The following is a 144,179-nucleotide window of genomic DNA, read 5'->3' as shown; positions in this document are numbered from 1 at the left end:
CTGATTGACGCATAGAGACACCTCCATGCGGACGGCCGCGAGGGTACTCACTTCACGGCGCAGGCGCGCTCCTGGGCCAGGCTCGATTACGTCCTCCTGACCCCACAATTTCATGCGGCGCTGGTTGGAGCGCGACACCTTCCGCGTACATTCTCGGACCATGCGCCGGTGCGAGTCACACTGAGGGCGGCGGAGCTAGGCCCCCCTCTGGCAGCCTGGCGTCTGCAGCCCATGATGCTTCTTGATACCCTTTTTCAAGAGGAGCTGCGAGAGGAATGCTTGGCTTTCTTTGAGCGCAACAAGGACTCTGTGCAGGACGTTGAGACTATCTGGGATGCTTTCAAAGTGACCCTGCGGGGTATTTGCATTGCCAAGGGGTCCGGTGTCCTGAAGAGCATTAGGGCGCGCCTGCGCACCTTGGAGGATGACCTTCGGGCACTGGAGACGTCGCTTGCGGCCAGCCCTGATGATGCCAAACTGGCGGACATTCGGGACAAAATTTCTGAGTACACTGCGGAGGCCACCCGGGAGGCAAACATTTGAGGCAAATACTGGGTTGCCCGGAGTTACGGTGAGGGTGAGAGGCCGGGGAAAGCCCTGGCTGCAACGATGAGGCTAGCACGACCGCCTAATACGATCATGGAGATTGTAGGGGAGGATGGCACACGGTACAGTGAGACCGCACATATCCTCAACGCATTTGTAGCCCACTATAGTGTGCTCTATGCGTCCACTAGGGTTGGAGAGCTCCAATTGCATGAGTACCTTGACAATGTGTCCCTGGGGTGGCTTAGCGATGCGCAACGAGAGTTTCTGAGCTCCCCTTTTGAGCTAGACGAGGTGAGAGAGGCCATTATGCAGATGAGATCGGGTAAAACCGCCGGACTCGACGGGATACCCATTGAATTTTACAAAACATATATTGACTTTATGGCCCCAGTGTTGAGAGAAGTCTACGAGGATGCATTGGAGGTGGGTCATCTCCCCCCATCGATGCGCATGGCCCTCATCACATCGCTCCTTAAACCGGGGAAGGAGGCCAGTGACTGCGACTCCTACAGGCCTCTCTCCCTCCTCAATTGTGATGTGAAAATTTTAGCCAAGCTCATCGCTAATCGCATCAATTTATTACTCCCCAACCTGATACTGCCCGACCAGGCCGGTTTTGTGCCAGGTAGGGCCACGACGCATAACCTGCGCACTTTCTTCACGATCCTTAATTCTGTGCATGAAGATCTGCCCATGGCCGCCGTGTTCCTGGATGCCACGAAAGCCTTCGACTCCCTTGAATGGGACTACCTGTTCCAAGTTTTGGGGCGCATGGGTTTCCCGGCCGTATTCATCTTGTGGATTAAGTTATTGTATACTGCCCCTGTGGCCAAAGTATTAGTGAATGGGAGGTTGTCCTCTGACTTCCCCATTACCAGGGACACCAGGCAGGGCTGCCCCCATTCGCCTCTATTATTTGCTCTGGCCATGGAACCTCTGGCGGCCAAACTGAGGCAACACCATCGTGACAAAGCATTGCGGTGCTTCCAGAGGCAGATACTCATATCCATGTATGCCGATGATATCACCCTCTATGTACGGGAGCCGAAGGAAAATCTTAATCCGATCCTCCGCGAATTCATTCGGTTTGGCATGCTTTCAGGTATCCAGATCAACTGGAGCAAGTCTTGTTTGTTTCCCCTGACAGCCTCCACTGGCAGATTTGTGCCTGACTTCCCCCTTGCCTGGTGTGACGGGGACTTTAAATACCTGGGCATCCGCATTGAAAAAAACAGTGATGAACTCATGAGGGCTAACTATGGGACGGCTCTGTCCCGCATTACAGATTCCATCACTCGGTGGATCAGCTTACCCCTATCAATGGCTGGCAGGTCCTCGCTGATTAAGATGGTGATCTTGCCGCAGCTGCTGTACCTTTTTTTGAATATTCCCTTTTATCCTGGTGCTTTTTTCTTTCGACAACTCCGCTCGGAACTTATTAGACTAGTCTGGGGCGGTAAGTCACCCCGGCTCCAGTGGGAAATCCTGATCAGGCCCTTTGAGCAGGGTGGTTTTGGCATTCCCAACTTTGAGCTCTACTATCAAGCAGCCCAGGCGCACTATGCTTACTATTGGATGCGGCAGCCCCGATATATGCCCCAACTAGCAGCTGAACATTGGTTGGCCCATCCCGTTCCCATAGAAGGCGCGCTGTACATGCCGGTGACAGGCAGAGATAAGACGCCCACGACACTGATCAGTACGGTGACTGCGTGGACCAAGCTGGCTGCCACTCTAGAGCTGGACATGGTGTACTTGCCACTCCTGCCTCTTGTTTACCATCCAAACATGCCCCTGCTGCAGGAGGCGGGTTTCCGAAAATTGCTTCAAGCTATTCACATGAAGACGTGGGGCCACCTGTACCACAACGGCACGTTCCGGTCCATGGAGCACATGTATGCCACCATCCAACCTACTCCCCTCGATGTTTTCTTATACCTACGCCTCCGGCAGGGGCTGAGAGCCCTCATGCCCTGCTTCCCCCAGGAGCCCCCGTATTTGGCTCCGCTGCATCGTATACTGAGCGATGACACTCCAGCTAAGCTTGTCTCCAAAATATACTGATCGGTCCACTCCTCCACGCAGGTGCCACAGTTGGCAGCCAGGGAGAAGTGGGACCGAGAGTTAAATGTCCCGTTGACGGATAAACAGTGGCAATTCTGCCTGATGCAGACGGACCGCGTCTCCTCCAGTAGCCGCCTTAGGATTATCCATTATAAATACCTTCATAGGCTCTACTTCACGCCCGCCAGACTTCACAGATATCGGCTTCGCGACGATGATAATGGCGACAGATGCCGGGCTCCAGGTGTGGACTTCCTTCACCTGGCGTGGGCGTGTGATGCTGTTCACCGCTATTGGTGCCAGGTGTTTGAGGCGCTCTCAAAGATGATCGATACAATATTGCTGCCCTCCCCTCTACTGGCCCTGTTGGGTTATGTAGAGCCTATACAGGCGGCGCACCGTAAATTCATCGCGCTGGCCTTTCTACTTGCGAAAAGGAGAGTGGCGTGTCGCTGGGGCAGAGGCAGGGCCCCCAAATTCAAGGACTGGATGAGAGATCTTGTCTACTGTCAAGATCAGATCCGAACGTACTCTGAGCTCATGCCGCCCACGTCGCGGCCCCCTGATATATGGGCCCCATTACAATGTTATCTCCTTGCTGGGACGACAGCCCCGGATGGCAGTCAGGATGCTGAATGAGCTCGTACTGTGAGGTGCAACGACTGAGGGTATTTGCCCGAGAATGTTTCTGAGATTTGCGGGTACTGTTTGCGCTTAAGGAGTGGGTCTCCTCTCTGGTTTGCGGGAGGGTGTGTTGATGTGAGAATTGTGGTGTGGGTGTTCCCCCCCCCAAAGGGTCCATACCCCTTGTAGTGATCTCTGGGATTCCGTACTTTAGATAATGTTGCACAATGGGTTTGTATTGCTGTCCACGTCACCCCTGCAAAGAATATGTTTTCGTTACATCTTTCCGGCCTTCTATGTATCGCCCACATTGAAAGGTGTGCGCACTAGCGCTCCTTGTAACACAGCTGTATGTTTATTTTGTCTTAAAATCTCAAAATAAAATATTTAAAAAAAAAAAAAAATGTTTGTTTTCTAACCTGCTCCTAAGCTTGCCTGTCACCAACTTCCACAATTAAAAGGCCCAAATTAGCCTCATGTTTTAATATTTGTAAACTTTAGGAAGGAGCAACTTTTATGTTGATGTGTTTTCTGTGCCTCACTCATTCATCCTCCATTGGACCTGATCACAAGAGGGGCACAAGTTTGTTATCAAATGCTACCTGTTTAAAGCCACATAATGTGAACCTAAATATATTTGACAAGCAAATATGCAATGGTTTGTTAAAAGTTGTTCTCTTGACTCTCATTGATTTCCATTGACCTTTCAAGGGATTTGAGCAAACAACCAATGCTGTGTGAAAAGAAAACTGATTGAAAGTCTTCATTGTTTTCCATTATCTTTCTGATCTGCCTCCAGGTCTGCGGAGCTGCTTCGCCTGCCGCACTCCTCACTCCAGCGTCCCCGGCTGGGTATTTGGTGGGAGGCTTCCTTAAACAAAATTGAATGATTTTCACCAGGAAGGCTGATTTCTTCAGACAGATGAAAACCATTCTAGGTTAAAAACCCATCATAAAATGATCTATAAAAAAGATTGATTAAGACCTGTTTCTTCAGGTTGTTTTTATTACAGAATCACATAGAACTGCTGCAGGCAGCACATGGAAGTCAAACAGAAAACACAACAGAATCCACAAAAGTAAGATGGGACCTACACAGTACAATACAACTGGCAGCTGATTACAGTTGTAGTGCACTGTTTCCCACACCTCCTCCAGCACGCTGTTAGGTGCTGCCTCCATCCCCAGAGAAGATAGGAGCACCTCTCTGGTCACTCACCCATGACACCAACACTCTTCACACCTAGCATCACAACATATATAAATCTCTGCCCCCACCCCGTGATGTAGCGTCCAAGCCGAATGATAATGCAGTTCCGCGCCCCACAACTGGGTCAGAAGTGCTGAACAAATGTTAGTATACATTTCAGAGCACCACCTCTCAAATATACCATTGTCACGGGTTAGTGGGTGAATAGGAACAGATCTAGAGGACTAAAGCACCATGCGCCTACGTAGGATACAGGGTCAGCCCGGTCAAAAAGTGTGAGTGAAGAACCACACGCTGTGCAAAAACTTCACAATAATCCCAGGCTTCCATCCGGGGATGAGCGGGGTCGCAATGAGCGTGGCACTCAATTAGCTATCATATTAATGCTTGTAAAACAGATTGTATCCTTACAAAATCTGCACATAGAGTGTTCTTGTAAACCCTGGGGGAATCGCGTGAGATAAGCAAATGGAACTTTTTAGAAATGTTACACAGGGGTCTCTCAGGGAGCACGTGTGAGCTGATTCGGTTAAACCTTCTTCTAGTGACAACACAGCTGTCTGGGAATTTGGGCTCGGATAAGTGACTTAGCACTTTTTCTACTGTAAATGGCCTTCCAGTACAATGCATACAATTGGAGCTGATGGCTGGTGAGCCCTCTCTTTGAAGCAGAAATTATTAAGCTCTCAGCTGCAACTAAGAAGCAGAAAACGGCGCCATCTACTCTGTATGATATGTTGGCCCATTCAACCTCGTATTACAGCCACTTAAAGGGTGCCCGAACACACGAGGCCTTCTAGTTACACATGATGTGGTGAATGTGGTGCAAGATGCGAGTCAAACAAGCATTTGCAATGCGATAGGACTCGCATTTACACAAGATCTATTGCATTGCAAACGACAAGGCATGAACGGGCGGGGGGTGACAAGACATGAACAGGCGGGGGGAGCATTCGAGAAGGCAGCGGTCCCACGGAAAGAAAGTAATCTGTGCAGTAAAGGGGACAGTAGCCATGGAAGGACATAAATGACGACATGGTCATCATAAGGAGGGACTAACAAGCTTCCAACCAATCGGAAAGCAGCATTTAAGACACAAGCCAATAAAAAAGATGGGCGGAGAGTGCACAGAGCTTCAATGAAGCTGCCACGCTATACTGAATACTGCATGCCTCACAAAGCGAGCACCGCATGCACTGCAACGCTAGGCTCGAACTAAAAAATGTGCTCTGCAGATGATCCAGAGGCATGAAGAGGTTTTTTATCCAGTTAGAGAAACCAGCTGGTTTGGGCTGTCCACCACTTCCCTGGATTTCAAAAACCCAGTCCACAGAGGTGCGGCTACCCATCTTCACCTTCAGCTTTCAGAGCCTAGACTTCAACATTTACAGAGTTGGAAGCACTGCGGGCACATTATCACCTGTCTGCATGAGTGCAGCAGGTTTTGAAGTTCATTGTGGTGATGATACTGGCATGTAAAGTGGTTCTCCATCAGGTATAAACACAGCCAGTGCTGGACATGCCTGGCCACGTTTCATGATTATTCCTATTGCAGCACATTGTTTACTGATGGTGCAAATCGGTAAAAGGAGGCTCAAACACGTGGAACACTGGTGCAAAGCCCATTCTACAACTTATGTCTCAATTTTACTTACAGTAGTGAACTATTTCTCAATGAAAATACAAACCCCAAGTACAATTGCTATGTCTGCAAATGTTGTACTAATAATACTGACAGTGAAAATGAGCAATATTTTCAGGAAAAAACTAAAATGTCAATTGAAAGCAAGCATATGAAAAATGCATTTTTAAATGGGCATATTAAGAGACTGATTACAATTTGCTCTTTATAATTTGGAAATCGTGCTTCTGGTGCCAACAAAATGACAAGGTCCATGGATTTATTGCAGACTTTCTTGTTTCTTCTGGACATTTCATGTGCTCCAAGCGGGCAAGGTCTTGAGTGGGAAAAACAAGTGGATCTTAGGAATCACTGGCTCTCATAAATCCTGTTTTCTAAAAGGTCCCTGAGAGTCCCCATCATATTCAGCTTATAACTCTGTGGCAGACAGAGTTGCCAGATGATTTCACGGGGCAAAGACAATGGGCCACTAAAGTCAAGCACAAATGCAACAATGTATAAGTAAAGAGAGAAAGTAATAAAAATATGTTCTTACCAGAGTGTCACAACTTAAACAGAAGAAAGTGATGTATAGGATTAGTTAATAACACTTAATTATACATTGTCACCGTATAATCCCACCACACAAAACAAACATTTTGCATAATGTAATTCCATACATATGAGCAACCAATGTGATTCAGTAGCCAAAAAACAGAAATGCAACTTGTATGAAGCAAGTAGAGATACACAGGTAAACAAAATCCACTTTATAGTCCATTAGAGAGACAGCATTTAAAATACGTGTATAATGTGTGGTTGTGTCAACAAATAATCAAATGAAGCTGAAAAAGTACACGGAAATAAGACATACATTTATGACAGGGGTGGTAGTTTTAAAATTTGACCAAATGTCATAGAAATGCACCTTATATTTAGCCTTCACCATACAAGAATAATGGGAAAAGGCTGTGTGCATTAATTGTCGCTGAAATCTGTTGATGCTGCTGTTTTCTCAGCAAGAAACTACTCTACATATGCCTTGATTCAAAAACACTTTGCTTTGACTTCACTTCTCTTTCAGCACCACCACCGCACACAAGCCGGCCCCGCAGCCGCCACAAAGGAATTGGAGCAAGGTTACAGGGGACCTCTGCCATGACCGACACCAACTCTGCAGCCACGGAAGTACAAAACTGGATCACCAGCTGCACTGACAAGCTCACTCCCCTCCGCCACCCCAACAGACAATGCCCCCTGAAGGCTGCCTGGTTCACCACCGACCTCCAAGAAGCCAGATGCTCCTGCATATGTCTCGAGAAACAGTGGAGAAACAGCAAAACCACCGTGGATCAGGCCACCTACAGCACGCCACAACAGAATACCACCATCTCATAAGTATCCTCACCAAAGCCAGCAACTCAAAGGAACTCTTCAACATCATTCAGTAGTTTACTAAACCCCCCAGAAAATTCACAGACGTCACACCATCCCAGGACCTCTGCAAAATGCTTGCCTCATACTTTCACCTGAAAATTAAGACCCTCTAAGACAACTTCAGTGAACAAACTGCAGAAACCACCCCCCTCCAGCAATGACAGCCAGCCGGCCATCAACACCTGGACTCTGATCACCACTGAAGACACCATCACAACCATGAAAAACACCCACTTAGGAACCCTCATGGACCTGTACCCCCCACATCTTCCACAGAGTTGCCAATGCCATCGCACCTGAACTATGCTGCACCATCAATGCCACCTTCTAATCTGGCATCTTCCATGACGATTGGAAGTGGACAGAGGTCAAGCCCCTCCTCAAGGAACCCACGGCTGACCTGACGGACCTGAAAAGCTACTGGCCTATCTCTCTCCTTTCCTTCACAGCCAAAGTTAACGAGAAATTGATCAATGCCCAGCTGACCACCTTCATTGAAGAGAATGCCATTTTAAACCCCTCCCATTCAGGATTCGGCAGCAACCACAGCACCAAGACCGCCCTCCTTGATGCCACCCAAGACATCCGCATGCTACTCGACCAGGGCCACACGGTGGCCCTCATTCTGCTAGACCTCTTTGCAACCTTTGACACATCTCCCACCACACTCTCACAGCCAGACTCCATGACACCGGCATACGGGGAACCGCCCTCAACTTAATACGCTCCTTCCTCGCTGGCAGAACCCGAAGGATCAGACTACAACCATTTCTCTCCGAACCCACAGAGATCAACTGCTCAGTACCCCAAGGATCGTCAATGATCCCCACCCTCTTCAACATCTGTGTAGCCCCCCTCGCCGCCATCGTCAGACAGCACGGGCTCAGCACAGTATCCTATGCCAATGACACCCAGCTCATCCTCTCGAAGACGAAGAACCCCGAAGTCACCAAACTAAACTTCCAGGAGGGAATGAAAGACGTAGCAGCCTTGATGAGCAAAAGCTGAATAAAGCTCAACTCGGAGGAAACAGAGGTCCTTGTCATGGGACCATTACCTACAGTTTGGGACAACTCCTGGTGGCCCTCTGCCATCGGAACCCTTCCCACCCTGACAGAATATGCCCTGAACCTCAGCATCATCCTAGACTCCTCCCTCACCGTGATGTGGCAGATCAACGCCGTCGCCTCCACCTGCTTCAACTTCCTCCTCATCCTCTGCAGGGCTTTCAAGTGGATCACCCCCGATGCCAGAAATGCAGTCACCCACACACTCATAACTAGCAGACTGGAGTACAGAAATGCCCTCTAAGTGGGAATCTACAAATCCCTGCAACACAAACTCCAGACCATCCAGAACACCACAGCCAGACTTGTCATTGGTACTCCATGACACGAGCACACAATCCAACACCTTGGAGACCTCCACTGGCTACCCGTCGAGAAGAGTATAACTTTCAAGCTACTTACCCACACCTACAAATCCCTACACAACATCGGACCCAAATACCTAAAAAAACAATCTCTTACACGCACCCAAAAAAACTTCCGCTCTGCTGACCTCTCCCTAGCAGTGACCCCGCTCATCCAAGGAGCCAGAGCAAGCAGAAGAGCCTTCTCCTACGTCAGAGCCATAACCTGGAACAAGCTTCCAGTCAACATCAGACGCTCCCCTACCCTGCATACCATCAGGATGAACCTGAAGCCCTGGCTTTTTGGCTGACCCGGAGCTGCCCCCCCAGCACCTTGAGACACTCTCAGGTGAGTAGTGTGCTTTAAATTCCCCTGATTGATTGATTGATTGATTAATTGCTTGATTGATTGATAGATTAACTTATGCTTATAGTACTTCTGAATTTCAGTATATCATGTGCAAGCCAGGAGCACTATATGAGGAATTTACACCTGCTCATACACCTATCTTTACGACTCAGCCCTATGGTTCCTGCTGATTCTTCAGTGGCAGGGAAGTCTGTCTGGCCCTAAGAAAGTACAACAGGTCAGGAACAGAATTTGAATCATGGTTATCTCCCAGAACTATGCTGGTCTCTGTAAATGTCAAGTAAGCTAATGTGTGGAAACATATATTAATTGAATGATATTTAAATGAATGTGCAGCAGGGTCATTACCTCTGACATGTACTGTGTTTAACACATCATGCCACACATTTTCCACTGGATATGTATCCTCAGACAAAAACGAGTCAGAGAGAGCATTAGTGTTAGCTTGGGCACATGTTTCTTGAAAAACAGACCCACAGGAGATTACCTAGAAAACAAGCATTTGGAATTCAATAGGTCTCACATTCATGCAAGTTTAAGCTATTGGCATTGTAAATGACAATGTGTTTATTTATGTTTTAAAAACCAAAACATAAATAAAAAGGAATTGTCATTTACAAGACCAATTGCTCTAACTCACATAAATGCGAGACCTATTGCATTGCAAATGCAAGGCATCACAGACAACGGGGGTGGACGGGTGGGAGAAGAAACGGACAGCAGGCGGGCGGGTGAGTGGGGAGTGAGAAAGCAGGGACAACAGGGGTAAACAAGGCACAACAATGGGAGGGAGGGCGAGGGGTAAACAAAGCCGACAATGGGGAAGGGCGGGGGTAAACAAGGCACGACAACGGGAGGGAGCTAGGGGGGTAAAGAAGGCACTGAAGCACATAATGCCTGCAGTAAAAGAAACTGAATAAAGACAAGTCTAAATACCACATACTGTGTAACAACTGAAGTAAAGGGACCAGCCGCCATGGAAGGTGACAAGTGAAGAGGAGGTGGTACTAAAGAGGGGCTAACAAGCCTATTTTAGAATCAAAAGCCAGCATTTAGGACAGACACAAGCAAATGGCAAATATGGGCAGAGAGTGGGCGGGTCTTCTATTCGCCACTCCACCACAGAGCAGTGCATGCATGCTGGTTGTTGGCTCGACCCAAAAATCTTTCTCAAGACTGTATACCTAGCTGTAAGAACAATTCGCATCGAATGATTGATAAAAAGCTCCCTTGTTTTACCTTTACTTCATGTGTTTTTCAGAGGCTTTTCAAACTAAAGACCTACGGTAGCCTTCATGGCGTTTTTAAGCAGCAAGAGTTTGCCCTCGACAGATAAAACTTTCTTAAGCACTGAGAGATGAGCAAACATGGTGTTAGTAGCTGGTGCGAGTTCTTTCTTACATTGCTTGGCTAGTATTGTGAGGTTTGCTTTTCCAGATTGCACGGCTTCGTCAGGCATTGGAAAGTTCCTCCTCGCCAGAATGCATGAATTATTTAGGCCTTGAGAGTTTGGGCTCTATGACTTGGCAACAGATATTTCATGAAGTTCTTAGCTCTCTCTGCATCTTTGGGCTCTACAGATAACTGCTTTTATTTGAGGTATGGACAGTGGCGGCTCCTCCGCTAAGGCGAAGGAGCGATGCCCCACTGCTTTTTAGTAGTGAAATAAAGGGGGAAAAAATGATAACTCATGTTATTATCATTTTATTTTCTATTACATCCGCAGCTTTGCATGAGGGGTAGGGGCAAAGGAGAAGTGATAGTCCTAACTGTGCAATAACTGCTTAGCCGTCAATCTCGGGTCACCCAAAATAGTCTTGCGCATTTCGCATGTTCCCCATGCAGGCTGCATTACAGTCTGCATAGAGAACTTGCCCAGGCTCTCAGTCAGCGTCTGAGCGCTGAAACACAGCACTCAGACCAATCACAAGGCTGCTAAGGAAATGTTGTGATTGGCTGACATGGAGCCTGGGTGTGCTTCCTGATCACGCCAATGAGGGAGGACTACAGAGAAGAGACGCATCGAAGAAGCGCAAGAAGATACTTTTTTAATTTTTTATTCCCGCTTCCCATATGCCACCCCTCCCGCCCCTGTCCCTGCCCCTGTACCTCCAATCCGTGCTGGCTGCTGCCGGGTATGGAGCGGGTAGATGTATTGATTGAGGCAGAACAGCAAGGAACTCTTATCTCCAGCTCTCCAGAGGGAATTTTAAGACACCCCCTGCACAGCTACCAGGAATTAACTTTCCTCCACCCCAAGACAGAAGCAGTAACCCAAATGTTCACTTGCCACTGACAGCAGATCTGCCCCTTTCTCATCTGACTCGTTATTTGTTTCAGTGCAGACAGCAGAGCTACCTCTCAACTGTCACAAACAGCGAACTACCATTCATTTGCCACAATTAACACACCTGTCCCTCACTTGCGCAAGACAGCTGAGCTACCTTCACCCTTTGCAGGGCAATCCCTTACTTAGATGACTGACCACTTGCTCAATACAGATAGAAGGGCTATCCCTTGCTTGTCACAGACTGCACAGCTGCCCCTCACCTTTTTCAGACAGCTGAGCTACCCCTCTCTGGTTGCATATAGCAGAACTATGCTGCCCCCTGATGACCTATACATAGAAAGGTGCACACCTCTGTATGATTGTTGGCACATCAGCCTGCCTGTCTCTTCATCTACTTAATTGTCGGGCTATCTAGCTCCTGCTGGTCAGCCTCTGTACAGCTATATTGTTAGATCTGGCACTGGTACGTGGGAGGATGTAAAACCCACCCCCTCCCACCCCCATTAGGAATAACTGTTACCCATGACATAAGTCTGACTCTCTTGTGTCAGTTAGTAGCAGTACTTAATTTGTAAAAACAAAATAAGTGCCAGAACTCTTGTCAGGGGTCCACCACAGCTTGCCCCTGCCAGCGGTGTCAATGACAATGCCAACACAGCTACCATCAAACTCCAACAAATACAACAATTCCGACTATTCTAATTCCCCAAAGCTACAAGAATGGCTTGGGCGTCTGGTATTTGCCATTTTTAATGAATATTGAATTAATAAACAACTGTTGTGCTGCTGATCTCTAAATTAGACAGACAGCGCCATCATGTGGCAGACTGTTATAAGTGCCGGTGTCGGGCACGGAAAGTACCGGCTCAAATTAAGTGCTGGTTTGCCCCGCTATAAGAAACACCAGAGTAGAAAAGCATTCATCTTACAGGGAAACCAACCACACTTGGCCAGAGGACTATAGAAATTGAACCACTTCAGCCCCCCACCAGATGTGGCAGAAAAACACAACCACTGTCATTTGGCTGCCCACAAGAATATAAAGTGCTAAAAGGCACACTATACAAATATTCCAAACATGTTAGTAAACCCACATACTCTTCAGAAGGGTGACCTGGAATACCCCAATAGAAATATGTACAAGGAGACCAATAAACTAGTAAAAGGTAGCGAGGTAGATTACCAGAACAGTGGGGACTTGAGCAGATTACAAGTACTGAGCTGCTTACACACTGTCCAACCTACACAACAATTTAAAACTCTTCCTTTAGGATAACACAGATCATTCCAGCAACCTGACAACAAATATAATATCAGGTTTAATATATATTGGGTATAGTCTGCCCACATACAGCCCCAAAGACAACCCTCCATGGTCAATCCAATAACTGCAGAAGCATATTTCTGTAAGTAAAAGCACTAAAGAGCCTTGTAAATGCCATATGGACCCTACATAAGCCAGGCAAACATAACATAACACTGGGCCTTTAGCCACAATAGTAATGGCTTTATTGCAAAGTTGAAGTGTTGCCATGTAAGACAGCATGACAGGCTAGCATTTGGCATTTTATCTGATCAGATAGATCAGAACGCATGCCTTTGATACTCCACGGAAAAGGCTTACTTGGCAGCCTCATGGTTTGGTAGCTAATACAGAGATTGGAGTCAATACTGTGAAACTGTCAGTATTAGCAGAGTAGCTTCTGGAAGAGGATGTGCCCTTATGGCCAGAGCTGCCGACTTTGGAGCTGTGGAACCAGGTTCGATCCTCTGCATCGACAAAGCTTCTTGTGATTCTGCGCACATCGCTTAATCTCCCCGTGTCTCCAAGAACAAATGATTGTTTTCTTGTGTAACGTAACTGGTGCTCGTGTAAAGCACTCCCATACCTTTGTGTCGAGTTTGTGCTATATAAATCTGCAAAATAACAGGCACTTCTTTGTTTGCTAGGCATTGACAGTTTAACCCTGCTATACTGTATGATTTCCCAGGTTAGGGTTGCTTTTTGTGTTTTTTCAAGGGAAGGTGCCTCAAATGCAAAGCAATCCCATTGTACTGACAGCCACTGTAGAAAAGTTTGCGCAGCAATCTCCAGTTTTGTCTCAGCCTTTCATCTATCTGAGATCACTAACATAAGTACCAGTACTACTGAATTGGGTGATTTTATAGCACATGGAAGGGTAAGATCGGAAGAAAACACTATTATTTTAGTGAGCATATTCTCTCAGCAGTTCTAGGGATCTGGAAACCTCCAGTATCCTGCTACCCGAAAAAAGCCAACCGCAGTAGGAAAATGAGCAGAAAACCTAGCTCAGATCACCCAGAAACAAGCCATGAAGAAAAGTGAAGCATCTGTCCCAAATAAAGGCTGTCGGGAAGGGCACATATCCTGTCGGGGCAGCAGATGCAGCCACCAAGACTGCTCCCAGCAACATGTGCTAATAATGAACCAGCTGGTGGTGTGGTCAGTTTTAAGTAACATGTGGCAAGCACTGTGTGCGAGCTTCTAATGCAGATGTATCATTTAATTAATAAATTATCTGTGTTTGTGTAACGTCATGACACCTATCAGTGACTTCAAGGGATTAGGGACCAGAGCAAACAAGCGGTTAAGATTGTCCCGGCAGCATTGAAAGTGAAAGCACGATGTCCTGCCCGAAGTAGAACAATCTCAATAAAGAAAATAGTACTCAAAACTCTAAAAAATAAAATGCTCCGTGTAAGAACCAAAGAAAAGGGGCCAGTAGCCATGGGACGTTAGAAATGACGACACAGAGGTACTAATGAGGGACTAACAAGCCTCTTTACCAATCAGAAGCCAGCATTTAGGAAGGACAATCACACAAGCCATTGGAAAATAAGGGTAGGGGAGTGGGCGGGGCTTCTGTCCCGTACTGAACTACCACAGATCTTCGCCAGAGCAGCGCTTGCGCGCTGACTCTAGGCTCGACCTAAAAATGCGAGAAGAAAGGGTGCTTGTGAGGTAAATGGGCAGAGGTACTTTTGGAAACCAATGCATCAGCTTTCAAAAGTTGAGAATTCAGAAACATTCTAGGTGGTCTTCCCGAAAACTTTTTGCCTGCTTTGCCTCATATTTTGCTCATTTGTTTTGATGGCCTTAGAACTCAGGGTACTTTACTATTGCGAACAACTGCTAAAGTGTATGTGATCACACCCGTAAAACAAGTTAACATAAAAGTATCCACAATTGGCATCATTCTTTTACTTATAAGTCCCTAGTATAGTGCACTGAGTGCACAGGACCTGTAAATTAAATGCTACTTGTTGGCATGCAGCACTGACTGCACCACACCCTTAAGTAGCCCTTCAAACGGATCACTGACAAAATATCGAACGTCAACAAATCGACCTACAAATATATCGTAGCAAAAATATCGATGTCAAGAATATCGACATCCTATCTACAACATGGTAAGTACAAAAATATCGAAAATAAAATATAGATGTCAAAAATATCGTTATTAAAAATATAGGTTTTTTTTTAGTAAAAAATAAATATGTACAATAATCCAAATAATACTTATAAATGAAATAAACAATTAATAATTAATATATATAATTTAATAAAACATTAATTACACATATACATATAATATGTATACTTACTTAATAATCAGTTTTAATAATTATTTTAATAACTTATAAACTATTAAAAATTATTATACATTACAAATACATCATACACATAAAACAATAACATGAATAAAAATTAAATAATTATATATAACACATTAAAAAAATTACAATGAATATTGTTAAAATTAATTATATATTACATTAGCTAAAATAATACAAAAAATATTAAATAGCACAGACAATAAAACTACTACTCCAGCTCCAAAAAAAACAACAGTAAGGAAAATGTTGGATAGTGTAGGGCTAAAAATTACTATTTCCACTCCAGGGAGTGTAACAATAGAGAAAGTGTTGGATAATTTAGAGGTATAAATTACTAATCCAACTCCAAAGAGTGCAACAGTAGGGAAAGTGTTGGATAGCATAGGCGTAAAAATTACTATTCCCACTCCAGAGAGTGCAACAGTAGGGAATGTGTTGGATAGCGTAGGGGTAAAAATTAGTATTCCAACTCCAGAGAGTGCAACAGTAGGGAAAGTGTTGGATAGCATAGTGGTAAAAATTACTATTCCAACTCCAGAGAGTGCAACAGTAGGGAAAGTGTTGGATAGCAAGGGGTAAAAATTACTATTCCCACTCCAGAGAGTGCAACAGTAGGGAAAGTGTTGGATAGCGTACGGGAAAAATTACTATTCCAACTCCAGAGAGTGCAACAGTAGGGAAAGTGTTGGATAGCGTAGGGGTAAAAATTACTATTCCAACTCCAGAGAGTGCAACAGTAGGGAAAATGTTGGATAGCGAAGGGGTAAAAATTACTATTCCCACTCCAGAGAGTGCAACAGTAGGGAAAGTGTTGGATAGCCTAGGGGTAAAAATTACTATTCCAACTCCAGAGACTGCAACAGTAGGGAAAGTGTTGGATAGCTTAGGGAAAAAATACCATTCCCACTCCAGAGAGTGCAACAGTACGGAAAGTGTTGGATAGCGTAGGGATAAAAATTACTATTCCCACTCCAGAGAGTGCAACAGTAGGGAAAGTGTTGGATAGCATAGGGGTAAAGATTACTATTCCTACTCCAGAGAGTGCAACAGTACGGAAAGTGTTGGATAGCGTATGGATAAAAATTACTATTCCAACTCCAGAGAGTGCAACAGTAGGGAAAGTGTTGGATAGCGTAGAAGTTAAAAATAGCATACTTATAAATAAAATATTTATTTAAAATTATTAGTGATTTAACTATTAAATAACTCAAAATTATTTACAAATACCAATAAATAATTATTACAAACATAACTACCAATGAATAATTAATTAACAATACATTAATAATAAATACCAATAAATAATAATTGATTAATATTAATTACCAAATAATACATATTAAACAATAAAATATTTTTCCTAACAAAAAAATATGAATTATTAAAAAGTAATTACCAATTATAAAATACTGAACAATTAGAAACAATTTATACCATAAAATGATAATTACGAAACATTAATTACCAATTACAAAATATTGAACTATTCAATATTTTTTAAACCCCAAAATAATAATTATTAAACATTAATTACAAATTAAGAATTACTTATTAATATATTAATTAGAAATATCAATACATAGGGGCTTATTCCGATCCTGTATTTTTTTCCCCCGTACTAATCGTATCTGTAAATTTTTCCATACGAATAGCACGAGTCCCGTCTGACCCATGAAGTACGATTTGTATATGAAAAATACATACGGATCTGCCCTATCCATACAAATCAGATAGGGAAAAGTTGTATGAGATGGACCCAGACACTTCTCCATACAAATTGTAAAAATGAAGTCAGACTGTACTAGTATGATCCGGACTGGCTTTCCGATTTACGATTTGTACGGAAAACGTCCCGTACACGGGGAATGCCATTACCTACTACGAAGCGAACTTTGTACGACTCGTATCCCAGGAAAAGTTATTCCCGAGGTGCGAGTCGTACAGGGGTACGAGTCGTACAGGCATACACCCCCGTGTGTTGTGTATGTACGGTGCGCACCCCCAGTGCACATGTACTGTGCATACCCCCAACATCGCATATGTACGGTGCGTACCCCCAACATCGCGTATGTACGGTGCGTACCCCCAACATCGCGTATGTACGGTGGATGTTGCAGGTACATACGCAATGTTGCGGGTACGCACCGTACATACGCGATGTTGGGGGTACGCACCGTACATATGCAATGTTGCGGGTATGCACCGTACATACACGATGTTGGGGGTATGCACCGTACATAAGCAATGGCGGTGTATGCACCCGTACCGTACTTAAGCAATGGGGTGTACGCACCGTACATAGCAATGTCCGTGTACGCACCGTAAATCCATAATGCATGGGGGTGTGTGGCTGTACGACTCGTACCCCTGTACTGTACTGAACCACGGACACTGTAAAACAGCACAAGGAGGGCCTATGCGACTCGCACAACACCACAAAACACGTCTACACTGCACAAAAAATGGAAAGGACTGACCTGGACACATCCAAACAGGCAAACAGAGGGGCAAACTCAAACCCCCCCCCCATTTAACACACCCACCAAAAATTCAAACTGAGCCCCACCCACAAATGGACCAATAAAAAGGGCCCACACACACAAACCATGAGCCTTTGCAACAGACTCACTGCAGCTAGAGAGCACACACAAACAACTGCACCCATCCACCTTAACATATACACCTTCACACAACCTCCTTCACACATACCCCCTCTCCACATTCAGACCCACTCCGTCACATTCAGACCCACACACCCACAACCATCCACAACCTCACCCCACACCATGCCCACAGACAAGAATCCAAAGTTCACAAGGGAGGAGCTGGAGATCCTTGTCAATGAAGTCATCAGAGTCGAGCCACAGCTGTTTGGAACATTGGTCAGACAGACCTGCATAGCGGAAAAATCACGCCTGTGGCAGAGGCTTGTCGATAGGGTGAATGCTGTTGCACCCATCAGAAGGACCAGGACCGAATGCCAAGCCAGGTGGTATGATCTGCGGAGGGTGGTCAAGAGAAAAATGAATGAAGAACAAGCCCAGAGCAACATCACTGGAGGTGGTGCGCCCCGCAGACCAGTACATAACCATCCCTGGGAGGAGAAGGTGATGGCCATGCTTCTGCCGGGGGGAGTACATGGACTTCAAGGAGTTCCAGAGCCTGGTGAGTACACAAACAACTTACGTAACATGGGGGTAATGGTATCCACACCCCAACTACACCAAATGCATGCAACTACCCCCAAGCCATCACCGACCAGAACCACAGTAAAAAACTATGCTAATGCCAATAACATGTGTCTGCCCCATTGAGAAAGCAAGGCCATGCTATGTCACATGCTACACGAAGCACCAACCCAAGAATGGATGTCCGGTATGCTGGGAGGGTGGGTGGCACAAAATGCATGTGTGAATTCTGAATCAGACACAATTGACCTCATCCCATATGGCCCAGCTACATACCCTTGCACCATGTGCAATGCACAGGGATTGGGAAAGTACTGACAAGATAGCTCACACTCGTCCCTGGTGTAGGCAGTACAAGGCCCTCCTGTGACCAATGCAAACACCAAGACAACAAGGTCAGATAGCTAGGACAGGAACTCACACTCACTGTCATGGCAGCATGCTCCATGGGGGACAGCTACATCACCTGGGAGCCCCAGTGCAAAATCACACTACACCCTTCAGCAGTCCCTGTCTCACACACACCCCTTACACAAGCAGACACCACCAGGACCGGCAATGGATTTACCCACTGTCACAATGGACATGCAACACAACAAGACCAATACATAGCCGAAGAAGCACCCAAGCCACAAATCACCATGTCAAAGACTCAGGAGAACATATCAATCTGTCCCCACAACATACCCATACACAAGTGAACATTGAGGAGAATGCTAGGCACATACAACTACCTGGAGGAACAGTGTCAGCTTGAATGTGTTTGAAACATGCATGTTACATGAAACAGCATTAACATTGTCTGTCTCTCACACACAGGGCAACTTGATGAATATCCCCCCAACAATGGGGGTGAAGAATCACAGTCACAGGCTCGGGAGAAACCTGATCCCACCGGCAGCGACGCCTCTCAACACTCTGCAGATGACCCCAACCGACTTGGACCCTCTGGTGTCCAAGCCCCTGCAGAACCTGGTTCAGGAACATCTGTGCCAAACACCACCCCCACTCCTGCCACATCCCAGGAGACACCGAGGAGCCCTGCTCGCAGTGAACAACTGAGCCAGTCTGACCAGGAGGGACAAGGTGTGGCGGGCACCCAGGAGGAGGCAGACATCACCGCCACTGCCATCCCTCAGGGGTCCCGTAGACCTGATGTGCCCACAACGGCAGGCCAGGCTTATGTGGGCAGGGGTGGTGGGAGTGGAGGCAGGCGGAGGCGAGAACCTGACCAGCCAGCTGAAGGGACCAGTGTGTCACACATACACAACATCATGGATACATACCGGCGTGACACCAGGAAGATCAGCCAGGTAGTGGTGACCCTCACAGAGATCAAGAACCACTAGGCTGAGCAACACGCCAGTCAACAAGAACACCAAGGACGGATGGAGGCAAGACTGGTTGAGCTCCTGGCAGTGCAAAGGGACATAAGCCATTCACTCCGTCGGATCGCCGACAACATGGGCAACCCTCCCTGTGCCACCAGGCGCAGACCAGCACCAGCCACAGGGAGGGAGGAGGAGGAGGATTCATACGACGGAGCGTCCCAAGCATCATCAAGGCCCGCGAGGAAGGTCTGGCACCTGGCCTTCATGTGCGACAGCATCACCTCATTGACTGACATCATCTGCCACATGGACCTGCTGGTCACAGTCTGACCAATGATGCCAAACACTGTGGTCTGGACTCTGATGACTTCAAATGCCAAGGATCCCATCTCCCCCTGTGAACTTTGGATTCTATGGTCCCTGCATTGCCCCTTTTTTCTGTGCACAAATCACGCCCCAGAGCTAGAAATAAAAAATTAATACATGAAATTTTATGTTGCAGTCATTTAGCATGAGTCCACAACATATGTGTGGGGATATGTCGAAGTATGACTGAGTGTGGAACTAACTCCAGCCATCCATACACTTGGATCTGAGTCCGGTCGAGGACACACATGGGTCACAATGTATCACAAAATACAGACATGGAGCCCAATACTCACCCGTGATGGCCTCAAGCTGCTGAGGGGGGCTTGCAATCCTGCTCAGACAGACCAATTTGGAAGAGTTACATGAAGGTGTAGAGGTCATGGGTCATGTTGATGTGCCCGGGGAGGGAGTCCCAGGTCGGTTTGACAAGGTGGGAGAACTATCTCCTGCATGCAGTTTTTATGTGGATGTGATGAATGGTGTCCAGGGCAAGGTGGGCTGCATGGAATTGGGCCAACAGGGTGTTGGATGACACATGTCCAAGGTCGGTTTTGGGTCTGGGGTTGTGGACTGCCTCCTGAGTGTGGTTGAGGAGTCTGAAGGTGATCCTGCAGCACACAGTGAGCCATTGTACATATCTCAGGTGGACGGTGATGTGGCTGGTTCAGGGGATGTTGCAGATGAGGTGTGCAGATGCACCCTGGATGTGGAAAAGTTCTCCTGCAGTTTTGCTGTTGTTCTCCGTAGAGGCCGGTGCTGAAGTTGAGCCGTCTGGTGTCGTGGACCAGGGGGACAGCCTGTCTTGCCTTGGAGTGGACCTATCTGTGGGACATTTGCAGCATGTGGAGGGTGTTGCAGCATGAGGTACAGATGGTGGTGAGTTGCATGGTAAGTGTGAGCGATGGGTCCATAATGAACACCAGCTTGCGTGCGTGGCCACTGGGTGCTGGTGCGGTTCACAGACCAGTGGAACACAAGGAGTTGACCCAGCTGTTAGGGGACAATCCTCAGATGATGACCTCTGTCCTGTCCAAGTCCAGCCTCAGGTGGCTGATGTACAGCCATTCCTCAACGGATCTCATGCCTTCTTGAAGTCTGGATCTGGCAATGGCTGGGTCTTTAGTGAGTTTGAGGAGCAGCTGGGTGTCAATGGCATACGAGATGATGATGAGGTTGTGTGCGGATGTGATGGTGGAGTCGGGGGTCATGGAGACATTGAAGATTGTCACGCTGAGAGAAGAGCCCTGTGGCATGGGCCAGATGACCCCAGTGTACTAAATGTTGCAGGGTGGAGGCAGACTCCCTGGGCCTTGCTTGTGAGCTACTTTCTGATTTAATCCTGGGCCCTCCTCTGGATACCAGTGTTGGAGATGTGTGAACTGATAGTGTGGTAGCACATGGTCTAGAATGCCGTTGAGAGGTCAAGGGTGGTGGCCTCACCATTGGTGAGCAGGTCAAAGTTGACGTTGGTGGTGGCAATGATGACAGTTGCAGTGGTGTGATTACTGTGGAAGATGGTCAGGTGCCGGTTGCCTTGAGCTGGTTGCATGGAGGAAATTTGTCAGTTGCTTGTTGAGTGTCTTCCTGATGACATTTGCTGGGTAGGGAAGCAGGGTGATGTACCAGGAGATCCTGCGGTACTGCCGTCCGTTGTTTAAGAAGGTCCTGGGGCTCTGCATGCCTCCTGCACCCATGGAATGTGGCAAACTCAAAGGAGACATTCATGATGCGCTGGACGTGTGCGTCAAGGATGTGGAATGATGTGGTTTATATGTTGTGTGGGAAGGGGCCTGATGGAGAGCCAGAGTGTATGTTGCATATGAGCCAGGTTGTGTACTTGCTGCTGATGGGAGTCCAGAACCTGAGGGGGGTTTGTCCTGAGGATAATAGTGCTGTCTGCCTCTGGGTGCCAAGGCTGTCGTGTATGGCCATGAGCTTGCAGTGGTACAAAGTTGCAAGGGATGTGATCTGCCTTGCAAGGGTGGGGTGTCTTGGATGGAGATCTGCTGTCAGTTCACTCACAATGCTGATGAGCTCCTTGATGTCGTGTGTTTGGGTGTCTCTGCACTATCTGAAGGATCTACACTTGTCCTTGCTGATGATATGGTGATGACTGTGTGTGGTGTTTTCCAGGGCTGTAAGGCAAATGATGGCTCTTTGTGTTGCAAGGTTTGCACAAGAGTCCGGCTAGGTCTGTAGGAGTCCAGTAGGTCTGCCTTGTCCCAGGTTCCTTAATTGTTGTTGTGCTTCACAGGAAAGTCTGTCAATGTGGCAAGATAGTTGGATCAGTTGCTGATCCAGTGTGTGAGGTTGCATGTTGTGGCGGTGGTGTTGTCTTGAGTGTCCCACACAGCTTGTCTGTGGTGACTTACATCCAGCATCTTTGGGGGATCGGTAGCAGGGTGTGGGGCACTGTGTTGCTTGTCGGAGACGTGGATTCAAATGTTGAAGGACCAATGATGGATGGTGGTGTGGTTCCCCTCCAGTAAGAAGTTACTGGCCTCCAGCCACATGTAGCCCGTGGAGGTGAGGGCGTGCATGCAGATGTACGTGTTGAAGGCTTAGCGGAATTGTGTATGTAGGCCTGCAGATCTGTAGATGAGTGTTACTCTGAAGGTTGCCAGGGAGTTGCAGCAAACCCGGATTTGTGACTCTGAGGGTGTACTTGTGAATACATAGCAATTCAGCCCCTGGGATTGGTGTTGCCGTCCCTGCGGGTGATCTTCTATCCGTCTGAGATGGCAATGAAGATGTCATGTGCTGAGGATGCTTTTGTCCAGGTTACTGTCATGAAGGTGATGTGTGGGGCTGTTGTGTTGAGGAGGTAAGAGAGTCCAATGGCATGCTGGTGAACGAAGCGGGTGGGGAGTAGGAGGCACATTACCTGGTTGTTCTGATAGGGTCTGGTAGGCTGAGCAGCGCTGTGTAGGCAGTTGGAGAAGCACACTCAGCATGCGAAGGTGTCATGTGTGTGCTTAGGGGTTGCCTGATAGCAGGCAGATGATTGTCACAAGGACATTGCTTGGAGAGTGGCTGCAGCATGAGCCTGTTGTGTGACGTTGGTCATGCAAAGACTAGAGGGTCGTGCACTGTGCATGTTGCAGGCGCAGACGGTCCTGCCTTTGGCACGGCGCTGGGGCTACATTGGCACAGAAAAGCTGCTGGCTGCATTTAGAATGGGTGGAGGGGGAAGGGCTGAGCATTTTTGAGGCGTGGGGGTTGCAGAATCAGGGCACTCGGTGTGGCGGTGCCGCAGGTGAGGCAGCAGCAGGCCAAAGGGGTTAGAAATTAGCCAAAAGTTAGCACACAAAGACAAGGAAGTCTGAAAGGCACAGTTCAACAGGGTATGTAAAGGAAGGAGTGTCAGGTTACTCATGGGTCACTCGGAGTAAATGTATGAACAATCACCATAAATTAAAGCCACTGTATCAGGCAACAAAATGCAGAGATGCGCAAAGGAGATACACCATCAGCAGGCGTTCACGTCCCGTTGTGGGGAGCAACCTGCACAAATACATACACAACCAGGTACTTCATGCACAATAGAGATCATTAGCCATAAAGCACTGCATGCATGTTGCCAAAGTACACATACACACAGATGCTCATTCTTTGACAATTATGCCATAGATGACACATGCAAACTGGCAAGAGAGCTGCAGTGACAGAGATGAGGCACTTTGGATTGTGCTGAACACCTTTATTCCACATACACACACAAAGGGATATGCATTCATATTAACAGACTCACAGGTCAGTTGACAGAACATGAGGGACATACGCTGGACACCCCCTTCACAACACGGATTATGTAAATCCCAATGAACTGGCACACAAGTTAAGGGGATTAGCCAAACACATCCTGCTGAATACACCAGCCACCTCGCGTGCCCCCCCTTTACAGAACAAGATTTATTTCTCTGCCGAGCCCAGGCACGATTGTCGTATTGGTGGAAGATGATATACCAGAAAAAAAAAAAGGACAAGCTCTCACTCCATCAAGGTATGTTACTACCTGTAGGACCTGACTAGTGGAAAAGCCGGAGATCAATGACCCGAGATCCTTGGAGTCGTTTAGGCATAATCATAGGACCCGGAGGAAAAAAAAAACCCCGGAACCCTATCTCCAATAAGTCAAAAAGTCCCAAAAGGCTCGATTACGCTTATTACCAAATCTGGCTAAATCGATCTTTGATGTCTCAATTAAGGACGACAACCAGCCAGAATGCTGAGGCGCAGATGCTTCCACCCAGACTTTACAAATTTGTATTCTGGCCAGAAGAATTGCATAGAATAAGAATGACCTGGCCTGGCCCGTAACATTGGGGTCTCAGCCAAGAACAATCAATGGCAGAGTTATAGACAATGTAGTCTTTAGAATGGAATTCAGTGATATTATTACTTCTTCCCAAAACCGGCCAATGGAGGGGCAGTCTTTAAACATATGAACATCTGAGGCTTTGGGGAGATTGCATTTATACCATTTTTTATTTTGCTGTTACTTCGAGAGTCTTAACGGGGAGAGGTAGGCCCAGTGTATCGCGAATAAGTGGTTCCGTCTCAACCATGCTGGTTTCACACTTTTGTAGGGAAGGGAAAAGGATTTTATCCAATCATCCTCACAATGGGGACCCAACTCATCTCCCCACAGATCACCGGGAAGGGTAAACTCCCCATCAATCTCTTCCAGCAAACTCCAGTACCACAGAGTAACCTCTTTACCCCCCCTTTGCCGTTCTACCAACTGTTGTTCCAGATTGCTAGTAACCCCCAAAAACACTCCCTTTTTACCTAGATCCCTGGCCCAGCTAACAAGCTGTATATACTTAAATCTGGACACTCCAGGTCCTACCTTATCCTGCAAATCTTCCCATGACATTATAGTTGCTCCAATCAAAAGATCCCCCCACCTTTTAATTCCTGCGTCCCTCAAAGGTGTAGCCAGACTATCTTTTAAACAGGCCAGTAGGCCTGGGGATTCCCAAATCGGTGCATAGTTGGAAAAATAAGAGAGCCCCAGGTTCTTTCTGATCAATGCCCCAGCTTTAGCCAAAGATTGAAGAGTTTTTAATTTGACCTTTTAAAAAAAAAATTTGATCTTCGTATTTGAACATAAATCCATCTAGTGGTAGGTCCGCCCCATTAGCATGGCTTTAAGCATTGTCCCCGTTAGTACACAGCATGGAGACTTCAATAGCATCCTTGAATGGGACAGCTGAAAAGCCCATGCATAGTATACCAAGTCAGGCAGTGCCAACCCCCCCTTCTCTCTCCTCCTCCTCAACTTTTTCCATGCTAGCCTAGTGGCTCTGTTATTCCAGATAAAGGAGTTGATCTCTCTCTGGCATCTGTCCAATATTTTGGGATAAAAAACCAAAGGGATAGTATTAAATAGGAATGTGAATTTGGGCAGGATAAACATCTTAATTAGGCTGGCCCTCCCCAAGATGGTAAGTTGGAGGTAGGCCCATGATTTTAAAAGCCTCCGACATTCCTTGTAGACCCGGTCTAAATTATATTGTACAATTTTGCCAACATCTTGGGTTACCCGGATTCCAAGATATCTTATGGAGGAGGTTGTCTTCAGATGTTTACTGACTACATTCCATATCATAATTTCTGTTTTACCGGGATTAATTTCATACCCAGAAATGCGGCCAAATTCCTCCGCCCTTTTAATGACAGTAGCAAATGATAAATCGGGGTCAGATGTTAAAATAAGGATGTCGTCTGCATAAAGTGCTACCCTCCTCTCCCACTCCTCGAATTTGAAAGAGGGAATATTAGCGTCTGTGCTCAGAACCTGCGCAAAGGGTTCAATATAAAGATCAAAGAGGAAGGGAGAAAGAGGGCAGCTCTGCCTAGTGCCTCTAATTATTGTAAAGGGTTCTGTCAACTCCCCATTAATTAATAAACCTGGCCGATGGTGCTCCATACAGCAAGGAGATGGTACGACAAAAATATTGACCAAAATTAAATTTCCTCAGGACCGCAGCCAAATAACTCCATTTAACCGTGTCGAAGGCTTTAGTTGCATCCAACGTAAGGGTTGCCAAAGGAAGGGAGAAAGCAGTAGCGATGTCAATAGCCCCCACCAACTCCCGTGTTAAATCAGCCAATTGTCGCCCCTTAATAAAACCTTTCTGGTCGTGATGTATGATTGAGCCGATTACGCTCCCCAATCTTGCTGACAGAATAGTTGCGAAGATTTTATAGTCGCTGTTAAGGAGCGAAATTGGCCAATAGGAACCACGTTCAGATGGATTTTTCCCTGGCTTAAGAATCAATACAATAGTTGCTTCATTCCAGGACTTAGGAGGAACCATTCCCTTGATAAAAATCTCATTGAAAAGGGCCGTCAGTGTTGAGACCAAAGTTGGTGTCAGCACCCGAAAGATCTCGCCGGGTAAGCCGTCAGGACCGGCTGCCTTCCCTTTTTTAATTTGACCAATGGCTTTGCTAACTTCTTCCTCCGAGATTTCCATCTCTAAGTATTTACATTGAATCTCGGTGAGAGTTGGCAGCAGTATTTTATCCAACCAAAGATCTCTTATGGCTTGGTCCTCTGTGGTATCCTCATTGTATATGTCCCTAAAGAATTCTAGGAAGGCATTACCGATATCCAAGTTAGATAATCTAGGGACGGTATCTGCTTCCACTTTTATCTCTCTAATATAGTTTTTAGCCTGGTCAGCCTTAACTCTCCAGGCCAACAACTTTCCTGCGGCTTCCCCGAATTCGAAATAAGAGATCTTACTTGCCTCCCAACTCCTAGTAACCCTCTCTTGTAGGATAATTTCCAGCTGACTTTTTAAGTCCATGAGCTTCTTTTGCTTATCGACTGAGCCCATAGAAATACCGAGATTTTGTTCCATTAATTTCATCTCTAATTCTAAAGCTGTTATCTTCTCCCTATATATCTTCCGCCTATAGGAGGCTCTGTTGGTAATGATACCTCTAAGAGAGGCTTTCATTGTCTCCCACACCGTTGTTATGCCAGCAGAATCTAGATTGATCTCTAAAAAGGTCTTACTTTCTGCTACCAGGAAGCTAATTTCGTCGTCTTCTAATAATATAGTGCGATCAAAAGACCACGAAGTATGTCTAGGCTGCTGGTCACCTCTTAAAGAAAAAGAGATGGCCGAGTGGTCAGACAGGTGAAGTGGGAGGTAATCTATTGATATCAGCGACTTTTTTAGGCAGTAGCTGAATAGCGTATAGTCGATCCTGGATTTATGCTTATACTTGGAGTTCTGAAAAGAGAACCCCAATTTATTTCCCGATCTCTCTCTCCATAGGTCTGCTAAGCCCAACTGCGTCATAATTACCGCCAAGGTTTGCCTAGATTTAGATAGTACATGGCTCTACAGCTCGTTGATTTATCCAATTTACTATTAATAACTATATTAAAGTCCCCCATCCATATTACGGGATCTACGAATGTGACCAGATGATTTCTTATACAATCCAGATAATAAGGATCATCTTGGTTAGGTCCATAATAACCCACTAGTGTGTACGTTTGGCCATCTACCAGAATTCTTGTTAAAAGCCACCTACCACTCTGATCTTCTTTATAGTCCAATATTTGAACCTTCACCGATTTCTTAAAAATAATAAGGATCCCTCTTATATTGGCATTGTGGTCCGTAGATAAAAATTTGTTGATCCATCTCTGCTTCCCTAAAATTTCGGAGGCTTCAGTCTTAAGGAGATGTGATTCCTGTATGACAATGATCTGCGTGGGAGAGTCTCTCAAATATTGAAAAATACGATCTCTTCTGCACCTCACGCGCAAACCATTGACATTCCAGGATAGATATTGTATAACAGTCATGATCCCTCCTCTCTGTCCCCTCCCCGATCCCCTGCCCTTCTGCTGTCCGCCGTCCCTTTCCACCAGCTCAACTTACCCGCTTGAAATTGACTTTGACTAAGTACCGCACTTGGGGATTTCCTAATCTTAAAAGGAGCTAACAAATGAGGATTTTTAAACATTTTCCACCCTCCACCCGAGACTTCCCCCCCTGGAAAACCCTCCCATACTTCATCTGACCTGTTGGACTGTCAGATTTGCATCCTTGAAGAACAACGCCTTCCTCCACACTGCTTACGCAGTTTGACCTTCTGATCCAAAAAAAAAAAGTCGCAAAAAGAGGGGAAAAAGAAAATTCCAAAAAAGAAGAATATTTATATTTCCTCTTTTTTTTTTCTATCCCTTTTCTTCCTTTTGCTCTCTTTTTTCCTTTCTTTTGTAATTTTTTTCTTTTTCCCTTTCCCCTCTTATTATAAAAATTCTTCTTTTATTATTTTTTTCTTTTCTCTTTTTTTTCTCTTTTCCTTTTTCCCTTTCCTTTCTCTTTATAAGATTTTTTTTTTCAATTTGTCATATGCCCATAATTACAGTATTACACTATGGCTTTATTTCTATACTCTTCCCTAATATACCCCTCCCTATTATCCCTCCTTCTCCTTTTCCTCTTTTTTTCTCTTTTCTTTTAATTTTTCCTACCTCTTATAGAGAAGACACACGTACTCAAACCCCAGAGACGAATGCTTAACTCCCCCCCTGTGATTGCCCTGCAATATCTTTCAACAATTCATCCGCCTCCCAGGGGGATCTAATATTGAGCATTTTATTATTATGCATCACCCTCAGGAATGCAGGAAACCTCATCTGTACCGTTGCACCCAATGATCTGAACTTTTCCATTCTTTGGCCGAGCTCCTACTGTCGATCCAGTGTGGTTTTTGACAGATCTGACCGTACCTCGAAGGAAAACTCAGGCCCCTTGACCGATTTTTCTTTTAACGCCAAATTTAAGATCTTCTCCTTTAATGCGTATGTATGGAAGTTAATCAGGATTTTTCTCGGTTTTGCTCTGCCGGGTTTTAAACGAAAAGGATCCCGATGAATCCGCTGTATGTCCATCTCTAAAACCTCGACATCCTACTCAAAGAACAAAGAGCCTTTAAGCAAATTGACCACATAGGCCTTAATATCCCCTCCTTCTTTACCTTCTGGGATCTTAAGGAGCCGGAGGTTATTTCGTCGTGAAAATTTTTCCAGGGACTCAACTTTTTCTTTCATAACGTCCCCCTCTCTCTGTAGGGACTGGATTTTGTTCTCGGCATTCTCTAAATCTGTTTTCAAGGCTCCGACCGAGGTCTCAAGAATCTCTATCCTTTCCCCAAGACCATCAACTTTTTTCTCAAGAATCTCACATACGGCCCTTATCTCAGACTGATTAATCTTAGAGACTGAAAAGTCAGATCTAATCTCCTCCCTAATTTCTGTTATTGTTGCTATGAGGGCTTCCAGCGTGTTTCCTCCCTCTAACCTTGCCACATTTCCAGTACTGGCACCAGTCTCCGTAGCTTCCAATAGGGTTTTCTCACCCTTTCCTCCTCCTCTGTGGCCCTGTCTTCTTGGACACTGAGGGTTTGTGCTTCTCTTTCTAAGGGCCGCATATCAGTCGCAGGGGCAAGAGAGAGATCAGCCATGTCTTACCCAGGGGCTTTGGTAGCTCGAATCTCTAGTACTTGAGGCAAGACCTTAAAGAATGAGAACAAGGAGGGAGTAATCCGTACTGCACTGCACTGTTTATTTTTTACCCCCTTCTGAGAGCTTGTTTTCCTTCTAGTACGTTTATTTACTTCTTTAATTCCGACCTCCTGACTCACCCCTGCACTTCTGATACTTAGGTCCACTTTGCCAACTAACTCAACCCTCCTGTCTTCGCCCGCATTGAGCTCTTCGCTGACCCTCTCCACCACCCTCGTGGACTTTGCCACTTTCTTGCCCAAGACCTGTTTGTTGAATACACTTTTATCGCCTTTGCCCGTTTTCTTCCCTCTACCGATGCCCTTTCTTTTGTCAAGTTCGCTGCTGTTGCTCCTGTAAGCCTCCTCCTTTCTCCCCCGCAGCTCCGCCTTACCTTCTGGCTCCCTGGCCGAGCCTCGGCGTTCTTCCGTACAGGCTGAGTCAGAATCAGATGCCTCTAGACCTGTATCCCGATTTCCGGCCCCTGAAACTCCCCCTCAGGAATCCGCGAGCCGCCACAGCGCGGCCGCGCCTGAGCTCCACGGCTGCACGGCTCCACCGCGATAGGGAAGCGGGAGGAGACAGCTTTGTCCCAGGGAAGCACATCCACGGGGTCTTGACCCGCCCGAGAAAAATTGCAAAAAAAAAAACCAGAGGGGAAAAAAACACCTCTCAAGCCATAGTTTTCACGGGCTTCTCAAATTAGAAAGACATTGATCTCGGGGATTAATGCAGTGGAGGTTTTCTCAGAGGTGCTGCTCAGGATGCGCGGACCGCACTAGCCTGCGGCCGCCATGTTTTCCCAACCGACCCCCATGGAGCCTGTTTTTGTGATGTGCCCCACTATGTCCACCCGTAGCATCTGCAATGTTTCAGAGGCCACGTTTACACACATTGATGCCTTCATCAGATGCCACACTCCACTACAGATGACTGTCAAGAAGGGTGACTATCATGTCATGGAGTGATGCTACATGTTATATGCTCCATGGTGAGAAGACATGTATGCATGGTACCACAACATGCACGGAAGCACCCAATGATCTGTGTACGTATGTGTACTACCTTAGTACACGTACGTGTACGCACTAGTAGTACCTTAGTACACGTACGAGTACACACTAGTAGTACACGTATGTGCATGCACTAGTAGTACATGTATGTGTACTACTAGTGCATACACGTATGTGTACTACTAGTGCATACACGTACATGTACTAAGGTAGTACACGTACGTGTACTACCTTGGTACACGTACGAGTACACACTAGTAGTACACTTATGGGTACGCACTAGTAGTACACGTATGGGTACAGTACATGTACGTGTACTACTAGTGCGATCCCCTTACGTGTACGCACTAATAGTACACATACGTGTACTACTAGTGCGATCCCCTTAGGTGTACGCACTAGTAGTACACGTACCCGTACGTGTACTACTAGTGCGTACACGTACGTGTACTAAGGTAGTACACGTACGTGTACTACTAGTGCGTACATGTACGTGTACTACTAGTCTGTACACGTACGTGTACTACCTTAGTACACGTACGTGTATGCACTAGTCGTACACGTACGGGTATCCACTGTACTACTAGTGCATGCACAATACGTGTACTACTAGTGCGATCCCCTTACGGGTACGCACTTGTAGTACACATATGTGTACGCACTAGTAGTACACGTACGTGTACTACTAGTGCGTTCCCGTAAGGGGTTCATACTAGTAGTACACGTACTGTGCATGCACTAGTAGTACAGTGCGTACCCGTACATGTACTACCTTAGTACACAAACGTGTACGCACTTGTACCACACGTACGTGTCAAACGCACTGTACAACTGGTGCCGTAGGGGTACGTGTGAAACGCACCGTACCTGTGTGTGGATTTCTAAATTATATAGTGGACACATAAAGGACAAGTATTAGGCCATAAATGCAGGCTGGTTGTCATGGATACAGAGTTTTCTGTTCAAATTTGTCCATCAGGTGTCCTGGAAAAGTCAGTTGGCCAAAAAATACAATGTTGCAAAGTGGTTGTTGACTTGACATGATGCTCAAAATTTGAACGATGCAAATACTGTCACTGGTGTATGTTTAAATGGATTGGAGTAAACGTACGATGAAAATGATTCAGACCAATCACTATGTGCTCCTCAAAATGAATGCCCCTCAGCAAGACAGATATAAGGCAGCCAGAACCCATGAGAGGGCACTTGCCTGCGCAACTTTCCAGTCGAAAACATTGCTGCTGTCTCTGCTTCCTCTGGACCATGTCACGTACTGTGGAGAGGGCCCAGCCATTCACCCAGGAGGAGAATGAGGCCTTGCTGGACGCCCTCCTCCCACAGTACACCAGCCTGTATCGGAGACCAGGGGAGCAGGTGAGTGCTGAGTCCACTACCTTTGCCTATGCACCTGTTGTGTGACTGGCAATATTGTGTCCAGGTGGGACAGACATGCAATATTGTTTAGAGTGGGTACCAGGGGGGCATGCTGATGTCTCTCATGCAGACCATGATGTAGTTCCTGTGTGCACTCCTCACTTGCATTGTGCTTACTGTGACTTTCACTGCATAGTGCATGACACATTCAGCCTGAAAAATCCTTGCTGGCTTTTTTTCCTATTGTCCTGAGGTGATTCAGTGGTCCCCCCGGTGTGACAGGTGACTGTACCCACAGATGTGTATGAGTTGAGTGGACCTGTGGTGAGAGTGTCCAAATGATGTGTACGACCTCATGGACATTGATGTGTGTGAATGTTCCTTTACATGTGGGTGGGTGTCTATGTGAAGTGTTGCACCACAGCTGCATGGAGGAGGCAACAGATCAACCCATCTGATGTGAAAAGTAAGCCGTGCTGTCTGTCTGACTTGCAGAGCTAGCATGACACCTGTGACACCCCACTGGCAAGTGGCACATGTGCAGAGTGAGGGTTGTATCCGCTGTTGTCAATGACAGGCAAATGATCTGTGCTTGGGTGTGTCTGTCTAGTATGCTGAGGGTGCGTCAGTGGAGTGGGACATGTGACTGCTTGGCATGTGCTGGCCATCAGCCTGCTGTTGCATGTGCTGCACAGTGTGTGGCATGATCAGTGAGTGTGTTGCACCCCTCATGCCAACCTGTTGACTCTCAATGCCATGTAGTGCATTGGGGCTTGCACACAGGCCAATTTCTTATTGTGTATGATGTAATTCTTGTCTGCATCCTATGCCCTGTTCACCACTTCAAAGATGTTGTAATGTGTGTCTCTGGGACATGGAGCAGGTGTATTGATGTTGTGTCACTTTGTCATCCTGACAGGTAACTGCCTACGAGAAGGGGGTGATCTGGCACAACATCGTCAGGGCCGTGAGATCTGCGGGGGAGCGTAGTCGGCAGCTGCCACAGGTCCGCAAGAGGTGGCAGGATATCTGGTGCTGGACACAGCGGATCGCCCGGGTCCAGCTGGCGCTCGACAGTCCTCGCCCCCACGGCGGACGCTGATGGCTGACCCCCCAAATGAGACGTGTCCTGGCGGTGGTGTTCCCTGACCTCGATAGGCAGTTACAGGAGAGACTGCAGCAAGGAGAGGGTAGGTACATGGCTGTTTGTCGTGTTATGTGTCGCAAGCTTTTGGAAGTGCTCTGTAGCCTGGATACACTCCCAGAGTAGATATGTGCAGTGCATTTTCTGTTCCCCAATGTCACCTGTTGCTCTTTTTCATCCCTTCCCCTCCTTGACATGTGTCCCCTGGTCTGTGTGTAATCACATTTGCACATGGTCATCTAGGGTGCCAGTAAATCTAAGTGCACATTGCTTTGTGCATCATGTGGGAGGGTATTCTGTGACTTGTGTTGGTACCTTACCTGTGCCATGACCTGTTCAATATGTTGGGGGTCCATATTTGTTGTCACTGATGATGATTCTCAACATAGGAGTGTGAACTTTCAACTGAACACCCTTGCAGCATGCATGACCAATGTTATGGCCTCAAACATGATGTGCAAGTATGTGAGATATAAATAGTGCCATGACGGTTGTACATGGTTCAGTCAGCTCATTCCAGGACCATGGAGCAGTGTGCCCACTACAGTCCCCTGAGACACCCTGGCCTCATAATCATGTGTGTCATCCAACACTGTGCACATTCTCTGTGTGTTCTGCATAGGTCTGCCTCTGTGGCATTGTTCCCTGGCCTAGTTTGTATTTTGCTAATGTGTTCTACATGTGTCCACTGGACAGGGATACACCATTTTGCTTGTGCATACTCACACTGAGCAGTGCCTGTGTGGCTATTCACAACAATCTGTTGATGGTTGTTTGTCACAAATATGTGTTGCCAGCCCCACGAGGTGATGTTGTGTAAATGAAGCAATTTTTCCTGCACAGTTATTGTAACCCTGAATAAGAGGTGTCACTTCTTGATCTGTATCAGTCACATTGACTCAGGTATTGGGCGGGGGGTGCGGGAGAGGCATACATGTGCAACCCTGGTTTTTCATTGCCAGGTCTGACTTGTGTGTGAGAGTTGCCTGTACAAAAATACACCATGCAGTGCCCCTGTGATGCTGCCCAGTGTTTAATGTTCGTGCTTTGCAGCCTGTGTCAGCTTGTTTACAAACATGAATCCTGCTCATACAGTTTTTGCACCTGTGTGTGGTTCAGATGCAACGCAGTTTGGACTTTGTGTGCTGACATCTGTGTGTACATTCTGGCTTGCCATGAGGGTGACCCCACAGTACAGCTAGGCTTTTTTACAACCCAATTGCAGGCCCATTAGCTTATGCATTGTCCTGGGTGTGGACATGTGTGCCACTCCAGATGACAGGCAGCAGGTCATAAGTGAAGCCAACTGTGTAATCAGGTGATGGATGGCCATGTGACAACAGACATAATTCAAGTTGTTACTCTTAAAAATTTGTACCTTGGCACTCACAGCACTTGTCAACAGTGCTTCATGTTTTCAATGTGGAAATTTGATGATTTGTGTTAAGTACACTGATGTGCCTGCATGACAAAAAGTCTAACAAGGAAGTGCACACCAAACGACATTTCCACTTTCATGGAACACGCTGGCACCTTTTCAAAGAAGCCACTGTGAGAATTAAATGGTGTGGCAGATACTCCATATACAAGTTCCCACAGTGGTCTTGATTTTGTGAGACTCCTTTGTTGTTGGTGATACAAACTAACAAGTGTCAAGACATCAAGACCTCCGTGGGCCCATGTATATGTACTTTATGCACCACCATTTATTTCTAACTGTGCCTTCTTAGAAAAGGTGCCAGCTTATTCAATGACAGTGTAAATGTACTTTTGTGTGCACTGCCTTGTGCGACATAGTTCATGCAGGCACATCAGTGTTCTCTTCACCAGATGGTGAATTGCCACATTCAAAACATGTCGATTATGTAAAGTTTTGTGAGTCCCAAGGTAACAACATTTTTAAGTTTGGTGTTACAAAGTACTTACAGGTCTCTGTGTGTGGTGACACCTTGAGTATTGAGGTGTGTTAGTTTACCTTGGGTGCACCACTACTGTTTATTTCAGGGTAAACAAGAGGTGGCATGACTTCATTGTATTGGTGTGCTCACCGGTTCACAGACACCTGCTTCTCAGTGTATTTCTCATTCAAGTTGTGGCGTGGTGTGTTCTTTTTTTCATGGTATCCAAGTGGCATAGTGGGTCTAACAACTGGGCAGTACAGGGCTTACATATGTGCGGAGTAATCTAGCTGTTACTCATGATGCATTGCCGGATATGCACTGTGACGAATTGTTTTGTGCTCATGTGTCAGATGTATACAGGTGACTGATGCATTTCGGTTTCTTCTCCTTGCCCACAGCATCATCAACCAAAACCGAGGGAGACAACAGCATGGACCTGGAGGAGGGACAGTGCTGTGGAGTCAGCAGGAGCCAGTGGCACAGAGGACCTGTCTGGAGGTGAGAGCATCTACGACGCTGATGGGTCCGAAGCTGACATCCCTTAGGAGGCGGAGGCTGCAACACCAACTGGAAGCCCACATCTGTCACCGCCTCCTCCATTCCCATCTCCGCCCTCCCAGTTGCTCCTGTCCCTCCTGTCCGTGCTGAGACCCACCATGTCTCCTTCGGGCCAGGCACCGCACCCCCTGCCCCTATCACCCCTGCTGCCCTCTGTGAAGAGTCTGTGGACATACTGCGGCAGTTGCAGGTTGGGCAGGCATCGGTGCTGAATGTCCTCCATGACCACACTAGACTGCTCACTCAGGTGGTGTCGTTCATGGAGGGCATGTCAGCAACGATATCTGACCAATGCAGGTTTCTGCGGTCCATGGACTCTTCACTGATGGCAGCAGTTCCTGTCCTGCAGCACTCTGTCCCTCCCCTACCCCGGACCCATCCACTCTGCCCTCTCCCATGCCTGCCCAACGCACACCCAGACAGTCACGGGCACGCACCCCACAAGACGCATCCAGCACACCCCCAAGTAAGGCACAGTGCACACCTCCTGGCACGCACACTCAGGGGGATGTAGGCATACCCACAGGGTCTGGGGGCAGACGACAGACACGCAGCCACAGTCGGAGTCTGCAGCCCTCACAACCCGCTTCCTCCAAAACCACTCCCCTTAGCTCCCCTGCCAAAGCCTTACCAAAGGAGACCTACATGGGTGAGGTGGACCTCGCCCACACTGAGCCACCACCACACAAGCAGGCGAGGAAGTCCCTGGGCAGGGGAGTTGAGTCCCCCTCCGCCAAGAGCGCTGTACCACATCCCTTGGCCACCACACCCTCCATTGGCCCTGGGGTATCTTCAGGTGCAGGGGATCCTCTGGACGTCCTAGCAGCAGTGTGCAGTGCCGAGCTCACCTCCAACTTTGGCGCTGCCCCACCCCCTGTGGTGAAGACGTCCAGCCCTGCACCCGCCACACCTACCCATCCCTCTCCTGTCCCTGCGGTGCCTGGAACTGCCACTGATGATGCCCCCCCGGTCGACAAACCTTGAGGTTACTTTGTGCAGGCAAGGTAGGGGTGGACGCAGTCCCCTACGTCCACCCTTGGACTAGTGAAATAAACTGGCCATTGGCCTTTGTACATAGTTTCTTTTAAATTAATTTTTTTGTATGGTGCTGAATAAAGCCTTTTCTTTTACTTTCAACACTATTGCATTTCAGGTACTTGATGTTGGTGATGAGGCTCCTGGAGTTGTTGTTCTGGTAATGTGTTAGGGTTCTGAGAAATGTTTTTGTATGATGGTCATGAGGTGGACCATGGTATCTGTGTGCCATCACAATGTGTATGCAAATAATCATTGGTAGTGTGTGTTCATTTTCTTTGGAGACATTGTACCAAGGAGTGTTCCTTCCTCTGCGGCACCTGACATGTTCCCTGCAAACAGTTGCCCAATTTTTGTGCTGACCTGTGTCAACATTTCCTTTGTTGGTGACGGATCCCTTCAACAATGGCCATGCATGCTCACCGATGTCTCCTGCTGAATCGTCTGTGCCATCCTTGCTAGTCACTGTACTTGTGTTTTGGGTATGTAGGAATGCCTTCAGGGACAAATTGTCCCATTTCAGCACTATGCATGTGTGTAATCACAGCCTACCAAAGAAATGGTACTTTTTATGCAGGGTACTTTGGCACCTGGCTCATAATTGTGGGCATTGTATCTAGTGGAATTGAACCCTATTCCTTCCATGAGAGACAACATCTTGGTGGCTGAACCAGCACCTGCACATTCCTATCACTCCTGGGATGTGCGTGACAGTGTGTGTTCCCTTTGGCTATCTTCGTTTTGTATGCAGTTACATGACTATACAGTCTGTTGGCATGAAATCAGGGTGTGTATTGTGCTGCATCCAGCATGGGTAGGTATGCATGTGTTATATGTCCTCACACCCACATGTGGTGTGTCATGAAGTGTGTGTAATACATCCATCCTCCTGGGAGTGGTACACTGCTGGGAGTCCTCTGCACCCACCCCTCATATGTCTGGACACTGCTGGGAGTACTCTGCACCCACCCCTCATATGTCTGGACACTGCTGGTAGTGATATGCACTCACCCCTCATATGTCTGGACACTGCTGGGAGTCCTCTGCACTCACCCCTCATATGTCTGTCCACTGCTGGGAGTCCTCTGCACCCACCCCTCATATGTCTGTCCACTGCTGGGAGTCCTCTGCACCCACCCCTCATAAGTCTGGACACTGCTGGTAGTCCTCTGCACCCACCCCTCATATGTCTGGACACTGCTGGTAGTGATATGCACCCACCCCTCATATGTCTGTCCACTGCTGGGAGTCCTCTGCACCCAACCCTCATATGTCTGGACACTGCTGGTAGTGATATGCACCCACCCCTCATATGAATGGACACTGCTGGGAGTCCTCTGCACCCACCCGTCATATGTCTGGACACTGCTGGGAGTCCTCTGCACCCACCCCTCATATGACTGGACACTGCTGGGAGTCATATGCACCCACCCACGCACCTCCTTGGGGCCGTACCCACGCATTCATGCGTGGGTACGGTCCGTACCTGAGTTGGCATGGTGCCGTAGGGGTACGTGTGGTACGCACTGTACCCATGCATTCATGCATGGGTACAGTCCGTACCTGAGTTGGCATGGTGCCGTAGGGGTACGTGTGGTACGGACCGTACACGTCCACTTCCGTTGTTGTGGTACGCAGGGGTTGCTGGACAAGCCCCCCCAAGTGACCAGACCCTGGTGGTAATGTATGGCCTACATATTATAAGTTTTGTTTGTGTATGGGGTATGTTTCCTGCCCCTCACCCCCATCCTGGCCCCTGGGTGTTGTTCTCACCTTCTGCGGCGTGTGCGTCGGGTGCGGTGCACCAGGTTGTAGGCCAAGGGTACCGGGATGACAAATACGATGGGGTTCATGGCTGTACGTTGCATACCGGGGCTCCGTTGCATAGGATTCAGCTTTCCCGGCTGTTTTTCACTCCCGTAATCAAAGAGACGTACGAAGTGACGCAGAGACGAATCATACTTGCTGGGCTGGAAAACGCTGCTTATATACGCGCAGACGTCGCGTACAAGCAGTTCCGTCTTTTGTACGATTCGTACAGAAAAAACCTTTCTGTACGAATCATACTTCCTAGGTTGTAAGATGAGTTTACCTGGTACAAGTCGTACGGAGAAAACGCTCCGTACGACTATTCGTACTGCCTTTTTACAGGATCGGAGTCGCCCCTTAATATTTAATCATATTTAATTCACAATTAATGATTAATCAACAATAAATTATTTTACATAACAAACATATTATAATTTAAAATATTTACCAATTATTAATTAATGTCCAATTAATTAATTATCAATACCCAACAACAAATTTAATAATTACTTAATTCGATTTCAATTTCTTCCAACAGTATTCCCCTATAAACACACGACACACTCCAATAATAAAATAATACACTCAACATAATTATCAATTAATCAATTAATAAAAACGAATTACCAATTAATACAAATGAATTACCAATTATTACTTAATTAACAATAACATAATTATCAATACCAATAAATAAAAATAAATTATTACTTAATTACAATTAAATTACTTCCCACCCTATTCCCCTATAAACCCACGACCCACTACAGAACTTAAACGCAAAAAAGAATTAAAATTAATTTATAATTCCTAAAAATGTATAATTAATTTCATATAATTAAATTACGTCCCACCCTATTCACCTATAAACCCACAACCTGCTACGGTACTAAAACACAAAATTGACTTAAAAAACCATTATTAACATATAAAAATTGTATACATATATTTTAAAACCAGTAGAACACTTAACAAAAAACATATAACACATGCATATTAAATACATAATAAAACACATAACAATAATATAAATATCAATATTAGTAACATCAATATTAGTAACATCGATATATTTAATATCGATATTACTAACATCGATATTACTAACATCGATATAAAAATACTTACCTTAGGGTCGATATTCTGTCCATAGATTATATTGACATCGATATTCTGTCCCTTTGATATTGTTAACTCGATATTAGTGTAGGTAGATATTTTATTTGCGATATTTTGACTGCTCACCCCTTCAAACATGTATCAGGCCTGCCACTGCAAAGCCTACATGTTCAGGGCCTTTTAGCTTTTGCACCACGACATATGGGTCAGGATCAAAATCAGGGACGGATCACGCCTGTCACTGCCTATAACTACCATTCAATGCTTCAAGCAGGACAGCGTTCTTGCATCTATGCTTTTTAATCTATTTTTGTCCAACTTGACTCCAGCCTGCAACTGAGTTGATTTGCATCTACCCAAATTGGGCGGCCTCTGCCTCTCTAACTTACTCTATGCAGACGATCTGGTTCTTCTCAGCCACACAAACTTCTGCTTACAGTCCCTTCTGGACGTGACCGCCACATATACCGAAAGGAACGGTCTACAGATAAACAAAAAGAAAACCAAAATCCTTGCAGTTCAAACAACTGGGACCAAAAAGTTAACATGGTCTCTACACCAGGAAAGAATAAAAGCCACTAACTGCCACAAGATCTAGGTGTCCTCTTTAACAAAAACGGCAGGTATGGAAGACACTTGTCGGAACTAAAAAAGAAAGGTACCGCTGTGTCGTTTGCTCTTAGATCTGTTTACAAAAAAATATAATGGGCCCTCCTTTGCTCCAATTCTTCAGGTGGCTCAAATGAAAGGTATCCTAACCCTAACATACGGGTGTGAGGCGCTGAAATGGTGGGATAGCAGATCATTGGACACAATAGTCAGGAAAATCTGCAGAACAGTCTTCCAGCTCCCATCTCACACATCTCCAGCACAATTCAGACTGGAATTCGGCACTGGCCCGTATGGTGGCCTTCACAATAAGCTGCCATAATTTCAGGGCCTCCAAAGAAGGCACTCTGGCCCACAACGTATAGATCAATTTGAACAAAAATTACAGGTCGGTGGGACATCACTATCTGACCTGAGCCCTCAGTACACTTGACTTGACTCCCTCCTGGGACCTATATGTCAGCCAGCAGGATTTAAGAAGTTAGCAAAAATTAGCATGAACCGACTTTCTTCAATAGAAAATAGGGCTAACCTTTCTGCACGGAACCATGGTTGGAAGACCCTATGCAATTACAAACAATTGAAACCCTAGTGCTACCTATGAATACCTACAATGAAAGCACTAAGCTACAGTTTATAAAGCTGAGAATGGGGGTCATCCCCCTATCCTGTAACCTTTCAAAATGGAAAAGGGACTATGCTCAGGAAATTTGTTGGCTCTGCAGCCTACACAAGGAGGACATAACACACATACTGTACTCCCTCTTACAGTATAGAAGGGCTCTGCAACAAAGGGGTTGGATAGCAAAAGACATAAGATCTTGCAGAGAAGCGGTCCTGGCCATTTTGATCCCTCGAATACCACTCTGAATTGTGCACTGGTCAGAATTATGGATCGCTTTTCCAAGCAGTTAGAGGAGGTGAGCTGTGAATGGGACAGACAGACTGGAAACTTGACCCCTCCTCCTCACTGACACTGCCACTTGCAGCTACTGATCAACCGACATGCCTCCGACCTTCAAATTATGCAAGGCACAATAGGAGATTATCTGTCCAATTGCACCTTCCATATAACTTCTCCCCCTTTTTTTAGGAAAGATGCCAAACCCTCTTTTCCTAAATGATCATAATCTACAAAGCACCTTGGACTAAGAGGCTTTTATGATACAATCACTTTCTTTTTATAATTCTCAGTTGTTGAAAGCTAGTATATAATGATTTTTGGGATTTTATGACATAATGACGTTTTTTAACTCTTAATGTAAAAGCTACTATTTAATGAATTACTTTTTGTCTCTGTACACTGTTGCAAAAGTTTTTAATAAATCATGAAATAAATGTATCTTATCTTACAGCCTACATGCGCAGTTTCAATGAAATGTCGACTTTGCATTTAAAGCCCTTTGCCACGCCTTTAGCTCCCCTTTTAATACATATAAGTCACCCCTAAAGAAGGCCCCAGGCAGCCTATAAGGCTGGGTGCTGTGTAAAGAAAAACCATGATATATACTTTTAGGTTTTACCTGTCCTTGTAGTGAAAAGCTCCCAAATTTGTTTTTCACTAGTGTGACACCTGCCTCTCTCACAGGTTAACGTTGGGTATTACCAAATACATCTATTCCTGATGGAGAAGGAGTAGCCTAGGCATGGTTAGTACCTATGGATATGTAAATATAAATCCTCTTTAAAGGTAAAGTTGAATTTATGATTACAACTTTAAAAATGCCACTTCTAGAAAGTTGGAGCCATACCCCGGTGCTGAACACATTAAACAGATACACAAACTGAGATCATAATAACAGAAAATGCATCCTTGTTGAAATTTGAAATATATTTCTCCAAAAGACTGCATCGTAAATCAGAGGCTGTCATTAAAGATTCCCCCAATGCTTGCAGAAAACCGGATGGTCGGCAACACGAGCGATACAGCATTTCTATTAATGAGAAGACGCTTACAGCTGATTCTATCCAGTCCTAGCCCTGAAGAAAATCCTAAAAAGCATATTGGGATTTGAAACACATCAGCACGCTTTACCATTGGGCAAACAAGTGCTTGAAATAGAATTAGATTCAAATGGGATTACTCTCAAATACTAGTTCCCTTTGATCAGCAACCCCTGAATGTTTTGTTAACATGATTATGAACTCTGAGTAGGGTTGCTTTGTGAATTCTTGACTGGTTGAACATTCACATTTATTTTTGTTAGAAAATTATTTTCGATTATTGTGTCTGTTTTTATGTAAATATAAACAAGGAGTGTTATCTTGATCTGTGTTTGAATAATTTTCCTACGTGTTTTCTTCTTGAAATATTTAAAGAATCAACATAATAAATTATGTAGACCAAGACATCTTGTAGTTTGGTCTAAGTTTGTTTGAAGTGAATAAAGGCATGCAAAACTGTCAGCTAGATCATTTGTTATTTGTACTTCTAGAAAGTTGGCATTATTCTGTTCTTAAGTCCTGTATGCCTCTCCTCGCTTTCAATGCATGTCTGGGCTGGGAGATAGCTGGGCTTTGTGCATTCCTTCTAGACAGTCACACACATAGGGAGCTGAGGTGTGTCACTCACCTCCTGATGGCTCATCACCAGGCTGATGAGCCTTCCTCAGATAGATGGGTAGGAGCTGACACTTGCACCGGAAAAGGGCTGTGCTTTTCCGCGCACAAAGACCGGAATACCCCCTCCGTAGTGTGTCTGGAGCCTCGCCAGGAAAGGGAGAACCTGTGTACACTTTGAAAGAGCCTTCCAGAAGCTTCTCCCACCTTCCAGAAACAGGGCACCAAATTATAAATACTGGACCTCAGACACCACCATTTTAGTACACTTCTGGACCTGTGGATACTCTGCCAGGAAAAATAACTGCTGTGCTGCTGAAGGACTGCTACTTTGTGGAGCTCCTGCCCTGTAGGATTTTTTTTTCCGCTGTTCTGCTCTGTCTGCTGCTCTCTCTGCCTGGGTGACAAGGACTGGACATTCACCACTGGAAGCGAGAGTGACTCAAAGGGCTTGACTGATTGCCTCCTGCTCTGGAGTCCAAGGGACATCAAAGACTGCCTGCAACTCTCCATCCAGTCCCTGGACTCTGCCTTCTGTGACCCCTACCATTGCCTGAGGTGCCCCCTCCTGTCCAGGGCCTCATAAGTGGGTTTCTGTGTTGTTCTGCTGAAAAATCCACGCAGTCCTTAATTTGCGCATATCTGAACCAACACATTTGTCATCGATTCCGACAAAGCATCTTTTGTTCGATGATGACATGGGATGGCCAGTGCAGCTCGACGATGACACATTACCTTGACCGATGAAGCTTGAGACCATACAAGGACCTGATTGCGTAGTTCAGTGCCAACGCATCACCTCCTTTGAGCCTTGCAGCCTCTCCTCGACGTCAAAGATTGTACTCTGAGAAGTTACTGTTCAGCGGGGCCTATGTGACTTCTGTATCCGACCCTCGCTTCATTACTTTCAGCTTGAATTTTCAGATTTGACACAGTACACCTTGACCTCAAGTAACCCCTTAGCGCTACTGAAATATAAGCACTGGATTTCATGATAATCTTTAAACATTCGTGCATCTGGTTCTATTTATTGGATTTTGGTCTTGTTTGATCAGTACATTAAGTTCTATTTTTCTAACAAGGTGTGGAATATTTTATAGTGTTCGTTCACAGTTTTACTGTAATAAGTGTTGCACACATACTATGCACATTGCCTCTTACGTTAAGCCTGCCTGCTATGTGCCAAGCTACCAAAGGGTAAGCACAGGTTAATTTAGGGAGTATTTCTGACTTACCCTGACTAGAGTCTTGGACTCTACTTTTGACAAGGTGCACACCTCTGCCAACTAGATACCCCATTTCAAACAAAGCTGTATTCAAGGTCAAAAACTGTGTACTTTAATTGTTTAAGAAATCTGTGTATGTGATGTATTCTCAGGAAGAAATTACACATATGACCCGATTCACAATATTTTGTTGTGAAGAACGTTTGTAGTACTCCATAATTTTAGTAGTTGGGCAAGAATAGTCAATGAATGTAGCTTAAATGAGCTTTCATAAGGGTTATTGCAATGGAACTGTTTTAAGTGGGATATCATGAACTAATTTAGCAAGAATGTAAATGATTTATACATTCAGGTTGCCACTCAGCATGAACTAAAATGTATCCATTGGTTGAAGTTACTAGTACAGTGCTGTTACTAGGTTTAACTGTGTTTTTATTGACATTTCAGCAAAATTGTACATTCAGTAATCAATATAAGCATATGTACGGCGTTTTATCCATCAGCTTATATAGGTCCCAGTCCATCTGATGGAATTCACTCTTCAATTATAGCCATTAAGGTTCCGCTCTTATGCCGCCAAATCAGCTGCTTCCGGGTTGCCCATATAGCTATATCTAGTATTGCAATACCTTGTACAAAACTAAATTAACATTCCCACAGTCCCCCCCCTCCTTTTCAACTCCCCCTCCCCTACCCCAAACTGGTGTGCCGCTGGTGTTGTGTTAGGGTATGTCGTTAGGAGCCTGAGTCAGTGGGCGTCCTCTGTTTGTCATGTCGGTTCATCCGAGCTAGTGAGTCAGAGGAGTCTGAGATATTTAGGGCAAGTAATCTCGTTTCCGAAGGGAGAGCAGTGGCTGCCAAGAGTCCGTGAAGCTGGACAGCATGTTAGAGAGGGAGGCTTGTATGCGTTCCATTCCTATTGTGTACCATAATTTATGGAGCCACCCCAGGCGTGACGGTTTCGTGGAGGAACCCCAGTGTGATAGGATGTTGTGGGTTGCTGCTTCCAGAGCTAATCCAATTTGTCTTCCTCTTCGAGATCGAAGTGAGTATGTCAGGGGATTGGGCAAGCCCAGCACCATATAAACCGGGAAGCGCTGTATCGCAGTGTCGAATTGGGGGTCGAAGTCGTCTAGGGTAGAACTCCAATAGTCTTGTATTTCCTGACAGCCTCATAGTAAGTGCACCAGAGTGCCCTCTTCGCCACAGCCTTGCCAGCAGAGTGTGCTCCGCTCTGGGTTTCCTCTGTGCAGGCGGGCCGGGGTCAGATGCCAGTACAGAGCTACCTTAACTGCTGCCTCCCTGCTAGCCGTGATGTGGGTGGTGTGGTTCACGCGGTAGTAAATGTCTGACCATTCTTTGCTCGTTAGTACCCTCCCCAGTTCGTTCTCCCATCTCAGCTGGCCCGCAGTAGATTCGGTGGGGGCCCTAGGTCGAAGCATATCAAGAGAGTTCTGAAATCATTATCTTGTTGGTATCTTTGGTATATAACCATTTCTCAAACTTAGTTAATTTCCTTACTACTTTGGGGTGGACTTCAGCTTGGAGAAGCCAATGTCTGAGTTGGAGGTAGTGAAAGTGCTCTATTTCCGGGAGCCCATACTCTGCTCTTAGGTCCTGAAAGGGGAGTATGCCCTCTAGGTCAAAGAAGTGACCTGCCAATGTGCACTCGGATATCCTCCAGAGTGAGAATGCCCTTGCCTCCGTGCCTGGGGGGAATTTTCTGATGTCGAATAGGGGTGTCATGGGGGAGGGAAATGTTGTCAGGCCTCTCCGTTTTGCCACCCCATTTCATGCCCTCAGTACAGTCCGTTTAATGGGAGAGCCCCGTAGATTAGGAGGTCTATCTGTTAGTTTGAGGAAGGAGACCTTCCGTAATTCTAATTGAGCTGTCCTGCAATAACCATATTTTTTCTGATTCAGATCGCTGCCACTCTACGAAGTAGCGCAACTGCACCGTGGAAATATTCAAGGATGTTGGGGATGCCCATTCCTCCCTCATCCAGTCTCAAATAACTCAAGTCTTTACGTAGTCGGGGTCTCTTCCCCCCCATATAAATTGGTTAATGTCCCTCTGTAACATTTGTAGGACTCCTGGGGGTGGCCAGATTGGGATAGTCTGAAAGAGATCTAGCACCCTTGTGAGAAGGAACATCTTGACCGCTGCAACCCTGCCCAGAGAAGAGAGTGAGTAGCGCTTCCAGTTGCTTAAGAAGTTTGGAGTAGTTAAAATGTAGTGTCTGGGCCACAGATGCTGCTAGTTCTATGCCCAAATAAGGGATGGAGGGATATTTCGGTTTTCCCACGTTTGATGTTCTGTGTGGGGGGGACGAACTTCCCGGTTCCTGAAACCTAAGGATCGACGACTTCCCCACATTAATTTGAAGGCCCGAGACGTGGCCCAAAGCCTCCAACTCCCTCAGGAAAGCAGGGTCCGAACGTGCTGAGACTCCGAGGAGGCTATAATGTAATTGGCAGATAGACTGACGTTATGCCGTTCTCCGCCAAAAGGAATGCCCTCTATTTCTGGGTTGTCTCGGATTCGTTGAGCCAGTGGTTCAATGAACAAGGCAAAAAGGAGGGGTGACAGTCAGCATCCCTGCCGGGTCCCCCGCTGTATCTCAAAGGGCGTGGAAATTACCCCGTTCACTCTAATAGTGCCCATAGGTTCAGTATAACAGCTCAGCACCCACGCTCTAAACCTTTCCCCCAGACCGCAGTGGTTCAAGGTTTTGACCAGGAAGCACCAGTCCACCAGGTCAAACGCTTTTTCACCATCCACCGAGAGGAGGAGAGCATCCATCTTAGTGCAGTGGGCTTTAACAATGAGGTGGAGTATGCTTTTAGTGTTAGCGCTACTTTGGCGGGTTTGTATAAATCCCGATTGATCTGGATCAATTATACCCAGCATAAGGAGCCCTAAGCGTGCCGCTAAGATGCCCGTAAACAACTTCAGATCAACATTAAGCAGTGATATTGGCCGATATGAGCCGCACTTGGCAGTGTCTTTGTCCGGTTTGGGCAGCACCACTATCAAAGCTGTGAGCATCTCTAGTGGAATCATGCCCGGGCCGGTGAAAGAGTTAAAGAGCCTAGTGAGTATTGGCACTATAGCTGTGCAATAGGCCTTGTAGAACCCGTCTGAGAATCCATCTGGGCCTGGAGATTTCAGTTGTTTAAGGCTGGAAATTGCTTCTATAACCTCTTCAATGTGAATAAGGCTGTCGAGTTTCTTGGCATTATGCTGGTTAAGCGCCATTGTGTGCGCACCTTGAAGATAGGCAACAACTTGTGGGCCAGCTGGGGTGTCCTCCGTATATAAGTCCGCACAAAAATCTCTGAAGGACTGTGCTATCTCTACATCGTCTTTGATTTTAGTACCCTGTGGTCCCATGAGCTCCCCTATTTTGGCCTGTAGTCTCCGCACTCTTAATCTACTAGCCAACATGCGGCCCGCTTTCTCCCCCCTATGTAATATGAGTGCTTAAGATGAAGGGCCGCATACTCGGCTCTATCCAGGTCGAGCCCCGCCAGTAGGATGCGTGCATTCTTCAATTGGCGCCAAATTCTCAGCACTCCTGTTCGACTATGGGCCTTCTCCAATGCCAACACTTGGGCCGTGAGTTCCTCACATTTCATTCTACATTCCCTGTTCTCTGCAGCTGCTATTACGATTGGTTCTCCCCTCACTACTGCCTTAAGTGCCCCCATAATGTGGCAACAGAAACATCCGGAGTGTCATTGACCTTCAGGTAGTCCTTAATGCTTTTAAGAAGTTGTTCCCTCACTGCTGGTTTATGTAACATGGCCTCCATCCTCCTGCTGGCCTAGCTGCCAGGGGGACCTCTAGTGTCACCACCACCCCGTTGTGGTCTGAAAGTGCCGCAGCTGTGATGTGGACATCTTTTATCTTTGCCTGTACCTCTGTGAAGCCTAGAAGGTGGTCTAGTTGAGCATAAGTGTGGCGTACGTGCGAGTAAGAGGAGAATTGTGAGGCCTGAGGATGTGCTGATCGCCATAGATCCACGAGCCCCCTCTCCTTCAACTAGCGCTTGCCCTCTATGGAGATCTCCCCTGTCTGTGAATACCGGCTGCCAGATCTATCTGTGTAGGTATCCATTACTAAATTCAGATCCCCTCTTACCAGTATGAAGCAATCTTGCCTCTCTAAGACTGCTGACAAGGCGGTATGTAGGTAGCCCCTATTGTTAAAGCCAGAACTTTAATCCAAAACCGATTTGCTAGAAACCTCCCTTTAATTTCTGCAACCCTGTCCCCTTAAAGCGTTGTGACACTAAAATTGCTACCCCCGCCTTTTTATCTTGTGTAGAGGAAAATTGTTGATAGGGGAATTCACTAGCCTTTATTCTATGCCAGGCGCGTGCCAATAGGTGCGTTTCCTGCAACAGGCAGATGTCCGCCCCTGAATTAGTAAAGTATGACAGCAGTAGAGCATCGCTTATTGGGGCTATTCAGGCCTTTACCGTTAAGGGTAAGGGTGGTTAACTCCGAATCCAGCATGTTAGAGGAAGATTATCAAGCTGTTCCTGAGCTCGTGGTGGCTGGCTGAGAAATATAACCACTCCAACTGCTACCTTTACCCCCGTTGGCACACCAGCTCCCCACCCACCCCCCCAACCCCAACTGCAAAAACTTTCCCCCCTAAAGGGTCCCGAGCCCAATGAAGAAAGCAGTGTGCTCGTGGGAAATAAAGGTGTTCCAGGGCATCTTGTGGCATGAGTGATTCCACAGCACCTCCGTCCCCCACCCCGCCTCTCAAGCCCTGAAAATGTGCATGTTCCCTCGTTCGGTCTCAAACACCATCTTGGGAGGTCGTGTCTCGGACGACGGTTGCAAGTGCTTCTCTACGTTCCTGCACCATGGCCTCTGGGTCAGGACCTCAAGAGGCTCCCGTAGGTCGTCTTCTCCTTACTGTCTGCCAGCGTACCAGGGTACAGGCGTTGGCTCAATTTATTCTCAGTTTCTGGGCTCTGATGTGGTAGTCCTAGAAGCTTACAGGCCTCGGAGAGCCAGCAAATTTGTTGAAGTTTGCCATCCCATTTGAATATTATGCGGAAGGGGTGCCCCCAGGAGAATGCCACCCCTTTCTCTCGCAGGTGTGCTGTACCGTCCTTAAACTCTATCCTTTTCTGTAGAGTGCTGGCCGCAAGATCCTGGTACAGGGTAATGTTGCGACCTTGGTATCGGACAGGCTGCTGTAGTCAAGCTTCTCTGATGATGTGTTCCTTCAATGGGTAGTACGAAAGGAAGGCCAGTATATCTGGTGGCGGTGCATTTGGCCTGCCCTGCAGGCCCATCCTGTGGGCTCTATCTATGCATATCTCTGTCTCGGGGGGAGCTGCCAGAATCTCACGAAACTGTAGGTACTGGGTGATGTCAGACCTCTCTGCTTCAGAGGGTACCCCACGAACTCGAATGTTATTCCACCGAGAGCAGTTTTTCGAGGTTCTCAGAATGGGCCTACAGATCAAGTTGTTGGGCCCTCAGACAGATTACCTCCTGTTGCAATTGTGAGACCTCCTCGCTTTTGGCCTGTTCTTGGTCTTCTACGGCTACCACCCTGTCACCGAGGGTGTCCACCTCCCGCTGAAGCTCACGGACCTCCCCCGCTACTTTGCTTTTCAATTTGTGTCAATCCTCGCGGAGTGTGTTGAATAAGGTCTCCAGCAAAGATTTGGTTATAGGGGCATCTACCTTGTCGGACTCGGCGGTGGCCTGGGGTGGTTTGGAGAGCATCTCCTTTAAAGTGCGTTCCTTCTTTCCCCGTTGTGTTGACATGGCTTCTGTTGGGTTGACAGCTCCCGTAGAACTAGTTGATCATTTTGCAGTGTGGAATGAGGTCCCTCCTATGTCTGCGTCGATATTTCCGTGCACTGCTAATCCTTTACCGACGCGGCAAGGTGAAGAAGGAGTGGGGAGTAAGTGCCCGAAGGAGTCTGCACTGGATGTCCTTCCTGTGTGTGGGGCCCTTCTGTCCGCTGGTTAGTGGGTGGGGGTGATAGTAGTGGAATTACTGTTCTCTTGTGCCGCCATCTGGAGAGAGGGAATCCCGTTGCCCACTTCAGGGCTTTGTGAGCCACTTCTCGACCCCCGTCACTGATAAGGAGCGGTAGAAGACAGTTTCCCAAAAGATTCTGTGCCTATGAGTTCCTCTGCGTGCTGAGTGTCCCCCCCCGAGGAGTTACTAGTTGGGTCAAAGGGGTCCTGCAGTCTGGCTGTGTGGAAACCTCCCCCGGCACCCCAACAAGGCCCACAATCTGCCGCTGGTGAGCGTGCCCAGAGACTGCCTCAGGATAGATTCAACAGGCCCCCAGCGATGGAGGATCCCTCATGGGTCGCCAAAGGCTGGGCACTTTTCCCCACTATGAGAGGCCTTCCCTTCTTGTCACCTTCTATGGCAAGATGTGGCCTCCCCCGTGTCTTCGGCTGTCTGCTTGGGGGGTACTACAGAGTCCCCTGGGGCAACCCAGGCGCACCACCACAGACGCACCACCGCAGAGCCTGTCGACCCTGCTGGCAGACGTCCCATATGCACACCTGGGGGTCCTGCTCCTGTGTCTTTCAGATTCCCGTGTCTGCTGTGCCCACCGCAGGCCCTCTGCAGTTACACTAGGCCCCAGGCAACCATCCACCATCGGGGAGAAGACCCCAGTAATGGTGCCGCCCGCGTCCACTGAACTAGCCTGTCTGCATGGTCGCTGGCCCCTTGCGCTCTCCTCCACTCTGCCGGTCCGATCCAGGCCCCAGGGTCAGCCTTATGTGGCGGGCCCCTCAGAGGACCTGAGGGCCACTGGGCACTGCGGGAGACCAGCAAGGGAGCGGCAGTCCAACCACAGGGAAGCCAGTCGATTATTTTGGCCGAGGCCCCCCGCTAACAGTGCGTGGGCCCCTGATCTGCGCTAGGCTCCGCTTACCGCTTTCTGAGTCGAGTCAGAGTTGGCAGGCATCCGTCGGTTCACAGTGCCCCTCTGCTCTCTGCTCCCACAGTCGCCTCCAGCAAAGGTGGTGGTGAGGAGGGCTATCCTCGTACCTGCTACCATTCCAGCCACGGGGAGCCAGATGGTCCCTTGGCCGATGCTCCATGTTGCACCTCTGCCGGTCCTCCCCCGGCCGCGGCCTCGATCTGCGTCTCAGGCCTCTCGCACGTGGCTGCACCCTCAGTCTCGCATGTGGGCAGGGGCTCTGCTCCTCGCTCGGGAGGCCATCAGGGATTCAAGGAAGGAAGGCGCTCGTCCTTCAGTTTCTAGAACGCCTCCAATTCCACATTCGGCGTCGGCTGCTGGGTCTGCTTGTCAGGCGCCAGCATCTATCGGGATCCGGTTGCCATTTTCTCCCATTTCCGTTGCCCTGCTGTCCGGCTCCGATCAGTGAGAGCGTGTCCCCAGCCCCAATTTCTCATATACAAAGCTACAGACATGCTGAGGAGCAGTTCTTCTACTCCCGAAGTGCTATTAGGGGGTGATTATCTCAGTTCTAGGGCAGACCGGACATCGACGAGCGGGGAGACAAAGTAACACACATCTTACCCGCTCGCTATCTTGGCCAAGCCCCCCATTTCCAATACACAGTGCATGATTTGTATGCATCACCATACTCAGACATAGCAGTTGTGTTATCCTGGTCACATGGACCTTGGAAAACTGACCCGCAGGAGATTTCCTAGGTAAAAATGTCCGAAGAGAGGATGCCTGGGAGGACAGTTGGCAGGACTTGTTGGGGAAAAGAAGTAAGAAGTGTCATAGGATGAGTCTTAATAGCCATAAGAAACACATTGCACATCTGCCAGAAAAGGAGAGCAGGCAGAGCTAAAGAGGGTTTTGCCCCTTGCAACATCTTAAGTATGTGTTAAGCTGTCAGTGGAGATTCAGGCAAAATAGCAATTAGCCTCACGGCAAGTTGCAACTTGCCAATGTGAAAAATGTTATGACCAGTGCAAGCCTTACACTCCTTTCAACACAGGGTAGCTGTCACAAGGTCTCTTTCATCACTATAGTATGAAGCATTTGCAAGATGATATTACAGCTTATAAAATGGCTACTCAATACATTTAAATTACAGCATGACACTGAATGTCAGTGTTCCCAGCATTTGAAAATGAGATACTAAAATGAACTTTTATAAATACATGTACTTCTGGGTGGCATATATCATCAGAAAAATGTGTAAAAGCTACTCGTTTTTTTGCTCGCAGAGCTTAATTGGTTAAAAAAAAAAAGTGCTACGCAGCTGATCCAGGGACATGGAAAGATATCTCATCCATGTAATAAACCATCTGGTTTGGGCTGTCCACCACTACCCTGGACTTCAAAGCGCCAGTCCACAGAGGTGTGGCTACCCATCTTTCCGACATTCCGGAAACAGTTAAAAACTTTTCTTTTTAATCTGCCCCACTAATCCCAGTTAGGCCCCTCTGCAGGTCCCTGGTTATTCTAGCGCTTGGACGCCTTCGGGCAGCAATTCGCGCTCTATAAATCCACATCCATTCCATTCCATTCCATCTTCACCTTCAGTTTTCAGAGCCCAGACTCTAACATTTACAGAGGTGGAAGCATGGCTGGCACATTATCACCTGTCTGTCTGAGTGCATTTGGTTTTGCTGTTCATTGTATTGATCATACTCACATGTAAAGATGTTCTTCATCAGGTATTAACACAGCCAGTGCTGTACATCCCTGGCCACGTTTCATGCTTATTCCTATTACAGCACATTGTTTACTGATGGTGCAAATCAATAAAATGAAGCTAAAACATGTGAAACACAGGTGCAAAGCCCATTTCTTCTCCACATGTCTCAATTTAATTTGTAGTTGTGAACTATTTTGCAGTATAAATACAAACACCAAGTACAATTGCTATGTGTGCTAATGTTAACACTAATAATACAAACACAAGGAGATGATGGACGTAGAGCTGAAACTTTTGAGACACTCTCCCTCAGTCACAGGTCTGGGTTGAATCCATCGTTCTTTAGCTCACTTTGCCACCTCAGTTCAGACCCAGCTATATGTAAATCAGTTTTTACCCTGTGCCTCATGGGAACAGTCCAATCCAAACTGCCAAGCCAGGTCTTCCCTGAACCGGAAACAATCATCATGGGACCAGTTTCTGGGTAACACTCCTCATCAGCCAGGCTAGCTTGAATCCACAGGCAAAGAGATAATACTGACAGTGAAAATGACCACCAAAGAGGCCTACTTGGAAGCAATATTTTCAGGAAAAAATAACGTCAATTGAAAGCAAACACATGAAAAATGCATTTTTAAATGGACATATTAAGAGACTTATTGCGATTTTCTCTTTAAAATTAGAAAATCGTGCTACTGGTGCCATCAAAATGACACGGTCCATTGATTTATTGCCGACCTCGTTGTCTCTTCTGGACATTTCAAGTGCTCCAAGCAGGCAAGGTCTTGAGTGGAGAAAATAAGTGGATCTTAGGAATCACTGGCTCTCGTAAATCCTATTTTCTAAAAGGCCCCTGAGGGTCCCCATCGTATTCAGCTTATGACTCTGTGGCAGACAGAGTTGCCAGATGATTTCTCAGGGCAAAGGCAATGGGCCACTAAAGTCAAGCACCAATGCCACAATGTATAAGCAACGAGTGTAAGTAATAAAAATATGTTCTTATCGGAAAGGTTCTCTTAAAGAGCAGAAAGTGATGTATAGGATTGGTTAATAACACTTAATTATACATTGTCACTGTATAAACCTACCACACAAAACAAACATTTTGCAACATGTAATTCCATACATAAGAGCAACCAATGTGATTCAGCAGCAAGAAAACAGAAATGCAACTTTGGATGAAGCCAGTAGAGATACACCGGTAAAGAAATCCACTTTATAGTCCATTAGAGAGACAGCACTTAAAATACGTATTTAAAGTTTGGTTGTGTCAACAAATAATCTGATGAAGCTGAGAAAGTACAAGAAATAGGACATACATTTATGACAGGGGTGGTAGTTTTAAAATGTGACCAAAGGTCATAAAAATGCGCCTTCTATTAACCCTGCAAGATTAATGGGCAAAGCCTGTGTGCATTAATTGTCATTGGACTCTGTTTATGCTGCTGTTTTCTCAGAAAGAAACTACACGACAATTGCCTTGATTCAAAAACACTTTGCTTTGACTTATGCCTGTAGTACTTCTGAATCTCAGTATATCATGTGTAAGCCAGGAGAACTATGTGAGGAAGTCAAACTTGGTCATAGTTCTATCTTTGTGAATCAGCCCCACAGTTCCTGCTGATGCTTCACTGTCAGGGAAGTCTGTTTGACACAAAGAAAGTACAGTGGGTCAGGTACAGAATTTGAAACATGCTTATCTCCCAGAACCATGCTGGTCCCTGTAAATGTCATGTAAGCAAATGTGTGGAAGGATATATTAATTGAATGATATTTAAATGAACTTGCAGCAGGGTCATTACCTCTGACATGTACTGTGCTTAACACATCCAACCACATAGAGTCTGCGGTGTATGCATCTTCAGCCAAACAAAATAGTCAGAGACAGCAATAGCATTAACCTGGTCACATGGATATTGAGAAACAGACCCACAGGAGTTTACCTTAAAAAAAAAGGCGAGAAGAGAGGGTGCTTGGGAGGTGAGTTGTTAATGCATCAGCTGCCATACAATGGGTACTGCACTGAGAACCACATTGCACATCTGCCAGAAAATTATAGCAGACATAGCTTATTAGACCTTTGTCCTATGCAACACTTAACACTTATGTTAAGCTGTGATTGAAGATTTAGGCAAAACAGAAATTAGCAAACTGCAAGTTGCAACCTGGCAACGTGAAAATGTGCTTTCTATTTATTATTTTGTAACCGTTGCAATTCCTGCTCTCCTTCCAATCCTCGCACTCTTTTAAACGCATCACAGTCTCTTTCACCCACTAAAATGTGAAATGTTTGCAAAATGAAATTAAAAGTTACAAAATGTGCCCTGAGCAGAAAATAAAACATCCAGATTTGAAATGGCTACCCAATAGAGTTAAAGTTCAGCATAACTCTTATTTTAAGTGTTTCCAGCAAATAAATAAAGGAGAATAACTAAATCTTTAAAACACATATACCTGTGGGTATAATATTTTGTCGAAAAAGTAGTATAAGCCACTCCCTGGCCAGCCCAGGGCATGATGGAGGGTTATCCCGGAAGGTTAGGAAAGCCCCGAGAATCAAGGGGGGCGATTGTAGCGCCCCCGTACTGTCCCTGATTCCTGAGCCTGATGAAAGCCGTATAAAACGGATACAGGAGCGAACAAGGACGATTTCAACGGAGATATCCAATCTAAAGTTAACTGAGATCCATCCTGATATCTCTTTCAGCCATTCGTTGTCCCCTGAGCTTCCTTTACCTCCAGGGCAAACTGATAACTTCAGGGAAAATTTAGGTACTCCATCAGGAAACAATGCTTCCCCCCAACATATACACTTAGATACTCACTGCCTCAACCATGCTGAGGGGCTAAAAATCTTATCATGGAATGTGGCGGGTCTATCCTCCCTGTTGGATACCGCCGATTGGGGGGAGTTCATAGATGAACACGACATTTGCCTTTTCCAGGAAACATGGGCATTGAGGCCTTACCATCGCCTAGGGTATGTTACTTATTAGGAACCGGCAGTGAAGGCCAAACGTGGGAGGCCTTCAGGAGGGCTGATCATATGGGTGCGAACGCACTTGGGTTGTGCAATCAGGAAAATCATCACTGACTCGATTGATATCATTTGCCTAGCTATGTCTTTTCGGGATAACCGCGAGTTGAGTCTGATAAATATTTACTCCCGCCCAGTGAATAATGGCCAGGTTTCCAGTACTCTCTCCAGTTTAGAGAAATTTCTGAGCTCATCCACCAACTCAGATCACCAGATAATCGGTGGCGATTTTAATTGCCACTATGAACCTTTGAATGGGCTGACTACTCCAGTGTCACAGGATGAGGATCAAGCATGGGCAATTCCCTTATGTAACTCTTATACCACGAGGGCTTGGACACCTTTGGTCCTCCAACTTACTTCGATAACTCTCACTTTTTCTCTAAGGGCATGCAATGGGAGATTTCCGGCAGACAATCCAGGTAAACCTACCTTTGAAAGGAATGGTCAAACATCCATTATTGACTATCTAATGCTTAGCTTGGGATTGTGGTCCAGGATTCTGGATTTCCAAGTAAAGCAACGATGCGAAAGTGACCATAACCCCATTGTTGCAACTATGGAGGGCTTTAGTAACAGCCCACATCCTGGTAAAGTCTTGATCCCTCCAACGGCCCTGGTTACATCCTGTGGCGCTCGTAGAGTCAGATGGGAGAAGATTGCCCAATCCCAAACGGAGCTAAGAGATATGTACAGGGAGATCTATCCCCTATTGGAGAGGACACTGGGCGAAGCCGCTATGGGTGAGGGCTCACTAGACCAGGCTATGATAGGATCTACATATGTAGAACTTTGCGGTATCTTGGAGATCAATTTACATCGGGAAACCAGGAGGAAACCGGCAGTCGCAAGGGCGAATAACTCTTGGTATAACAAATCTTGCAGGGATGCTAAGCTAGCCCTTCTATTAGAATTAAAAAAGGGAAATAAGACACCGATTAAGGAAGCGAGGGCATATTTTAAGAAAGTCACCGAAGTAGCTAAAAAAGAATGGGAACTGAACAGATGGGAGGAGATGTCCTCTGCGCTAAAGAAAAGGGACTCGAGGTCCTTTTGGAACCTGGTTAAAACTGGGTCATCAGGTTCCCAGCAAGCAGTTCAACCTAACTTAGGGGAGGAAATATGGCGTAGCTACTTTGAAGACCTTTACGCCTCTAAACTATCAGATTCAGATGCTTCTTCTCCCTGCCAAACAAAAGCTTATCCCCCTATCAAGGGGTGGTCCAAATGTGCACGCTTGTAGAAGTTAAAATGGCTTTGAGCAAAGTTCTCCCAAATAAAGCCCCAGGCTTAGATAGGATCCCAGGTGATCTATTTAAGAGCGAGCCGGACATCTGGGTTCCCTATCTACATGCCCTTTTTAATGCAATCTTGGCTGGAATGCCGTTACCGCCGACATGGGCCGGTGCCGAGATTATACCCATTCATAAAAAGGGTTCACCCCTTGATCCGGCAAATTATAGGCCGATCAGCCTAATCGACGTGGCCCAGAAGATCTTTGCGCGTATTATACTAGGGAGACTCCAAGCATGGATGGACGACTCCAACATTTTATCACCATTCCAGGCGGGTTTTAGAGCTAAAATGTCAACAATAGACCAACTGTTTAGATTACAGATGATCCACTGGAAATCCATTATTTTAGAAGGAGGCAGCCTTTACCTCTCTTTCGTAGATTTTAAGTCTGCCTTCGATATGGTGGATCGTCGACAGTTGTGGGAGTTGTTAAAAGGGATGGGAGTGCCTCTCTATTTATGCCATTTACTAGAGCGCTTACATAAAGACACCTTCGCCAGAGTTAGGTTTGGCCTAAACGGAGAACTAACTTCCCCGTTGAGAAGGGAGTCAGGCAGGGCTGCGTACTAGCGCCAACCCTCTTTTCCCTTTTTTTGAACGGGCTGGTCGAGGACCTCCTGGCTTTAAGAGATGTAGACGCGCCTAGGTTGGCAGGCAGGAAAATACCTGCATTAATGTTCGCAGATGATACCTTGCTCCTGTTCAGGACCCCAATGGGGATGGAAAGAATCCTGGATGGATTCGCTTCATTCTGCAGGAAAAGGAACCTGGTCATCAATGTGAACAAGACTAAATATATGGTTCTCCATGCTGACACCACAAATCGCCCCATGCCAAAATTGGATGGCTTGCATTTAGAACGGGTGACCATCTTTGACTATTTGGGCCTAACACTTAATAATAAAATGAATTGGGGCCCCCAGATATCAAAAGCAAACTTAAAATTTACACAGATAACAGGGGGCATCTTAAAGATGCATAAAGATAGCCCATTAAAGCTAATTAGCCCATTAGTAGAGGTATACAAGGCCCAGGCGAGAGGGGTGGTTTTATATGGTGCTGAACAGTGCATTTTTCAAACTTTTAGCAAATTACCATGCAGTTCATCTTCATGGTAATTTGCTCCCCCTATTAGCGAATTCACTAATTTTTCAACTTTCATGCATTGCATTTAAGGAATCTCAATTTGGAATTCCTTAAATGCAATCGCAATTTAAGGAATCGCTATTTAAGGATTCCTTAAATAGCGATTTTTGTATTTGGGTTGATGCATTGGGATTAGGTTTTATTTACTTGCTAACGGGTGTTATTAGCGATTCGGTATTTTACCGACTGGATTTTGGCTTGATGCATGAGGCTGATTGTATTCTTCACTGTTAGTGCAAGAAAATATGAATCACAGTTAGCTGCAATGGGACCTTTGATAGCAACTAAGGTAAGTAGAAAATGATTTTAAATATAAGTTATGTGCATGCTTGTGGGTCAGAGTGTTTATGTGAGAGCTTGCGTGCGTAATTGTGACCAAGTGTAAATATGTGTATATAAGAGTGTTGGTCTGTAACAGATAGTGAGTGAAAAATTATATGCGTCAATAAGTATTGCTGAGTATTAATGAGTGAAAATTAGTGACTGCAAGTGATTGAGAATTAATAAGAATGAATGTTAAGGGAGCTAGCCCTTAAATACTGAGGTACTATTTGACATAGGGTTGCTTGTGATATTTGGATGGCATACATTGAAACATTCTTGCACCTGCATATTGGGACTTCTATAGCAAAATGCTAGCCCTGGGACAATGGCAATAATTTGTGAAATGTGGTAACATCCATAGCACGTTTTGGAAAAAATGTGGTCAACCCCTGCGCAGTTTCAGGTTTACTTGGCTTGGAACACCAGGAGAGGATTCAAAAATGTAAAAAGTGACCTTTCAGAGCCTATGGCGTTTTAGAAAATGTATGCAAAGATCGTGGTTTAAAATGCACTATTTGACCACATACTTTAAAATGCATTCTCAGGGGGAAATAACCCCATAGGAGAGTCCAGCTTTCTTGCTTTGCCCACTCACTTACATTTGAGGCAATAATTACATTTCAGAGCTTTCAGTCAGCACCATAATTTAGGTGGTATCTCCAGTTCACCTTTGTCTTCATTATGTTGTTGAAATAATCATTCATTGATGTCAATTATTGTAATCATCATGGTATAGGTCCTGTCACATGACTTCCTGAAAAAAATCCTCTCCCTGATCCTGGATTTTCACAGCCTGAGGCATGGACTGCCTCAGATGTCTTGAACTCCATGAGAGATTAATGTTGTTGCAGAGAGACGAGGAACTATTTGCTCGCCATTAAATTTCAATGTGGTGATGAAGGGAACAGGCACTAAATACGTTAGTCCAACCAGAGATGAATGGCACTTGGGGAGGCTGCCAGTGCTGGACTTCCCTGGACCCATGTTTCATGGTCTTTACAATTCATTTCCAGAGAGGAGTGCATTTGGTTTGATTGTTTTTCACAAGTTGCATTCAGTTCTTCACTCCAAGCTGCAGCTGGATCCCACGACTTTTCAGTCACAATGAATCGAACATATCATAGTCATTTGCACAATGGCACTAATTCAAACACAAATGCCAACTCAAAGAAGCCTCATTGTGAGTTGCCCTTGAATGCAGAAGTAGCTAGACATTCCTGTTACTGGTGCCACAGAAATGGCATGGTCCGTAGATTTAATGCAAACCCAGATGTTTCTTTCTTAAGATTTTATTTCCTCAAAGCAGGCAACATCTTGATTAGTGAAAACACATAGAAATATGGAATTAATCATTTCTAAGAAGACTCTTGGTGTCCAAATAGTAATCATCCTATAAATCTATGTCTGACAATGTTAAGAGATGATTTTATAAGGTAAAAGCAAACTGGCAATGGGCCGCTAATGTAAACCACCAATGCTTTAATGTAAGGTAAAGAGAGTAAGTCAAAATATCTGTTCTTCCCACATTGATGTTCTTCATTAAAGAGAAGAAAGTGAGGTATAAGGTTAGTTAATTACACTTAGTAATACATTTTCAGCATATAAATCCACCACAGTTATGTCTCAAACAATGTGTTAAATATGACAAGAAAGCCATGTAAAACTGGATCCACCCAGTGGATCCCCAATCCCTGGAGTTTAAATTTAAATGCATATTAATGAAGGGGTGTTACTGCATGGCACTGTGCTTACATTCCCACAATACTGTGTAATTCATGACCCTGGTGCTTCACTTTAGACATAGGCATGTTTACAACCGTCTGTTGGCTAGCTTCGATTTGCTTATCAGTCAGTCAGTCAGTCGAAAAGCTTTTATTTCGGTATAATACCATAAAAAGACATAAATAAGTATTTACAATAAAAATGATTAAAATATCAATTGCATAAGGTATAATCCATCATAAACACCTTATTTTACAAATAAAATCCCTTTAAAACACAGTTGCATACATTATTAGTAAGGACGAAGTAAAACAATGTCCAATCCTTGAATGGTCTCATATCCAAACATGCTTTCTCTACAGCTCTAGAATCATCATTGGGGACAAATTATTACATAACATTTTGTAATTTTTTACACCTAGAGAACCACATGGAAAGGAGGAATCTAGCCATTGCAAAAACTATCATAGGGGTGGTGTCATATTTAAGAATTCTAAACACCTCCTGATAGTCCCTGAGGCCCCTGGACTTACAAAGTTGAATAATCCATTTTTTTCTTGCCATGGTGTATAGAGGGCAAAAAAGGACAACATGCAAGTCTGACTCACAAGTATTAATACATTCTGGACAGGAGCTTGTAAAAGCTTGGGTGAAAGCCCTTAGTGGTAGTGTGCCGTGTCTAAACTGAATGTAAAGTTTCTTGGCCAATGGGGGCTGAATAACATCTAAAAAAACTTCAAAATGGGGACTAGTCTTTATGTCCAAGAAGGTATTAGTGAGCCTACCCAAAGAAGAATGTAATAAAATGTCCTTTCGATACTGCTGTAAAGCCACAATCAGTGATTTCTTAGTTAACATACAGCAAGACTCTTCAGGAACCGCCCACAGATTCCCCTTTCCTAAAAGGTAACAAAGGTTCTTGACATGCATCAACCATGGGATTTTCCCCAAATTCCCTCTTGACAAGATATCACCAAGATCCTGCCTATAACTCGCAAGCTCGGGTGCTGACCAGAGTCGTCTCCAATACAGGAGTGGGCGGTTCAAGGCAATATCTTCAATGGGAACTAAACCCAAATCCCATTTTAGGGGGATTAAGGGGGTTCTCAAAGGTAATTTCAGGAGTCGCCTAGTAAAAGAGTTCTCAGTTGAAGTTAGGGGGCAATACTACAATGTCCCCATAGCTCTGCGCCATAAAGCGCACCCCCTCTAGCTTGAGATTTATAGATTTCCATAGGGGGGCCCAGGGGTTTGGAGGAGGTATTATTAAAAACCTTCAAAATGCCCCCCACAGTTTGTACTAACTTCAAATTGGCCTTCGCCATATGAGACCCCCATTTCATTTTATCATTAAGAGTAACCCCCAGATAATCAAATGTGGATACACGATCCAACTCTATTCCATCCATCTGGGGGTGAGGGCAATTAGCTGGGCTAGAGCTGAAGACCATGAATTTAGTTTTAGATAAATTCAGTTCCAGGTCCCTTATTTTGCAAAAGGAGCAAAAAGCCTCTAAGGAATGCTGGATGCCCATAAATGATGTTGACAGTAGGAGCGTATCATCCACGAACATTAGGGCAGGTATCTTACGCCCCGCTAACATTGGGGAATCCAGATTAGTAGCACACAATCAGTACTCAATCAACCCATTAATAAAAAGGGAGAATAGTGTTGGGGCCAGGACACATCCCTGCCTCACACCCTTTTCAACCGGAAATGGGCCCGAAATTTCCCCACATCTCCCATATCTCACCCTTGCATAAGTACCTTCATGCATACGTTTAAATAAATGGCAGAGATGAGGGGGAGCACCCATCTCCATTAATAATACCCATAATTTCTCTCTTTGGACCATATCAAACGCGGACCGGAGGTCCACGAAGATCAAATACAAATTGCCAGCACCCATAGAAACTGTCTTCCAGTAGACCAACTGTAGCCTGAACAGTTGATCAATGGTGGAAACTTTTGCTCGAAAGCCCGCTTGAAGAGAGGTTAAGATTTCATATTCCTCCATCCAAGTCAGTAATCTTGTTAAGAGCACACGAGCAAACAGCTTCTGTAAAACATCGATCAGGCTTATGGGGCGATAATTGGCCGGGTCCAGAGGTGAAGATTTTTTGTGGATGGGTATAATTTCGGCTCCTAACCATGTGTGGGGAATCTCAAGGCCCTGCAGAATAGCATTAAAGTATACCCGAATGTAAGGAGCCCATATTTTTATTTCGCTTCAATATAGATCGCCTGGAATTCTATCGAGGCCCGGGGCTTTCCCCACAGATAGGGTACTAAGAGCCAACTCAATTTCCGAAAGGGTGAAGGATCGATTCTCCAGCTCCACATGATCCGGATGAGCCATAGCAATATCATTTGGCCGGATTACTAAATCTAATCTACTATTGGTATTACTAAGCGAATAAAGGGGCTTGAAATGCTCAAGCCAAACCTCCTCGCTTAGATTAGGAATAATAGCAGACGGACTTCTGCCGAACCAGCTCGAACCAGATTCCAAAATGCCCTTAGGTCACGATCTTCTAATGCTGACTTAATACTTAACCACCTTGAATCCTCCCACTCAGATTTTGCCGCTTTTATCAAGTTTTTATAATGAACCTTCGCAGCTCTTATGCTTGCCAGAGTACCCTCTTTTACTTCCCTGATCAAAACAGACTTTGCCAGCCTGCAACATTTATTATACCAGTGATGAATCTTTGGAGACCTTGGCCTCTGTGTGGTAAAGCTGTAAAAGTAACCAGCCAAACAGCCGAGAAGTTTATTATGAATGTCCTGCAGGTCCAAGAGATGATGCTGAAAAATGTCTCCATTGGGACACAAAAGGTGGGAAACCTCCGCCAAAGAGCAGGAGACGCTGCGGTATAATTCCGCCAGTTTCGCCTCCTCAGTCACGATCCTTGCCCACCTGATGCATCTACCACCTGCAGCTAGAACCAGATTCTCGCTGCTTGGTGTTACTGTAGCCCCAGAAACTTTACGACCACCGATATTAGTCACCAATTCTAGTGACAATAAATTGTGGTCACTGTCGACCCTAGGTATGACAGAAAAAGCTCCTAGATAACCCCAGAATTCAAGGTTCACCAGGATATAATCAATGGGTGAGCAGTTCCCGGGACACCCAGGAAGAAGTCTCCCATTACAGGCCCTCAAGCAATGAAGGATAACTATCTTGTTCATCTTGAGGGCCAAAGGCAGTAAACGTTTTTCTGGGTACATAGTACAATCTGGGATTTTAAAAATGTCATCCTCATCTAGAGTAACTGAGGGAATCCTGAAGAGGGGTTCAAAATGGCAGTTAAAATCGGCCCCTATTATTTTGTGGGACAAAGGGGGGAGAGAATATAAAATAGCATCCAAAGCACCCAAGATCGATAAACCCAGCTGTAGCGGATAGGGACGCAAATAGACATTGAGTACTACCAGCGAATATCCTGCGGGGAAAGTGAGTAGCAAACATAACATATCAGGGCACTGTGAGTCTATGGTCTTAACTGTACAACCTAGGTGAGTGGCGACCCATACAACTAACCCCCCGGAAGGTCTACCCCTAGCTCCTTGAACCGCAGGGACAAAAAAAGACGCATAGCCCACCCTCACTGGTATGGACCGTAAACACGTTTCTTGAAATAAACAAATATCATATTTGTCCACTAGCTCTCCCCACTCTGGATTAGGGAGTTTTGACCCCAAGCCGGCCACATTCCAAGACCCTACTAGAGGTCTGCGTGTAGCTACTTGGGGGGGGGGGGCAGTCCACTTGAGGGTCACAATCAAAAAAACGGGGAGAAGCTATTCGGTCTAAAAGACCAGACTCAAGTTGCCCTTGAGTATAGCTTTTACTTTGGGGGGATAAAGAGGTAGAGATTACTCCTGTCCCGGATCCATAAGCTGTATTAGGTATGGCCACCTCCAAAGTACAGCCATCCTTAACCAAACCCCCTTTCGCATACATATGCCTACCTTCAGTATCCCTCAAAAGTGATGGTCAGTCCACAGAGCTAAGTACATCAAATGGGTTGGCAGTCGGAATATTATAATAAGAATGGTGGGTGGCTTGATGGAAATAGGGGGGGTGCTGCTCTCAACCACTACAACCACTACATTGCTCGGGGACTAACCTGGAAGCTGAACTGTTGCTGCCTGGATGGGGTGCCTACGCTGTGTGTCTCCCCCGCCGCCACCACGACATCGAAGGCCGCTGTTGGGGGAGACTACAGCTCCCGTGAATCACCGCTGTGATGGAGCGTGGTTCGAATGCACAAAGTGGATTGGGCCCAGTCAGTGCTTACCTTCGGACTTAGAAGAAATTCTGAGAATAAGTGTCTGAGAAGGTAAAGTTTAGTGGGGCAAGGCTGCAGGAGATTTTTGAGGAGGGAGCTTCGTCATCGGATAGCCTTGGGTCGAACCCGCGGTGAAGATTTCTACTTTTGATCTTAGACTTTGAAATGGGGGTCAAAAATCTCCAGTAGGAAGAGGCTAGTGGTCTGGAGCGAAGAAAGTTCCAAGAGGACGGGTATCCTTTGTCTAAGGACCCCTAAAAAGGATTTGCTGCTGCAGAGAAGAATGTAGCAGGAGATGCCAGTCTCCTCCTGGTTCTCAGAGCAGTTTTTGGTCAACATTTCTCTGTCCTCAGTTTTGGGATTTGCCCAACTGGGCAATTTTAGCACCACAACCAGCGGTTCAAGGCTGGTGGGACAGCTCTTGGATGTTAATAACCCAATGTGGGTAGGTCCAGGTGTGGGTTCAAGATGATGGGTGCCTTTTGAGTTTCTGTGGCTCAACAGTAGGCCAGAAAACTAGCCCTTGGAGTCACTCTTGCATCCTTGGGTTCAGGTGAAGGGCTCACAGCAAGGCTGACATCTGAGATTTCACAGCAGGCTCCAGGCAACAAAGCATTCCCTTAAAGTACAGCAAAACGGTCTTGCAGAGTGCACAGCAGCTGGCTGTTCACCACAATTCCAATTCCAATTCCAAAGATACTAAACATGACATAGCTACTTGTGGAATGTTCAATGGTATTGTATGGGAGGCGTAGGCCTCACAGTAGTGTCACTACCAGGACATTTAAAACCTAAAAGTACATGTCAAACCATTCAATTACACAGTACCCTGCCGTACGAGCTACCTACTGCCTACCTTGTGGGTGACGTATATGTAATGAAAGCAGATTTTAAGGCTCAGCAAGGGGCTTTAATGCCAAGGTGACTTTGCAGTTTAAAACGGTATTCAGGCTGCAACAGCAGACCTTGGATATGTTGTAAGGTGCTACTTAAGTGGGTGACACAATATGTTTTGGCAGCCCACTGGTAGAATTAAATTTACAGGCCCCACTTTACAAGGGAAGTCTAAATAAGTCAAATATGCAATTGGGTGTAGGCCAATTGCACTATGGTTTAGGAGAGTGAGCACAAGCTCTTTACCACTGGATAGCAGTGGTAAAGTGCTTAGAGTCCTTAGGCCAACAAACATAAGAAAAGCAAAAAGGGTGAATGTGAGGCAAAAAGGTTGGGGGAAGGCCACCCTAAGGCTGACAGAACTAACAGAAAGCAAGTTATTGTTCCCAAAACACACCTTATCTTTTACTTCTTTTGTTCTGGAAGTCTTTTAGTTCACGAAACTAAAACATGGAAGTATACAGAATTTAAAAGAAATGGATCGACTTCCACAAATGCATGATACTAATCTTATGCAGGCTTATTTTAATATGTTCCTTAAAGCTATGTTTATAATATTGTTTGACAAGTAGTAGCGTGATTCTTTGGTGTAGAACATTTAGTCAGTAGGTAGGGAAAGAGCACCTAAGTGTTGAAGGTGTACTTTTGAAATATCTATATATCTTGTGATTGTCTAACAAAATTGTATATTGCAAATGTTTGTAGCAGTATCTAGTGTTACAACAAACAACAAAGAAAAGGTTGTGCAAACACAGCACTTTCTCTAAGTGTACTAGCTTGAGGAATGGACATTATCCTGCGCTCATGGCTGAAGATTGGGACAACTGATCGACTGGAAAACTACTTATTTCAAAATGACATTATGTCTTGAAGGCTAAAAAGTGGCTAAATATCAAGTGCACTACTTAAGGCAACCCGCACCTCAGTCAAATATCAGGTCTCCTTAACAAGGGTAACTGCAGAGGGCCTCTTTTACTATAAGTCTTTTCAAATTCCATATAACAATGTATGCTTACTTTAGCTTGAAGTTAGGTAATACCACTGCTTCTGACAAATAAATAATAACATAAGGACGACCTGATACAATGTGCTCAGTGGCACTACTAGGTTTTCACATACAAGGTCCTCGGAGCATTTTGAGTAATGTGTGTAACACCACTAAACCTTACAATCAGAGTATAAAACTGAAGCAACGGTACCTATTAGTATTTGGGAAGGCACTGATGAAGTGCTGCACAACTTAGCACAATGGCTAAACAATAAAAATGTACAATCCATAAATATTGCATCTTTAATCTTATATTCTCTTTTAAAGTCTAAGTACATTACTGCTAGGTTGATCCTTTGCAGAAGCCAATAATAACAATGGACTGCTGCTTAGAATGTCTTGATCCAAACCTCAAAGTCACCAAGTCTAACTTGACCAGGAAATTAAACAGGATGTGGAAAATACTCATTCTGCCCTGTTTTGAAAACCTACAAAAAGGAATGCCCCCAAAAGGACATCCACTATCTTCATACCCTTTGCAATAACCTACTTTCTAGGCAATTCTTGCTCCTACACAATAATTGTGAATTATGAAATTGTGTGAGCAAGACCACTGACTTGGTCAGTGTGACTGTTCTCTCCCCACACAGTTCCATCCCTAAGTGCTGCCCCCTGAGCCCCCTGAGCTCTGTTTGCAGGGTATTTGAGGCCCTCTTCCACCTGCCTGTGCCTCATCACTGGTGGTCTAGTGAGAGAGGACCCTGCTCTTCTGCTGTTCTGCCTCTGCCTCTCTTTGCCTATTTCCTTTTGTGCCCTCCTTTTCTCTTCCCTTCGTTTTGCTCTTTTGTCACTTTTCACTTTTTCACACCTAACTCTCCTCACTCTTTACTTTATTTTACCCCTGCTCTTCCCGTGAGTCCTTCCCACTCCCACCTCCCTGCTGACCCACCCTCCCCCGATTCCTACTTAATGGTGGCCGCACCAGTGGCGCGCCAAAGGAGTGCCAAAGGCAATCTTGTCTGCGTCCATCCACCACCCAGCCGTGACAAGTGCCAGGAACCTTGGTCCTCTGACCCACCACCACTACAACCCCAGCACCCTCTATGATCTCAACTCCGGATGCAACAACAAATGCCAGCTCTCAACGCCAAACAACACCCATAGCCCTCTCTCCTGTCTACACTGCTGCCGCACCTTTACCAACCTCCATACCCCAGCAGCACCTCCCAAATTACAGAAACACATGTATGTTCCCTACACAAGTACACCAAAGAAATCTGGGACTTCCTCAACACCTACTCACCTTACATCGCCTTCCTCACGGAAACCTGGACCAATGCCAACTCTGCACCCGAAATTGCCACCGCCATTTCTGATGGATACAAGATCTTATGCAAAAGCTGTCCCATCCATCCAGGAGAGGGCATTGCAGCCATTTACAATACCACCCTTCGCATGACCACCCTCCCAGATGACACAACGACCCTCATGGAGCACCTCTACTTCCAGATCCAGACTAACCCCAAAATGACTCTCCGTGCAACCCTCAATTACAGGACTCCCATCCCCTGCGCTCCCTTTACTGAAGTCACCACTGACCTCATTACACCCCACGCTTCGCATCCACAGACTACATTCTATTTGGAGACCTAAACTTCCACCTAGATAACCACCACGACTCAAACATCGCCTCCCTCCTAGAAAACCTTGCCAACTGAAACAATTAGTCACCTCTCCCATGCTCACAGCAGGACACACACTTACCCCATCTTCTCCAGAGGAAAGAGCATATCCTACAGCCACACCACAGATCTCCTCTAGACAGATCACCACTGCATCCAGTTCTCCTTAAAAAAAACCACCGTACATAAGCACGCTCACTGCCTCCCCAACAGAAGCTGGAACAAAGACACCAGCTCACATCTGCCCTTGTCAGCATTCCACCAACGACTACGTCAGATGCAAACAACACCTCTGGACCACAAACTGCGCTGACACACTCGCCCCCTTAAGAAAGCCACCGGAAGGCACATCAAGAAAGCAAGCTGGTTCACCCCTGCACTCCAAGAATCCAGACGCTCCTGCAGATGACTCAAAAAGACATGAAGTAACAACATAACACCTGAAACATGTGCCGCCTACAAACTAGCCACCACCGTACACCACCAACTCATCAAACCACAAGGAAGAAATCCCTGCAAGACAGAATCCTCACCAATGCACACAACACCAGAGAACTTTTCTCGATCCTCAAGAAATTCACCAAACCCTGCAGAGAAACAACAGATATCCCTCTCTTCCAAGACGTCTGCAACAGACTTAGCACCTTCTTCCACCACAAGATCAAGATGACCTACAACAACTTTGACAACCGAGGCCACCTCACCACTCTAGCTCCTCCTTCATGTGATGCCACCCAACAGACCCTACTCAAATGGATCCCACTCACAACAGAAAAGATCTTAAACAACATGAAAAGCATCCACTCCGGAGAACCCTCAGACCCCTGCCCACACCACATCTTCCAAAGAGCCACCTTTGCCATTGTACCCAAACTACGTTGGACAATCAACTGCTCCCTCGAGACTGCCACCTTCCCCAATGACTGTAAACATGCCAAAGTCAACCCCCTCCTGCTTAAAACCCTCCTTGACCCAACGGACCTCAAGAACTTCAGGCCCATCTCCCTGCTTTCCTTCACAGCCAAGATAGTCCAAAAGGCCATCAACACCCAGCATGCAAACTTTATTGAAGCTAGGACATTGCCCAATCTGGATTCTGAAGCAATCACAGCACTGAGACTGCCCTACTCGGCATTGCAGCAAGGCTCCTTGCTGCAATGCCCTATGCCAAAATGAAAGGGAAGGACAGCACCTTGTTTATGCACTACTGTGCATTGCTGTTCCTTCTCCCTGCTCTGGTGCCGTTGTGGCAGCCTAGTGCCAAAGTAGGCACCCTTGCGACATGGTACAAGGGTTCTTCTGTTGCATGTAGGATTGTTTTTGTGCAGCAAGGAGCACCTTCCTGCACAAAAACAGTCCTGAGAGTTGTTTTCCTCTTTCTATGTGTAATGTAAAATGCAGCACACATAGTAGCAGGAACAATAAAGTGAAATAAAGATATTTCTCTTTGTTACACCTCACCTTAGGAGGTGTAAAGATTTGGCACTTCCCTAGGTTTGCCTGATTTTGTAAATCTGGGACAGCGTCAAAATCCATGGGTGCCCATGGAACGCCTCCCGGGCGCAGAGTAAGGAGATGCACAGATTTGCGCCGTGTTGACTTACTCAAGATTTATGAGGCCACTCGATGCCATGCAGGGTGGCCTTTTGAGGCTTCATAATTCAGTTTCAGAGCTCTGCGTAATGCATGTATCAATTTACATGGTATAAATGTGACGCAGGGCTCACGTAAATAAGCCCTGCTGTCTCTTCACTTTTAGGACCTTATTTACTGGATGGAGACATTAGGCAGCTCACCGAAGAAACCTTGCTGTGCTGCCCTGAGCCAAAGTGAAAGGGCAGGAATGCACCGTATATATGCAATATGGTGTATTCCTGTCTTTTCTTCCTGCGCTGGTGCCGTTTTGGCTGCCTAGCCCCAAAGTATGTGCCCTTGCACCATTGTGCAAGAGTGTCTCCATTGCATTGAGGATTGCTTTTTTGTGTAGGAAGAGGCACCTTCCTGAACAAAAACAATCTTCGAGGTGCACATAGAAAGAGGAAAAAGGTATGATATATTTCTCCTCTTTACTTCTCACCTCGGAGGCTTAAGGATTTGCTGCTTCCCTAGGTTTGCATGATTTAGTAAATCTGGAGCAGCGACAAAATCCCACTGCAACATCCATGGAATGCCTCCCAGGTGCTGAGCTAGGTGAAGCAGGGATTTACGCTCTATTGGCTTACTGAAATTTATGAGGCAACTAAAGCCTGCAGGGTGGCTTTGAGTGGCTGCATAAATCTGATTCAGAGCCCTGCATTACACATGTACCACTTGATGTGGTGAAAAAGTGATGTAGGGCTCTCATAAATAAGCCCCTTTGTTTGTGGGCCCAGATGAAAGTAATTACAGGGGTGGGATCACTGCTGGCATATTATACCCAGTGTGAATTAGAATATATTTTTATGACCGGCCCTCTAACATCCTACCCCACCTCACTTCCTGCAATCCCTACCATGTACAGTTCCTCTGCTCCCATTTACCCCGACTCAAACATTTACAGGGGGATCCTTGCTGCATATTATCACCAGTCCTCTCAAGAGCATTAGGTTATTGCAGTCTATTGTGATGATGATACTCGCAAGTAATGTTCTTCTGCATCAGCACCTATGCAGAGCCAGTGCAGAGCTGCCAGCTTTTCAGTGTGTGAGACATTTGATGGTTTCTGTGTGTGTAAAAGTGACATTCCATTATCAAATGTGTGACAGTTTGAGTGACTCTTTATCGTGAGTTAGTGCCCAAAATTTGTAGTTTACTCCTCATGGCCCCTGTTGCAGGGAGAAATATAAATACTGCATGTGTGCTTCACCTGCACAATGTTCAAATATGTATCAAGGATACACACAACAAAATTCAATCTGCTAGGAAGTGCTGCAAGGGGATGTCCATTAACTACACTAAATGCAGCAAGCAGCTATAAAACATGTCAGACAATATCTCACATGCACAGTGTAGGAAAGTGCCTCTTTTTGCCTGGTTAGCCCCCACTTTTTTACCTGATGTACTTTTGAAATGTCAGTGCACTGGGTCCCTGCTAGCCAGGTTACCAGTGCCAGATCTGTTTACCAAACACTGAACCATGATTGGCACAACTTCAGCTACCCCTGTAAGTCACTAGTAAAAGGTACCCCTGGTACCTGGGGCATGGGTACTGAAGAGGGTCCTCTGAGGCTGTAGCACAGCTTGAGACACCCACGGACCCCTCACCAAGGCTATGCACTCTGCCATTGCAGGCTGCATGTCTTGGTGCAGACAAAATACGAAGAGTCACCATGGCACACAGCCCTGTGTGACATGCCACCCATACACTCATAAGGTATAGGTAAGCCACTCCTACGGCAGGCCTTTAGCCCTAAGGCAGGGTACACTATATCCTATGTTAGGGCATATCACCATGAGTCGATATGCCCCTACGATGTCCAGTATATTCTGAGATATTGTAAGTGCACAGGGAAGCCAGAAGAAGTTAATGGGCTGGAAATGAGTTTTCTAGCTCCATAATGGCTTCACTGATTTCTAAGCTGTTTGGTACCACTTATCTTGCCTTAATAAATCATCACTGAGGCCAGTGTTGGATTTATTAATACAGTCATACAGGAGACCCTTTTTGGAAGGTTCCCTAAAACCCTACCAAGCACTCTGACTTGTTTCCACCAGTCTGCCACCACCAGACATGTTTCTGAGCTCAAGAGGTGAGAGCCTGCGCTCTCGGAGGAGAAAGACAAAGTCTTCTCTGGGCAGAGGTGCTTCACATATCTTCCAGGACAGGATGGTCTTTCTGGGCAGAAAGCTTCAACGGCAAAGCCGCCTTTAAAATCCAACCCAGTAACCTCCAGATAGTGGGGAAGTCAAGCCCCCTTTCCTGCTCTAACATCTGGCAGGAGGAAAGGAGGGAAAATGTGTTAGATCAGGAGTAGTGTCCTCACTTAGACTACACCACCCCTAGGGCGGGGCGGGCATGTGAACCCCTCTCCTGAAATTCCACCCTCTTGGGATGATGGCAAAACAACCTATCAGGGCTAGGATAGTTCCCCTTTCCCACATGAAGGGGTGAATAGAGGGAGTAGACACCCTAAATATAGCCCATTGGCTACTACATGTCTCTCCTTGTAAAGCCCCTAAATTCAGTATTTAGGTGGCACCGTGAGACCCGGACATGAGATTCACCGGACAAGAGAAGACCAGGACAAAGAAGACCCGCTGCACAAGCAGGAAAGATCTTGAGTAGCAAAAATGAATTAGAGATTCGAAAATTGTTATTCTGGAAAATCTGTGACAATAGATAATTGAAGTGGCCCATGAAGGGCATCGTGGAATTGTTGCCACGAAACGGGCTCTCCGAGACCGAGTCTAGTTTCCACATCTCAATGAGAGAGTTGAAAGGCAATTAAAAGCCTCCTATTTATGAAACTGCCTGTCATCGAAAACTACTCAACACCGGTACAACATGTCAGAGTGAACATTGCATGCCTGGGAAAGAATTGCAGTGGACTTCTTCGGTCCTCTTGACAGTGGACATTACCTAATGGTGATCATTGAAGAATATTCACATATTACATCGGTTGAAGACCTCCCATCTCTCACTAAAGATTGTGACATTGAGATACTAACTAGACAACTTCTTCACAATCTGGGGTGTTTCTGCGGTCTTAAATTTTGACAACAGCCCACCTTCAACAGTCAAGAATTCAGAAACATTCAAGGTGGTCTTCCCCCAAACTTTCGGCCTGCTTTGCCTCACATTTTGCTTTTTTGTTTTGTTGGCCTTAGGACTCTGGGTGCTTTACCCCTCTAACCACTGCTAAAGTGCATGTGCTCACTCCCCTAAAACAGGGTCACATTGGTGTATTCATAATTGGCATATTTATTTTACTTATATGTTCCGAGTATAGTGCACCGTATGTGCCCAGGACCTGTAAATTAAATGCTACTAGTGGGCCTGAAGCACTGATTGTGCCACACCCCTAAGTAGTCCTTCAAATATGTCTCAGGCCTGCCACTGCAACGCCTGTATGTGGAGTTTCACTGCAATGTCAACTTGGCATTTAAAACACCTTGCCAAGCCTTAAGCTCCCCTTTTATTATATATAGGTCACCCCTAAGTTAGGCCCTAGGTAGCCAATAGAGAAGAGTGCTGTGTAAGTAAAAGGCAGGACATATACGTTTTAGTTTCACATATCCTGGTAGCGAAAGACTCCCAAATTTGTTTTTCACTACTGTGAGGCCTACCTCGAGAAGGAGTAGCCTAGTCAGTATTGCTACCAATGGATCTGTAATGATAAATCCTCTTTAAAGTTAAACCTGAATTTATGATTACAACTTTAAAAATGCCACTTCCAGAAACTTGAACCCCCAACATAAAAGAGAGACTGTGTACATGAAATGCTGTAAGCCAGAAGAGTGGGGGAATCACACAGGAGTGTTAAAACTGCCCTCACACACAGTAAACTGTGTCATGCTTCATCATGGGGATGCTAACACACCTCCACGCAGACCAATGCTGGAGGTGGAGCAATATGGAGGGGGAAGACAATACAACAAATAGATGACAAATAATGTGGGATCACAAGTGAAAATAGGTGCAGTGACAGTGATAAAAACTGGCCACAGGGAGTCCCGTCTAAGAATTTGAATACTAGGTACCCTGTCCAGAGTAAAAGTGGTCACACCAGGACCAGTGGATGGTGGTATGGAAAACTTATAATGAGTTAACAACTCCTCCACTCTGCAAAAATCATCAACATGTTTCAGCCGGCATAATCTAATACCCTGGCTTTCATCAGGACTCACTATTAAATGATTCCTAAGGTACTGACCCAATATAGGGAGCTGTCTTCGCTCCCCCGCCAGTTCAAGTTTATATTTTAAATGCACTTAGTTCCTCTTGGAGAACAAAGGGTTCTGCCATAAGTTCTCTGAGTAGTTACTCATCAAGGGTTTCTTTCCTTCACCCCTGGATTAATGGAGGTAGGGTCAGTACCTTAGAGATCATTTAATAGTGAGTCCTGATGAAAGCCAGGGTAATACATGTCAACGGTTTTTGCAGAGTGGAGGGGTTGGTAACTAATTTCAGTGTCACTGAATGCCTGTTTGAGCAAGTTTTTGACTGATTGTGCCTGAGCGGTGAGGCATGATGTACAGGAGCAGGCAACTGAGCAGAGAGCAGAGCTCGGCGAGGCAGCGGACACTACCTGTGCCTGAGCCGAGCCTAAAGATGTGAGATTGAAGTTGTGACATTGCGACCTTGGCACCTGAGCAGCTGAGCAGCTAGGCAATGTGTTGCTCAGCGGCCCAACGGAAGCAGCTCGGAGACGTGCTGCATAGCGCAGCGCAAGGCAAAGCAAGGCATTAAGAGCTGTGGAGTCGTCCTGCCCTCGACGAATGTCGCTGTCTGTTAAAAACGTGCAACTCCTGGTAGAGGCCCTGCAATTTCATTCTGATAAAATGGACACACAACTAACTTTATTGAACACTCTGGAGGTCTTTGTGGTTGCAATCGATGGCAAGCTAGGCACATTAAACACTTTTTTGCAAACTATACAGGATCAAGCTTAAGCTTTTAACCAAAACTGTGAATGCGGCCCGATTGTTGACAAACTAGCTTCCCACCCTCTAATGTCGAGTGATTTATGCTCACAAATTAAAAAGGCCTCACATTGTGTACATACACAGCCTTCAGATGATCAACCCTCAAATGAAAATCAAGAAGCTATGGAAACTCAGTTGACTTCAACCTATAAGGAAGAGTACTCCTCCACGAAGACAAAACCAAAACATACAACATAAAAGTAATAAAAAAGCAACAACACCAAGCCAACTGTTTGATACTCTAGAAGATGATAAAGGGGAAAACATATTGAATGCAAGACAAAGACACGCATAAAAATGAAAGGTCGGAATCAAAAATGAAGTACTAATCAGGATAGATTCTTGCACCTCTTTGGGACAACATCATTGCAAAAAGAAATGAATCAAGAAAATATACCCAAACTAGTAAGAATAAATAAAAAGTACATATAAACTATGACAAGATCAAGTCAAACCTCCCCAAGCTGATTACAGGAAGCAAATATGACTGAGTCAGCTGGGAAGGCAGTGGATAGAGAGTTAACACAGCCCCAATCAAAAGGAAATATCACTAACTCTCAAAAGAATAAAAAGGATGTAGCAGCAGGAACAACAACAAAATCCAACCGCGTGATTTAAATCAGGATAATTCACTTTTCAGTAACCCTTTAACACTACCTGCAAATTATCATGCAATCAGGAAAACATGGCAAATTTTGAAAACCAAAAAATCAAATGTATAGACAATAGGGAAACAGAAGATACAAGGATCAACCACATTTATCACAAGAGCTTGATTGATACACAAACAACCCCCCTCGTAAAACCAGGGGACCAACGGAGACAGGAAATTCAGGCATCCCTAAACAAAACCAAATCATCCTGGGACCACTACGGCAAGGAATTATAGGACAACTGCCAGGATTAGTAAAAAATACACTGTTGAAAAGTGTAGAAGGGAATATGGAGTATCTCAGGCACTTGCCAGCATTGTGACTATTATGTAATGAGACCATGCTTCAGTCCCCGAGAAATCGATTATCTGGAGCTCATGCGACACTTGGGAGGGAAACAAGTGTGTTATGGTTTACACCAGAATATAGATCCATAGGAAGGTTGGACATCATGAATCGAGGTAACATATTGTGTCTGCTGTCCCACATACCATCCTTGAGAGAGGTGAAGACGTCGGACTTAGATTCAATAGAATTTATCAAATGCAAGGACTCCGCGGAAGGAGAAAAAACAAAAGCAACATTGACATCAACAACAACTGCACACAAAATACTTTCAGAAAGTAATACCTTTAAGAACTGGGGGATAAACATCACTCCATACATCAGGCCAGGATACCCTGATTTGCTAACCCCAGAAAATACAAGGGCAGATGAAGCAACCGCAAACAGACTAGTAACATCTGTGCTGAAAGGAGCTGTGGGGCACCGTCAAATGAATGGGGAACCTCCACTAAGAAAACCCAGAAACTGCCAGGATTCTACAGAGCTACAGAACTGGGAAATGGACCTAAAATGGATTTTGAGATCCATAAATAACCAAAAAATTGACTACATCTATGCCAGTCGCGAAGGGCAAGCACAAAAGGGCTCCTACAAATATGCTTATGAAACGTAAACAGATTAGCTAAGAAACTGACAGACCAAGACTTTGTCACCTATATAAGGGCATTTGATATCAGTTACATTACAAGAGACTTGGCAAATCGACCCTCCGCACTTGCAGGGATTTCTGCGGTTTTTTCACCAGTGCACTCAAAGGGGAAAAATATGGTCACCTGCAAGGAGGTCTGGAAATGTATGTCTTGAACACAAGCATATCCACTGCCTTTGAAATCGGGCCAACATCTCCAGTGTCTTTGGCGGTAAACCTTACTCCATCATCACTATCAAATGCAAGGGATACCGACATCATGATAATCAATGCTTATATTCAACCGGAACGGGAAACTAAGGCAGTGAATGAACTGTGCAACTTCTTGAAAGTATGTATAGGGGAAGGGCCCACAACTGATCTTATTCTTACTGGGGACCTAAATCGCGATCTAATGGGTTCCTCCTCGGGCGAAGAAGTGCTGCTTCAACATACAATCTGGAACATTCCACTGCAAGGGAAACAGCATACAGGCAAACAAACTAAGGTCAGACAGTTGGTTTTGGAGGAACTGGAACAGCTTAACCTCAGAGCTATAAATGGAAGTACTGCTGAGGACAATCCTCCCACAATAACACACAGCTCAATCAAAACGAACACAATACTGGACTACACCTTAATTTACCTAGATTTGTTTAATCAAATTTCCTCGTTCAAGCTGGGCAACAAAGCTGATAGTGACCACCGGCCTCAAGAAATTGCCCTTAGAATAAACATCCCTATGTTTGAATGGCCATCGGCTCCTCAAGGATCAGAATTTACCACCAATCTCGAAAGAATTAAGTTCATGCAAGCCGCAGATAGTAGGATGTTGGAAATCACAAAACAGAACTTTGACTCGAGAGTTGGATTAACTGAAGATGAGAAATGGGAAATCTTTACTATAACTATGGAAACATGTGCAACCAGGATTAAACCATCAACTCAACAGTGTTCTAGTAGAGTGAAGCCTTTGTCACAAACTGCCAAAAAAGAAATTAAGCTCACTAAAAATTGCATTATCGCACATTAAGACAACTTCGCCGTAAGCCAAATGACAAAATACATCCACAACTACTACAAAAGCAAAACGCACTGCTGAAAAAACAAAAAAAGAACACAAATAGATCTGCGGAGGATGATCTCTGGGCAAAATTACATGCTGACATCAAACAGAGTAATAATAATAATAATCCACATTTGTAAAGCGCAAACAATCACCGGTAAGGGTCTCTAGGCGCTGGGGGCCGTCGGGAAGATTAAGCAAGCTATTGCCCAGAGTCACATGGTGCTGGGCTAATCTGCCTCTGGCGCTGGGGATTGAACCGTGATCCCCAGATTCCGGAGGCAGTCGCGCTGGCCACGGCTCCACACCTCTTCCCTAGCACCAGCTTCTGGAGAACTGTAAATCAATTCATTCGTCCTGCCTACGAGGGAATCTCTTCTAATATCTCAGAGGAAGAATCGGTAAATTATCTCAAGTCCCATTTTCACCAAGATACTGAACTCATGGCTTGGGGCCAAGGAACTCAAAATATTTCAGAAGACGCAACAACCAACATTGCCTGGGCTGCACGTAACCATACAGTATTTGGGAAACTAGAGGAAGATCTACCATCAGAGGACCCTCCAAGGAACAAAATTAGTAACATCAAATGGCAAATAGGGAAGAGAAGGGGCCCCAGGCCCAAGTGGAATACCACCAGCGCTTTATAAACAGGAGGCAAGTGTTTGGGCAGCAGTGCTGGAACCACTCTTCATAGAAATAAGGATGTCAAGCATTTTGCCGTGCTCCTGGAGAGGATCAATTATTTCACGAATTTTCAAGACAGGCGAAAAGTCGTAACCACAAAACTATCGGCTAGTGGCCCTTGGATAATGAGGCAAAAAATGTTGCCGGACTGTTAATAGAGGAGCTCCAGGCTTGGGCCAATGAGAAATCCGTAATCCCATTAAATCAGACTGGATTCGCAAAATCAGTTGGGACAACCACAAATATACTAACTATGGCTATGCTAATAGATACAGCTGAATCTGCAAAGATGTCCCTACATCTTTGTTTTAAATATTTCAAGGCAGCCTTCAACCATGTAAATCACAACAGCCTATAGCCCAAATTACACAGTTGGGGGTCGCTACAGCCCCTATTAAATCTGCTGATCAATCTGCATACAGATACATTGGTTCTGATAAAGCTGGGCGATGGGTCACTCCTGTCAAGACGCATGCCAATGGAAAAAGGGCTTAAACAAGGATGTGTTTTAGCACAAACACTATTTGATTCATTTCTAGCAGACCTTGTCCCAGTCCTAAATAATTGTACCTCACACGCCCCAAAACTAGGAGGCTTAACATTGCCATGGCTTCTATAGGGGGACAACATAGTCCTAATCAGCCAAACAGAAGTAGGCTTATAACATCTTTTAAATGTTATGCAGGACTATTCTAAAGCAAGTGGTCTAACGATTAATCTGGGGAAAACAAGAACCATGACTGTCAGCAAAAAAAGGAAAAATTCTCGAGCCTGTTTCTGTGGAAAGACTTGAATCGAGGACGCTCTAGAATATAAATATCTTGGATTGAAGATAGATAAAGGCTGCCGATTTTTGGCACAGAAAAACAGTATCATCCACAAAGGTCTTGCCCTGGCAATTTCTTTAAAAGCATCAAACATCAAATTAAACGGTCGATCAATTCTGCCTTTAGTACAGGTGGTTCAGGCTAAGATACTGCCAACAATTACCTATGGCAGTGAGGCACAGAGAGGAAGCGATGCTAAATTACTTGATATTACAGTAACAGCTTCTTATAGGGTCATTTTTGGTCTGCCCAAATATACCTCACCTGCGCAAATCAGGCTAGAGTTTGGTATTCAGAGACTATAATTTGCAAGACAAGGGACATATGTTATAACCTGGGACAAAGTGCGGAAATCCGCTTAAGGAACCCTGAACAAATATCTATGGAAGGAGCTACAACAACAACCAGCCTCACCTGCCGCCAAATATCTCAACAGCAACCTGCACAATATGGGGCTGATCAGCTTTGGGAAATACCTACAATTACCACCACGTTTAAAAAACTGGTCTGGAAAACGGTCAAACATCTTTCATGGGTGGAGAAGAAGGCATCCCTCTCAGAATGGGCACATGGATGGATGACTCTGAATACCTACACAGTGCCAGCCGCTAAAAATTGCTTTGATCTGGGCTATGCTAAAACGACAAAAACTAGGTTCTTGAACTACAGACTTGGTCTGCTACCCTGCATACAGCATTTTCCACCTTGGCAAAAGGAAAAAGCAGGCTCTATCTGCCGCTTATGCGGCTCACCGCCAGAAGATCTGCTGCAACTATTATGTTCATGTAAAGAACTTTTACAAGAACAGAAACAACTGTTAAAATACCAATTCAATCAGAGAAGGGTACGCACCAGGAGACAAGCGGTGTTGGTGGGTTTTGCACCTAATGATCCACAATTGAAATGCCGTTTAGTACAGTTCCTGAGGTTATGTGGAATAAAAATGCCACACTATAGTTGTTAAACACTTCAGACATCTGGAACCTTGTTTCTTTTGGACATTTCATTTGCTCCAAGCAGGCAAGGTCTTGAGTAGAGAAAACTAGTGGATCTTAGAAATCACTGGCTCTCGTAAATCCTGTTTTCCAAGAGGACCCTTAGGTTCTCCATCGGTATCAGTTCATGACTCAGTGGCAGACAGAGTTGCCAGATAATTTCACGGGGCAACGGCAATGGCCACTAAAGTAAACCACCAATGCAGCAATGTATAAGCAAAGAGGCTAAGTAATAAAAATATGTTCTTACCAGAATGGACTATTGAAAGAAAAGAACGTGATGTATCAGATTAGTCAATAACAATGATACATTGTCACTATATAAACCCAACCAACAAAGCAAACATTTTGCAAAATGTAATTCCATACATGTGAGCAACCAATGTGAGTCAGCAGCCAAAAAACAGAAATGCAACTTTGGATGAAGCCAGTTGAGATACGCAGAATGAGTGTTTAATGTTTGGTTATGTCAACAAAGAATCTGATGAAGCTGAGAAAGTACATACATGTATGACAGGGGTGGTAGTTTTAACATTTGACCACAGGTCACAAAAAATGTGCCTTCTATTAAGCCTTCCACCCAGCAGGATTAATGGACAAAGGCTGCGTGCATGAACTGTCACTTGAATCTGTTTATGCTTCCGTTGTCTCAGAAAGAAACTAAATAACATATGGCCTGATTCACAACCACTTTGCTTGGACTGAACGCTTATAGTACTTCTGAATTTCAATAGTAAGACAGGAGTACACCAGGTGTACTTCCCCCATACTCCAGAGGTTCATGTTTAAGCCAGGAACACTATATGAGGATGTTAAACTTAGTCATAGCCCTATCTTTGTGAACCAGGCCTATGGTTCCTGCTGATACTTCAGTGGCAGGTATTTGAAACAAGCTTATCTCCCAGAACTATGCTGGTCCCTGTAAATGTTAAGCAAGCAAATGTGTGGAAGGATATATCTTTTGAATGATATTTAAATGAACTTGCAGCAGGATCATTACCTCTGACATATACTGTGCTTAACACATCCCACCACACAGTGTCGGTAGTGTATGCATCCTCAGCCAAAAAATTAGTCAGATACAGCAATAGCGTTAATGTGGTCACATGGACCTTGAAAAACAGACCCACAGGAGACTACCTAAGAAACAAGCATTTGCAATGCAATAGGTCTTAAATTTGCGAGAGTTTGCGCTATTGATATTGTAAATGACAATGCCTTTTATTTGTGTGCAAATGCTTGTTTTAATTGCAAGATCCTGGCTGACAACTTAGCTTGTCAGGCTTTCCTAAGAGATTCTAGCAAGAATCATCTCATTTCCAACCTCAGCGTTTGTAAAAAAGGAAAATCAACACCAAAATCCTTGCCTACAAAGGAGATCTGTGAGAATTCATGTAAAACAACATGTCTTCAGTCTTTAACCCGAGGCAGTAACAATCCATGCTTAAAGGACTATTGGCTTTAACCTATGCATTTTGCAATAAATAAACCAAACCTACTGCTGCTTTTGGAACTTTTCAAATAAATAGCCCAGAAAACTAATGCAGGTGGGGAACATGAGAAAACTGCACATATTAAAAGTTAGGCTGACTATTACAAGCCAGAAAGAACTGGCGAGCACGTGAGGAACGGACCGACACACAGTGGATAGAGAGAGGGGCCAAGCATTGCACCACAAGGATGGCGTAACACGGGAATGGGGAGTGGAGCCATGTGGGGGGCCATAGCACTCAAGGGACACTTATTTGTGAGTTTGACATATACTTCTGCTACTTTTACCTTTTATCTGCCTGTCCTTCTATGATCTTCCAAGTATTCCTTCAGCCCGCACCCATCAATAAAATGTTAACTTTGGAATGAATCATAGTACCAGGCTTTAGCTAGGTTAAAGTCAATACTAATGAATCCTCGAGAGAGTTGGGTGGTGGTAGGTCTATTAGTATAAAACTGGTTGGTGGGTGGAAGGACATACTAATGTCATAGGGCGTACAATGGAGAGGGGAATGCCACTGTAGCTGATTGGCTCTAGGACATCCCCTAGTAGCGCAGGTCAAGCATGTCCACTGTCTCCTGTTTAATTTATTTTTCAACAATAAGTATTATATGAACGCCATTTAATTTGTGCCATTATAAGTATGGCTTTTAAATTCATTTTTAAAGTATCTTCTGATCATTATTCTCCCAGCTCCAGTTGCATCAGCGTTGTGGACTGATGGATTTCCCCCCACTGAAACTTGTTTTGAAAGGAAGGAAAAAATTATCCCCTTTTTTATGAGGCAGATGTAAACTGCCAGTGGTGGCATCTTGATTGGGATGAGTGGGAGCTCAGCCCTGACTCATGCAGAGCCCTCCTGAGGGAGAGGATGGAAGCTGGATGGGAAGCATAACTGGGGAGTAGGGGCACGAGCTTATGGGATTTAGCTGCCAGCCTGAAATGCTTGCCTCTAGGGGATGGTGCTTACAGAGGAAGAAAAATGTCTGGCAAAGCTTTGAGAAAATTAAAGTAAACATTTGCAGGCTACCTGAACCTTTAGAAGAGTCTTGCCTGAGCCTCTCATTAGCCACATATATCAGAATCAGCACAGCCTAAATCTTTAGCAGAACACCCCTGGTGCAGGAGCTCCCATCGGAACATACCAGCTGGTCTTTTCCGGCTTGTAGGAGGTGGGAGGGACAAATGGTGCAATAACATGCAAGAAGCTATGGGCCTGAATCACCCGCAGTGTAATGTGAATGTGGGGATGCAGGAAACAGGCACTAAATGTGCTAGTCCAACCAGAGATGAATGGCACTTGGCAGAGCTGTCAGTGTTGGACATCCCTGGACCCATGTTTCATGGTCTTTCCAGTTCATTTCCAGAGAGCAGTGTATTTGGTTTGATTGTGTTTGAGAAGTTGCTTTCAGTTTTTCAGGCAGTTACTCTTCCAAGCTGCAGGTGGACCCACGACGTTTCAGCCACAATGAATACAACATTATAGAGCCATTTGCACACTGGCACTAATTGAACCACAAATGCCAACTCAAACCAAAGATGTTGAAATGCATGTTGAAAAGGTCATTTTAGCAGCCTCATTGTGAGTTGCCCTTTAATGCTGATGTAGCTAGAAATTCCTGTTGCTGGTACCATAGAAATGGCAAGATCAATTGATTTAATGCCAACCCAGGCATAATTTTGTTTAGTGTAAACACATGGAAATATGGAATGACTCAATTCTAATAGTAATCACACTATAACTCTATGGCAGACAGCGTTACCAGATTTTTGTCCATGGCACCGGCAATGGGCTGCTAAAGTCAACCACCAATGCTAAAGCAAAGTAGAGAGAGGAAGTAAAAAAATCTGTTCTTACCAGATCGACCAGCTTAATTAAAGAGAACAAAGTGAGGTCTAAGGTTAGTTAACAACATTTAGTAATACATTGTCAGCATATAAACCCACCACAGTTTTGTCTCATACAACATGTTAAATATGAGCATTAAAGCCTGGTAAAACTGGATCCACAAAGTTGATCCCCTTTCCCTGGGGTTTAAAGTTTAATTACATATTAATAAAGTGGTGATACTGCATGGCACTGTGCATACACTCCCACAGTACTGTGTAACTCTTGACCCTGGTGCTTCACTTTAGATGAGGGCATGTTTATAACTGTCTGAAGGCTAGCTTTGATTTGCTTATCTATTCCCTCGATCCTTCCCTGCTCTTAATGCACCCAGACTTAAATAAGAAGGTGTGAGACATTGGGTTGTAGGTTGACTGGGATGTGGGCTCTTGTCAAGCAGCAGCCACAATCCTTTGCATGATGAACCAATAAGAGTCACTAAATTAACCAGTGCTTAACCTTGGGTAACTTTGCAGAAAAGAAGGGGTCTGGCTTAACTTAGAGGCAATGTGTAAGGTATTTATGCAGAACGTAAATAGATTTAAAACAAAAACATAACACAAGAAAAATCCCAAACCAATTTTGAAATACAGAGTAAATGTTAATAAATTATTTGACACCAATATAAAAATCCAATAAGTTTAATTGGATTTATGATTTTTTGTATTTTTTGGTGAAAACTACCAATGAAAAGTTAAAAGCGCCAACTGTGGGCATATAGTAGCCCGAGGATGGGTCACAGTTGAAAAATATGACCGACTGCGTTGGAGCGTGGTTTAGCGATACAAAGTGGATTGGCTGTGGTCAGTGCTCACATTTCGTTGGAAATGGCCCTTTTTGCAGGGTCATCCCTAAGCTTTTTGCCTTCCTCCTGGATTTTTCTCAACCTGTTTTTGATGGCTTTATGACTCTGGACACTTTACCACTGCTAATCAGTGATAAAGTGCATATGCTCTCCCTGTGTAAATATGACATGTGTATTGGTATATCCATGATTTGCTTATTTGGTTTACCTGTTAGTCCCTAGTAGCGTGGCCTGTGTGTGCCAAGGGCTGGTAAACCAAATGCTGCTGGTGGACCTGCAGCACTGGTTTGCGCCACCCACAGAAGCAGCTTGTAAAGTATGTCACAGACCTGCCACTGCAGTGTCTGTGTGTAGTCTAGAACTGCCATCTTGGTTGTGAAGTTCACCCACTTCCCAGCCCCTGAACCTTCCCTTGGCATCATGTAAGCCACCCCTATGGTAGGGTGCATTGTATGTGTAAGGTAGGACATGCTCTGATGTGTGTAGCATGTCCTGGTAGTGAATTACACCCAATTTCGTTTTTCACTATTGTAAGGCTACCTGTTCTTCATGGGCCAGAATGGGCAGTTTGACTATTACACTCTATAGTCCTAACTGACCAAAAGAACATGGCAGAAAAACGAATTTAGTATGCCTAAGCTAAGAATATTAAAATACATTGTTTAGTGAAGTTTATTTTTATATTCTGTGTTTGAAAATACCACTCTTAGAAAGTAGGTATTTTCTTGCCTAAGCCTTCCAGTGTGCTCTGCTGTTATGTGTATTGGCTGTCTGGTTTTCGAGTGACAGGGCTGGGGAATTCCAGGAGACAAGGTGAGGTGTACCAGTGGTGAATAGAGAGATCTGCATCTAGATGGTGGGAGGAGTTGCCCCTGGGACCTGACTAGGGGTGTGCCTTCCCTCCACAATGCTGGCTCCACCTCCTGTGTCTCTGCCCTGCACTCTAAAAGGAAAGAAGGAGTCAGGTAAACAAAGTACTGCAGGACTGAGCAGAACTGGTTCTGGCTGGGTTCAGTGACTTGTAGCTTCTGAGAACAAAGACTTTTGGGGTATAAATATCTGTGCTGAAACCCCTACAATTTGTATTGCTCCTGGACAACAAGAAAAACCTCTGTCCATGTAACTGAAGGAATCTGCAGGAGAGGACCGTCCTTGTTGTGTGCTGTTTCTTGGACTGGCCTGCAGTGATTACTACTGGACTTGGAAGAAGAGGAAAAGGACTATGAAGGAACTTTTATTTTTGCTACAGCAATCACCCAAGGTCTAGAAGAGAGCTAGCCTCCTGCTGGAGTCTCTTGCACATCAGACTCCACCACCAGCCTCCTGTTTCCTCCCAGCGAGGATTTCTATCTGCAGGTGAGGCTCCTGTGAGTTCCAGGACCTATAGTTCTACTGTGGAGAGAAGAGAGTGCTGAAAATTGTCGCTAATGCCCGTTAGCGAGCGGCCGCAGCTGAAGAGCGTAAGGAAAATCATCGCGCTGCTGCCGCTGAGTGCTCGCTACCAAAGATCATCGCATCACACGTTTGCAGGCTGCCAAATGCTCGCTAACCCGAAGATTATCGCATTGCATGTTTGCGGGCCTCAAAGCGCTCGCTAACCAAAGATCATCGCATCGAGTTAATCGCTTCACGACATCGCAGCGCGGACGCCGAGCATTCGCCATTTTCATCGCATCGCATCAGGATCGTCGCTCCCTCGTGGAGCGCCATTTCTTTTCATCGCAACAAGATCGCACACGCAACAGGCTCGGCGCATTATCCTCCCTTTGCGGCAAGGATTTCAGTGCATCGCCCGCTTAGCGTGCAGAAGTTTGTCGCTTTGTCCTGCACACAAATCAGCGCATCATACCCCCTTGCGGCAAGGATTCAATGCATCGCTGGTTAGCGTAAGGAAAATCATCGCTACAACTCCTTAGTGACATTTTGGTTGCTTTGCTACAGAATCAAGGTACCCTGTGAGTAAAAGGGTCGCAGAAACCACTGCCTTGAACTGAACTCCTCTTTGCACACCTTGAACTATTTTTGCAGCATTTTAAGAGTAACCCTATTTTTCTAGTATTGTGGATTTTTACTGTTATTGGTCTTGTGTTAAGTCTATATATAGATATGCTTATTTTTATAACTACTTGGGTTGTGTCCCTTTGTAGTGTTCTTCACTGTGTTACTGTGCATGGTCATAAATGCTTCACACACTGCCTCTGAGATAAGCCTAACTGCTCGTGCTACTTTACCACAGGGTTGAGCAGGGGTTATCAAAGGGTGTAGCCCGCTTACTCTCACTTAGGAAGAAGAGTCCCTGCTTGGACAGTGGCCAGCCATTGCCAGCAAGAGACCCCAATTTCTATCACATTTGGACTTATAAAGAATGCTGAGAAAAAGATCAGCAGAGCAAGGCAGCAGGAGATTACCGAGCAGGTAGCGTCGTTGTCAGATTGCCTTGGGTCAAACTTGCAGGGAAGATTTCTACTTTTTGTCTTAGTCTTTGAAATGGAAGTCAAAAATCTCCATTTGGAAGGGGTATTGAGCTGTAGCTGTAGTGAATAAAGTTTCACGAGGTCAGATACCCTCTGTCGAAGGAGTGCTTAAAAGGATTTGCTGTTGCAGAAAAGAATGCAGCTGGAGAAGCCTGTCTCTTCCTCGTCTCAAAGCAGTTTTGGTCAAATTGTCTCTGTCCACAGTTTTGGGACTTGCCCATCTGGGCACCTTAGTACCACAACCAAGTGTCCAGGGCTGGTGGCACAGCTCTTGGAGGTTCAGACCTCAGTCTGGCTAGGCCAAGGTGCGGGTTAAAGATGGTGGGTGCCTTTTGTGTTCCTGTGGCTCTGAACAGAAGGTCAGGAAACTAGCCCTTGGAGTCACTCTGGTAGGCCTGGGTTCAGGGGAAGGTGAAGGGTCACCACATGGATGGCTTCTGAGATTTGCAAGGCAGGCTCCATGCAGCAAAGCATTACCCTCAGGAACAGCAAAACAATCTTGCAGACTGCACAGCAGGTCACAGCAGCTGGAATTTTCACCACAATTCCAAAGACACCAAACACATATAAATACCTGCTACCATTTGGAAATTACTGCTTACATAATGCAATAAGGAATCTCTAATGTTATCCTATGGGAGGGATAGGCCTCAAAGTAGTGAAAAACATATTTGGGAGTTTTTCACTACCAGGACATGTAAAACGTAAAGGTGCATGTAAAACCTTTCAATTACACAGCACTCTGCCCTATGGGCTGCTTACAGCTAAACTTCGGGGTGACTGATATGTAAATAAAAGGGTGTTTAAGGCTTGGCAAGAGGCTTTAATGGAAATTTAACATGGCAGGTTGAAATTGCATTCAGGCTGCAACAGCAGACCAGGAACATGTTATGAGGTGCTACGTAAGTGGATGATACAATAAGTTCTGTAAGCCCACTGGTAAAATGTAATTTACTGGCTCTCGGTATAGGTATACCACTTCATAAGGAACGTCTAAGTATATTAAATATGCAATTGGGTATGGGCCAATGTAACTATGGTTTAGGAGAGTGAGCACAAGCTCTTTACCACTGTGGAGCAGTAGTAAATTGCACAGAGTTCTAGGGCCAACAACAATAAGAGCACCAAAAAGGGCAAAGGTGAGGAGAAAAGGTTGGGGAAAGACTACCCTAAGGTTGACAGGTCAGAGGGAAAGCAAGTTATATTTCCTGAAGTACACCTTATACGTCTTTTGCTATGGAAGACTTTTGGTACTCAAAACTAAAACATGGAATTATATATAATTTGAAAGAAATGGATTGACTTCCACAAATGCATGATACAAATCTTCCGCAGTCTTCTTTTAATATGTTCCTTGAAACTATGGATAGAATATTGATTGACAAGTAATACAGAGATTCATTGCTGTAGAACGTGTGTTCAGTAGAAACTATGCCCAGGTAGGGGAAGAGCGGACTTTAAACATCTTGACCTAATTGTCAGATGTGTACTGCTGAAATATCTATATGATTTGTGATTGTCTAATTAAAGAGAATATTGCAAATGCTTGTAGCAATACCTAGTGTCACCATAAACGACAGACAGCAAGTTGTGCAAACACAGCATTGTCTCTGGGTGTACAAGATTGAGAAATGGCCCTTACCACGCGCTCACAGTTGAAAAATGTGGCAACTGATCGACTGATACACCACTTATTTCAAAATAACATTATGTCTCAAAGGCTAAAAGTGGTTAAATATCTAATGCACTGCTTCAGGCAGCCCACACCCCAGGCAAATATCAGGTGTCCCTAACAAGCTCACTGGAGGTGCTCTCTTTCACTGTAAATCTATACAAATTCCAAATAACAATGCATGCTTGCTCTATCTCGACTTCAGGTAAGGCCACCTGTGAGTGCAGTTGCTTTTGACCAATCAGTAATGAAATAATGATGACTTGATGCCATGTGCTGAATGGCACTACCGAGTTTTCACATACAAGGCACTCACAGCATTTGGAATAACTTGTGTAAAACCACTAAACCTTGCAATGCAAGTATACAACTCTAGCAAAGGTACATACTCGTATTTGGGAAGGCACTGATTAAGTGCTGCACACCTTAGCACAATGGCTAAACAATAAAAATGTACAATTCATAAATCTTGCGTCTTTAATCGTGCATTGTCTAATAAAGTCTAAGTATATTACTGCTATGTTGAACCTTTGCAGAGGCTGGTAATGACAATTGACTGCTGCTTAGAATGTCTTGATCCAAGCCTATCTTGGCCAGGAAATTACACATGATGTGGATAATACTTATTCTACTCTCTTTAAAAAACCTACAAAAAGCAATTCCCTTTACAACAGGACATTTATCATCTTCCAACCCTTTGCAATAATCTTTTTAGGCAATTCTTGCCTAAAAAGAAGATGATTGTGAATAGCAAAGATCACTATTTTTGGAATCGGAGGCCCTCTCCCAAAGATTGACGAAGAGAGGTTATCCTTGCTGGCTGGTTAAGTGAGCACATAAGCATGACTGGTTTTGTCTTCGTGAGAAATTATTCACCCATAAGTTTCACAACACTACTTTTAACTGTCTTGAATGATTTCCTAAAAATAATACTTTTATGTAACTGGCACTAATGAATGTACAATTTGTAAACAAAAAACTCATTGTTTTTTAAAGAAATCATAATAGTGGTCTAAGGCCACACAACCAAGCCTAGTTTCTTGACAGCAGCGTTGGACCTTCCAGGAGTTGTAAGTGAATTCACATGTGGCAACTGGGTTGTATGTGCACAAACTAGTAAGACTAAGATGTTTCAGTATAACACAAACTTTATAAACCCTCACTAATTGTAACATCATGAATGTAATTTGCACCATCCATTGACTGACTTGAGTTGCTCTTTGTTGGGCGTATTACAGAGAAGGCCAAAGTGAGAATCATTAAACATGAGGGCAAAATCAGCTGCAGAATGCAAAAGGCCCCCTTTCTGCATTTTAAGCAGCTAGTTAATGACTTGACATGGAGGATATCATTCACCTGCAGGAGGTACTGGCTAGCATAACCTACTCCTAACGTATGACACAATTGGCATTTTACCTTGCCGCTGGTCTGCCATTGTATTAACAAACCATTTGAGTTTCAGTCACTCACCAACATTTACACCTCAAAACAAAACACACAGGAAGTTCTGTCCTGTCTTTATATATGCAAATAAGGCTCTAGAAGATATTTACCAGGCTCAGCCTATACATATTCATACACAATAGGTAGTGGTTATGCCGAATGTCAGCATATCCATCAAACAGTGTACAGTAGGTTATAACATACAGATCAATCTATTAACATGACATATCTAGAGGCTGATGATCAGGAAAAGAAAATCTATGTAGTTCAATTTTGTGCTCACGCGGTAATGACACCCTGTCACCCTGAGTGCGGTAAACACTACTATATAAACACAGTGGGGACAAGCGTATAAGCACTGTTTCCGGGCGCCCACATGGTGTATCTCAACATCTTCCTTGATAGGAAAGGGAAAAGGGTTTTAAAAGGTTTGATAATTCAATGTAGTCTCTTCATTCATTGTTTCATAACTATTGTAGTGTGAATAGGTACATGTTACAGGCAGCCTACATGTCTTTCGGCCACAGGACTTCTTCATGGCTATTTTAGTTGTATGCTGATGTTTCAGATGATCCGAAGTCCATGTAGGAAGAATTATGTTCTTGTGTGGAGAAGAGTGTACCTGGATAGCTCTTCCAAGGTATACTGTATAATGTCTATTGGATATTGGCCCAAAACTGGAACCAACCAGGCCTATCCAAAATCGTGATTCCCCCTTAACCCCTTGAGTGCCCTGCCCTTTCCCCACCCTGTGCCACGCCTTTCATTAGCGGGCGGGGTTCATGACGAGGTAGTCTCATCATGGGCACAGCGCAACCGCGGCCCATGACGAGACCATCTCATCATGGGCACTCAAGGGGTTAATCAAATAAATCATCAAGTAAATTGAGAAGTAATATGCAATGTTGCTAAACTATGGGGTGAGAGAAAAGCGTGATGAGGGGGCAGTTCTCTAGAGTGATTCTAATATTTTTAGGTCGAGCCTAGGCAGCTCTTGCGCTGTCTCTTCGAGACATGTTGTATACACTATGTGTGCTTATAACCCGCCCAGTGTTTTTTTATTTAATAATTTGATTGACCATTAAAAAGGCTTGCTTGTTAATGTTTAATTAACACAAACAGAAGGTGGCATGGTCAATTTCTGCACTAAGCCATTTTAAAATTATACAAGGTTTAGTTTAAAAACTGCTCAAAGGAAAAATAAGAAACACCCACCAAACCTTTCCAATTTTGGAGACACCGGCCTCCAAATAACATGGGAAAATAAGGAATTCATCCTGAGTAATTGTTCATTTTATAAATGTCCGCAAGTGTGCCGCCATTAAAATATTCTTCACTCTATTTTCAATCTTACAGTATTCCAGGGCCAATGTTATTGTAGCCAATCCAAAACAATATAACTGTAGCCAACACGTGTTTCATCTTGTGAAGGGTATCCAACCGACATACTCAGAGACACAGGAAAACAAGTAAACAGCCCATAACCATCTTGGTTACTGTCCATGACTAAAGTTAGTATTGTGTCAAATTCAAACCATAACTAAAGAAAAGATTGAAGAGAATGTGATGGTAAGTAAGGAATACATTGAAAAAATAAATCGTAATGAGCAAAAATATCAAAGTATAGGTTTATTCCCAGGGTACACCTCATGTGCTGCCCATTAAACATCTTTCAGGTTAGGTGAAAGAGCGAGAAGAAAAAGCAAACCCTGTGAGTGAATAAGAGGAAGAGAATAATTTTTTATCCGAGAATAGGAACCAAAAACAACCTTAAGGTCCCATCATAGAATTTTTCATCAACTCACCAATATAATCATGTTAAAGAAAATAATTCAACATGTATAAATCCAACCGGATGTCTTCTCTGACTTCTAGGTATTAATTCATAACATTAGACTTCACACTATGATAGAAGGTCAGCATCTCAATACATCAATTTATATTGTCATAATAATACCTCCAATCCCGTAGTCATCGTCCTGCTCATCAATCCAATATTAAAATAATAGTGTAATTTCTGTAATAAAGAGCTTCTTCAATTACCTCATGGCACACATAGTATGTTATAGATTACAACCATGGTAGTTATAAGTTATTGGCCCCTCCAGATATAAGTCTAAAAGTCGGGCTCTTTTAACTCGCGTTATCGTATAGTTTGCGAATGGTATATTCCAATTACGTCAATTGTATGAAGTTGAAAAGGAAAGGTAGTATATCCCATGATTATACACTGCATTCACCAATAATGCTTAAAATTACTCATAGTGAGGAGCGAGGCTAAATTGCTGCACTATTCCTTTACCTCAATCTTCAAGGACCCGGGGAGAGTGCTCCTCACAAACTGATAGCATACCGCATATGCGCCATCTTGATAACCCAACGTTATTCTTATAGTGTAAGCCACTAGGAAACCAGTGTCAGCCTCTACGTTACCCAAATAATGAATCAAGCAGGGGTACATCCTTAATTATCTTTATAACTTATCCCAGAAGGGAAGGTTTTGATCGGTGGGAACAACTACATTTGCCATGCAATACTCAGAATAAGTCATATCATAAATAAGGAGTTCTAGTCAATGAGTAGACAAAATCATAATGACTAGTCAACTAAGATTACCAGGCAAGATGCACAACAGTCAAACATACTAGAAGTGTTCATCATAGTCCCAAAAATCCACCATCAAAATGATATTAAAATGAACAAATATAGCAGCTTTCATCTCACAGGGTCACAATTCCTCCAAGACGGTCCAGCAGTAAACTGCATTCAGCACAGAACAGAAGGGGGATGGGAGCACAATGCTTCACCTCCCAGCACAGTTCACCCCTTAGCATTATGGTAAATGCAGTTCACTTTAAATGCTTACTTGAGTTTTGCTGAAGTATTTCACCAAAGTTGGTGCAGGTTAGTGCTGTCAATCTCTAGACACGTGTGTTTCTGAATATCATCCTTCATCAGTAGAGATAAAAAACAAAATTTATCTGGGGTTGCCGAGCAGGCTGCCACAATCCTTTCAGGTCTCAGTACCTTTCACAGGCGCACAGGTGCCTCTCCAAAAGCTTGTCAGCTCAATGGCTCAAGGGAGCCTTGTCACACATAAAGGGGATGGGAGCACACTGCTTCACCTCCCAGCACAGTTCACCCCTTAGCATTATGGTAAATGTAGTTCACTTTAAATGCTTTGCTTGAGTTTTGCTGAAGTATTTCACCAACGTTGGTGCTGGTTGGTGATGTCAATCTCTAAATATGTGTTTCTGGATATCATCCTTCATCAGTAGAGATAAAAAATGAAATGTATATGGGGTTGCTGAGTGAGCTGCCACAATCCTTTCAGGTCTCAGTGCCTCTCACTGGCGCACAGGTGCATCTCCAAAAGCTCTTCAGCTCACTGGCTCAAGGGAGCCTTGTCAAACAGAAGGGGGATGGGAGCACACTGCCTCACCTCCCAGCACAGTTTACCCATTAGCATTATGGCAAGGGGGCCCTGCTAGTCCCCAAAGTCAATTTCTGGCAGGCTTTTCATGTCGGAAAACCTGACATGAAAAGCCTGTTGGAAACCGACATCATGATCCCGGCTGCTGAAATGTTGTTATTAGGAGATTTCATGCCGGGTACTACTTGTCCGTCCAGCGGAGCCGCGGGGAGGCCAGACACAGCAGGGCAGTGACCCAGTAACAGTTGTGAAGACAGGCACCCCATTACAGGCTCATGGGGCAATGTAACCTCTCAATTCGAATGAACTGATTCATGCTACTTAATCAGGTATCCAGCAAAGTGCATTGGGAATCGACATGCACTTATATCCTTGTGACAATTAGCATAATTTTGCAGTGCACATAATTCGTGAGTGTAGACAGGGATCATTCTAGTCCTGACGAAGAAGCTTGGGGAGTTTCGAAACATGTTGACACACCTAGGAGGCACAGTTCATTGAGGCATCTCTACCTCCGCCCCCTTATTTTTACTAATACCAGCTCACAGGTATATTAAAGATTTTTCTAAACCGACAAGCCAGGTATCTTTTAACCTCACCCACCCATTCACTCCTGACCCTTGCACTCACTCCCCTACAAAACACATAGTCATTTACACAACCATAAGGTGCTCCCACGTAATCATAGGTTGTAGCACGCCCCGTCCCGTGGAGGGGCGGGAAGACCCCTATGATGAAGCATGACATCAAAGGGCCCTTTTGGTGTGTGCGGGGTATTTTAACGACACTGTGTGTTCTTTTCCCACCATTGTAGGAAACACACATTACCTGGGATGACATAAAGATATTCTTTCTAAAATCTGTTCTGAGGGTGGATCTTTATGGTTTGCAGGGTACTACTAGTCGACAGACTCCTTGAGCCCGTTGGAATCTAGTTGGAATGTCTGGCCGGTTTGAATTCTGACTGCCATATTCACAATACGGCAGTCGGAATTTAAACCGCAGATGTTGGTCGGAAAGCCTCTGACCTCAGGTCGGAGGCTTTCCGAAAGACATCCAAATCAACCCGTAAATGTTTTAGTGTTTAAAAGGGGTGAAAGCATTGGATGTGTATTGTCAAGGCAACATTCTATTAAAGTTCTTTTAATCTGTCTAAATGTTATTTTGAGCATTTCAGTGTTCAGCGAGCCCCACGTACACATGGTGGCCAAGTATTTACAGCAACGGCAGTGCTTAGGGGCACACACTGATGGTTCAGCATTGGAGTACAAGCAGTATTGTGCTTGCATTTATACTGCGCTTTCGCATCTCTTCAAAGCACCTAAGTGCTTTCATAATTGATAAGCGAATAGCTACTCTGTCATGCATGATTGGAAGAATGTTGGGTGAGATATGGCCTATAAGTGGCTATGTTTAGGAGTATGAGTTTTGGATGAGTGTTCCGTTCATTTCACCAAGTCATAAAACAGCGCATTATTGCATGGGGTGAGGCTCAAAAGAGTATGGGAGATGGGAGTCGCTGTCTGTATAAAGAGACCATTATTTAATTCCAGTTGAGGACCATTGAAATGTTTGTTTGGAGAACAACCGGATATTTTGTTTTTTAATACTCATTGATTGCTTATCATCTATTTTTTTCTAGGTTGATCAAGAGCTTCCAATTCTGTGTAGCATACCTGGATGCTTAGTGTGACACACAACACCAAGTAATTCCATACCACAAAATTCTCCGCCACACATTTCAACACCACCCAAAATAATTACACTCCACATAATACCATGTAACCGAACATGATTCAACTCCACATAATTACATTCGAGTCAATACCCCATAAATACACTCCACAGAAAACCACTCTATGCAACATAGCAACAATCCACATGAATACACCCCACACCATGGCACATAATTCCAATCAGCATATTTTTCCTCAAAGATGCACAGTTCCACGCCACACAATTCAACTCAGCAAATTATTTTCCACATCAAATAATTCAACACTAAACCACATAATTCAACAGCACACCACATAATTGAACATCCCTACATACCAATCCACACACAAAATACCACTCCACATAATTCTACTCCATTACACATAATCCCACTTCACATAATTCCAATACACTCAACACCACATAATTTCAATCCACATAATTCCACTCCACAAATCCACTCCACACCACACAATGTCACGCCACACAACTCTACAATGAACAATTCCAATCCACATAATTCTACCTCAAACCACATACACATGTTCCACTCCATAATTCATGGGTAAAAGACACTGTCATTTACAACACCAATAACACTGGGCTGCTAATAGTACCCGGCTTTTAATAGCAACAAAAAGGTGGCTCCTTCTTCTCGGTATTGGCCGCCAGCATGTGCAACCATCTGCCAGGGCATCTGAGATTAATTTCGGAGGAACAAAGCTTCTAAAATGCCATGAAAAGTTCCTCTCTAGTCTTTAGGGTATTAGTAAGCAGTCTGGGTACCACCTTCCCTGTATCGCCTATGGTGCCAAGTGCTGGGACACTCTTGGAGTAGCTCTGTTCTGTATAAATAGCCCTCATTAATTCAATAGCTGTACCTCAGGCAAAAGCAAAACCTATTGGCTTTATCAATGCCTGTTTATTTTATTGCTTTTCTAAACAGGACCCTGAAGCTGGAAAATGCTGCTGGATTGTTCACTTATATTTTTTGCACTTTGCAGGTACTTCTTTTTCACTTTATTAAAATTTTAATCTACCATTCTAATACAGCCATCCACCATTTTAACAACAATAAATAAATAAAGGCCACAACATTTTAGGATGCATGCACACATTTGTGTCATAATGCATGCCTGCACATTAGCACCAATCTAGTAATGGGTTTTCTTTAATATACAACTCGTTGCAGGATTGCTAAAGTGGTTCTAATGTGTCTTGATGCTTTTGCTACATTTTAATGATAACTCTTAAAAATTACCTTGGGCCATACAGACTATGACAGGTTGTTCTAAATTCAACCTGCCATAGAAAAGTTATCTGCCAAATTCCCAGAGATGTATAATCCAGGAAAGAATATAGTGTTTAACACATTGTTGATCATTTACAGAGATTGGCTACTGTTTAGGTAGTACATACCAAGCAAAAGAAAGCAGTGACCTCAAGCTGTACATGTTGTGGAGGATTTCCGCTAGTTATACCTGCAGCCTGAGAGTTTATGCTGGGAAGGACTCCAGTATAAATCCTGATGGTTGCACAAATTAGTGAAAAGATTGTATTAGATCTTGCTCAATCACTCTTTCATAAAGGTTATAACCTTTATATGCAATGCCTCCTACATCAGCAGGAGTCTGCAGGTTTCAGTTTTTGTGGAAAAAGTGCTATTTTAAAATTTTATACCTACTGTAAATGTAAATATTCTGTGCATATATATTTACAACATACACACACGTTCACACATTTGTCTATGCATACTCACATCATCAGGGATATGTACAATTTGATGATATACAGGTCTTTACATTGTTTTGTTATTGCTCTGATTTTTATATGTTGCTATTTTATGTGTAGTTATAAAGCGCACTATCACCTCTGAGGGTATAGCAGGTATGTGTGCCTATCCCTACCTATGGTATGGTGGCTAATTGAAAATCCAAGTTTTCAGCTTCTTGTGGAGGTGAAGGCTCTGATCTGGAGTGGGAGTAAGTTTTATGAGCAATGTAAGAGAATGTGCATGCTCCTTATCTGGCTCTGTATATGAGTAGGATGTTAGTGAGTAGAACAGCGATGTCTTGATGGTTGGTGAAAGGGGATGTGACAGATAGTTGGGGCCTGAGTTTTGGAGTGACTTGAATTTGTGTCTTAGGAGTTTAAATTGAGTGAATTTGTGCTTTGGAAGCCAGAGTGGTTCCCTGATGTATGGTGTAATGTGAAATCTCTATGGGAGGTTGAGGATGAGTCTGGCTGCCGAGTTCTTGACAGTATGTACTCTTCTATTTAGTTGCTTGGTGATCCACCATTGAAGGTGTTGTCATAGTCCAACTTGCTGGTGACTAGGTTGTGATTGACAATTTTTCTAGTGTTGCATGAGAGCCATCTAAAGATATTTCTCTGCATCTTCAGGATCTAGAAGCAGGATGCAGTGTTGGCGTTGGCTCATGCAGTCATGTCCAGTTTGCTGCCTTTTTTTTATTTTTTTTAAAATAATTTTTATTAATTTACTGCAATCCGGTTACTATACAAGCAGAAAAACATGTAAGTCAGAAAAACAAGTATATACGAGCAATGTAATAAAAATAATAACACATACAGTTAAAAATTTAGCAGCCAATCTTAACTCGTACATAAGAGAGACGGCAGACCAAGTTGAAACATATATTGTAAGAAAAATAAGAGTGGCCAAAAAAAAAGGATTATGCTACTTTGCCCTCTATCCATTGTGAGATTGGCGCCCAGATTTTTATTCCCATAGTGTTTTTTTTAGAGCCTTTTGTTCTATAGATAGCATATTCCAGATTATATAGTTGCTAGTAACCGTGCACACCATGTGCAAAAAGATGGTGGATCGCGACTAATCCACTCTTGAGTGATACAACCTCGTAGAATTGCCATGAAAATAAATACCAGGTTTCTGTTATACACATTCGAAGTCTCAGAAGAAACTCCAAACAGTACTAATTCTGGTGTTATTATTATTACAGATCCGAGTACTAGAGTAAGAAAACATTGAATTTCATGTAACAAGCATGTTAAGAGTGGGCAGCTAAAAAACATGTGAACTGCGTCAGCAGCAAAAAACCCACATCTACCGCATGCAGCACCAATTGTTGATCCCCATTTGGAGATTTTTGCAGGCGTATAATATAGATCGAATAAGGCCATGAAGTGCTGAGTACGCATTCTACCCGTCAATACCACAGAATTAGCCAACAAAATAGATGTCTGAATCAGATTGGTATCACAATTTATCTTCTCCACCCATCGCTGTTGGACATCCAACATATCGTCTGAGCAAGAAGATAATAAAAGATTATGGTATACACCTATCCTTTTCCTAGTATATAAAGCATCGATAATAGGAATTTCAACAAATCCAGAACGATCCAAAGAAATCATATTCTTAAGAAAACTGTGGATCTGGAGGTACTTAAAATAATCCACATTTGTGAAATTACACTTAGATTGAAGTTCCGCAAATGTTATAATACCATTACTATACCATAAGTCACCTAACGAATGAATGCCACTATTACCCCATCTCGTCATTGTGTGATCTCTAAAGATGGGAGGAAATATATGTGTTGACGTCAAAGGGGTATATCTACTAATATTATGAAACCCTACGTGGCAACGGATTAATCTCCAAGCAAAGAAAGCGGCTTTCAATATCTTAAATTTTGTTTTTTTGTAGTAACTAGGTTCTATAATAGATAGGAAGCATCCACGCGCCTCAACTCGCAGCGCAAATTCATAAATTGAAGGAGCATGAGATTCTTGTATTAGTGCATTCGCCCCAATTATCAAAGGAGAAATAAACTGTAAAACAGCTGCTAAATAATAAAGTAAGAAGTATGGAGTACTCCACCCCACCCTATCCTTGGGAATAATCATCTTCTTATAAGCACTGCGTTGACGTTTATAGCCCCACAAGAATCTGGTCGCCATTCTTTCGAGTTCTTTAAAATAAATAAGAGGAAATTCTGAAGGGATAGAACGAAATAAATATAAAAATTTGGGGAGAATTAGCATTTTCAGCACGTTATTCCTCCCATATAAAGACAAATGTAAATGACTAATGCGCTACAGCGTAGAGTTAGCCTTTTTTAGAATTAGTTTATAATTAAGTTCCGGAATAGCAGAAACTGGGGTAGTAATCTGAATACCCAGGTAAGTTGCCACAGTGACTGAATTAAAATGAGCCGGAAGACTAGTCATAGAGGTCTGATCCGTTAAAAGAATTTGCGTTTTAGCCATATTAAGTTTGTACCCAGAAAATAAACCAAACTTGATTGCCAGCGCTTCCACCTTAGGAATAGCTTTGACAATATCTGTTGTGATCACTACCACGTCATCAGCGTAGGCTAGGGCTCTATAATTCATTCCCGCGACACAAACTGGAGAAATATCCTCCATTTGATTCAATTCTTTAAGAAAGAGATCAATATAAATAGCGAAGAGTAATGGTGAGACTGGACAACCCTGTCTGGTCCCCCGATTGATGGGGAACAGGGCAGATGATTTTGTCCCAATTTTAACAGAAGACAGGGGGCATTTATAAAGGGCTTTCAAAGCTGAAATCATAATAGGTCCAAACCCCTTCAATAAAAGCATATCCCAGAGATAATACCTCTCTGTCGAATGCTTTTTCAGGATCCAACAGGGTGATTGCCATAGATGTTTTGGTACCCTGAGCCCAATCCATGAGGGCAATAACCCTGCGGACATGGTCAGTAGTGTCCCGCCCTGGTATAAACCCATGTTGCCACCTAGAGACTATAGTAGCAATTATCCCTGAAATTCTTGAGGCTAATATTTTAGAAAAGACTTTGCTGTCTGCATTAATTAGCGAAATTGGCCTGTATGAAGCCGGGTTGGTTGGAAGTTTACCTTTTTTCAAAAAAGCCATTATTGTTGATTGTCTCCAAGAGACAGGTGCTGTCCCTTTTTGTGCTTCTAAAAACGTAGACAGCATGTCTTGTTTCAATAAGTTCCTAAACAGCCTATAGAACTCCAGAGGGATGCCATTGGGTCCCATAGCTTTGCCTGAGGCAAGTGAAATTAAAGCCAACTCGATTTCATCCCACGTGATTTCGATGTCCAAAGCCTGAACTTGAGAGGTAGTTAATTTAGTAATATTATCTAATGAAGAGAAATTCAGGAAAAGCTCATTAGAATATGATAGAGCATCCTGCGTGTAAAGCTTTGAATAAAACTGTCGAAATACCTCTAGGATTTCATCGGGATTATTATGAGTCAGTCCATTAGCATCCTCAATTGCAATAACAGCATTGATGGTCTCTTTTTGTCTTATTGTTTTTGCGAGAATCCTACCAGAGTTTTCCCCCATTTCATAAATCTGTGACCTAAATATTGCCGTGTGCTCCGCCACTTTGGTTGCTAACACCTCATACAATCTAGCTTTGTGTATATCTAGAATAGTTTTAGTGTGGTCTATGTCTTGTGATAAACTAATAGAAATAATTAGTTTGGCCTCCCATTCCTGGATCGCTTTATAATAGCCATCAAGCTTATTCCGGGCATTCTTTTGCTTTCTAATCGAATACGATAAGGTCTCCCCACGAACTCCTGCTTTAAAAGCATCCCAGACATTTTGAATCGATGCGCTCCCTCTATTAAACTTGAAAAATTCACTAATCCATTTCCCCATAGATTCAATATATGCTGAATCCGCCAATAATTTCCGGTCGAAAGACCAAGCCCTGACCGAGGGTGTATCTGATTTATTAGTTGTAACCTCTATCAGAACCGGATTGTGATCGGATATTATTCGTGGGAAAATTTGAAAGCCAAAATTATAATTAATTCCTAGAGTAACAAAAAAAAAATACAGTCGACAGAGTATCTGATGTGGTGCAGAGAAAAAAGTATACCCCGGTGACAAAGGATTTTTCTCAAACCCGACATCAATCAGACCAAAATCCAATACTAGAGCTCTTAATGCCTTAAATGTCTTTTTTTTCAAGCCTGAATATATTGAGGTGCCCCGAATATCCAAGCCAGGTTCCATATGAATATTTAAATCGCCACAAAAAATTAGAGGGGATGGCCAGGTAGCTAATTCTAGATTTAAAAAGTTAAATGTGTCAGGATTGTCTATATTGGAGGCGTATACTGAACATATAGTCCAAGGTTTATTATTAAAGCAGATTTCAATAATCATCCATCTACCGTACTCGTCTACTTTAACTCGTTTCAGAGTGGCCAGTCCTTTCCTCATAAGAATAACAACCCCTCTAGTGGTAGTACCTTGACGGGTACAGCCCAATAACTGCATACCCAAATCGTTAAATAAGTGTCTATCATTCCAAACCAGGTGCGTTTCCTGAGGACACAATAAATCAAGATTCATATTCTGTATTAATTGAGCACACACCCCCCTTTTTCCCCTATTATTTAGACCACAAATATTCCAGGAGCAAATCCTCAATATACCCATTTTGTTGAGATTAATCCTAGCATATTGTCTCTACATGAATCCAAAAGAGCAAAGCCCAGAAAGAGTACCCTTTTATTTTAGAACTCCAATTGCTCATGACATTAAACTGTATGTATATCTGCAAAAAGCTATAACTAATCAAATTCATAATCATCTTATAGCAGATGTCTTTCTCCAAACATCTTTTGTAACCAGGCTTACCCCCCCACACACCCCGAAACCACCACCTCACATAGGTGCCCACCCCTTCCCCTGTCCCTACCCTTACCCCTACCCATAATAGGCCAAGGGACTGAAAAGTCCCTACCATATGATGTGGTGAGAAGTATCCTGCACCTCGTGGCTCTCTCTCCAACTTATAATATGTCAGACACAATAAATAAAAAAAAATAATAAACCAGCCGAAATAGAATTCGCTACAAATTAACCTAAATAAAGTCGAGTAAATCATGCAGGCAGTGAAAGCTAATGTCTCAGCGATAAAGAGTACAATGTAGAGGACATACTCATAATGTGGCTAACAACTCCTTAGCTGCCCCTTTAGACACAAGAAAATACGTTCTTGATTTGTGAATTACTTTCAACTTGGAGGGGTTGAGGAGGAATGCTTGGGCTCCCTTAGCCAGAAAAGACGGAATCAGCTGGCGGAATTGCCAGCGTTGTTGAACAGGTGCATGGCAATAGTCAGGCCGAACAAAAAATTCCAAGCCCTTCCCCCTGTGCTTATGATCTGGTCTGGCTAAATCGTACAGAGATTCTCTGGCCAAAAAATTATTCAAGCTGATCAGTATGGCTCTTGGCCTAACAGTATTACTAGATCTAGTATGCATTTGGAATGGAAATCTATGGGCCCTTTGGAGTTCCACATCCCACTTCCAATGCAATAATTCTGGAAATGCTTCGACAAAAAGTTCATTAACAAATTGCCTAATATTCCCCCCCTCGCTCCCCTCAGGAATACCCAAGATACGTAGGTTATTACGCCGTGATCTATTTTCAATGTCAACCAATTTCCAGTTAATCTCCTCCTTTAAACCTTCCAGTGAAGATAGTTGTGCTTTTTGAGTATTCATCCTGTCCTCAAATTCAGAAATTCTTCCTTCTACTTCAACCACCCTTGCAGTGATTTCAGAGCATGATCTAGCCACTCATCTTAAGTTATTTTGCAACTTCCGTACAGCCCCTTCATCGTGAAGAAACGAGAATTGAGGATCTACGAACTCAAGGGACTGTACAGAAGTTGTCCAGTTTGCTGCCAATTAATATTTTGAGGTTCCTTGCATGGGTTCTAGGTGGCTCCCAGTTTGGCCAGCCACCAGTTGAAGTCCTATGGTGAGGTGTTCTTGCTGAAGATCACTCTATCTGTCTTGTCAGTGCTGAGCTTCAGGCAGTTGGCTTTCATCCAGTTGGCAACTTTGGTAATGTAGGTGGTGAACTTGTTTCTTGTGCCGGGGGTCTTTGGAGAGAGGAAGAGTATGAATTATGTAACATCTGGGTAGGAGAGGTTGCTGATGTGTGTTTGGATGACATTGGCCATATGGGCAGTGTGTGTGTTGAAGCGGTTTGGGCTGAGCAATGAACCATGAGTTTGCAGGCTTTTTAGGAGTAAGATGTGTGCATGACAGTTTGTGCTCTATTCATTAAGAAGGAGCAGATCCAGCAAAGATCCGTTCTTAGGATGCCATTGTTGTGTATGCGCCTGATGAGTATGGGATGTGCAGCCGTGCCACATGCAGCAAAGAGGTCCAGGAGAATGAGGGCTGCCATGTCTCCTCTGTCAAGGATTGTGTGGATGTTGCCTGTGGCAGCAATGAGTGCTATTTCTATACTGTGGTTGTGCCTGAATCCAGACTACATGGCATTTAGGAGCTGGTGGATACTGTGGTGGTCGTGAGGGATCAGTTGAATGGTTTCTGTAAGTTCTTTTCCAGGAATGGTAGTAGGTAGATGGGTCTGTAGTTGCTAAGCAGGCTGTGCCAATGCATGGTTTTAGGCGCAAGGATATGATGGTGACATGTTTCCAGTGTCTGGGAATGTGGTTTAATTGATGTAGGCATTGAGGATTGGTGTTCGTGATTCACTGATTGTTAGAAGTTCTTTGGTGAAGGCGTGCTGTCATCAGTGATGTCACTGACCATGTCATGAGTGATGTAATATGTGATGTCATCAGCAGTGCATTGTGGGGGCGCGAGTTATAGTTAGCTGACCTAACTATATCGGCCGAATTTCTCTGGTTTTGTACCAGTTAAATGTCCAACTAACTATAACGTCAATGAAACCTCTGTTTTTTTCAGTGAATATCTAAGGTTTTTTAAATGCTAATTTCTAACTATAATGTCCCTGAAACCTATGTTTTTTTCAGTGAATTTCAAAGGTTTTTTAAATGCTAATTTTTAACTATAATGTCCCTGAAATCTATAGTTTTTTCACTGAATTTAAAGTTTTTTTAAAATGATAATTTCTAACTGCAATTCTTATTAAAATAATGTAATGTTTTTTAAATAAAAAAATATACAGTTTTTTTTAATATAAAAGTGGATTTGCGTACCGATTGTGTAGCTATCTCTGTGGGTGTGCGAATCCCAGCCGCCATATTGGTTAAGTCATGTAAGATGCGTGTTGGGTAAGTGACAGGTAAGTGGTTCAGGTCCCGGATAACGTCAGATGTGTAATTCCCGGGGTCACACCAACAGCACGAATCCTCTGCAAATATTGAAGTTTCAAAAGTATATGTATATATCTTTATTATATATATTATACGAAGACATTATTTAAGATAACTGTAACTAGCATATGTCTGTAACCGGAATAATTATATTTTATTGTTAAATATATTTTTGGGGAATTCTGGGTACGGGCCGGGTGAGCGTGGCAGCGTGAATTCAGACCTCGCTTAACGTCATGTGCGTAATTCCGGGGAGGGGTCACGCCGGCTGCACGAAGCCATCGCAAATCTTTAAGTTCTAAAACTATATATATATAAGTTTATTATATATATTATACCAAGGGGTTACTTAATATACCTGTAAATATAATTTATTTGTAGTTGTTAAAAAGATATATTATTTTCAAATATATTTTTCGGAATTTGCGTCGGGTGCGCGTGGTTGCGCGCTGGGTGCGCAAACCCCATGTGACTTAAAAAGAAAGTATTTGATTGGTCTAGAAGGTCTTGATTCTAAAACTTGAAGGACCCCACCCTGTTTTTTTCTTATTTTAACTGCATCTCAGGAGTGAGAGGTCTTCTGTTTTGCTCTTCTTTGATTTTTTTGGAGTAAGTTCTTTATTAAAAAAATGGCTTCTTTAAATCCAGCAGAGCAGCTTCCACCTGAGGATGAAGCAGACTTGCCAGAACCAAAAAATCAGAGATATGAAAGTATTGTGTGGGCTTTTTTCTCATTTCCACCAGGAGAAAAAAAGTGAATGTTTGAAAGATTACATGCACCTTATGCAAGAGTGTCTTGTCACGAGGTTCTGACAAGAAGTACTCCTGTGGGACCTCCTCAAAGTTGAAGAACTTGCAGACTATACATCCATGCCATCTTGCAAGAGAGCAGCACAGATGTTACCTGGAAAAGTAATCTGGAGTGAACAACAGTGCCAACCAAGCACTTCATCAGCATCATCTGCGTCATCAACACCGCATATTGTACCCCAATTTGCTAGAGTGCAGCAGATGTGCATCAAGTGCAAAGCAATCTTGTGCCATGGTGAGCAATCACTGAATGGCAATGACCTTAAGATTACATACTGTTTTGTAGCCTTTCACTGTTCGTTGTGTTAATTTTTTCGTTCTTTTACAGAAACAACCCAAAAATTTAAAAAGGGTTGAAAAAACACAAAACAAATACAAAAGAAAAAAAGAAGAAAAAACGTGGTTCTTTTTAGAACCGCTTCTTTGGTTTAAGAATAGACAAATTTGTAAGTGTTGTATGAATTGTGGTAAGTGTAATATATGGAGTAATGAAAGGGTACTGTATGTGCGATTGTATGAATGTATGTTTAGTGCCTTGGTGACTGTAGATGTACAAGTGTACTATCTGACTGATTACATAATTATATGACAAACTTTGGGAGATTGTAAGAGTGCACGGGTAGTGGGTGCATAATTGATTAAGTGACTGCAGAAATACTGTCTGAGTGTTTTAAGGAGTGCATGAGTAATGCCAGGGTGCATGGAAGATTACATGTGTAGTATGTATGTGATTGGAAGAGAGCATGGGTAGTGACAGGGAGATGGGTGCACTGCGTGGGTAGTGTTCAAGGAATTGGAGCAGTGCATGAGTTAGTGTCTGGATAAATGAAGGTGTGAATGAGCAGTGTGTAGGTTGTTAGAGGAATGCATGGGTAGTGCACATATGATTGTAGCACTGCATGTGTTAATATCTGGGTCATTGCATGAGTACTTGGGTGGTGACTGGATGTAGAGTACAGCAAGGAGAGCGTATGGTTAATTTATAAGTGCTTGGGTATTTACAGAGTGATTGGATTAGTACATGGTACTGGCTGGGTAACTGGTGGAGTGCGCGGGGAGTGACTGTGATTGCTGGAGTGCATGGTTCGTGCCTGGCAAAATGAAGGAGTGAATCAGTAGTGTGTAGGTGGTTAGAGGACTGCATGGATAGTGCACATGTGATGGTAGCACTACATGTGTTAGTGCCTGGTTCATTGCATGAGTACATGGATAGTGACTGGATACTTAGAGTGCTGCAAGGAGAGTGTATGGTGAATTTATAAGTGCTTGGGTTTTGGCGCAGTGATTGGATAAGGATGTGGGACTGACTGGGTAATTGGCAGAGTGCATAGGTAGTAACAGGGAGACTACTAAACTGTATAGGTAGCACTCAATGGATTGTAGAAGTGCATGAGTTAGTGCCTGGGTCATTGCATGAGTACAAGGGTAGTGACTGGATGATTAGAGTCCTGCAAGGAGAGTGCATATTGAATTTATAAGTGCTTGTGTTTTGGAGGAATAATTAGATAAGGATATGGTATTGGCTGGGTGAGTGGAGGAGTGCATGGGGAGTGACAGTGTGATTGCTAGTCTACATGGGTACTACCTGGGTAAATGCAGGAGTGAATCAGTACTGTGTAGGTGGTTATAGGACTGCATGGAAAGTGCACATGTGATTATAGCACTACGTGTGTTAGTGCCTGGGTCATTGCATGAGTACATGGATAGTGACTGGATACTTAGGGGACTATTAGGATAAGTCCACCTGCCACCCTAGTGATGCAGGGACCGCCCACCAGTGGTGCGAGGGTCCCGCACCGGCAATTAGGATGCCACCGCCACCATGGTGGTGGCATCCTGTATTCCCAGCATTGTGGTGGGCGGTGCTCACAGCACCGGCCGCCACAATGCTGGGAATGCACGTTGTGCATTGTCATGCACGAGGTGACAGGCACCGTGAGGTTCCTGCCACCTTGTCTGTGACAATGTAAGGGGGTACCATAGGTTCCCCCCATGTTCACCCCCCACCCCACCAATACCCTGGGGCCTGCAACGGGCCCCTGTAAGCAAACTCCACATGACTTTCCAAGGCAGAATCACTGCCATGGAAAGCCCTGCACCGCTGCCCATACTAATATGGATGGCGGTGTCCAGCAGACACTGCCACCATATCCAGCCCCTTTTCTGCCCGGTCGACCGGCAGAAAACCGGTGGACCGTCTTTCCGTCTGCCGGGGTCCCCCCTGCCATACTAACATGGCGGGGGAAATGGGTGGCGGGCGGGGTATGATGTAGGGCAGATCGCCACCACCGTGCAGGCGGTGGCGATCCACCCTACATCATAGACCCCTTTGAGTGCTGCAAAGAGAGTGCATGGTGAATTTATAACTGCTTGGCTTTTGGCCGAGTGATTGGATAAAGACATGGGACTGGCTGGATAATTGGAGGAGTGTATAGGTAGTAACAGGGAGATTACTAAACTGTATAGGTAGCACTCAAATGCATTGTAGAAGTGCATGAGTTAGTGCCTGGGTCATTGCGTGAGTACATGGGTAGTGACTGGATGATTAGAGTACTGCAAGGAGAGTGCATGGTGAACTTATAAGTGCTTGTGTTTTGGCGGAATAATTAGGTATGGATATGGTACTGGCTGGGTGATTGGAGGAGTGCACGGGGAGTGACAGTGTGATTGCTAGACTGCATGGGTACTACCTGGGTAATTGCAGGAGTGAATCAGTAGTGTGTAGGTGGTTACACGACTGCATGGATAGTGCACATGTGATGGTAGCACTACATGTGTTAGTGCCTGGGTCATTGCATGAGTACATGGATAGTGACTGGATACTTAGAGTGCTGCAAGGAGAGTGTATGGTGAATTTATAAGTGCTTGGGTTTTGGCGCAGTGATTGGATAAGGATGTGGGACTGACTGGGTAATTGGCAGAGTGCATAGGTAATAACAGGAAGACTACTAAACTGTATAGATAGCACTCATATGAGTGTAGAAGTACATGAGTTAGTGCCTGCGTCATTGCATGAGTACAAGGGTAGTGACTGGATGATTAGAGTCCTGCAAGGAGAGTGCATGGTGAATTTATAAGTGCTTGGGTCTTGGCAGAGTGATTGGGTAAGGCCATGGGACTGGCTGGGTAATTGGAGGAGTGCATAGGTAGTAACAGGGAGATTACTAAATTGTATAGTTAGCACTCAAAGGATTTTAGAAGTGCATGAGTTAGTGTCTGGGTCATTGCATGAGTACATAGGTAGTGACTGGATGATTAGAGTACTGCAAGGAGAGTGCATGGTGAATTTATGAGTGCTTTTGTTTTGGCGGAGTGATTGGATTAGTGCATGGTACTGGCTGAGTGATTGGAGAATGGCACGGGGAGTGACACGGTGATTGCTGGACTGCATCGCTACTAACAGGGGAATTGAAGGAGCGAGTGAAAAGTGTGTAGGTGGTTAGAGGACTGTATGGGTAGTACATAGGGATTGTAGCAGTGCATGTGTTAGTACCTGGATCATTGCATGAGTACCTGGGTAGTGACTGGATCTTGGGTAAGATCACTGAGAAAATAGTATGTCAACAACTTGCCAGCTTTACTGAATCTGCATCTATCCTTCATCCTCGACAGTCGGGCTTTCGTCCGAAACACTCGACAGAATCAGCCTTACTTGAGATTACTGACACCCTAAAATTCATCTTGGACAGTGGCAGGAAGGCAGTCTTGATTCTTTTGGACCTGTCTGCCGCGTTTGATACCATTTCCCATGATATCCTGTTTGCCAGATTAAGATCATGCGGCATCACAAACCTGGCCTTGGCCTGGATATCATCATTCCTGTCTAACAGGAAACAGGTCATCTCCTTGGGATCTTGTGTGTCATCTGAATGCACCGTCTCCACGGGTGTCCCTCAGGGGGCCTCTATCAGTCCCCTGCTGTTCAACATATACATGGCTCCACTGATCTCACTGATCTCTTCCTTTGGAATTGAGACCACATCCTACGCTGACGATACACAACTCATTCTGTCTCTGGAGGATAGATGAACATCAGCAGAAGAGAATTTTAAAGCCTGCTTCTCAGCGATCATTAAATGGATGACTAACAACCATCTCTGTTGTAACACCGACAAAACAGAGATTCTTCCCATTGGTAAAAACAACACGTTTCAACCCAAAGACTGGTGGCCAGAGGCTACTGCAGCCCCTCCATCCACTGTTGAGGTTGCTAGAAATCTGGGAGTTCTGTTTGACTCCTCACTTTCATTTAAGCCTCATGTCTCAAAACTAACGGGGACCTGCTTTAGCCACATTCGTACACTGAAAAAGTTCTTCAATGTCATTCCATCAGCAGCAAGGAAAACAGTAACAGTAGCTCTTATACTGTCGCGGTTGGACTACTGCAACAGCCTTCTCGTTGGGACTAACAAATCTTCCCTAAGACGGCTTCAGGTGGTCCAACATGCAGCTGCTAGACTGGCTCTGGGACTTCCCCGTAAATCATCGGCCTCAGCTGCTTTGAAGATTCTGCATTGGCTATCAATTCCTAAAAGAATCCTTTTTAAACTTCTTTTGACGACCTTTAGAGCCGTTCGAGGAGTCGGCCCTGCCTATCTTTCTGCCAGATTTAAACCTTATACTACTGCCAGAACACTACGATCAAGCTAGGCTAATCTTTTGGCAGTGGGCAGGTTTAAACTGTCAACAAAGGGAGGGAAATCAGCCACGATACTGGGAGCAAACGCATGGAATCATTTACCTAAGGAACTGAGGGCAATCCAACAGCAAGATCTGTTTAGACGTGCCCTTAAGACCTGGATCTTTGGTCTTTCTGACGCCTACTCTCTTGCCCTTATTTAGTTCGCATACTAACAGTCAGTCTGGTTATCTTCAGTGCCAGGAGGCTCCGTCTGGAGTGACAGTTGCGCTATATAAACCTACTTTTCATTCATGATTAGAGTAGTGCATGTAGAGTGCATGGTGATCTTATAAGTGCTTCGGTTTTGGCATAGTGATTGGTTAAGGACATAGGACTGGCTGGGTGATTGGACGTGTGCATAGGTGGTACCAGGGAGATTACTGGAGTGCATACATAGTCCTTAAAGGATTGCAGCAGTACATGTGTTAGTGACTGTGTCATTGCATGAGTACATGGATACTGACTAGATGATTAGAGTACTGAAGGGAGAGTACCTGAATGAATTCATAAGTGCTTGGGTATTGGCGGAGTGATTGGATTAGTACATGGTCCTGGCTGGGTGGCTTGAGGAGTTCATCGGGAGTGACAGGGTGATTGCTGGACTGCATAGGTAGTACCTGGGGAATTTAAGATGTGAATGAGCAGTGTCTAGGTGGTTAGAGAACTGTATGGATAGTGCAGAGGTGAATGTAGTAGTGCATGGATATTGTTTGGATCACTTAATCTTACCTGTACGATAGTAGATATGAAAGTCTTTGAAACAATTTTTGCATTTGTTTTTTATAATTTAAATTTTAAAAACTTTCAAATATCACAAAAGAAAAAATATAGTTATTACATTACATTTTATAGTTTAGACTATACAACATAATTTTACCATTATATAATATATTCAGTTTGCCTTTTTTGCTGTTCCCAGAATCTATTGAATTTCACCATGGACAGTGAATTCAATGTTGCTCATCATGTAACAGTGGGCAAAAAAATACAATCAATAAGATTGTTAAAAAAAAACTAATCTGTGCCCACAATATTTACAACAAAGTCAACTATGTGTTCACATTTCCTAAAATAAGCCTCCTCAATAACATTGCATATAATAAAAATATCAAATATATGAAATGCTTCTTACTAAGACAATTTTGTAAATACAATATCAAACAACAGAAACGATAATTGAATCAGCAATTCTTCATATCTTCCCAATAGTCTAAATAATGTTCTTTAAAATATCTGCAGTGAGAATATCCAAAATAATCTCAATAATTCATATTGATATCTTCCCAATAGGCCGAATGATGTTCTCAGAACTTTGACATTAACAATATTAGGTATGAATTTGGTAATTCATTAGGCAACCATTATTTGAAAACCAAATGGGCATCATTACAATGTTTCCATTCTTTATTGCACTTTAAATAGACAGTGTAGTGCCCAGATGTTATAGAAGATCCATCATGGAAATTAATTGCAACTGCTATGAACGTTCTTCCTGATAATTATATTTGATTTGCTACCAAATTTGTAATTAAAGTTTCCGATTTTCTTCCATCTGCTCTACAACGTTGTATCATTCAAATCTTTCTATAAATAATATTGATGACATTTCTGATTTGTAGTGACTACACTCCATATTTTAATTAGCTGATTTAACTAATTTGTTAAAAGAAACTGTTTTACAATCTGGTATTGTCAAATATATGAAACTTTCAGTGTCTATGTTAGAGGGTAGAAGTAAATGTATAACTTTCACATTCATGTTCCCATCTATTTCGAAGTCCAAACAGATTTTCAATTTGTATTCCTTCATCTTCCAATACTGCAAGCATAAACATAAGAAATTCCTGAGCATCTTGCTGTACATTCTGTGTAAATTGTGAAGAACCAGAACATATACACAAAAGATTCCGAATGCCAGAAGCACTTTGGATTTTAGTTTTATCAGTTCTCAATTTTTTTTAAATTGAGTGTAACAAGGAACCAAACATTTTTTCACGATTCTCCGTAATTTGTTGTTGGAGATTTTCTAGAAAAAATACAACGTTTACAACTACATTAGCATAGCATCTGATACCTGAACTGTTTTCTTCAAGAGTGTCCTTTTTCTTTTTGTTTGGAATCCCAACATTCTGTTGATTTTATTTCTTCTTTCCAACCTCACTAAAGAGTTTGTCATATGTTCATTTTCGATAGAACTCGCTTTTCAAATACAGGATATTCACATAAGTTGGGAGCATACAGTCTTCTTAACCTTACACAATTTGCATATGCACTAATCTTTCTCTCATCAAAATCAATCAAATACAATCCAGATAAAGTTCTAACTTGGGACAATCCAACATACGCCATTCCTCTTTAAACACAGTACTTCCAATGTTTACCAAAGCACTGTCTACACTTAAATCTTGAGATTTATGAATGGTCACCACATATTCTAAAGAAAGGTTAAACTGTTTTCTACGAACATACAAGTCTTTAACAAGCAAAAAACAAACAGAACAACATCCAATCTGTTTTACTTCTTCAAGCTGATCAAATGTAATCTTAAAAAATTCAGTTTCATCTCTTTTTTGATAATTAACAAAATCAACAACTTTTCCCATTGCTCCATTTACTAAACCTTTTTCCACATCCAAATTACGCCGTAAAATTACCTGACAGTTTTCACATACATATAAATTCTTTACTAAACCAGCAGTCTTAGATATAGATTTTTGCTATGAATCCAATTTTGTTTTAAATTTTTCTGTCAAAATAATAGTAATTCCTTCGTGCTCTATTTTATCGATGGCTTCCATTTTATTATTTGTTGTTTTTCCAGCTTCAAAAGTTCTTCATTAAATGTAGAACACTCTTGCATTGTTGGCATTAGGCAGATTATGATCATTAATATACTTTGATTGTTCACTTCTTTTTAAATTGTATGTATTTTTGGGAGATTTTCTAGTGATGGGATGTCTCACTACCGACATGAAACTGTTCACTCTTCCTTTGGCTATTACTGGACGTGGAAATCCAAAACAACATTTGGTAGAAAACTTTTCCTTCGACTTGTATTTCCGTCTACAGTATTTCCCACATCGATGAGTGTGAAACCGCAACACTTGCTGCCTTAAGGTGTTTTCTTCTCTTGTTTTTGGTATAGCAAATGTAACATAGTTTTCAATAAAATATAAAACAGTCTCATCCAAATCAGTTCCAAATGTGGGTGCATCCTTGATCCAATAAAGCAAATGTATATGAGGAGCACCTCTAGCTTGATACTCCTTTCTCCAAAAGAAATCAATAACTTCTCCAAGAGGAGGATTGTTTTTATTGCAGATAAAAGATATCATAGCTTGAAACCTATGACTAAAACATCTGCACACATTTACAGGATCCAAGGAGCACAGTTCTCAATGTGTCTTAAATTCAATGTTTTTAATATTTGAATTTGCTTGTCGAAGAAATTCAAGTAAATCGTCCCATGCGTATTCAGCACAGCTTAGCGTAACAAACCACTTAGGATTTCCTAAGTTCCTTAACATGCATTTAAGTTCTCCATGACGACGATACCAATACTCATTAGTACCACGCTGACACGCCATCAAATTCATCAATTGAGATTCAAAAAGATCATCTTTCTCATGTAGTTTGTGCATGAGTTCCTTTGTAGAAACATTTTGAAGATGAACTCCTGTTCTTAATATGCGGTTGACTGTATATGAAAGTCCAGAGAAGTCACTTTCAAACAAAAGATGAAATATATATGGGATACATTGTCGAAATCTTGGATCTTCTGAAAACAATCTTGTTGTCCAATAGTCTGACACAGGAATCTGTACTGGTTGTTTGTCATATCGTCCACCTTTTCCAGTGGAGAAGAGCTGTGGAAAACAACGAGCTTTCAAACTTTTTCCCCAAACAATCATGGAAGTCCCCTTCGCTTTCTTCATTTGGAATAATTCAATAGGATTTCTCATCACTTCTTTAGAATGTAAATGATGTACACTATAATGTGTAGGAGAGTAGGATCTGCTTCTTCTGGTTACCCCCACTTTTTGCTGATGTATCACTGTTTTTCGACTTTAGTCTGGCTGGGGCTCTGCTATTCAGGAACCCAGCCTAGCTGCATCCTCTCTAAATTGATTCCTTGTAACTTAGGTACACCACAGATTGGATTCTGGGGTGCCCTTATATGTACCTAGTATATGGTGTACTATCTACCCAAGGCATAGGTACCCCAGAGGCCTACAAGGGGCTGAAGCATGTATTATGCCACCCCTGGAAAGCCCTCCAAAATGACAGAACATTTCTGCTACTGCAGTCTGGGTATGGTGGTGCATGCACCCCTTACTGCGATATAGGTTCACTATATCTCACATATCACTACACATATAAACCTATCAGTCACCCCTATGGCAGGCCTTATCAATCCTGAAGGCAGGGTGCTTGGTTTTGTGTGAGAGGGTGCCCATGCATGACCTGAGCCCCTCTGCAGCCTTCGGAATCTCTTCTACGGGGTTGTCAGTGATGCAGCCTGACCATATACACTTAAGTGCATTATAACCAAATGGTAAATGCTAAAATTGTACTGGCTGCACAGAAACATGCCGTGTTTGGTGTCAAACACCTTGGAATCATACCCCTACACCAGTAACTGGTGTGGTAGTTTGATCCCACCCTTCTAGAGGGAGAGACATCACAGCACTGGTATACCCGGTACCAGCGTAACAGAGTCCTGGCATCACAAAATGGATGCTGCAGCCACAGGCACGAGTATGGCCTCCTGCTTCTGACCGAAACTCTGGCTGGGGAGGACTGGACAATAGGTTTCCTGTCACAGGGAGGTGTTACCACCTCCCAGAAAGGCTTTAGTGTATTGGGGTTGGGTGGGTGCACTCTGAGAGTGCTTTGAAGTGCTGCACTGGAGGCACATTTGGTGTCCCTGTGCATAATCCAGCTCAAACCAGTTGCAGGGGCTACCAGCCCCTGCTCTAGTGTGAATCCAGACAAAAGATATAGGTGTAGCCACCCCTCTTTCCATACCCTCCCATAGGTGGGTCTCCTGAGTTAGTGCAACCCCTTCCTTGGGTATACAGAAGGAACCTCTGTAACCAGAACTTTAGATTTTCCTGGAAGAAACTCTGAAACTGAATCCTGGACCTTCAATGATCTGTTCAATGCAAGGTGACTCAAGAATCTCCCTTGGGGTAAAGGAGTTACTCCCCTGCTTGACAGGCACCAAAGACACATCTGTCCGGTCTGCATCTGCAAAGCTCCCACTGGATGCCGAAGACTTTGCAACACCAGAGGTGGATTTCCTGACTTCCCAGAGGCCAAACCGAGTCCCCAGCAAAGCTGAGACCCGCAGCCCTTGTGGGTACTGTGGAACTGGAATCCCTGGACACCTTGCACATTTGCTAGTGCAATAAATTCTCAATTTCCCCTGAGGCTGTGCATTGAGTTACTTGTAGCCCAGATGCTGAGCAGTAAATCCGCTGAAGATTGCTGGCAGGCCCACTCCGAGTGACCCGTGGACCACCATTTTGTGATTCCTCCCGAGTTCCCTTTGCGATCCCTTGTCTGTCGACTTGTGGGTCCCGGAGAAGGGTAACTTTACTTTGATTGGGCTTCCCTGGTTGCTCCAGATGTGCCCCATCTGTCCATTGCTTGGGGAGTCACCAGGACCTTGCTGATCCACACCGAAGCAACTTTCTCTTTTCTGTGTTGGTTGCTGTTGCCAAGGCTTGTTGTGTCCAATCCGGGCACCGATGCAGCAGCACTCGATATCCTTTGTGGGACAGCTTGAATCTAGCTCCTGGTTGCCCTCGATGCCTCCTCGTCCTTGTGACTGAAGAATCAAGCTTCACCTCTTTCATCTGAAACACCCGACATCGGTGGGCATTCATCTATCGTGCCCCTGGTCACTGGCAAGTGACCCAGACTCTGTCCCCTCTGCTTTCAGGTTCTCCACATCTCCGATCCAGGCTTGGATCTCTTCGGACACTTCACATCTTCCCGGCAGCAGCACTTCTTCGCCAGCTTCCATTGAAAACGATGACCGGTTCCCAAAACCATTTGACACCTATGCACCCGGCTTCCCTCGGTGAGGTAATTCAAACACTCTGGTGCTCCCGTGAGTGTTGGCCCTAGAACTGTCTAAGTCCAAGAGGGTTAGTCCTAGTCCATTTCGAAGTGTCCTTTAACTCTAAAAATCTAACCGCGACTTTCCCCATAGAAGCTAACGGGAGCTCGCGGCTGTGTTCTCACACTGCACACGGCCCCCGTGGGTCCCCTGTGTCACTATCTTGGGTGTTTCCTTGTGGTCCAAGCACTTCTACAGGCTCAAGGCCTTGTTTCTATTTCAGTCGTGGTTCTTATACCACTTTATTGGTATATGGTTTGGTACGCCCCTAGGGCCCAAACGTGTATTTGTGCTTTTACTGTTGAATACTGACTTGTAACTTAAGTACTTTGAACTCCAGTCTCATAAAGAAACTAGACAGGAGTGTGTTATCTTAATTACATATATTTTCAATATATACCTGGTGGGGTTGTCCTTTCATTTGGTCATTCAAGAAATTAGAGACTGGTAAAACAAGCTGCTTTAAATTCCTTCCAGACTTAGCCTGAAAGCTGCTCTCCATAGCTACCATTAGGATAGCTTTCAATAAAGGTTGTCTTTAAGCTATCATCAATAAGGGGTTGTTTGAACTGGTGCAAGGTGACCACTATAACTAGTGGACAACATATACCAGGCCAACCTCTCACATTGGTGTGCAGCATGTCAGATTCCAGCTTGCTATTGTTTTACCAGATAATCTCAAATGAGTGACTAACTGAAAACCACTAAAGGTACCTAAGGTACATATAATACAAGCTTAAAATACAGTAAGTTCTACTTAACTTAGAGTTGTGTGTCAAGAGCTTAGCACACTCTTTCTACAATTCAGTTTAGTAGGCCACACTAGAGTATTGTGCATACACCACACCTCACTAGTAATGCCTTCAAGGCCAGGATCCAGTGGGTCCCTGCCAGAAGCCAGTGGGCTTCTAGCCTTCAAGTATGACAAACTCCCATTCTTGGAATTGAGTGCATTGTGTAGTACTAGGAAGTTGAAAACAGGCAAAAGTGCAAACACCCAATGCCTCATAGAGGAACTCCTCCTAGATGATCTCAGAAAGACCTCAGGGTCCGATGAGGTAGGTAGAGTGGGTGGGGCAGCTGGTTAGGATGGGCCTAGAGGTTCAGACACCCTTGACCTGACCTCTGGAGCTGGCCAGGAGGATGACAATGATCCTGACCTGGAAGATGCAACTCCTCCTGAAGATGAGGAAGATGGCCATGATGGCCCTCTCTTTGCTCCACCAGGAATAGTTAGAAGTGTGCCTAGAAGCTCCAGATCTCCTTCTCAGGAGTCTAACCATTCTGACGCCACCATAGGGACCTCTATCTCTTCTCATAGGAGGGAAACCTCTCAGGAGAGGAGGGAGAGACTGGTCCAGTATGAGGAAGCTCAGCTTAAGATAAGAAGAGAGCAGATAGCCCTAGAAAGAGAGTCCCTAGAGCTCCATAGAGCTAGACAAAAGATGGAACTAGAGTCCCATGGTGGCAGCAACATCCCTATTGTTGGGGAGAGGTCTCATGACCATAGAAACCTAAACAGGATTGTCCCTCCCTACCCGAGTGGGGATGACATCCACAAATGGATTACTGTACTGGAAAGGGCCTGAAAAGTACAGAGGGTCCTCCAGGAGCAATGGTCAGCAATCTAGTGGCTCTCCTTTGCAGACAAAGGCAGAGATAAGCTCTTCACTGTAAGAGAAGAGGATGCTGATGATTACCAAAGCTAGATTGATGGGTTTGGCCTAAAGTTCAGGGATACCCAAACGGCACAGAATCAAGATTGGGTGGACTTTGAAGATTGTGCTACTAAGGCTCTGGAGGTCTAGTTGTTCGGAAGCAAGGTGTGTGATTTCAAAGGATTGTACAACTTAATTATGAGGGAGCAGATCCTTAATAATTGTGAAAATCAGCTGTTGCATCAGTACCTGGTGGACTCTGATCTGACATCTCACCAAGAATTGGGAAAGAAGGCAGACAAATGGGTCAGAACCAGGGTGAGGCAGAAGGTTCAGAACCAAGGTGGTGACCCAAAGAAGCAAGATTCTAAGAACTCTGACAAGGGCGGGGAGAAGGGTAAAGACCAGAAGTCTTCACAAGGTCCCCAAAAATCTTCTTCGGGGGGGGGGGGGTCCCAATCTAACAAAGGAAAAGGCCAAAAGAAACCATGGTGCAAGAATTGGACTAGTGATTGCATAAAGTCCAAAGACAAAACTCCAGCCACCATTGCCCCTAAGGCAACTGTTCCCCCTAGTGCAGCTACAATTGGTGGTGGTAATAATCAGAATAAGGGTGTAGTAGGACCCACACCCCGGTAGACCAATTGTATCTGGGATAGGTTCGGTACTTGAACCCCTACCACAATTTTGCGACTAGTTCCTCAAACTCATCGTTCAGACCTCTCAATCGTATCTACAGGACACTAAGGATGTCCTATGTCTCCTTAGAGACATAGATATTGACCTAACAGTAGATTGGTTGCTCACCATGGACATAGAGGCGCTTTATATGAGCATTCTGCAGAGGCACACACTGAATATCTTAGAACACATCCTTCAGGAAAGAGAATGGGATTTCATCACCCCTCGCAGCTTTATCATGGAGTGGGCAGAAATGGCGCTAACAAAGAATTTCTTCGAGTACAATGACACCATCTACGATCAAATCAGGGGCACATCCATGGGAAGCACATTTGCTCCTAGCATGGCGTGCCTCTATGTACACCAATTTGAATAGGACTTCGTATTCATTCAAGAGAACCCCTTCAAGGAACAACTGAAATTTTGGCGTCAATTTATCGAAGATATCCTTATCATCTGGCATGGAGACTACCAGGAAGCAACCGAATTCTGTCAATGGATCAATACCAGAGACGAACATCTCAAATTCACAAGTAACATCAACAAGAGGGAAGCAATATTTCTGGACTTGGTGATCACTCTGGACGGAGACAGTATAAATACTAAAGTACATACTAAACCAAAAGACAAAAACAGCCTTCTCATGTATGAGAGCTTCCACCCCAGGGCCCTTCGACAAAACCTACCAGTGGGCCAATTCCTCCGGAAACATTTTATCAACAAGCACAAACTTTAGAAGATAAGCTGCTCCAACGTCACTACCCTAAGGAAATGGTCACAAGAGCTAGCAAAAGGGTGCGAAACAACAACCGTGATGCACTTTTGGAAACCAGAGAAAAAAGAGAGACTCACACTATTGTTTGCGTTATGACGTACACTCCCATCTCTAACAAGGTACAAAACATCATCCACAAACACTGGCGTAAAGCAATGGCCCAAACCCCTATTTGCATTTAAAAGAAACTCCAATATCAGGGATGCACTGGTTCATGCCAAAGGTCCATCACCAAAAATGGAAACACAGACAACATTATGGAATGAGGGTAGACCAGTCCGCCACTATCCATGTGGAAGCTGTGTAGCATGTCCCCTTACCCGTCCAACCAAGGAAGTAAACATCAATACTGAACGCCCATGGGTTCTAAGGAATCTGACCAATTGCAATAGCGAAAACGTGGTGTATCTAATTAGGTGCCCCTGCAACCTCCTGAAAGTAGGCATGACACTACACAAGGTTAAGGTTAGGATCAATGAACATCGGAGCACTATTAGGTGCAGAAAAAACAATACAAAACTCACACGTCACTTCCTAGAACTAGGGCACTGTGACAAAGTCCTTGAGTGGGTTGTTTTGGAAAAGATGCATCCTGGAAGTCTCAACTTACAGAAAAAACTTCATGTCAGAGAACAGAGATGGGTTTATCGCCTCAAAACAAATTAATTGGTGTTAAATGACGGAATACCATGGCTCCTCATGAACTGAATGATTTTGCAACCTGCCAATATCGTTCCTTCTACCTTATGTTCATAGAATACATTTTTAACAATAAAAAAAGAGGGAAAATTTAAAAAACCTTTTCCTTTTTAAATAAGAAATGTCCTGCATTCTTTATTCTTACATCACCCTCGCACATTCCGTATCACATATAATCTGAAACAAGGAACGTGTTATTTTAATAACAGAAAAAAAGGCTGTTTTATCCCAATTTACACACGTGGCACATTACGAGACCTATAACAATGATTTACGTTTTTTAAAAACAGTGCCTGCTTAAAACATAGGCCAGTTCTTGGACCTTTTCACAAACACATGCACGGTCTCTGTCCGCACATTCACAACTTATTTAGTTGGTTTCCAGGCAATGTCACAGCGTCGCCACTGGGAGCAGGCAGCCACATAGTACCAGCGGTAAAGACACACACTTATCCCGCGCGGATCACGGCGCCTTCCAAACTAGAGCTGCTCACTTTGCCGTCATGGTCAGGCAACCGCAGAGATAAGGCGGAAACGACACATATTATTTATGCGCCGTTAGGGGCGTTTTTCAGGTGATCACAATCAATGCCATTATCGATCAATTAACCACTGGGCCTGGTGTATATTTTGCGCACCTCGCCCCCAGGTCATTTCTCATCGGGGAAGCAGCGAGGACGGACGATAGGTACAAAGCGAGGGATGCACCTTGAATGAAGTAAGAGTGTGGATGGATGAATGATGAAACAAAGAAGCACATATTTGTTTCTCCATTGCAACTTATGCAATTATTCAGATCTTATTGCATTTATTCAGAATTTTGGTCTTTCATATTTTGATGACTTGGTCCCCCAGAGTTTGACTAAAGGGGTCCCTCTTCCCCTTCCCATGGGACAATCCCACACCTGAAATAGGGTAAGTTTGTGAGCTGGTTTTACAACTACTTGAGTTTCTGAGCACTACGTTTGCAGTGACACGTGTGCTCACCACATGCACTTCCAAATTGTGTTGTGTGCAAGTCTTTCAGACGGATTTCTTTTTACGGCATGCATTGTATGCAATACTACTTATAAATGTCATATACTATTTTCTTTACAGGTGTCTTGAAACATAGTTGTAAGAGTTGGATTAGTGCCAACCTACGAATAGTGGATTTGTCTCTGTCTCTCTGAGACAAGACAGGAGCCCTTTTCTCTTCACGCCCTGATGAATGCCATGGACCCCCCGGGCCGTTTTGGCAGAAACATGTTGGCAACACAGATGGAGATGGGGTTCTAACCCGCCAATTCTCAAAAAAATCCCCCTTTTAATATCGAGCACAAACTGCATTATTAAAATATTTTATGCAGAATTGCGCATCGGTTTTGAGAATCACTCACTCACTCACTTTTTCAGCATGGGCCCACAATTAGTGTTAGAAGTGCCTCCCTTTCTCCAGGTGCAGGCCCGCCCTTTATCAAACGCAGTTTTTAAAGGGCGAGGACAGCCGATAATGAAGCACGACACCTGGTGGTGTGTGATGCCAGTTCGTACAATTTTTGTAATGTCCAACACCACATAATCATTGGCATAATGTGCCTCTATATGTATTAAAAATCAGCTTTCTGAATAGCGTAGCTTTTGTTGTGTGTTACATGTAGATTGGAGGCCAGCTGACCCTATGTACCCCATTGCCTCTTGTTTCCCTGCCCTTTTTCATTAAACGGGTTATGTGTTTTGATGTAGTAGGGTTAACCCTGGGTTCTGACATGGACTCTGGCCTAGTCAGAGTTCCAACTCAGGCTGTCCTGATCTGTGATGGAGGCATGGATATGTCCCTCTTTGTGAGTCCCAGTAACTTGGGCAAATACAGACAGCAGCCTTTGATTAATGGAAAAGAGGCTTTGGCATTCAGGGACACGGTGGTGAAAAAAGATCTTGTGGATACTGGGCAGATTATACTTGGTGAAATGTACCAGGTGACCAATGCTAGCAATGTCAGGACAGACCATTCCTTGGCACTTGTTAATTTATCCAGGGGAGGGGTAACTGGCCTCAAAAAGTTTGTGGTAAGTGCAGACCTACCTGTTGAATGCTTGCTTAGCAATGATCTGGAAACTTCAGCTTGGGCTGAAGTGGAGCTCAAGACACATGCAGAAATGCTAGGGATCCCTGCACATGTATTTGCTGTGACTAGGTCACAGGCAAAATATCTAAAACTGAACAGGCCCTGGATTCTGGAAGAATGGACCAGGTGCCTCCCTAGAGGAGGAGCAGTAGGGTTAAGGCAGTGCCTTCCCCCCTGACTCAGAATACAGATCAGCCTCCTCAGGGAGATGATCTTGGACCTGAAGAAGGAACTGTCCCAGAGGAGCTTGAACCTAACCAGTTTGAGTTCTTGGGAACAGAGGGCCCTTCCAGGGCAGATCTGAGCCAGGAGCAGCAAACATGCCCCTCTCTTGAACCCCTCAGAAAGCAAGCTGCTGATGAGGCTGTTGGGAATGCTAGTGGCACCCATAAAATGTATTGTGATGATGGACTCCTATATTCAGAGAGTAGAGACCCCAAGCCTGGTACTTCCAGGAGGTTGGTAATACATTTGAAGCTCATGATATTCACCTAGCAGAACACTTGGGCCAAAACAAGACTTGGGACAGAATTGTTCCTCACTTTCATTGGCCCCACATGTATGAAGACACTAAGGAGTTTTGTCGTTTCTGTGTGCCCTTCCAAGCTAGTGGGAAGGTAGGTGGAACCACAAAGGCCCCCCTGATATCACTACATGTGGTGGGGGTTCCCTTTGAGAGGGTTAGGATTGACATTGTTGGTCCCATTGATCCTCAGCCCGCATCTGGGCACAGATTTATCCTGGTAGTGGTGGACCATGCCACTAGGTACCCAGAAGCCATTCCACTTAGGACCACTACAGCACTTTGTGGCGGCAAGGGCCCTCTAGGTTTATTTAACCCTGGGCGGTGAACTACGCTCCGCTCGCGTTATTTGCATAGTTTCCGTAACTTTGCGGTTCGCGTAGAACACGTAGTTACCGAATACTACACAATCTGCAATGTAGCGTAGCTGTTTTTCTTCTTCGCGTGCTCAATATGCGTTCTTGCGCACGCGTTAATGACTTACTGTGATTCTGCGTTTGCTGACTCGATTAGCTATCTGTTTGCATGCGCCACGAGATTTGGAATCCGACTGCAAGATCCTGCGAGAGTGTGCGAACGTGAACATGTCATTCGGACGAGCGATCTGACTTCCGGCGGCAGTGTTGGTAAGATTGCGATCCTGAACACGCAGAAACTATAATTTGGCAATGAATATCTCTTGAGCATCATAAAACCTTCTCTGAAATGATCATTTTGCTCAAAAAATCTCCTCAGATTGTGATTTGGCTGTAGTTTTTTGTGCAAGGAGTCCTTTTTCTTATTTTACTTTTTTTTTCAAGAGGAAGGAAGTGCCCCTGAGTGTCCAACTTCCTGTTCTTGTCCAACAGGCTCCTCCCAGTGCTTTGTTCATGTGCTGTTCACTTTCATTTGAATTTGGAGATGGAAGGATCACTTTTTGTGTCTGTCTGCTGCATCATATCATTGGATTGGACTTGAGGACTTTTGGATTTGAGATTTTACAAGTAAGTTGGAGAATTGGTGTACTTGTTTGTTTGATTGGGGCTTGTTTGTACCTACATTTCTTTGGAGTTTTCATTGTTTTTAAAATGTATTGTTTTGGGTGGCCTGTTGTTTCAGTAGGGGCCTAGTTGTTTTTCTTTGAAATTTCAGCCAGTAGGTGCAGCGGTACCCCTGGGTGCATGTTTCTGTGGTGTCTGTTGAATTTAAAAATCATGTAGGGCATGGATGGCATTGGATTGAATTGCTAAATGTGGTTGGGGTGTATTTCAATTTTTGGGTATGTGTGTTAATAAATAAATACCTTTGTTGGATGTGTGTGTGTGCTTGCTGTGTAACTTCCCAACCTTTCGTAGCCCTGTTGAGTTTAGTTTTTGCATGTTTGTATTAAAGCTGTGTTGTTTAGCAGACCTCCTTTGTCTGGTCATATATAGGCCTGCTTGAGTTCATTGTTTTCCATGGCCTGTTGTGACTGTGAGTGACCATGTGGCTTGGGGCCATTTTGTGGTGGTAGTTTAGTAGTGTGCTGCTTTCTCAATATAGGCATGCATGTCTTTTCTATGTTCCCCTTGGCTTATGCTTGTTGTTGTTGTGGCCTGGTCATGTGGGTGGCAGCCATTTTGTGAAGGCAGGCAGGGTTTGTTTGCCATAGGCTTGCATTGTCTGTCTTCCATTTCTTTTTGTTGTGGGTGGCAAGCGGCCATTTCGTGGAGCCATCCAGGCAGCGTGCTTTTTCCATAGGCCTGCATTCATTGTCTGTCTTCACTTTCTTGTTATTGAAGGTGGCCTGGCCATGTGGGTGGCAGCCATTTTGGGGAGTATGGCAGTGTGCTTTTGCCATAGGCTTGCATTGTTTGTCTTCCATTTCTTTTTGTTGTGGGTGGCTAGCAGCCATTTTGGGGAGCCATCCAGGCTGTGTGCACTGCGTTTGCCATAGGCCTGCATTCATTGTCTGTCTTCACTTTCTTATAATTGTGTGTGGCCTGGACATGTGGGTGGTGGCCATTTTGTGGAGTTAGGCAGTTTGCTTGTTTTTGCCATAGGCTTCAGTTCCAAGCTTGTGGCCTAGTCTGCCAGTAGGCCCAGAGGTAGTCATCATGGGTGCATTAAAACTGTTTTTGTGTTGTCTGTTGAATTTTAACATCATTTATGGCATGGATGGCATTGGATTGAATTGCAAAATGTTTTTTTTAAGGTGTAATTTCAGTTTTTTGGTGTGTGTTAAATAAAAAGGCCTTTTCAGCCAGTAGGTAACCCTAGGCGTTCAGCTTGCGCAGTTTTGGAAACTCCGCACTGCGCGTCAGCGCGGACTTACACTTGTCTTATTCACGCGCTCAATATGCGTGTTCGCGCACACAACAACGACTTTTTCTAAAGATCGCGATGCCGAACACGCAGAATTTGCAATCTGGCGAAGAATATCTCTCGAGCAGCATAAAACCTTCTAAAAAATGATGATTTTGTTCATTATGCTAAAAAAACTCCTCAGGTTGTAATTTGGCTGTAGTTTTTTGTGCAAGGACTCATTTTTCTTTTTTTTACAATTTTTTAAAAGAGGAAGGAAGTTCCCCAGAGTCTCCAACTTCCTGGTCCTGTCCTTTGTCTTCACTTTCTTGTTATTGTGGGTGGTCTGACCATGTGGGTGGCAGCCCTTTTGTGAAGCCAGGCATTGTGCTTTTTCCATAGGCCTCCAAGCTTGTGGCCTAGTCTGCCAGTAGGCCCAGAGGTACTCATCAATCATCATGGGTGCTTGAAACAACTGTTTTTGTGTTGTCTGTTGAATTTAAACATCATTTAGGGCATGGATGGTATTGGATTGAATTGTAAAATGTGTTTTTTGGGGGGAGTTTACTTTTTGGGTGTGTGTTAGGCCTTTTCAACCAGTAGGCCCAGAGGTACTCATGGGTGCATGAAAAAACTGTTTCTGTGGTGTCTGTTGAATTTCATTTAGGGCATGGATAGCATTGGATTGAATTGCAAAATGTTTTTTTTTCTGGGGTGTGTTAAATAAATGTCTTTTTTTCATGTGTATGTGTTGATGTTGTGGTTGTTGTGTAAATTTCCAACCTGTTTTTAGCCATGTGGATTTTCGTTTTTGCATGAAAGCTTTGTTGTTTATCAAGCATCCTTTGTCTGGCCATATAGGCCTTCCTGAATTCATTGTTTGCTGTGCCTTGTGCCTATGAGTGACCATGTGGCTGGGGGCCGTTTTGTGGTGGTAGTTAGTAGTGTGCTGTTTTTTCCATATAGGTCTGTGTGTCTTTCCATTGTTCCTCTGGTCTTACTGCTTTCAAATCCATCCCCATTGCCAGCTGCTGCTCCCTGATGCTGCATCCATCCCACGTGATGCACACATTTAGGCCAAACAGACTCCACTACATTTTTGTTTTTGTTCTTTGCTATTCTTATTCTTCCTGAGTGTACACAGTACACCAGGAAAGCCCTGGCCTTGTTGTCAAAGTCTCATAAATGGCTAAACTGTTGTTGTTCACTGAGTTACTAAAATTTAATAATTGTGACCACTACACACTTAAAAGGGATATATTATATTAGTTAGATTGTACTATCTTTTGACTGATGTTCTTCTGGCTTTTTTGCTTTTAGGTGCACAAAAGACTGAGGAGGAGGTGTGTCATCATCGCCCGTTGTGCTGCCAGACAGACGTCCTGCTGCTGTACACGATGTGACGTGTGAGTGACCTGACCAGACATCTCTGCAACTTGTGCAACTGAGTGCTGCTGACATCTGAAGAAGATGGCCCTAAAGAAAGCAGGTACCAGGTCCTCCAGTACCAAGAAAGTTGCTATTGAGAAGAAGGAACAGAAGAAGGAAGTGACACTTAAATCTGCTGTGCCTCCCAAAACCATTTTTGGGAAACCAAAAATGACACCTGCAGCAGCGGTGTCCGGGGGCGTAAATTAGGGGCAGCACCTCCGCATCAGTGGGCCCAACCCACCAACCCATGCCAAGCACATGAGTGTGGAAGAGGTAGCCAGCCTAATGGTGGAAACCAGTGATACTGAGCCTGAGCTAAACTTATCGTTATCTCAAAGTAGTACCCAATCAACACAGGAGGAAACAGAGCAGATAAGTGGTCAACAACAACAGCCGCAACCACCGTCCACAATAGAAGTTGTTGTACCTCCTGAAGTAGGGTCAGTTCAGGAAATTGAGCCTCATGCAGAGGAAGAAGAAGAGGAAGCCACTCATTCAGAAAATACATTGTCTTCCAAATCCCCAGCAAGGAAAAGGAGGGTTTGTCCATCAAGTTCTTCGCCAAGCCCCACTTCTGATGCTCTAGATGCCACTTGGAAGCCACAAACTGAGTCTGAGAGGGAGATACGTCCTAAGACCAGGCTAGGGAAAAGGAAGGCTCCAGAAAGCTTTACTCTTATGGAGGTTGATGAAGAATAGCAGGATGATGATGGATGAGCCAGTCGTCACGAACATCACTCCCAGCCCCAAGGAGATGGCGACCATCATTATTACCCTTTCCAAAATCGCTGCGAGGGATGTAGCACGCATGCCTCCAACACAGGTAACACCAACAAGACCTACAGCTTCCATATTTGCTTTAGCAAAGGCCTGGCAGCGAACTACATCCAGCACAACCACCACCTCAGTAGGAGTAGGTAGTGGTACAGCACAGAGTCAAATTGAACACAAACCCTCCAGTTCATCCGGCATTGGAAGTGGCACCTCCAGCAGGAGGCAAAAGTTAAGCTCCCCAGTTTGGGACTTGTATACAGCTAGCGAAAAGGAGGAGAACATTGCTATATGCTCCATTTGTAATACCTCTGTTAGTCAGAGTAAGCTTGGTACAAACTATGGTACCAGAGTCCAATATGCTTGTTCGCGCACACAACAACGACTTTTTCTAAAGATCGCGATGCCAAACACGCAGAATTTGCAATCTGGCGAAGAATATCTCTCGAGCAGCATAAAACCTTCTAAAAAATGATGATTTTGTTCATAATGCTAAAAAAACTCCTCAGGTTGTCATTTGGCTGTAGTTTTTTGTGCAAGGACTCATTTTTCTTTTTTTTACATTTTTTTAAAAGAGGAAGGAAGTTCCCCAGAGTCTCCAACTTCCTGGTCCTGTTCTTTGTCTTCACTTTCTTGTTATTGTGGGTGGTCTGACCATGTGGGTGGCAGCCCTTTTATGAAGCCAGGCATTGTGCTTTTTCCATAGGCCTCCAAGCTTGTGGCCTAGTCTGCCAGTAGTTCCAGAGGTACTCATCAATCATCATGGGTGCTTGAAACAACTGTTTTTGTGTTGTCTGTTGAATTTAAACATCATTTAGGGCATGGATGGCATTGGATTGAATTGTAAAATGTGTTTTTTTGGGGGAGTTTACTTTTTGGGTGTGTGTTAGGCCTTTTCAACCAGTAGGCCCAGAGGTACTCATGGGTGCATGAAAAAACTGTTTCTGTGGTGTCTGTTGAATTTCATTTAGGGCATGGATAGCATTGGATTGAATTGCAAAATATTTTTTTTTCTGGGGTGTGTTAAATAAATGTCTTTTTTTCATGTGTATGTGTTGATGTTGTGGTTGTTGTGTAAATTTCCAACCTGTTTTTAGCCATGTGGATTTTCGTTTTTGCATGAAAGCTTTGTTGTTTATCAGGCATCCTTTGTCTGGCCATATAGGCCTTCCTGAGTTCATTGTTTGCTGTGCCTTGTGCCTGAGAGTGACCATGTGGCTGGGGGCCGTTTTGTAGTGGTAGTTAGTAGTGTGCTGTTTTTTTCCATATAGGTCTGTGTGTCTTTCCATTGTTCCTCTGGTCTTACTGCTTTCAAATCCATCCCCATTGCCAGCTGCTGCTCCCTGATGCTGCATCCATCCCACGTGATGCACACATTTAGGCCAAACAGACTCCACTACATTTTTGTTTTTGTTCTTTGCTATTCTTATTCTTCCTGAGTGTACACAGTACACCAGGAAAGCCCTGGCCTTGTTGTCAAAGTCTCATAAATGGCTACACTGTTGTTGTTCACTGAGTTACTAAAATTTAATAATTGTGACCACTACACACCTAAAAGGGATATATTATATTAGTTACATTGTACTATCTTTTGACTCATGTTCTTCTGGCTTTTTTGCTTTTAGGTGCACAAAAGACTGAGGAGGAGGTGTGTCATCATCGCCCCTTGTGCTGCCAGACAGACGTCCTGCTGCTGTACACGATGTGACGTGTGAGTGACCTGACCAGACATCTCTGCAACTTGTGCAACTGAGTGCTGCTGACATCTGAAGAAGATGGCCCTAAAGAAAGCAGGTACCAGGTCCTCCAGTACCAGGAAAGTTGCTGTTGAGAAGAAGGAACAGAAGAAGGAAGTGACACTTAAATCTGCTATGCCGCCCAAAACCATTTTTGGGAAACCAAAAATGACACCTGCAGCAGCGGTGTCCGGGGGCGTAAGTTAGGGGCAGCACCTCCGCATCAGTGGGCCCAACCCACCAACCCATGCCAAGCACATGAGTGTGGAAGAGGTAGCCAGCCTAATGGTGGAAACCAGTGATACTGAGCCTGAGCTAAACTTATCGCTATCTCAAAGTAGTACCCAATCAACACAGGAGGAAACAGAGCAGATAAGTGGTCAACAACAACAGCCGCAACCACCGCCCACAATAGAAGTTGTTGTTCCTCCTGAAGTAGGGTCAGTTCAGGAAATTGAGCCTCATGCAGAGGAAGAAGAAGAGGAAACCACTCATTCAGAAAATACATTGTCTTCCAAATCCCCAGCAAGGAAAAGGAGGGTTAGTCCATCAAGTTCTTTGCCAAGCCCCACTTCTGATGATCTAGATACCACTTGGAAGCCACAAACTGAGTCTGAGAGGGAGACACGTCCTAAGACCAGGCTAGGGAAAAGGAAGGTTCCAGAAAGCTTTACACTTATGGAGGTTGATGAAGAACAGCAGGATGATGATGGATGAGCCAGTCGTCACGAACATCACTCCCAGCCCCAAGGAGATGGCGACCATCATTATTACCCTATCCAAAATCGCTGCGAGGGATGTAGCACGCATGCCTCCAACACAGGTAACACCAACAAGACCTACAGCTTCCATATTTGCTTTAGCAAAGGCCTGGCAGCGAACTACATCCAGCACAACCACCACCTCAGTAGAAGTAGGTAGTGGTACAGCACAGAGTCAAATTCAACACAAACCCTCCAGTTCATCCGGCATTGGAAGTGGCACCTCCAGCAGGAGGCAAAAGTTAAGCTCCCCAGTTTGGGACTTGTATACAGCTAGCGAAAAGGAGGAGAACATTGCTATATGCTCCATTTGTAATACCTCTGTTAGTCAGAGTAAGCTTGGTACAAACTATGGTACCAGAGTCCATATTACCCATCTGAAAAAACACCACTTGATTAACTGGGAGGGCCACCTTCACGGCATAAAAACTGCAACCATTGGTGTTGGTGGGGATAAACAAGTAGAAGAAGAAGATCCGATCATGGTGGGAGAGGACGGAAAGGGAGACATTCTCACTGATAGTGGTACACAAAGTTGCCCTGGCCCCAGCAGTGCAGTGTTATCGTCGCCCACATCTTCAGCAACATCTCAGTGGCACAAGAGTAATACTCAGCCTGAGACAGCAAGGAGTACCTCAATGAAAAAAAGTGCGTTGTTGAGCCTAAGAGAAAGGAAATCCATGCAGCCTACCATTATCATCATGTTTAGGGGGGAGGGGCAGTACAAACACAACCACCTAATAGCATGTTTGTACAATGTGAAGCTGGCTAAAATGTAATTACTGGACCTTCTCCCTTTTTCTTTTGTTGAAGGGGTGGGTTTTCTAGAATTTGTGACAGCCATCTGCCCAAAATAGCTGGTTCCCAGCCGCTACTATTTTGCTAGAGTTGCTGTTCCAGCACTACATCACGACGTGCTGGAATTACTTGGAAAAGCCTTGAAGCAGAGTGCTGTTCAGAGTATCCACCTGACAATAGACATGTGGACCAGTTGCCAAGCCACTGATTACATGTGCATCACTGCACACTGGATCTCTTTTGTGGGGGTTAGAGAACAGATGTCTGATGGTGTTGACGCTCCTGACATTTTTCATGCCACTCGCAAACATGCAACTGTAGCCATGTTTGCCATGGAGAATTCTCATACTGCTGCAAACATTTTGGATGATTTAACAGCAAGGTTTTTGAGTTGCTGTGCCCAAGAGGGCTTAACATTGGTTTTGTTGCCACGGACAATGGCAGTAATATAGTTAGGGCCATGAAAGATGGTGGCTATTTCATGTTCCCGTGTTTGGCACACTGCATTAACATTGTTGATCAAGACTTTCTGAAAAATGAATACAAAGTCAGCAACTTACTGGCCACCTGCAGAAGAATATGCACACATTTCAGCTATTCTTTTAAAGCCTGGAAGCATCTGAGGGTCATTCAACGTGAGCATAAAATGCCAGTCAAAGCACTCATCCAGGAGGTGCCAACACGTTGAAACTCATCTTATTGCATGCTTGATCGTCTGTTTGAGCAGTACATACCACTTAATGCTTATGTCATGCAAAGATTACGGGATCCTACTCTGAGAGGCATGACCAATGAGATGGACCTCGTTAAATGCCTGACAGAGATGCTACTTCCTTTTGAGGTCTTCACACGTGAAGTCAGCAGGGAGGACTGTACTTTGGGCCAAGCTATCCCATTGTTGCACATGCTAGAGCAACAGCTGAAGGAGGTGTCTGAAACATACGCAGGTGTGGATGACAAACAAGACACACATTATTTGTTGGACTCCTTAGCCGTTCGCTTCTCTGAAAATACAAGGATTCAAAATAACATTGTGTCATCATATCCACATTACATTACTGCCACAATTTTGGATCTAAGGTACAAAGTATTTCTGAACAGTAAGGCAGTAATTCCTTTTTCAGAAGTGGATGTTGCCAAGTACAAAACTTTGATAGCTGAGCAAGCCATTGACTTTGAAAATGAATGGCTGGTAATTAGAGGCCCCCCGCCCCAGGCCATAACAAGTACTGCAGGGCAGATTCCAGAGTCAAGTTCTACTTCAGAGCCTGAGGGCAGTGCGTTTGCCTCCCAGCAGTCACCGACACCAACACTACCAATAACATCAACAACAGCAAGAACAGGATCATCCACACTACAATCGGCAACTGATTGGTTTCTACGGCAGGGGTATGGTAAGTCCAGTGCTGATGCAAAGGCAAAAGACTCCAAGCACATCGGAGCATCCCTGAGTATTGAGCGGGCGGTCCAGGCCTATCTGGATAACCCAACAGAGGTTCTTCATGGATCGAAAACCATTGGTGTATTGCTCAGCAGGCTGGCGATAAAGTATCTTGCTTCTGCTGTTGCAAATGTCTCTTCTGAGCTTGTTTTCAGTGCTGCTGGTGCCATTGTAACTTTGAAAAGGACCAGTCTCTCGCCCAAAAGCTTGGAGAGGTTAACCATAATCAAAATGAATCAGCACTTTATACCACCGGAGTACAAAATACGTGAATCACAGCAGGAAGAGGAGAGCGACTTCGATGATGTAAGTAGTGGGACACATGACCTACTTCTGTCCGAACCACCAGAGTTTGAGGACAAGCTCCTCTTCCCTGACAACTGGGCTTTCAAATTGTTACTTTCTACTTTCCTTTATTTTTGTGTGTATCTGTCTTTTTCTGTTTCAAATCAAATCACAACAAATCCATCACCACCGTCTTCTCTTTTTATTTCCCTATTGGAGTTGCATGTCTTTGCAATTAACTGTCCACTCCTCAGAGTCCTGCTCCATCTTCCTGACTCGTCTTAAATACATATCCATCAAGCCAGACATTGGATAGAGAATAGTAAAAGAAATGTTGCCTCTAACAGTCCCTCCATAAGAAGTTTTGTTTCCGAGCCAAAACTCATCACTGTCCGAAGGCTACTACCTCTGCAGGCAAGTACAACCCTTCACAGTCCGAACTTGAGCAGGCATCCAAAAGTAAACTCATCACTGTCAGAAGGCTACAGCCTTGGCAGCCATCCAAAGCTCATCACTGTCAGGACAGAAGGTACTTGGCAGAGAAAGACAAGACTCTTCGCAGAAACTTGCTGATATTTCTTCAAACTCAATTGACCAATGACCGCTACCCAGGCCGCGGCCCATCACAGCACTGACCATGTGAACCAACTTCAACTGCGACAAAGTGCCACAGATGTGATGGAGCAGGTAGTACAACAATTTGTATACCTCCCCTATCCTGCATGAAAATACTAATTATATAATCCAATAATTATAATATTATTAAACGAGTTTGCATGTTTATTAATCAACATTATTAATATTCGAATTACACGTGGGAATTGCATATTGCATGGCTAAATAACCTTTATGACTAAAATCTGTAAGCATACTAACCGTAGTATATGTAGTAAATAGAATACTGCATGATATATGTTGCTTTTATATTGTCTCTGTAATATTGCCCATGAAGAGGACCGAAAGGGTGAATATAATTGCTTTAAATGTTGCTATACGCCAGATAAATACAAGCACATAGAGGGATTAGTAAGGGGCTAACATTAGATTTATCATTTCTATGCATTAATTACTCTTTTGTGTTTGTTTCGCTTAAGTTGGTGTTTGGGCCTAAATCAAAGGTGGCCGCTGACGCTACACGATGAAGCGGCCACTGTCCCACGAGGCACGGATTGAGCTCCTAAGTCTCGTCACAACATTTGTCCCCCATGTACCAGAACAAGGCCACGGTGGGAAGACGGCCAAGATTGAAAACAATTGACTTTACAGTAAACCGGAATGGACTGACTTTTACATAAACTTGATGACCTCACCCCTCGAACTGTACTAAAATCCCAAACCCTAACATCAGACAATCTCAACCAGCCAATCAGGACTGTGCTAAAATATCGAAATGTATCTTCTTGCTCTGATTTTATTATAAAAATACAAGGTAGAATAGAGAGGGACACACGACATCCTCGATGATGCTATGACGACGCTACTTATGCCGCTTCTTAGGCGACTGCTGAGTTTCCTGAATCCTAGAGGGTCCGGATGCTGCCCGACTATTCGATGACTGCAAATTTTCTTTAGATCCACGGGCAATGATAGATGCTTGCACGTCTCTGGTCCTTTGCTGATCTTTGGGACTGTAGCGTGCTGAGCGAAGAACTTTGAACCTTGTTTAGCTTTCGGACGACTGACTGCAGATTTGAGCCAATGAGTTAGAGGACTCCAAATAGCCAGATTAGGTAAATATGATGCTCTGCGATTTACATGAAATTTGATATAAACTTTCCAAATGCAAATTTAACTCATTTTGAAATTTTAGATAAACAGATATTGATTAACAAGAAACAAGTTTGTGGTTTATTAAGAAAGGTAAGATCTAAATCTTGAAATGTGTTTTAGCTGGTTCTAAATCGTCATCAACCAATCCAACTAAATGGTCCATTGACCATGTGGGAGGAGTGCCTTGATGATTAGGATTGAGATCTGTAGGCGGAAAGGGTATTAACCCCTTGTGTGCCACGCCCTTTCCCCCCCCTGTGCCGGGCGTTGCATTAGTGGGCGGCTTTCATGACGAGATAGTCTCGTCATGGGCACAGCGCGACCGTGCTCCATGACGAGACTATCTCGTCATGGGCATACAAGGGGTTAATGTACATGTTGTAAAATAACTTTTTTTCCCTGTAGGTTATGAGGTATCTCAGGAGCATTACGTCTCCAACTAGGTGTCTTAATTCTGGAGAAACGGTTAGCTGATGCTTGCTAGAAGGGTGAAGTAGAGGGATGTGCTACTTTATCAACGGATGTAGCGATTCCGTAGTAGGGCAGAGGTAAGCGCTGCTCTCAGGAAAGACGAAATTCTTGTGAGAAAGGTCATTAACTATACTTTGGTTAGCGAAACAGATAATGGTGGTGTTTTTATGTTGTTACTAACAGATTTGTACGTTAAAAGAACATAAAGAGCTTACCGAGAAAATGTTGTAATGGAGGGGTCAGCAGAAGCAGGAGTAGCGAGAAAAGCTGACATCAGAAAGAGCGCACTGGGATTGGCCAGTCAGTAAGAAACGTAGACGCCCCTGATTAGTGTGTTAGTGTACGCCGCGCTAGGAGTGGAGAATTACAGGGTGACGTAGACGCTGCTGATTGGTGTGTTCGTGAGAGTCGCGCTGGGATTGGAGAGTTGCAGAAGTGACATAAACGCTCCGGATTGGTGCATTAGTGTGAGTCGCGCTACGATTGGTTAAAACAACAGAATAATCGTAGGGGAAAAACTAGCGATACACGGTAGACAAAATGATGTATTACAATACACCAGAAAAAGAGTAAAAGTCCTGGTTTGGAAAGATTAAGAGTTTATTTAAAAAGGATAAAAAGATTGTGACTAAGGAAGGACAGTTGCTTCCTACACCAAAATCGCCCGCATCCTTCATGGTTGCGAAATACGGATATCAAACATGCATTTGGTTGGACAGTTGGGCAAAGTATACAAAGGATGATGGAGTTTTGCCATTTCCAGAGCATGGTTCGTTCAATTTAGTGGTTTAGAGAAATTTGAGAGAGAGAATGATGAATCTAGAACCGAGACCTAGACCAACACAGTTTGAAGCATTAACGGAATGGGATGATGAGATGCATGACAGAGAAAGACAGCGGAGTGGCGGAAGGTATAGGTACATGTTTGGTCGATCATATGGACATGAGAATCATGATGACAGAATGAGAAGATGGAGAAGTGCAAATATGACTGATGATTTGTTTCCTGTGAGACATGTTGAAGAAGTTAGCGGTAGAAAATGTACGGAAAAGAGACATAATATAGAATCAGGAGGATATGGAGAGAATTAATCGGATGATGATGTTCTTGATGACATGTTTTATAAAAATCCACCCCGTATCAACCAGAATCTGATATATTAACACCAAGTTCCCCAGTGAGAGAGACTTTACGAAGCATTACAATTAAACCAGTACCCCAAGAGATAGGGAGAAATAGTTCTTTCAAAGAAATAGAGAGAAAACAGGATAGTAAAGTGAGTGGTGAAAATTCAGCAGAATTTGCAAAAACCACTTTAGAATTAACTGAAAAGATCAGGGAATTTGCCAAAAACTTAGAAGCCGTGACTGTCCCCGTAACGATAGGTCCTGTAATGCCCATTTTTGATAAACAGAAGGATAGTGAGCATTGTTTAACGGTCCCTTATAACAGTAATAAACAGATTGAGAGGCCAAGGATAAATTCAGAAGAAAACACATGGAGACAAACAGTAAGTACATCGGAACAGAGTACGCCTCAAAATTTGACAACAAATCCAGGTTTAGTTGAAAGACTGATAATGACTACAGATTCCATATTAGAAACTCCAAGAGACACAGAACGAGTTATTTGAGGAAAAACCAGTAGGTCCTACTTCAGAAGAATTGAGTGAATAGTTAAGGAGTTTACAGAGAAAAGACAGAGAATCCCAATCAATAGATGTGGCCAAACTAAGGATGGTATTGGAAGAATTAATAGTAGGGACTATCCCCACAGAAAAGTTAAAGACCTATCAGGATGAAGAATTACTATTTTTGTGCAAAAGTATAACATGGAGAGCAAAGAATCTACACGAAAGACTAGAGGCAGTGGCAAATGAAATGGGTACAGATATCGAGACGGTAAAAGCTTTGCAAAAACCATATCGAGTAGATTTTACTGAGAAAGATATTGAAAATTTGAACACCATAGGACGAATAACTCAGATTAAAGACATAATCATTTTGTTGAGAAAATGGGGAGATGTGGATAAATGGAGGAGCAGGTGGTACCGAAAACGAGATGATGCTTCAGAAAAAACATTTGCAGCCTTTCTAATGAGAGAGAAGGAAAAGGTAGTAACAGAATGCCCTATGAGAGAAATTCCAGGGGGAGGATATGTACATGTTCCTTGGACTAGGCAGGATATTTTGTCATTTACAAATGATTTCCCTCGACTACGCGAAAAGACAGTCGAGTGGTATAGACAAGTAGATAGGTTTGTAAAATTATCAAAAGTTTTGTGGATTGATTTAAACAGTCTGTTTGACATAATAGTACCAGCAGATTTATGGACAGAGTGCAAAATTGTAATAGATTGGCGTACAAAAGAATACCCTAGAGATCCAAAGACAGGTGCCCCTGATCCCGAGGTGATGAAGAAGTATGAACAGGTAATCACATTTTTGAAAAACAAGGTACCTCCCAAAGAGACCGATTGGGTGAAAATTGACCGAACTCATCAAGAAAGTAAGGAGTCATTGCGCGCGTACTATGAAAGGTTAATTCTTGCCTTTAAGCAGTTTAGTGGTGACGAAAACTTAAGTGAAAAGGATTTGAGTCATTTTGTATATAGATTTGTATATGGCCTATGTCCAGAAATTGGTGAAATGATTAAGCAACATACTGTGGATTGGTAAAACAAGAAAATAGATGAAGTACTAAGACATGCAAAATACTTTAGTGATGAAATTGAAGCCAAGCAGCGTAAATTAAAAGAAAAGGCTATGTGGGCACAGGTAAAGTTTGCAGAAGACAGGAGGCACAACTGATTGAACAAGCGAATAATGCAGGACCAAAGCCTAAATTTAATGCTCGGAAAGGAAAAGGACAGTTTAATATAGAAGAAGCCAAAAAGAAATGGCCTTGTCATAATTGAGAAAGAAAAGGGCACTGGAAATCTGGGTGTAAATTTCCCCCGAATACTAATGGTGATAATGCATCATTGAATCCGCAGGTGCAGAATGAGGTGTGTGGTCAACCGCAGTGACAGCAGCATGTTGTTACCCAACAGAATCAGGCGCCAAATCCGCCTTTTCCACAAAGCGGAAATTCACAGAAATACAGTAATGAGACAGGATTCTACAACGAAAAACAGGTAACTAAGCTGCCGCGCGCTAGCGCTATTTCGCAGTATTGGCTACAATGCGATGAGAGTGACTCAGAAGAAGTTTATTGACGGTGCCGAAGGGAGGAAGAAGGGTGCGTACTTGACGCAACTCTAGAAGTAGACCAGACAGGCCCTTTTGTGGACGGAAAGGTAAATGATGAAGATATTACTTTCCTACTAGATACTGGTGCTACTCGATCAACTGTTAGGTCAGCTGATCTTAAGAATCTTCCTCTCTCGGATGAAACAATCCAAGTAGTTGGAGTATCCAACAGACAGATTAAAACGTATCTCACAGAACCAGTAAAAGTCGGTATAGGGAAATTTTCCGAAATGCACCGCTTTGTCTTGTGCGATTCAAGTCCTGTAAATTTATTAGGAAGAGACCTGTTGCGCAAAATGAATTGCACTATATTTTGTACCCCTGATGAAATAGCATTTGAGACCCCTGATGAAGATATACTATATAAAATACTATGGCAAATATGGAAACTGAGATTACTGAAGCCTATGCTGTATTCAACCCTGACGAATTACCAAGAGAATTGAAACAGACAGTAAAAGCAGAAGTTTGGGATTTCACAGGAGAAGATGTAGGATTGATTAAAAATGTGGATCCCGTAAAAGTAACAGTGAAGGAAGGAATAAGCTACCCAAATGTTCCTCAATATAAATTGACACCTGAGATAATTGAAGGAGTTACCCCTATAGTTGAGAAAATGATTAAACAAGGAATTTTGAGAGAAATAATTAGTAGTCCATGTAATTCACCAATTATGGGACTGAAAAAGCCTAATGGAGAGTTCAGGATAGTGCAGGATTTGAGAAAAATAAACAAAATTGTTGTATCGTGCTGTCCCATTGTACCAAATCCATCTGTGATTTTGTATCAGATTCCTCATGATGCAGAATGGTACACAGTAATTGACTTATGTCATGCTTTTTTACCATACCGTTGCACCATGATAGCCAGCACATTTTTGCGTTCCGTTTTGGCAAACGTATTTTGGCTTGGTGCCGAATCCCACAGGGGTATACAGAAAGCCCCTCGATATTTAATCAGATATTGAAAAAGTCCTTGGAAGATTTAGAAATGACCGAGAATTCAGTGCTAGTTCAATATATCGACGACCTGCTTGTGGTGTCGAAAACTCGAGAAGCTTGTGTAATTGACATTATAGCATTGCTGAACCATTTGGCAGATGGAGGACTTAAAGTGTTACCATAAAAATTAAAATTTTGTCAAAAGGAAGTACACTATTTAGGTCATAAAATTGAAAAGGGACTGAGAAAGATAACCACAGACAGAATCAGGATAATAAAAGGAATGAGAGCCCCAATGACGCAAAGAGAAGTGAGAATGTTTCTTGGAATGGTTGGATTTTGTCATCAGTGGATAAGTAACTTTCCCTGATTGCAAAACCTTTGGTACGCCTGACGAGAAGTGATGTGAGAGATCCCATTGAATTAAGTAAGGAAGAATTGACAGCTTTTAAGCAATTGAGAGACAGTGTGTGTGAAGTGCCAGCATTAGGAATGCCTGATTATAAAAAGGAATTCGAGCTGTACTGCAGTGAGAGGAATGGATGTGCACTCTCTGTACTAATTCAGAAACCTGGAAAATTGAGAAGACCAATTGCATATTTTTCAGCTATGCTAGACCTGGTAGCTGTAGCGTTGTCAGGTTGTTTGAAAGCAGTAGCTGCTACCTGTAAGAGTCGGAAACAGAGTGAGGGAATTGTGATGGGATATCCTGTGCGAGTGTTTGTACCTCATGATGTGGCAATCCTTTTAACAAGGAGTCACACTCAGTTCTTGACACATAGTCAGCTGACTAAGTATGAGAACGTCATATTAGGTGCAACAAATGTGAGCCTTGTGAGATTTCTGAATGTGAATCCTTCAACACTATTGCCTGATGCTGAGAATGTTGAAGTCAGGGATGAAGTGGATCATGATTGTTTGGATTATTGGTTTTCTGTACCAAACCACGTCCTGATATAAAAGATGTACCTTTGTCTGAGAGTGATTTTGTGATGTTTGTAGATGGGTCATGCCTGAGAACAGACGAAGGAGATCTGAGTGCAGCGTATGCAGTATGCTCAGTTGCAGCAGTAATGGAAGCATCTTACCTGAAAGGAGTAAAATCAGCCCAGGTTGCTGAACTTGTAGCCTTAACTTGAGCATACAAATTGGGGAAGAATGTGAGAGTGACTGTTGTAACTGATAGTCAGTATGGTTTTGGTGTTGTGCATGATTTCGGCCAGATATGGCTGCAGAGAGGATTTCTGACTTCAAGTGGAACTCCCATAAAGAATGCTGAGGTTGTTGGGAAGTTGCTGGAGGCGATACAGCTGCCTAAGTAATTGGCCGTTGTGAAGTGTGCTGCCCATGTTCAGACGGGAGATTATGTCGCAGTTGGTAATAAATATGCCAATGATATGGCTGAATATTGTGCTCGAAATCAGAATTCAATCAATAGAGCTAAAGAAAGAGAGATGAATTCTTGCCCCCTACTGTTTACTAACACTGTGGGTACCTGGGAAGAAGTGAAACAATTGCAGGAAGAAGCAGGAGATGAGGAAATGAGACAGTGGGTAAAAGCAGGATGTGCACCAAGGGAAACAGATCATGTGTGGGTCTATCGGGACGGAAAACCAGTCATGCCTGATAGCATGGTGTCTGCCATGGCACGGATGTATCATGGACAGGGACACATAGGTAGAGACGCGATGATTAGGTCCTTTAAGCAGACATGGTACAATGCAAAGTTTAGACTTGTAGCTGAGAGCTTTTGTCAAAGATGCCTTACATGTCAGCAGTTCAATCCTGGAAGGAAAACAGTAGTAAGTCTAGGAACAATAGGTCGAGAAGGAGGACCTTTCACCAGAATGCAGATTGATTTTATTGAGATGCCGCCCTGTAATAGGTTGAGGTATGTTCTAGTAATGGCCTGCTTGTTTTCTAGATGGGTAGAAGCATACCCCACAAGAAGAAGTGATGGAATTACAGTAGCAAAACTGCTTTTGAGGGAATGAATCCCTAGATTTGGGTTCCGAGTTACAATTGAGTCAGATAGAGGAAAGCATTTCCATAATGAGATCATGAAGTTGATTTGTGAAGCATTGAATGTACACCAGAAACTACATTGTGCCTATCGCCCAGAGGCTTCTGGTGTGGCCGAACAAATGAATGGCACCATTAAAAATCGATTGGGAAAAATGTGTTTAGCCACAGGTTTGAAATGGCCTGATGTCTTGCCTTTGGTACTCATGACTATTAGATCAATTCCAGATAGGACCAATGTTTTGAGTCCCCATGAAATTATCAAGGGAAGAGCAATGCGCCATGTATTCATACCAGTCAACACGCTGTTGCCTTTAACTGATGACTTGGTGTTGGATTACTGTAAGGGGCTGGCTGACGCAATTCATTCTGTGTTTCATCAGGTTGGATCGGATGCCACCACCCTTGAAAAGAAGCCAGCTCATGGTCTGAGCCCAGGAGACTGGGTAAGAATTAAAGTACACAGAAGGAGGAACTGTTTGGTCCCACATTGGGGAAAACCACAACAAGTGATTTTGACTACAACAACAGCTGTAAAGTGTGCTGGGATTAAGAACTGGATTCATGCTAGTCACACATTGAGAATTCCAAATCCAGTGGATAACCAAGAACGAGAATATTATGAAGAGTAAGAAAGCAGTTCTGAATCAGATACTGAAGAAATAAGAACAAGAGAAAATCCTGAAAGGGGGAAGACAGAGCCAAACTTTAAATTTGCCCTGGAGAATATTCCCTTGAGAAGGAAGTTGCAGATTTCTGATACCAGCTCAGACTCAGAGACTGAACAAATACCGGTACATTCCAGAAAAGAGTAAAGCAGTGCAGGGACAATCAAAGAAGTTATTGATAAGGAAATTCCGGATGAAAAACTGAGAGAAATTCCACCTGAAATAACAAAAATAGATGAACAGGTGCCAGATACAGAAAGTGAGGGAAAACAAAAGAAGTGGTGGAAAGAAGAACAGTTGAAAGTAAAAAGCAAGTTGAAACAGAATCAGAGGATAGTGAAGAAGATGTACCAGAAGGTCGATTCCTGAGAAAGAGAGCATGGAGAGCTGAAAAGAATGATGAAGGAAGTAAACTGAAAAGGTCAGCAAGAGATGAAATTTGGCCAAACAAAATAAAGAGACTGAGATATCGGCTGACACGAGTGAATTCACCCAGAGCAGAACAAGTGAATGAAGTATCTAGCCAAGAAAAATCGAAGAATGAGAAAGTAACTACAGTAGAGAAAAGCAAAAGAACGAGGAAACGTAACCAGAAGTAAAAGTCGCCAGAATGGTCGTATGTGGCCCTGTCTGAAATAAAAGCAGAGGTGGATAGCCAAGAAAATCCAGAGGTGACTGTACCAGAAGTGGTTGAGGAATACGAAGAATCCGAAATCCTGAGAGTTATCTTGTCGGATATTGGAGAAGAAACGGATGTTCAGGAAGTTCTGTATCAAGATTATGAGACAAAAGTGAAAGACGATCAAATGCCAAACTTAACAAGACGAAAGTGCTGCTAATGGAAAAACAAGAAAATACAAGAAAATACATAACTGAGTAGGTGCTTAGAGCCTTGGTGTAGTATCTTCATGTAAGATAAATACTGTTCTCCAGTATCTTGTAAATAGCTGCTCAGCCAGTGTGAGAGTTTCATATGGAATGTTGATGTGACTGGAATGTTGGAGGTGGGTGTGGTGTGAGACAGTTGAGAGGATGGGCTGAGCAGCTAGCAGGCTGCTCCTGGTGGGGTTATACTATGGACTTAACTATCTTAATAAATAACCTAAAGATATATACTGGCTACGTCTGCTGTGTCACATCAACCTATGGAACCAGGTCACTTCAATTGGCGATGAGTTGGACTAAAGAAACCGTGCGTGTAACCTGAATTGGTCTGTAACTGATCTAGTGTGACTTGAAGAAATTTGACTTAAAGAAAAGAAACTCCTCATAAACTGGCAACGTGAGCCCCACCAATGACCACAACACCGGTCGCCCAAACCTCTGTGGGCCAGGTGGAGTGAGGAGTGGAGCAGCAAGTTGTTCCTGAGTGCAGCACTGTGTCTACTTCAAGGTGTGTCCCAGAGCCTTTTTGTGGATGTCTCCGCGACCAAGTTTGATGTCTTTTGAAGGCTGCTGGCCCCCTGTGACAGTCGTGTAGCAGTGGTACCTGCAATCTCTTTGTGTTGGACTGTTGAGGGCCACTTGAGGATCGTGAAGTGAGTGTTTGGGGAGCTGTCACCGGAAGAGGTGTTTCTGGTGAGGAGTGCTGCTAACCCCAGATCCCTATGTGGTACTGTGAATCTTGCTTACACCTTGGAGAAGAAATTATTCCACAACAAATGTCTGCAGTACCACAATAACGTTTACTGTGCCACAACCAATGATTTTGTGCAACCAGAACCAAGGTATCCAGTGACTGACATTGTTTTTGCCTTAGTGCAAAGTGCAGTGTTTTTAGTGACAGTAAGGCTCACTCGTGACTGTTTTAATCTACATTATGCCACAACTAATGTCAAGGCTGCCACTACCAATGTATACTGCGCTTATGGAACCAAGGTATTGAGTGACTGACTGTGTTTATGCTTCAGTGCGGAGTTCATTGACTTTACTTACACAGGATGTTATATTGCTGACTGTCTGTCTTCGTGTTCTCTCTCTTGTGCTAGCACTGCACCTGTGTGAGTTTTACAAGTGCCACTCCATGAAGTATTTGTCTATTGCCACTTTGATAGTTTTACAGATGAACTTAATTTGGATCCCAGAGTCTCAGCCAGATTTTGAGGAGACTGTCACTGTGATCACAGTGTAATTCTGAATTAATGAATATTAATCTTTTCAAATATGTTGCAAGGCCCGTTAATGATCACAGTTGTGTTTCATTTTTAAATTCAGAATTGGCTCGCGCAACTCACCACATTCACCGTGTCGCGCGGAGCCTCTCGTCAACCGTACATTGACGTATTGAGTATTTCTGTCTTCGTTGCTGCCCATGAACGTTGTGTTGCAGGAGCGTGCCGAGAGCCACTCAGCATGCGTTGTATGTCCGTCCCGCCATCTTGACGTTGGCAGATCCTGGTTGTAACGGGGCTTGAGCGAAGTTTAGACGCAAACAAAAACATTATGTGGAGTTCTAACAACAAACTACATTGATGAACAGGCCTCAAAGCGACAACAGGATTTCGATGTCTTTTTACGGCAGTTTCGCTGGTTCAGGTATTGCAGTGTTTCCCCATTGTTTAATCATCCTTTTCAGCAGCGTAGCGAAGATCATGACTCTCAAGATGGTTTTCTCAAGTGTCCGTCTTTCATTTCATCGCTTGTGCAGTGTGGCATTATGGTTACTGCAATCTACTGTGATCTGCTGCAAAGTACTTTGTTTCTGGCAAGCCAAGGTTTCCTCCAGTTTGAAGTGGGCACTGCATCCTCTGCAAAGAAATTTAATGTGGCAAGTTTCCTGTAGTTGTTCAACGCCTGTCCCATACTATTGCGGTGACAGGCACACCTGTGACATTTTTGTTATGATAAGCTCAGAGTGCGCATTTAATTGCTTTAAGTGCATATTGGTTGTGCGTTTTTTGTTGTTGTCATGAGTCGACAGCATTTGTGGTTCAGTGTTAGAGCCATTTCTTGATCTTTATGTGATCGGACTGATCATCTGTTATGGACACCGGTTGTGTATCTTGATAATATGTTATGCATTTGTCTTTCTTAAAGTCACCTTTCTGTTATTTTAGGCGTGACTTTGGAGTTTGCATGTTAGCTACATTCTTATTCAGTGTATAGGGGGCACTAGTCCCACCTATGTAAGTAGTATTGGCTTCCAGTCCTATATACTCAGTTTTTAGGGGGTGTTAGTCCCACCTGCGTAATTGTTTATGGGTTTTAGTCCCATATATTTAGTGTTTAGGGGGTGTTAGTCCCACCTACGTTATAGGTAATTGGTGTTTGTCCCATTTTTTCTGTGTGTTAGTCATGCTGTGACTCACTTGTCAGGGTATAGGGGGTGGTAGTCCCACCTATTAAATTGGTTATGGGTGTTAGTCCCATGTACTTAGTGTTTAGGGGGTGATAGTCCCACCTAGTGTTTAGGGGGTGTTAGTCCCACCTAGCTTATGGTTAATGGGTGTTAGTCCCATATACTTCGTGTTTAGGGGGTGTTAGTCCCACCTAGGTTATTGGTAATGGGTGTTAGTCCCATATACTCAGAGTTTAGGGAGTCTTAGTCCTTCCTACATTGTAGTGATGGGTGAGATCCACCCATTGTGTATTTGTTCTGGGAGTGTTTTTTC

The sequence above is a fragment of the Triturus cristatus genome, chromosome 8 (assembly GCF_964204655.1).
Source record: "Triturus cristatus chromosome 8, aTriCri1.1, whole genome shotgun sequence".
Taxonomy (NCBI): Eukaryota; Metazoa; Chordata; class Amphibia; order Caudata; family Salamandridae; genus Triturus; species Triturus cristatus.
This window is presented reverse-complemented; position numbering follows the sequence as displayed.